At 44.8% G+C, this 143,433-nt stretch overlaps 3 protein-coding genes and 1 long non-coding RNA gene across 10 annotated transcripts in view; 1 reads left to right on the forward strand and 3 right to left on the reverse strand.

Moving 5' to 3' along the window:
- Positions 1-834: 834 nt before the first annotated feature.
- On the reverse strand, positions 835-2,037 carry LOC134414493 (uncharacterized). Its single transcript, XR_010026755.1, has 2 exons — positions 1,701-2,037; positions 835-1,156 (listed from the first exon to the last, which is right to left on the reverse strand). It is a non-coding gene; the product is annotated as an uncharacterized LOC134414493 (long non-coding RNA).
- Positions 2,038-2,720: 683 nt separating this feature from the next.
- JCAD (junctional cadherin 5 associated) lies at positions 2,721-64,846 on the reverse strand. 6 transcript variants are annotated; one of them, XM_063149094.1, is made up of 4 exons: positions 64,692-64,846; positions 19,950-20,311; positions 10,017-13,669; positions 2,721-6,049 (listed from the first exon to the last, which is right to left on the reverse strand). In XM_063149094.1, the coding sequence occupies exons 2-4, from the start codon at positions 20,249-20,251 to the stop codon at positions 6,015-6,017; spliced, it is 3,990 nt and encodes a 1,329-aa protein (XP_063005164.1). In that variant the 5' UTR covers positions 20,252-20,311; positions 64,692-64,846; the 3' UTR covers positions 2,721-6,014. The 6 variants fall into 6 exon arrangements, with proteins under 6 accessions (XP_063005164.1, XP_063005183.1, XP_063005173.1 ...); XM_063149113.1 differs by lacking the exon at positions 64,692-64,846 and adding an exon at positions 54,938-54,958; XM_063149103.1 differs by lacking the exon at positions 64,692-64,846 and adding an exon at positions 32,848-32,910.
- A 49,204-nt stretch (positions 64,847-114,050) lies between these two features.
- Positions 114,051-126,648, reverse strand: MTPAP (mitochondrial poly(A) polymerase). Its single transcript, XM_063149158.1, has 9 exons — positions 126,510-126,648; positions 124,602-124,774; positions 123,809-124,042; positions 123,261-123,485; positions 120,043-120,254; positions 117,689-117,915; positions 116,394-116,486; positions 116,223-116,296; positions 114,051-114,546 (listed from the first exon to the last, which is right to left on the reverse strand). The coding sequence occupies exons 1-9, from the start codon at positions 126,646-126,648 to the stop codon at positions 114,208-114,210; spliced, it is 1,716 nt and encodes a 571-aa protein (XP_063005228.1). The 3' UTR covers positions 114,051-114,207.
- Positions 126,649-130,150: 3,502 nt separating this feature from the next.
- MAP3K8 (mitogen-activated protein kinase kinase kinase 8) overlaps positions 130,151-143,433 on the forward strand; it is a 20,153-nt gene continuing 6,870 nt past the window's right edge. Inside the window, exons 1-6 of one of the 2 annotated variants that reach the window (XM_063149173.1) lie at positions 130,151-130,201; positions 133,305-133,431; positions 134,310-134,670; positions 137,796-137,960; positions 139,406-139,667; positions 142,282-142,388. In XM_063149173.1, coding sequence (XP_063005243.1) covers positions 133,397-133,431; positions 134,310-134,670; positions 137,796-137,960; positions 139,406-139,667; positions 142,282-142,388 — 930 coding nt within the window. In that variant the 5' untranslated portion in view covers positions 130,151-130,201; positions 133,305-133,396. Of the gene's footprint in view, positions 130,202-132,774; positions 133,432-134,309; positions 134,671-137,795; positions 137,961-139,405; positions 139,668-142,281; positions 142,389-143,433 lie in introns of those variants that run through there. The other variant, XM_063149182.1, reaches the window with a different exon arrangement.

Below are 143,433 nucleotides of genomic sequence, written 5' to 3' on the forward strand. Positions count from 1 at the left end.
AACAATATCACTGAGTAGTGTACTCATGCAAAATCTTTATTTGGAAAATGTCTTGTCTTGAATAAAAGCACTCCTCTGGTTTACTTTTAAGCCCAGAAACAGTATTTGCATTGTGCAGGCAAAAAATACAAAGAAAATTCTTAAAATACATTCATCTTCTGATATCATTTAAATAGTATTATAATTGCTTACGTCTATTTCCTCTATTTTTTTTCCCACTAAATCTGCCTGTGGACTAGCGAGAGAAGAAAACCAAGGCAATGGCATAGTATTTGTTTTGGAGAAAGGCCACAGTATCTTAAAGACAATGTGGAGAATTATCTGTGTTGTATAAGGACAAAGACACATGGATACTGATTCACTGTCTAGCACACATATCCCCTTGTTTTCCAGGTCAGGAATGGCTTTCAGAATGGTTCTGATTATTTTCTCTGCTGATCCAGAGCTCTAAAGAAAGCTGAGATTGTGGCTGTTAAGGGTAGAAAGTTCCTCCTTCATTTTATAATATGTATGTTATTGTGGTTTCTCTTGGCTGGGAAATTTCATTTCTATTTCTAATCTCAGCCATGTGTCGGTCAGTTCTGATTTAAGTTCCCTTCACCCTCTCCCTGCTGTGCAGCTCTGCATGCCATATTGCAAACATATTTTTCAGCATGGGTGGGAGGTAGCACTGTGGTTTGGGCTTTGCTATTGATATCAGGATTTCCCTTTTTCTTTGTTTGAAATTTTTTTCTTTGGAAATAGAATTGATGGTAAACAGGTTTCATTTAGTCCACAGGGGAGGGACAGTGAACATTTTCTTGCAGATTTGAATAAGAAATCACAATTTTCCAATTTTTCTAATTAATTCAGTGATATATTCATCATCTCATGAAATCTTCAGCTTGAACCTTTATTTGGATTATGTAGAAGAACAGAAGTCTAAATTTTGTAGACTCCACTTGTAATTAAAACCCACTCCAGTAAATTAGGGCTCCAGCACTGTGGCTTATTGCCAGTGGAGGGAAATTAGGGGATTGTTTGATCCTCAACCAAGAAAATACCAATGTCTTCCAAAAGGACAGCTTCACACAAAACATTCAAAAGTCTAACAAGCTGTCAGTTTTCTCCATTCCTTTTAGCACTGTTTTGTCTGTCTTCTTTGAGCTGAAGGCTCCTGCCAAGTAAAGATTCATTTCTCACATATACTTGCCTATCAGATTTTGAAGTTGGACAAAAGGACCCACTTAGCAATTGCAAGAACTGTTATAATTTAAAATGCAAGAACATCGTATTTCTGCATTTCTTCTAATCACTCCACTGTTTGTTTTTTGTCCTTTGAAAAAAGGCAGTGAAGAACATATCAACATTTTAACCCAAAGAGAGGGACGAGCACTATAAAACTAATCTTTGGCTGGCTGTCCATGTGGAAAAGGCAATAGAATGTTGACTCTACTTATTTATATTGATTTGTGATACTAAACAGAAATATTTTGCACAATTCCAATATTTATCCTTAAATAAGCTTTGATAGGAATGATTATTTTTTAAGGGTGAGAGGTTAATTCTGTGACTTTACAAATTTAAGCATTGCTGTCCTTCCTGTTTTCCTGGAATCATTGGATGTTTCAGTACAAAGACTTGCTCCCCACATCAGGAGCTGAGCCAAGGAAACTTGATGGTTTTGATACATGATGCAGGTGTTTTCAATAAAGACAAACCTGTGGTATGAAATACAACAGCCCTTCTTATGCCTGGGGAAGGCTTCTTAAGTTAATATCCGATGAGTGATGCATGGTCAGGTGCACTGTATCACCGGGCATTTCTGTCACCGGAGGTCTCAGGTCATTCAGAGGCATTTCCCTCCTCTGCCTTCCCATCCCCTCCTGTGGCTGTGGTGGTGGTGGCACTTCAAAAACTGAAGAGCTCTGCTCAGACCTCACTTTGTCTAGTTCCAGACGACTCTAGCGAGGAGGATGGCGTGGGGCCCGCCAGCAGCGATTCTTCAGGGAAACCAACTTCCCGCTGGCGCTCGGGAGCCGCAGGAGGGAGCGCGCTGCCCTGCCAGATGCGCCGCCCCCGGACAGAGCCCGGCCCCGCTCCCCACCCAGCCCCGATCCTAGTCCCGCTCCCCATCCTAGCCCAGCTTCCCATCCCAGACCCGATCCCAGTCCCGCTGCCATCCCAGTCCCGATCCCAGTCCCGCTCCCCATCCCAGACCCGATCCCAATCCCGCTCCCCATCCCAGCCCAGCTTCCCATCCCAGACCCGATCCTAGTCCCGCTCCCCATCCCAGACCCGATCCCAGTCCCGCTGCCATCCCAGTCCCGATCCCAGTCCCGCTCCCCATCCCAGCCCCGCTCCCCATCCCAGCCCCGATCCCAGCCCAGCTCCCCATCCCAGACCCGATCCCAGTCCCGCTCCCCATCCCAGCCCCGATCCCAGCCCCGCTCCCCATCCCAGCCCCGCTCCCCATCCCAGCCCCGATCCCAGCCCAGCTCCCCATCCCAGACCCGATCCCAGTCCCGCTCCCCATCCCAGCCTCGATCCTAGTCCCGATCCCAGTCCCACTCCCCACCCCAGTCCTGCTCCCCATCCCAGCCCCGATCCCAGTCCCGGTCCCCCCGCCTCTGCCCCACCGGGAGTGGCCGTCCTGCCCCGTTCGCGGGGCTCGGGCCGTTCGGCAGCCCCGGAGTTCACGGGTGGCTTCTCTTCCTCACATAGGAGATAGGAGCCTGGAATGTCGCGTTCGATTTTATTTCCCTGCCACCAGCCGCTGTTACTGGTACCAGCCCCTCAGGATGTGACTGTCCCTTCTGGATTTCAACAGGGTAAAGGGAAGGAGTTGGCAGGTCCTCTTTAGCCGTCCAGGTCCTGAGCGTCCCCATTAAACATTTTTTTAAATGTAAGGACCAGTCAGGCTTGGGGGGGGTTTTGCATGAATTTCTGAGATTGCTCATGAAAACAGTATCTTCCCCCAGCTTCAGCTTCCTCAGCTATAACAGCATAGGAGCAGCATGAGTTGGATACACAGCACGTTGTAAAAACACAATTTTTGAGGTCTAGCTCTGCTCTTCCCCCTAGAATAAAGGTAGAGTTCCTCACTTTTCACTGTGCTTGCATTGCACGAGGCACCGGAGCAGCCTGCTGCGTGCTCCACCTCGGCACCCGCTCAGCCCTGAGCTCCTGCTGCTGCCATTACCAGTGAGGGCTGTTGCCAAGACAGTTTTATGGACCTACTGAGACAGGCACTGGCAATCCCCTTTTACTGGTTTTTAACCATGTCTGGCATAAAAGGAGCTCTCTGTTGACTGCAAACTGACAAAAGGCTTCTGGAAAGGTGGTTCAATACAGTGATGGTACAATGGTACAATACAGTCCATTCCAATAGCTGACCCATGGTATTGACACTGCAGAAATAGAGACAGAATTGCAGAGAAAACTGTACCCTATGGATTTCTCAGTTGTCTGTATCATAGTATCAAATGAAACTACCAATGCTGTTAGAGGAATACACCATTTCTGCTCCTTCATCCACTGGTCAGTCACACACTACTGCAAAACAAAGCTTACCCACTTTTTAGGTTTTCTTTTTTTGGTTTTGATCAATAAAACTTTGTCTGCAATATTGTTAATACTGGTGCCTCTTGCCACTTCTTTTTTTTTTTTTTTTTTAAGGTCTTGGATGTTTGTGTGCTTTGGAAAAGTAATTACTTGACATAACTGATGAAACAGACACATTGCAGAATCAATAAACCTATTCCCATCAGAAGAAAATAAAGTGCACAGAACACTTCTGTTCCCTGTAGACATAAACAGAAGGTAATAGCAATGCTTGTATGGGACAATTTACAGTTCTTCTGCAATCAAGGTTAAACTAAAACTTTCAATTAATTGCTATGCATCTCAGCTTCACTGGTTAGTAGGAAGATGATAGTGGATGAAGTTCTTCCAGAACTGTTTTTTTATGGGCAGGATTCGGGTGGGGAGGCATTGGGGGGAGAAACATGTTTTCTATCTACAAATCCCTGGATGTCCTAGATGGTGATGAAGAGAGGTGAATATAGTAAGAGTGGTAGGAACAGTTTGTCAACAAGTATTGCTACACAGCATGTGCAAGAGTTAATAAAATAAATTATACACCACATTTTCTTTTCAAGCAAGCTTTAAATAGTCCATATGTAACAGAATCATGTGTTACAGACAAGAAACTCTTGCTGCCAAAACACGGGATGAGTGTTTTTCCCGATCGTTCTTTCCAAATTACAGACTTAGGAAAAAATATTTCAAGAAATTACAAGATTTTAAAAAATAAAATTATGCTAAAACCCAGAAAAGGCCAAGAGAATAGACTGGTGAATTACATGAACAAGTCATCAGAAAAATGATAGTACACAGGTACTTACAAAAAACTTACAGGAATTGACATAAAGGCTTTTAAGACACAGATAATTAGCAGGCTAATTCAGGATCAAAGGGCAGAATGCATAGGCTTTATTATAAATTCTGTAATTCATGCATTTGTGTGTGCAGATAAAATATATTTAAAGCCATGTATTTAAATGCCATCAAAAAGACACTTGAACTTCTCCCCACCAACACCTGGTGGCTTCAGGGAAGAAGAACCCAGTTTTACTTACTTTTGTGCACTGGCCTAATCCAAACTCATAATCTGTAAAAGGGATCAAAGTATAAGAAAGCAAGCAGGCATTTTATCTGAGCCACTCGGCAACACTGGGACAAAGATCCAAACCCACTTTTTGGTAATCAGCGTCCCTGGAATGGAATGGCAGCAGCACCAGCCTGGAGAGTTCTCAGTGTGTTTCAGAAAGTGGCTCCAAGAAGAACAATCCAATGGTTGAGTGGGAAAAATTAGAAATTAACCCTGTGGTAAATAGATAGATGGATAGAGGGATAGATTGATGGATAGATAGATAGATAGATAGATAGATAGATAGATAGATAGATAGATAGATAGATAGATAGATGGCTTTTTTTCAGAGCAAAATAAGGTAGCACTACCAAGTAAGTGGCAATATGGTGTGTGCATTAAGATATATAAGTGAAATCTGCTTGGGGCACCTTCACTCAAAGGAATAAGTCTTCTTAAAATATAATTATAATAATAATTATAATAATAATAATACTTCTTTATACTTGCCACTTGTTAGCAATTGTTTACATCGTAGAAAAATAGATAGTATTCTGTAACAAGAAATATAGTTACTTTGTTAAAATGGGCTATTTTAAACCAGCTACTATTCTTTCATATAAAGAATTTCTAAACAGCAAAACAAAAACAGGTAATACTGAGTGCAAAACAGCCAGTGGTATACTTTGCATTGGTTTGAAACATAGTTGCCAGCTACTATAATTACATGTTCTGTACACTGTACTACAAAAGTCTTCCATCTTTTAGAAGCTTTTGGGTTTTGTTTTTCTTCTTTATAGGTGGCAAGTAAGTATTTAATCCAAGTAAATTCAAACTCTGGAAGTCAGAGAGAATTTCACAATCAGTCTTTGCTACCATTCTTTCACATTCCTTCCCCCACACAGTGCAGCAGCACTTCCTACTTATGGCCAAAAATCCCTTAAGTTAAACAAAGTTTAGAATGTAGATACTTAGAAGTGTAGCTTATAGATTCACATTCTTTTAAAAATAATTTCACAAATTTCCCACGCTTACATTTACACCAATGTAACACCTCACTTGATGCGTTTCATTATCCTTGCTAAAGACTGAAATAAAGTTCAGATGAAAACTCTTTGCCAATGGTAGATATTGTCTTAAACACTACAAAGCCAGATGGTTCCAATGTAGAAGTCATTTTTCTGTGATCTCCACAACAGTCTCAGACATGAATAGCTAATTCCTAGTGGCAGTGGTAAAGGCATTATCAGTACACCATGAACATCACAAATGGAGACAATTTCCAAATGTTAAAGAACAAAAACCAAACAAAAAGCACCCAGAAAAAAATCAGTGAAACATTCTTAGTAGAGCAGAAATTTCTCTATTCTCCTCTTCATTAATCTCACACCTTTTCAACTTTGGTGGGGTCATATGTATCTGGAAAAAACCAAGAAAACACTATTAATAATGTATTGTGAAATCTATTCAATATTTCTGGCTGTGAAAATGACACATCTTTTCCCTAGCTTTTATTTAAAAAAAGAGAGCTGATAAAGCTTGCTGCATTAAAGATACATATCACATTCCTGACCCAAATTCTGTGCTTTTACCACTATAATTCAGGAACAACTCTGACCAAATGCATGAAGATAGAATTTGGGAAGGCCTTAGGTAGGTAGGAACAAGCACACTGAATACTAAGTGATTGCTTCCAGTTTTCAGGTGCTTTGACAGGAAGAAAAAGACATAACATTTGCTCCCCCTTGTACTGAACACTAAGGACTAGTAAATGCTTTAAGCATCCCAGCAGGGTGTGTAAGGCAGGCTGAAGGAGGGATTGTGCCATGCAGTCGTCAGGGTCTTTTCATTTGATTGCAAATCCTTCATTTCAGATTAATTCAACAGAAAACAGGAAAGCACAGCTGCATTGCATCGCTATGGTTAGTCTGTCTTGCTTCAGTCTGCAAAACTGCAGCTCATGTTCCAGCCTTATTCACTAAAGCACTGGAATGGCTTGCTAACACTCTTCTTCACTTCCAGCCTCCCTCCTGCCAGTTCACAGCACATACCATAGGCTGGTTTTCCTTTTCCCAAATCCCTGAGGACACTCTTCTATGAGATTTCTTAATTGGATTTATCCCACTGCTGGCCACGTAGTGAGCAGACATGAGCCTTCTCCTTCACCCTTGTCACTCTGGGACAGGATTGCAACGAAAAGGCTTTGCCCTGTGAGCTCTGCCTGCCCAGTGCCATCATGCAGACACCTGGCTTGCCCTTGATGTGCACGGTCATGGCGTGTAGGAGCCAGGGCTACCCAGGGAGGAGTCTGCAGGCACAGAGGGCCCAGACAAACCGGCACTGCAGCCGTGCTGCCGCGTGCTGCTTCTGCTCTTACACAACCTGGGAATCTGTGCTAACCTTAAACGTCCCTCCCGTAGGCTGTACTCCCACTGCACTCACATTTAAACAGCTGAGCATGAAAATAATTCCACACACAAATATCACACTTTGGAGTAAAACATTCATCCTCGGGACTTTCGTGTTGATGTGAGTGAATGTCTTCATTCGAACATAAAAAGCATAAAAATCCTCCAGGGAAATTTTTGCTCCTATGTGCAAGTGTCCATCTGCTACATCCGCACTCACGTCAAGGGGGAACTGGCTAAGAAAGGATTTCTGGATTTGGCCCCAGTGGGTGGATTTGTGTTGCAGAATCTTTTATCACTTCTCTTGCCCACCCTCCTGGAGCTGCTAGTCCAGCCAAGAAACGAGTCTGTGCCAGCAACACCTATGATTTCTGCTATGCCTTTTCTGGTATTTCCAAACAGACACCACATGATTGCAAAAAATCAACAGAAATAAAGTTTTTGAGGGCTAGTGTTCTCTAGGATAATGCTGCATCCTTTTAAGCTTAATGCACTGATGGTGTATGAAGATGCCTCTAAAGCCGTAACATTTTTTTTAATCATAAATATTTTGCCATCTAAGCTGTTAAAACATAAAATTCTGAAGTGTTCTGTGACAGGTTGACCTAAGAATAAAAATGGATTTGCATTTCAGAAACCTGATTTTCCTAAGACCAGACACATTCACATTAACAGAATTCCCCACAAAATTTCAGGTGCTCACTGTTTCAGGGAGTGGCAAGACAGGGGTGGGGAGGAAGGGAGAAAGACATGGAGCCTCTGCATGGCTCAGTATGTTCCCCGAAAGCTTACCCATGCCCTCAGCACCTAAACCAAGGACACAAAAGTGCCAGACTGACAGGCCAGGTCACCCTTTTGAGGGGGACAGACATTGGAGTTCTAGCACTGATCTTGAAATGCTTATTCAACATTTGGTTAAGCTCATTTGAAATGCTCTCTACAGAAACAAAGCCAGATTAGCAGACTCATGTCTCCAAACAGCAAAGGAGAAAAGACATCCAATGCATTTGGGAACACTTAGAGATGTTCTCCTAATGGCAGTATTTGCATAGTAAGATGAGCTTGCACTCAGTTTTGGCAGGGCTCTTGCTCTGAGATGACTGTTCGTCTGCCAAGCAACATTATACATGTGAAAGCCTGTTTCTGCTAAGGGCTGCAGCCTCTGTGACAGGCCCAGTCTGCAATTATAAGTCCAACATCACGCTACCTTGCTCCAAATAGAGTGGCCTTTTAGAATGGAATATCTGCTCTTTGAAAACAACAAATAACAATGCTTTTTCAGGATTAATTCTCATTTGGGCTTTCAATGGTACCAATAAGCTATTGTGAAAATTGGAGTGAGATTTAAAAGAGGAAGACACAACATCAGGCCTTCTTACAAATATGAATCTACAGTCACCCTGTAAGGTGAAGCTTTTGGGGCCAGCAACAAATCAGGGTCTCTTGGGATGGGAAGAGGCCAGAAGCCACCTGCCCACCCCATGTGTGTCACCCTGGACATGCACAGCAGGAAGGGACATTCATGCCATCCAAACATGGGGAGGGCTGTTATGGCTGAGAGGGAGCTGCTGCAGTGGGAACACACTGCAGAATATAAGCCTGGCATTGTCAGCAAGAGGGATAAATTTAGACATAATTTACTGCAGAATAACTCTCCAATAAAACGCACACAATCTGTTTTGATACATCCCTCAAGTCATGTCACCACAACAGTTATTTTCTTCACTCCAGCAGAAACCCCAAGGGAGGAAAGCATATGAAATGCATGTGGGGCAGACCAGACCTGATGGGTACAAGAAAGCTGAATCAGTCTGTTTGAAAAATCTGGTCTGGAGAAATACAGTTCAGAGCAGAGAGAGACAAAGATGTGGCATACAGAAAAAGACATGGAGAAAAGGCTTCAAGGCTGCAGGAGTCAATACTTAGAACTCATACAAGCATTTCTTTTCAGTTGGAATTGTGTACGTCCAGTTTAAAGTATACCTAATTTAATTTCAGTCCCTCTGTACTGGAAAACTGAATAGATTTTTATCAATAAGGTTAAATGAATAACCTGTGCAGATTTCAAGGCAAAGTGTCAACTGTAACAGAAAGGATGGAAAAAGGAAGGAGGAGATTAATACTAATTTAACAGCTTTCACACTCTATGTTTGCTCACTCCAATTTATTTAATGGACTAGGCAGGTGGCCTAGGAGATTTATCCCTCTACACAGGTCTATAGCAACAACTGATTTTCAGTTGTTAAAAAAATGCTAAATGAAAACTGTTTCAGAGAGGGAACTGCTCATGTTACTTTGGGGATGCATATGGACTACACAAGTTTACATGTTTTAGAGAGAGATCAGAAACACCAAAAAATAGTAAAAAAAAAAAAAAAAAGGTGTTCACTGAAATAGTCAACTTTCCATTTGTCCTGGGGTTAATAGTTATTCTCAACATCTGATCTGGAAAATATTCATGAGAGAGAGAGAATTTCCAGGCCCCTCTATGCAGCCATTTCCCAGAGGCTTCATAGAAGAACATCAGATTTTTATTTTTAATTTCTTCTGAACTATGATATAGTATGTGTCTACTTAAGTATTAGAGAAAGAAAAAAATTGGCATTCAAGGAACAGCTATGATTAAATGACCACACTTTCCCAAACACTGGCATTAGAGTGACTGTCTTTGAACTCCACTGTTTGAGCCTGGCCATTCCCTGAAACAATTAGACAGAGATAAGACCTTAGGGAGCATTCCAGTCTCTGTGAATGAATTTCTGTATCACAAGTGAGTTTTACAGTAACAATTCCTAAAACGGGACCAGAGAACACTCATCTTTTCCACAAGGAGAGCAAAGTGGGTGGCTCCCAGATGAGGATAGTACCACCTACAGCCTGTTACTATTTGAGCAGCATTACGTGGGCATAAGCAAACCGATCATGCCCATTACATAAGAAACAAGTACCCATCTGGATCTCCCATAACTGTTACTTACCTAACGAAAAATCTCTATCGATCTTCTTCTTGTCCATTCCACCTAAACATCCATTTTCACTGAGAGAGATGACACGCTTGGAAACAGCCCCTGAGCTTGCCAGTTTGCTTCCTCTCTCCTCTGGTACCTTCGACAGCTTCTCCTCATCCACCTCCTCTCCCGAGTCTGCGCTCTTAATGCTCAGGCGTCTCATGCGCGACACAGAGTCAACTTCCTTCATGCGCACCAAGCGATCCATGGCAGTCCGGCTGGGTGGGGACGTGAGCTTGCCTTGGAGTGTCTCTATCACTTTGGAGGTGCTCCTCACTCTCTTTTCTGAATGCTGATAAGCAGCTGACTTGCAAACCAAGTTTTGGTCCTCACCTTGGCTGGGACTCACAGGCTGTTCAAGAACTTGCTCAGTTACCAGTGGTTTAGCATTGGCTTCCTGGAGAGTGGCCTGGCTTTCAAAAGGGTATAAAGATCGCCCTCCGGCTCTGACAAAGAGAGCACTCTCTGTCCAGCCACACTTTCGTCTGCCTTCATAAGAATCTTCCTTTTTTCCTTCTTTGTTACTTACTGTGTTCCCTATTGTTGATGACTCAAAGTCCTGAGCACTGTTTGAAGGGCTAGTGCCTGGGTGGGGCTCAGCACGGTCATCTGGAAGGAGAGACTCCACTGCTATATCTATACCTAAAATTCTTGCAGCTCTTGCCTGCAATGACTCATTCACAGGGATTTCCACTGCATTTGCATCTGAAGAGTGATCAGAGTTGTTAGCACCAGGTTCTGGGGCCACATCAAGTCCTACTGACCTCAAATCTGGCTCAGAGCACCTTTGGTTCCTCTTTGTTAGTGACAAGCATACTCCTGACCCTCTCTCTAATACCCTATCATTTGTGGGAGTTGCACATTTGCTCAGTTTAACAAAGTCTAGGTAATTTTGGTCTTCACTCATCTCCTGCAAGACAGGGTTATTGAAAGGATTACTGTGACATGAACTACTTGAGCTACTGGACAAAACTCTTCTGATAGGGCTCTCATGAACTGGCTGTTTGCTTGTTCTGCTCTTGGCTTCCCCCATCCCCATTTCTATCAGTCTTCCATCTGCTGGCTTGACTCCTTCACTGCTCCCTCCTGGCTTTGAAAAGCCTTGAGAGCCACCACATCTTAGCTCGCCACCATGCTCTGTCCCCATGCTCCAACTTTCAGACTTACTTTTAACCCTTCCTGGCCTAATTACAGGCACCTCTGGCACAACCATTTCTGATTTCCCACCATGTTTTAGCTCCTGGCTTGATTTCTCATTTCTGGACTCACTCCTGTGCATAAAGGCACCTGACTGCAGAGGAGCTGCAGCAGTTTCCAAATCTTCTTCACTGCTTGTGCTCTCCTCCTGCCCTTGCAGCTCCTTGTTAAAACTTTCTAGCTCACTTATTGCATCCCAGGGACGGCGACTTACAGGTTTCAACAGGAACTGCCCAAATGGTTCTGTACTGTTGCAGGGAGCACCTGGCTCTCCCTTAACTACATCTCCCTTGGAAAGAAGGCCATTTTCCCTCTCTTGGACAGGCACAGGCTGGCTCTGGTGGGCTTTTGGGGAGGGAGACTTAAGGACTGAGGTGGCAGTCCTGGAAAATGCACTGTTGCTAGACTGGCTGAGGTGAGTCTGGCCCTTCATACTGTAACTGTTCTGTCTGCAGCTTCTCTCATCAGAAGGTGACCCTGTCTGTTTTGCCCCCACTGTGGATGTTGTACATCCTGGGAGTTTTGGAGATAGCTGCTTGCTACTATCAGGCTTCCCAGGCTTTGTACCATGGAAAAATTCTGGGCTCTCAGGTTCTTCAGAGAAACTTGTCTGCGTCTGCTGGTCTTTGTACTGATCACCTGGCCAGGAGCCAGAATATTTGAGCTCTCTGTGTTTTGTAGGCTGAATAAATCTGAGGTCATTCATTTGTTTGAACTCTTCTGGTCTCCACAGCTCTTGTTTTTGTAACTCATTTTTATTGGTCATGCTTCCTGTAAGCGCTTGTAACTCCAAGTCTGTTGAAGACATACTTAAGAGACTTTGTTCTTGCAAAGCTCCATTGTTATCAAACCTATTCTTATCAGGGCTCTGAGTTATGTTGTTGTTCCTATCTGTATCTGGCAGATTGGATTCTGATTTAACTGGGATGGATACCAAACAAAATATAGTTTCATTCATTTTTTTCTTTGAACTCTTTTTGCTCTGCATCCCAGTTCCAGGTTCAAACTTTTTCACTTTTGTAACAGTCTCACAGGTGTTGTCCATATGTGAATTTCTTACAGAAAGTTTGCCTTTCGTGTACTCTGTGCTGACTTCGTTGCGGGGGCTGTGATTAGTTGCTCTACAATTGTCTCTTTGGTCCGGCAAGGCACAGTTTTCCTGATCTCGGATGGATGGTGCCAACCATCTGTTGCTATGCGGGGAGCTGTCAGAAGTTCTTTCTCCCTTCGCAGAACTGGACAAGTTTGATGCATCCACAAAGGCACTGTTGTACTGTACTTCAAGATTTCTCTCTTGCAAAGCACCAGAACTGGGACTACGTGCATTTTCAGTGTGGTTAGAGTTGCCCTGCAGACCTTCCAGTGGTGCAATTTTAATGTGTCGTATCCGAGGATCATCAAAGGGAATGTACTGAACGGAACACAGGTGGTCAGCAGGGCGCCTTGCATGGCTTTGCTTCCCATGAGGAAAATGGTTGTCTTTGCAAGGGTCACCCCCCACTTCAAAAGTATTCATTGCTGGTCGTTGGCAGGGGACAACCTGCTCTGCAGGACCCTGTGGGTCACTGCTGGCGCACGGGTTGGTTTTAGGCACTTCACTGAGGGAACGGGGGGTTACGTGTTGGTGAGGTGGGGATTTGTAAGAAGGAGGAGGTACATACACTGGGGGCTCCAAACCAGGGTCTGGAATGCCAGCATCTTGCCTTGGCTCATTGACTTTGGCTAAGTAGGAGACAGGTTCCTCTTTCTGGTAGTGGTCCTGGAAACCCACGGTTTCTGCAGGTGCCCTAGTCTGCCGCTTCAGTTCATAGGATGGAGGCTTGAGAGGTCTCCCATACTTGGGCTTCACCAGGGGAAGGACATTGCCTCCTGTTCCATGGTGCTTGGCAGGTTCCACACCCAGTCTGTTTGGGGGATAGGAGGGGGTTTTAGTGACACTGAGTGAGTTGTTACTGTTGGTCAGGGAGGGCATTTCCACGCACCGCATGCTCTCAGGTGAAAGGACCCTTGGCAAGGACTGCGATTTCCCCCTGCTCTGGGTGCTGAGTACGTTGTCTCCCAGGGTCAGCGAATAAAGCTCTTGAAGCAGCTTCTCCCTGTCACCCTCAGACATTTGCCTCCCCACCTTTTTTGGCTGGTTCCAGCTCTCTATTTCCAGACTTTGCCATTTGCAGGCGCTGGGCATTTCACAGCTTTCCTGCAAGCCGCTTCTTCTGCCATACCCTGCACCCGAGCCCACCTTCAGCTGGTTCTCCTTGGGGTGCCGGGGTGCCCCTGGGGACACAGCCAGGCCTTTCATCTCCACACTGGCCTTCTGGGAATAGCCCAGTAGCACACTGAAGTCCTGTCCTCGTCTTCTCCAGTAGGCCAGATCTTTATCACTCTTGGGCTGGGAAGACCGTGCTAAATGAGGCCTGTCATAAGCCCTGGAAAAAAAAGCAGTGTCAGAGGCAGTGTGCACAGGTGCCTGTTCTTTCTACCATGGGTAAGGCCATTAGGAGGTCAAATGATGAGTTATGCCAATGGGGTTTTGTGTAATCTATTTGCAACCAGATGACAATTTTAATGAGAGGATTTAAAAGTCAGTCAATTAACATGGGTAAAGGAAGGGAAAGAAGCTCTTCTGACAGGTTGTTAGCTATGCAAAGATGTTAGAAAGAGAGATAAATGCACACAGTTACCTGCTGTGCAAACATGCACAACTCTCCTTGATGGACATTAGAAATTCCCTGCCCGCAGCAGGAGGCTTGGAACTAGATGATCTTGAAGGTTCCTTCCAACACAGACCAGCCTCTGATTCTAAGATATCATTCTAACACCAGAAGTGACTGTCTTAAATTACTTCTGTATCCTGCTAAATTAAAATCTATAGATGTCAAGGAGATTACTGTGGTATTCAAGTTTAATAGAATTCCAAGAAGCTGAGGTAGAGAGAACAGGTAGGTGTCTATATCGTAAGATTTCATAAGATATAGTCTGTAAGAAACATGATTTGCATCCTGGTAAAAGTGCTGAAATTAAACATGTCAGTTCCTGAATTGATTCTTGTTCATCTTTCTGAGGAACAAATTTCTTCAGGGTGCTTTGGATTAAATGACACATGTCACAACAATGGTGATGTATCAACACACTTCTGAATAAAACGGAACCAATATTTTAAATGTAAAATACTTCAAAAGAAGTATAAAATTCTTAAATAAAAGAATCCATCAGTGAAATATGAAAGACATTAGACATTGCAGATTAGAAATTCAGAACACAGATTTACATGAACAAAATAGGTTCATTGTCTGTTCTGAACAGAGTGTAAACTGTTTTATACATTTCTGCAGAACAAAATTGGTACTCTCCTATATAAATAATTAATTTTCTACTTGAATTGCATTCTGCTATTCTTGTACCTAAGGTGTCCAACAATATAACTGCCTTTACACTATGTGGCTGCCACCAGCGTAAGACTGGAAAGAAAAATCAAAATTGACAGAAATAGGACAAGTATGTAGATAGAACCCAAGAATTTCTTCCTCCTCCCTGCACCCCAAGGTATATAAACAGCGTCATCTGGCTTTTTTTTACTAAAAGCATGATCTATTTAAATGATCTATTTAAATAGGACTTTGTGAAGACATAATACAAGTCAAAATTCAGAATGAAAATTAAGCCATGCAGATCCACAGCAATTTTCTTTTATGTATATTACTTTCATCCTATGAGTCTAAAAGTTTAAAAACCAGACTGGGATAAGGAGCATCTTGTTCACATTAATTCAATTGGATTGAGATTGAGCTTCTGAACAAAATGTTCTGCCTCTGAAGCATGAAACACAGTTTGATTGCTGAACCCCAAGAAGGAACAGACATCTCCATTAATCAATGAAATATAACAGGACACCTCCTATATCAGAAGTGACTGTGGTAACAACAAAAACTTCCATGTGGAAACATACAGCTGAACAAATGTTGTTTTCTACCTTTTCATCTCATCCTCATACTGCTGTGGCACCATCTGTATCTGTGTTTACAAAATGAGGGGAGAAACAGGGTCCAATGAGAGTGAGGAGAAAATGAATAGGTTTGCTCTTTCTGATTGATTTTATCCATCATTGTAAAAGGGTCTACAGAAATTGCAGGAAGTACAGTTGTAGATTCCAAGATCAGAAGAGACCATTAGAATTATTTAGTTTGACATCTTGCTCAGCACAGGCCATCAGACTTCTTTGAGATGATTCCTGCTTAAGTGGTAGTGTCTCTTAGAAAAGCACCTAAAAATTCTGATTTTTAAATATCCTGTGATGTTGCAAAGCTTAATTCACCATTAAAAAGAACCCCATAAAATAACCCAAAATTCTTTTCAACAGAAAGCAAGCTCCTCCATTTATTAAAAGCTGTTAAAAGGATTAAATTTATTTTTAAAGGTTAATAACTAGGCTCCAGTAATGAACTTTAGAACATGATACAATCCATTGTGTAACCTGTACATCATTGCAACAAGACTGTAAGAAAGAAATTTAAAAAGAGGCATTTCGAGCATTTTAAACCTGATCCTTTCTAAGATCTACTCATAGGACAGACAGTGTCTGTCTCTCTAAATCCTGGCTGAGGCACTAGAAGTGTTTACATAGCCAGCCTCTATCAGGGACCCTGTAAACTTGTGAAGATGACACTGCACTGTACGGAGGGAAGAGGATGCTCCAAGGAGCCTCCAGTGCAGCTCCATCCTGAAGTCTCCTCTGCTCCCAGTGATGGAGAGCAGCTCCTGCACACCTGCATGCAGCCATGGCAGGCAGGCACAGCACAGCCACCCTGCCTGTGGCCACGGCTCCCTCCTGGACGGGTGCCACTTCTGGCTCTTGCAGTCCATCAAGTGCTGGAAGGGGAAACTTCCAAGAGCCACTCCAAGTTTAAAATGCTTCACTGCAGCCTCCCCAAAGGTGAGGTGGTGCATATCACTAGAGAGGAGACTTCAGAGCCCCTGTGTGCAGCAGCTCATCTCTGACTCTGCCACTCCACAATTCTGTGTCTCTCCAGGATGTACCAGTGCTGATGCACAATGAAATGCACACCCAGACACAGCAGCTTCCACGTGCCTGACAGCTGGGAGGAGGATGGAGGCAAGGATGGAGCAGTCCCGTGGCACCAACTGTGGAGATTTAAGTTCCAGGGACAGAGTGGTCCCAAGGGATCAAGGAGATGAGTTTTAACATTATGAACTCTCTTCTAACAGGCCTGCTTCTAACGAGTATCACATTTGCTCTCATAAAATGCTTTGAATTGATTCTACATAAAGATTCTACATAAACCCCCAAAACTATTTCTAGCTTTCTGTGAATTTTAGCCCTTTACAAGAAATGAGGCCAAAAGTCTAAGCTGCACTGGTTTATGACCACATTTCACTGAGCTGTCTTGCTCAGAGCCATGGACTGAAGCTGCCTTTTTCCCCTAGGGTGATGCTGGACCAGCAGGACCTCACATGATGCAATAATGGGGCCAAAAGTGAAGCAGCATGGCACAGGCATCCAAGTCCAAAGCCTGCAGAATGAGGCCACTGCAGGGCTATGTAGGCAATGTCTGTCCCTGTTGCTGGCTGCCAGCGTGCAAGTGGAAGGTGTTGGGCACTCAGTAGCTCATCCTGCATGAGCTGTAGGCACTGGCACAGCCTTTGTGCCCCACAAAGAGCACTGTTAACAAAGTCAGCAAGGTGGAAAAATTTTCAGAGGGCTGTTCTGGACGCTGGCAGCTTCTGTTCTATTTTGAGATCCTATCCTCACATACACTCTTCTGAGACCCAGCACTGGAAAACACCAATATGCTTTTCTAGTTGTTCCAGCAGGTGATCTCATTAATGATATCTATTTATCACTAAATTTGCTAGCAACTAACAGTTCCTCCCACACAAACAACTAAGCAAAGTGCCTCTTCTCTCTACTTAGAACAGAATCAGAAGGGAATTCTGTGCAGAGAACTCTCATCTATACCCATAGGATCAGCTTTCCCTTTTTTTTTGACTTGTCTCCTCTTCCAAACCTTTACTGCGTGGCCTCCAAATGCTCAGTTAAGCAAGGACAGCCAGGAGAGGCCTCCCATCATCTGCTCCCTCACACTGTGCCTGAAGAACAATAGGATGGAGCCAAACATCCCTTCCCCATTCCACTGGGGCATGACTCTCCCCTCACCAGCAGCAGGAGCAGTGGCTATGAAGCCTCTACCCTGCTCAACAAGGTTTGATTGGCAGAACAACCCCAATAAGCAGAGACAACAGCATCATCCCCTGCCATCACAAAACACCACAAGCCCTGCAAACCTGCCTGCAAAGGCAGCCACGAGCCTGGCAGCATCACCCACTTCCACGGTGTATGGGAGAGGATTAGTTCCATCAGTGGTGTAAACAGGAGTATGGTGTAGAGAATTCCCTGGACAAGGAGCCTTAGCCATGCTCAGAGTTGCTGTGGAACTGTCACCACCCCTGAAGTGTGTCACCACCACACACACAGCCTGCTCAGGCCCTCTCCTGCCCTGTGCTACCTGGGAAAGCCGCACCAAGAAAGGGTGGCAGGAAGCCTGTGATGCCCAGAGAGAAACTCCCTGGGTGGTCATCTTCTCTTTGGGTCCCAATTGTCCCCAGGTCTCTGCAGTGTGCAGCACTTCCCCAGCCTGGGAACCAGAAGCTGATTTCCCAGAGCAGTCCAGAAACCAAGAGCAATATCAAAACATCTACTGGAGCTCCCCATGGCCTGCCTGTCACCGGCCTGAGCACACCCAGCAGGCCACCACAGGTATCTTCTCTCCAGCTCTGGAGCAGCTCACATGCACATGGCAGCCTTGTGACTTGGGAGGGGACCTGGAGGGGCTCAGGAGCTGACAGGAGGCACTGCAGTGCTGAGGCTTCCCTGGATCCAGCCTGGAGAGCTCCCTCCTCTCTGCCCAGCCCAGCCATGGCTGTGTCATGCCCCACACCAGAGGCACTCCACACTCCCAGGCATGGCAAGGAAGGGATGATACAAAGGTTTTTCCAGCTGCTAGTACCTTGTTCTCAGTTCCCAGTAGGCTCACTGCGAATCAGATCTTGCTGTAGCAGTAATAGCAAGAAAATATTTCTATTTTTATGAAAGTGTGACAAAGCCATTTCCAGGGTCGTGTTCCCTATGTTATGTGGAAAAGCCACTTTTAAAAACCAGGATTAATATTTAACTATGCTGTAGACTGGCACGTCCCACCCCCTGCATTTAGGAAGAGATGTTTAAACTGTTAGAGAGCATTATTTGATCTCTAGCCAAGGCCAGCAATTACAGATATCTCTGCCATATCCAAGATGTGGGGCAGAAGTGTGAGCCCTGCAGATGCACCAGAGGAATGGGAAGCAGGGAGGCAGCAGCCCTCCCAAATCCCTGTGCACCCACACAGGCTCTGACAAACAGGCTGCAGGAGCAGCAGTGCTGTGGCTGCTTCCACCTCACACAGTGAGATCCTCTTCACAACAGTATTTCTCCACATCAAACTGAGCATCAGCTTCAGCACCACTGCACACTCTCTTCCCCTGCTTCAAAACCTTCTTCCCTTTTATTCTTTTTCAGTATCTTTCCTCACTGTTTTTTGTTGTCCCGTTTACTTCATCCAAAACATACCAGAAAGGACTCTCCCAATTACCCTTACATCTGTGTTCTGTCCTTCCTTCTCTAGAATGGATGGTTCCACCTGGAGACCTTCCTCAGGACTTGCTGTCCTATGACTGCTTTAGAGGGCTCACATCTCTTCCTGCCCATTATCCTAACTGGCAACCAGCAGCCATTCCTGCTCCAGGCAAACAGACTTGCGAGGGGAAAAGATGTGAAGGGAAAGAGCAGACAAGCCCAGGAGTAAGGGGACACATGGCTTTGCCACATGTTACTGAAGGTCTTTGTAAGAGGACAAGCTCCCAAGGTGACAGTGTTTGCCCTGCTTTCAGTTTCAAGCCCACTCGGCAGGAGGAAGGGGCTTTTCCTTGCAAACCATCGTCACACTTGGGCTGGCTTCCAGTCCTGCTCGAGCCCCTTTCCTTTGTCCATCTGCAGCCCTCAAATAGCTGCAGAACAATGGCTGAGTGTCGCTGTGTACACTCAGCTCTTCCTGCCCAGCCTGGTGTGCACGTACTCGGTGCTGAGCAAGCCATGGCTGCACAGGCACGTTCTCTGGAGTGACAACAACAGCTTCCACTGGCTTGGAGTTGTTTGTAAAAGAAGTGCACAGGCACCCTCTCATGTTTACTCCACGAGAGCAGCCTTAGGAGAACAAGCAAGTCTTCAATGAATGTAGGATCACCCACCAAGAGCTGCATGTGGCTGAATCCACAGGAAAACCTGGGTGTGTAAGTGGCAGAAAAAGCAGGGTGCAGTTTTCAAACTGAAGAAAAGGATGACTTTTTTCTTTTTCTTTCCCCCTGTGCCGAAACTAAGCTTTCCTAAGTCCATCAGAAAGGCCTTTCTCATTAGTAAAACATATTTTCCCACACTCAGCCACTTCCCATTATCCCTGTATTCCCAAAGGCCTTTCTCTAGCAGAAGGTGAATGGATGTGCCACTGGATGTTGCTATCCAGTGAACAGAAATGGTTACTGGGATGGGAGCAGGAAAGGATCACAGGAAGATGGTGTTAAGGGTTAGAGTCATGATTAGTTATCTGTCAAGACCAAAAGAAAGAGAAAGCAAAGCCATGGCATGATGCTGAAACTTACCCCCCTTCTGAAGTATGAAAAGTGGACAAACCCTGAAGGTCATGGTGGTAACCAGGACCTGCTTGCCTCCCTTGGCTCCCATGGCTGCTTTCAGTGCTGCTCGAGCTGGTTTTCACCAGAGGCCTCTTGCTGTAGGCCCCAGCTCTGGATTCTGCTTCAATCCCATTCAGTGCTGGTCTCTGGGCAGATCTGCTCCCCGTGGTTTCATGCCGGTATCCATCGTATCTGTTCTCGTATGAAGCAGGGGGATTTTTCGACAATTTGTATCCATGAGAAATCAGAAGGTCTTCGACACTGAACATGTTGTGCTGGATTCACTCACAGCTGTGCCATCAGAAAGCTCTTTCCAGCTGGACCCATCACTACAAAACACAACCAAAAAGGCCACTCAGACAAGAAAAGGTCCCTTTGATCAGCTGGTAGGCTCAGGAAGCTAGGAGTCTCATCTCCACTACTCAGTTTTTCAGTCTCTTAATAAAATAGAAGAAGCAAAGTGCATGCAGATGCTGATGAATCATGTGCTGTCCTTCCCTAGACAATACACCTCCCTGCACTCAGCCAAGCAGCAGATGCTGTGCTGCTGCTGCTGACTCAGTCCCTTTCACTCAAGAATTCACTGGTGACTGCAGCTTTCAGGTTTCACAAATGCGACCTCAAAATAAAAACTTTGCACTGGAGGTAAGCCTACAACTTGAGTAGGCACTTCCTTAGACAACTATTTTTCTCCAGTCATGGAGAGGTGTGCTCTGTATTATGTTTTAAGTTGCTGCAGGAGGAGGGGGTGGATTACAAAGCAATAAGCCTCTCCCCATAGTTCTGCATATTCCAATTAAAAAGAAATGTTCACATGAACAAGGACAAAATATGCATAAGAACAAAAACGAATTATGCAACCACATGCGAAACCCAGGTAATATCATGCAATACCCCAGCTAAACAGTCCTTTTTACAGATTACTTTCTTTTCTCCCTAGATTGGTCTGCTGCAGTCCTCAGCTAGAATAACACAAAACCTAAGATTTCAAGTATGCTGTTTTTACAGCACACTTCCATTGTGCAACATGACTATAAACAACACGTGATGCCCATGTGTATTGTGTCTCAAGGATCTGCAAGACACAGGATGGTGAAGATTTTTCTTCCCCAGTGACAGCCCTCAATTCTGTACTGACTAGAGCACAGATCCAGCAAACTGAATTAGCTGGCTGAAAACAGTCTCTATTGTCTATACCACTCTCACAGCTTGTAATGGCAATTATAGAATACCCATTCTTCCAGGGTTTTAAAAAGTGTGGAAGGAAGGTAACGTTCTGTTCTGAAGGTTGTACAAAACAATGGACCCATCCTGATACATTCCTCCCTGTTTGAACTGTGTTAACAAAAGAAAGAAATTTTTAAAAGGTGGATAAAAAGGTAAAACACACAAAACACACAGAAATAGATTTATGTAAAATATAACCACAAGATTCTTTTCCTTGCATGAAGAGTTCATTTAACACATCTAGTGAGTACTGTGTGTCCTTAGCAGCAGCAGGTCCACCTGAGGATCATGGGCCCTGCACTAGCAGCTGCTTAAGAGGAGACTGTCTCTGCAAAGATCATTACAAAAGTACATTTTATACACTGTCTCTGATGCTCTTCCTGGGCATGAAGAAAGGGAGAAGGCCTGTTCCTATTGTTCACAAGGATTTACCTGAAATGGAGCAACTACTGAGATGGCTGTTCCATGTTTATTAGTACTAAATCTCTCAGGCTACACATACACAGAAGTGGATGTGTTAGCACACCATATAAACCAGTTTCTGTGCTGCAGCACTCCATGTGTTATGGCCACTCTTTGCCTATCCAGTGCCCAACCCATTTTCTGTCCCACCTTGACTCCTGGATGCTGTGCCAGTTGTGGAGCCAGCCTGGTGTGCAGCTCCAGGCACCCAGGAACCATCTAGCTACCCCTGCACTGCCCACACTGGCCACAGCACTCACCCAAGCTGAGCTCACAGTATAGAAAAACAGGCACAGTTGTTATGCAGAGCCACAATTTAACCTGGAACACTGCAAAAGTGGCTTTCCACCCTGAGAGCCTCCTGAACACCTAAACCGGTTTGTCCCTAGAGCTTAATGAATCTCCTCCCTTTTCACACATGCAACACTACACACCCTTCCAAAACAGAGAAATAAAGCTCTGTGCTGAGGATATTAGCCCCTGCTAGAACAGAACTCCAAATTCCCAGTAAGAGCTCTGAGTAGATGCACCAGCAGTAAGTACAAGCATGCAGAAAGCAGGGAGGAGAGGGACCCTTCCCTCATGGAAGGAAGGGAAGGCTCTGTGGGTTATTTTTGAATGCTGACCTAAAAAGCTGATTTTCCATCCACCCCCTGCCTGGACTGTGCAAGGAGCCAGGTATGAGCAGAGCAGAGGGAACAGCTGGCTGCTAGAGCTGTTCAGCTTCTAACAGGAGAAAGATCCAATGTGACTTCCATAAACAGCAGAAAGCCCATCGAAGTGCTCACAGGTGCAAGGAAGAAATGTGCTTTTCCTGCTGTTAGAAGGCTGCTTTGGAGAGGAGTTTAACCCCCTCTCTGCCACGCACTGCAGCCATCAGAGAGGCAAAGCTGTGTGGGTGAGAAACCTCCAGCCCATGGGGTTTACTCTGATCCTTCTTTTGGCACCAGTGGTGAGGAGCAGCAAGTGGAAGTGTGCCATGAGGAACTGGTATGACTGTCTCTTCCTGCTCTGCAAACTCACCATGCGTGGAAGGGGAAACCCCATGGTTACATGTGCTGGGGAGGCCCATCTGGGAGAAGGATGCTATCACTATGCCCAACACAACACCACAATGGGAATAGCCAAGGGGGAGAATCCTGCTCCGTGCTCATGGCACAAGCTCCAAGGAGCCAGTAGCAGTGGTGGCAGGTGGCCACTAGTTGGGACATTGTCAGGACACAGCCTCAAAGGATAGTGCAGAAGTCATGGGGAAGTAGCATGTCCTGCACTGGACCTGATCAGGGACAGGGAAGCCAGAAGTCCTGCCTGATCAAAGCTTGCAGGACATCAACCATGTCAGCACCCATCATGTGCAAGGATGCTGGCCAGCTTTCTGAATCTGGCTAGAGTTCTAGGACACTCACCCCACCCTCCCTTAGATAAATAAACCTAAAAAATAAAATCAAAGGAATTGGATTGGCAGGAGTAATAAAACCATTGCTGCAGCATTCTATGTAAATAATCTGTCAGTCTGGACCGCAGAGTAAAGGCTGTGCAGAGCTTCTAATTTGAGGGAAGATCAACAACGCTGCAAAACAGTTTGTTTTTCCAGCCCTCATTTGTTTTGTTTGCCAATGACATCACTGCTTTCTGATAGGGTTTGCTTCCTGAGGATGCCTGCTATCTTGCCAGTGTTTCCGACTTGTCCCCGGCAGCCGGTACAACTCTGCAGAACATTGGAAACAGGGGCCAAGCTTTTCTCTGGAAACTTCTCAGCAGCACTCTCAGATGCAAAGAAACAAGTGTGAACGGCGGAAATCAGCATCAGCCCCCATGTAGGCAGACACAATGGAGACCCACGGCCTGGGCAAGAGGAACACAATGGGATCGGCAGATGGAAACGCCATCAGAGCACCTCACCTTGGGGTGCTCGTTCCAGGAGCACGGAGCTCACCTCCGGCCTGAGAAAAGCCCAACGCACTCCTGAAAAACACCCCAAAGAAATTTGGTGCTAGTTTCCTCTGAGCTGCTTCTGGGACTCATTCTCAGTGGGGGAAACACATTGTTTTCTATTTATGATCTGCCTTTGTCTGCAGTTGTTTTCAGTGGCAGGAGTTCCCAAGCCTTGTTATTTCGGGGGGTACCACCACCATCTGTATGATGACCAGTTCCAGTGATGGTGAATGCCAACACCTGCAGCAATGGCAGAAGCAGGTCTTACCTCTGTGCTCTGAAATGACTTGCATGGCATTGAATGCATGGTGCTCTGCTCCATGGTGCTCTGAGCAGCCCCTTGGCAGGCTCCTTCCTTTAGCCCAAGTTCCACAGAGTGGAACAGCAGCTACACATTGGGTGGGAGACCAGGAGTGACAGAGGAGTTGGTCCTGGCTGCCCTCTGTGTAACATCTCTCCTGCCCTCCACTACTTGAAATGTAGGGGAAAGTGGTAACCCTTTCAGTGGCTGAATACAACCCCTGAAATCCTTCTTGAGCATGTTTTGCCCTCCCACCTCTGTAGAACTACTTAGAACAATAATATAAATGATTTTGTACAACTTTAAAGAAAATAAAACATTGAAGGAACACGATTCATGCTGCAAAATGAAGCATACAACATCAAGAATTGCCCAAATCAAGGACACACAATTTGCTGCAGTCTCTAATTACGTGACTTGAGGCTACTGAATTCTGCAGGACTCTGTGCTTGATTGGTGTGCAGGCTAGGTGATGGCAGTTCTTCCTGGCCTGTCTCTACAGCAGCTATTCAAACACTGCTTTGAAGATATAGTTGCTAACAGGCATCTGAATTACAAAGAGTATTGTCTAGATGGGTCACACATTAAACTAGCTTATCTTCACTCACATCTGGGTGACATTATTCTCATTTCATATCAGACATGTGCCAGACAGAATATTTATGCAGACAGACTAAAGTGAAACAATCCTCTCGACTCTAGGCACCCAGTCTGAAGTGCTTACAACCTGATTTTTTGAAGGACTCAGCTCTAAAAGTGAATTAGGCACAAAACAACTGCTGCAAGAACCTAGTGCCTCTGCACATGAACCTAAGTATGGCAAATAGCTGTCCACACAATGAAGACACAAACTCATTTTGAGATGAGCCAAAAAAAATGGTTGCAGTAATTTGTGTACGGTGCTTTCCTCCATCCCTCTGTCCATCTAATCCAACTCCAACACTTTTGTCCAGGAAGCCCCATGTCCCCCCCACCCTGTTAACTCCTCACCACCATGTAACCCAGTGCCTTCATTTCCCCCTTCCCACACTCACCAACACTTCTTGCTGTCCTCCCCCTCTCCTCCAGGATCCCTTCTCTGCCCTCCTGTCTCCTGGTCCCACCAGTTGAGCCACTCTTCCCACACAGCCCACCACTGTGGCAGTCAGCCCATCCTTCCTCCTGCACCCCTCACAGCTTCTGCTGGCCAGCCCTCAGTTTGCATCCATCACCCCAATTTCCTCCTTCCCCATCTGATGAAAACCTACTGTCCTGTCTACACTTCCAGCAGAAGAACCTCTGTGCCTGCTTCCAGATTGGAGACCCCATCTCACCTACACTGGAAGAAGCAGGAGCTGTCATTACAGGGATGCTCCCACTCCAGCAGCACAGCCCTGCACAGGCACGTTCTGCTGGCACATCCCTTGGAGCAGTGAGGGCACGAGCACAGGGCTGGGTCACCCGTGGGCTCCTCAGCACCAGAGGCTGGGCTGGGATGGATGGGGAGAAAAGTCTTCAGAAAATGGAGTAATTCAAAGCAGAGTCTGCCAGGAACACGCACAGATGTCTCCAAGCCTTGTCACCAGAGATCCTGTTCTTGAACATGATGGCACCGCAGCTCTTAATCAAAAAGCTGAAAGATTTCTTTTCTTTCCCCTTTCTAATGTGGGCAAAACAACATTCCTTCTTTCCTCCCCTCTAGTTTTTCTTGGAAATGGTTGAATTGGTTTAGCTGACAATATTAAAATAAACCTAGCTTGAGAGAGAGACACAACCTGAAAGTCTCAGATCAAGTGATAAAAGCCTGACAGACTAGAGCAATGGAAAACAGGTTCTTATGGTTGTTTCAATACTAGATGGTGCTACTTGCTCTGTCTAAATATAACCCTGAGCTATATCCCTGGAGAATATCTAAGGCTTTGGACATTTTAATTGCTCCTGTTTTCTCACTCTGGCTTTGCATGTATGCATATAAAACAGCCTATCAAAAGCACATTAAACATGGTTTTTACCTTGCTAATTTCATCTTTTGCAGGACGATAAGGTCAGATGGGACTGTAACCAGCAGGCTGCAGTGGTGATGTGCATGCAGCCACCTCAGAATGCCATGCCCCTGCCCACAGAAACAGCCAGCACCACATCCACTGACTTGCAGACACACGCCCCATCGGGAAAGATAAAATTAATGTTTTTGAAGAGCCTCCAACAATAATGTTCACTATGATCAAATGTTAGCTATTTAATGCAAAGATACTCTAGAACACAGGAGAAAGAGACTGGAGAACATTAATGTAAGTTGGATGTATCCAACTTGGTGAGGCTTAATTAAGCATAGGCTAGGAGTAAGGAAGGAGGAGGGAAATAGTCAGGGCTACCTCCTAGCCATGAGTAAATACCTTCTAGAAATTCTCAAAGGATAAGTGAAGGGCAAACATATTATCCAACTTCAAACAAAAGGGGGAAGGAGACAGATCTGGGGTATCATAGACCAAACAGCCTTGCTTTGATATCAAATCAGACAAATTATTATTCAATTCCCTTGTAAATACTTATAACAAATGTTGATTATCATGGAGCAGGAGGGAGCAAGTGTGCGATCCAAGGAGAATTTCCATCTCCCTGCTTGCTGCCTTGCACTGCAGCTGCATCCACTCCCACATGATAAAGCCACGAGAAAACAGAAAATACAGACTTGTCAAGAACAAATTAAGCCTAATCTATTTAATTTTCTTCTTTGACTGAGCTGGGAGCATAGTGACTAGGGAGGAAAAAACAGCACAAGTCACACGTTGGAATGAGGAAAGCTTTGATGAATGCATGTGATAGTCTTATATGCAAACCAGGTGAATACAACTGAGGTATAATTCACTGTGGGCAGGCATACAAATACTTCAAATATCTACTCAAGGAACAGTAGCAAGTCCAATGGCAACCTGAAAAGACACATAAGGGGAGTGCCTGGGGTCTTGTTCTACTCAGTATTTCCATTAATGACTTGTAAATTAGGAGGAAGATTACAATTACAAATCTCTAGGGAATGCTTTGAGCATTTTCAGGGATTAAAATTAGAATAAAATCTTAATAAATCAAAGACCCAGTCTGAAATGAATGATTGAGATTCAATACAGGCAGGTGTAAAAAAACATGTTGAAGAAGAAGGATGTCATGCAAAACAAAAAGAGGCAGTACAGCAAAAGAGTCTCTGGGGCTATAGTCATAAAGAGGGATGACATGATTTGACTCAATGATCTTAGAGACCTTTTCCAAGTTTAACAATTCTATGGTTTCATCATAAGAGCAGTGAATAAGCTTGGAGATATATCAAGACGAGCATCACACATCAGGCTCTTTACTCCTCTCAGCCCCATTTCCAGTTTGTGCCCTACCTCAAGCAAGATGCTCACAGGAATGATAAAAGATTTAGCTAAGTGTGACCCGTAGAGAAGAGGGTACAAGAAGTGGGCTTGTTTAGTTGGAAGAAAAGTGTGGAGGAATGAGGGTGAGAGAATGAGAGATGATAACAAGTTTTAAATATGTCAGGCTGCTAAAAGGCTGCAATAATCTTGTCCTACTCCCTGCAGAAGTGGATTACCAAAGGGACTGGCTTAGGAAGCAGCAAGGGTGATTTAGATTAGGTATTAAAAGGAACTGTCTAGCCATAATGATAGTTATTGACTGTTTATGCTGGCAGGCTGTGAATCAATACAGGTTTTCAAGAACAGACTGAATGAACATCTATCAGAAGTGGTGCAGATGAAGCAATCCTGCCTGAGAGACAAGGGATTTGGGATGGAAACTAAACTTTGTAATATTCTTTCTCTACCTTTCCCCCCAAAAATGTCTTGTTCTGTTGGCATGCCCCACACATTTTCAAGAAAATCAAAACTCTTTCCCACAAATCTCTCAGTGTTCAAATAACCACCTCCCCTCAAATACAATGTGACTTTCTCCTCTATCCCCATCCCCCTGCTACAACTCCCCCTTTCCTGACATCTCTGCACTGCAGGGAGGAGTGAGGGGGGTGCTAAGGGACTGCAGGTCTGGCACAGGGGTAGAAAAAGAAACTTTGCTTCCCCTCCAGGGATGGGAGGGACAGGGAGGCTGGGACACAAATCACACACCACGGGTTGAAGGCTCCTGAGCAGAGAAGAGGCAGCAGATGAGAGGAGGCACCAGAAGGGGGTCCTGACCAAAGGACTCTGATCACATCATGGATACACACCAGGCAAAGCTTCAAAAAAGTTTCCATTGCAGCCAGTGCTGTACTGAAGGCTTCAAAGCTGCTAGTGCTACATGCATAATCATCTCTGCAGACTACATGGGAGGAAGACAGGCCAAAGTCTTTGCTGGAAGATAAGCCAACTTTATGTTGGTTCTGCATGTCTTCCCAGGCCAGTCCCTCCCATCCACCTCAAAGAAATTAAAAAGAAATATGTGCATTTTTGTGTTCAACTCTCATTACCTGCGGGCAGGAGAGTTCACATTTTTTCTCTAACACAAAGATTCACAGACAGTGAAAATTACAGCTCACATCCTCTTTGCATTCTTTGAGCAAAAAGACCTCACTGAAATCCTGGAGGAACTGTGCCAGAGAACAAATTAATGATACAATGTGTCTCAAATAAAATTAGGAAGTGGGAAGGATGAGAGGAACAAGTCTTAAAGAGTTTATTTAACTCTCAGAAGGTAGTTATTCCTGTCTTGTATCTCACCGGTGCAGATGCATCTGCAAACCCACCATGGCATGATCTGCCCCAGCATCTCCTGGGGCAGATCTCCACAAGTGACAGCTGCTCTTCAGGTGCTGCTGTTTGTTGGGAGCTTTCACACTCTGCTTTCTCGCATTCACCAAGGAAAAAGGGTAGAGAGAAAGAGATTATTTTTTTAAGTAATGTGGGTGTTTGAGTATTGGGGTCACACAATGCTGAAAAACATGTCTGACTGCACATGGATGGGAGTTGGTATCCAAAATAAGTTTGATTTTCAAATTTGCCATGGACCAATCCAGGCCTGACTGAGCACTGATAGGCTGAGGCTCTTGAGCATCCAAATAGATGTAAATGCCTAACAGGGAGAGAGGACATCCAAGCAGGCATGGATACCACTGTTTGTATTAGCTGGTTTTCAAAATGTCAACAGCTGGCTTTCACTGATGACAGACCAACACATCAGTCCACTGAAATTGGCCCAAATTTTTTTTCAGAAAAGGAGCAATTGTTAAAGAGTGCTCACTGATACTCTGTGCTCCAGATATAACCAGTCCTTACACCAATTGGCAGCATATGGTGTATTTCCTCAAATGACAGCTTTGTCTGTCACAACAGGAGAGCAAAATAGTACATTTATTACACAGAGAGTAATTAGTCAACTCTTTGCCTCCCAAAAAGGAGGCTGCAGAAGAGGATGCTTTATAGGACTCAGATGAATGTTTCCATGCTGTTCACAGTTTTGTATGGAGCAGTTCACTCTGGTAGAACAAAGCACAGGGAATCACATTTGTTGCTCACATTGTAAAATCAAGATATTTTGGGCTGATCATCCTACCTAAAATACCTATGGGCAAAGTCCTAATAAGCTACTCCCACATTAAAACTTCATGAATAAGCATTATTTTTTGTATTTTTAATAGAAAAGCTCTCCATCTGTACAAGAAAAAAAAAAAAAGGATCTCAATAATAACTGTATTAAATCTGTCAAAGCAAAAATTTTTAATAAGGGATCTATCACATGGCTGAACTTCTTTGAGGTGACAGTGGCATGACTTCTAGAGCCCAGGCTCTGTGATCAAAAGGATTACACACATTAGCATCCTACTAATCACAGCAGGACAGGCCAGCCCATCAGGCCAGGACTCACGGAGGAGGGATCCATAAACAAACACTTTCTCCTGCTCACAAATGTGGCTGGGAGCAGAAGTGTTCCAAGGTTGGTGTGGTCTTCTCTTCTTTCAAAGAGATAAGGATTGTGTCTTGTAGAGTAAATAAATTCTCAGCAGAGTCTTACACATCTGTTTGTTCACTCATTTTCGGACACTACTATCCTCTCTTGTGTGTTATCCCCTTTATATTACCCCTGTACTATAATCAAATGCCCTCTCTTCCGGACTGACCCTCTGCTTCTTCCTGTATTACAGATGCCTTTGATCTTTCCTTCTTGGATCTGTGTGTCCTGACTGGTAGTCTCAGCAGGATTTCCCCCTGACCCCTTGCTCTACCAGAAAACAAATGCCAAAGTAGCATTTTCATGCACTAGCACAGAAGAAAACTAGACAGATGCTTGAGAAGGCTGCACACGATCGATGTTGTGCTGCTGAAGAGCTGTGTGTGCTGGGCAGGGCTGCCCAGCAGTGAGGGAAACCCAGGCTGGTGAAGGGTGACCCACTTCCTGAGCACAGATAAGCCCTCTGGACCAACAAGGTGAGCAGTCACCATCACAAGTGGGAAGATGGACCATCCTGGAATTCCAGAAGCAGCTGTTCATTTTTCCCCCTTCATCACACTCTTAGTGACTTGCAGGGTGCTATGAGCATTTTCAAAAAGCAGAACCCAACCTTTAACTTTTTTTTTTTCCTTTTTTCAACTATCTCAGATTTTTTCTCTTGCCTCACCATTTGAGGCAGTCCAAGTTATGGCTGACAAATTCCATTAATATCCTAACTGTAATACTCTTGGGCAAAGAGGCTCCTGCGGCTTTTCCCTCCCTGCAGGCACTGCCAGTACCAGAGGAACTGAGGGTTATTTCTAGGTAGATGTGAAAAGATGCCATCAGTTCACACAGAGACCTTAACAATCGCATCAGGACTGCTGAAAGGCTGACCAACCCCTTCCTTCACAGCTGGAACTGGTGAGTAAGTTTCCCCAGCAAGCCCAAGCCCACTTGCCCTTGCGACAAAGCACAATAACAAGATTGCAGAAAGCAAGATAACCCTTCCACTCAAGGATCAGAAAACAACATCTGTTTAAAAACAAATAAACTGGTGTAATGGCTTCAGCAAGAGACCCAGAGGACTTTAGAGATGTAGCTCGTAGCTTGGTCAACACATTGTAAACGGCAAATTACAAGAGAACAATTGTTTCATACCAAGCTCTCCCACCCCTGAACTCCCTCAAGGTTAATTAGGATGGCCTCTGGCCAAATTAATTAGAGGAGAAGATTTGGGCAGGACTTTGCTATGCACTCATAACTAGTTCCAAGGTGACCAAGAAGTTCAGAAATGCCTCACCTTCTAAGTAGAGCTTGCTTGGCAAAAAACAAGCTCACATGTGCCATGTCATTCTTCTGACAATCAGGAGAAACACTTAAAAGTCGTGTTTCCCTAACTAACAGCTAACGTGGAAGAACTTTCTGCATCCTTCCCACTGAACAATATGCCCTTGTTTATTTTCTGTGTGCTTTTTAGGTCATAAGAGGCCAGTGAAGTTATGCATCTAAAGAACAATATAGTACTGTAACATGCCAGTTGATACACACAGCCTGGCAGACCCTGAAAGATCCGTCTTTTCCAAGAGCTGGCAAAGGCATGTTGCAGTGTGGAGAAACACTTAACATCACCATAGGAAGGGAGGATGCAGAAGGGCCCAGCCTTTGAAATGACAGACTAAATTGGTGTTTTAGTTGGTATTCTAATGTGCCCTGATGGTGCAGCTTAGGGATGATCCTGCCTTGAGGGGCACAGCCATGCCCAGCTTCTCTACCCCACGGCAGCAGTCTGCCTCAACTTCCTCCTGCTGCCCAAAGCATCCTTGGAAAAGGGAATAGCTGGCAGGACCACACTTTCTCCTCCAAGTGGTACCATGGTGAGTGGTAGAACTGCGCAGCATAGCAGGGTAGAGCAGATCTAGCCTCAGTGATTACAAACCAAGTGCTGGCACAAATTAAGGCTCTGCAAGTGACTGCATCTCTGATCTGTAGAGCTCTTCTCTGCCATTAATCTGATATTGTTTAGTTTGAAGCTGGAAGGTTGCTATTTTCCATGCGTCTGTTACCCACAAAAAGCAACAGCCATTCTGGGCAGAATCGGAACTTCTGAAGTAACAATGAGAAACTGCCTCAGCTCACGCAAAGAAGTGCAGCTGAATACTTTTCAGCAGGACACAATTCTCATTGTCACTAGCCAAGATTTAATGTCTTGACTCTGTGAATCAGACAGACTACTTAGAACAGTTACATCGTGTGTTCACTTAAAGACAGGGGCTGGAGTAACTTAACGTGTAGAGACCATGCCAATAAAAAGCCATTATTCTCAACTCTTGATCAAAAAAAAAAAAAAAAAGGAAAAAAAAAGGAGGAAAAAAAAGGGAAAAGAACCCAAACAACCACCCATCCTTAACAGATGCAAGAGTCTTTTGGCACAGATCCAGTGGCAGACTAAGGCCATGATTTGCAATTCTGAGGCAATTATGAAATGACATAACAGCACAGATCTCCTTCTGACAGAACAGCCGAGGTTTTGTCTCCTTTGCAATAGGACATGGCTTAAAACAACCACCAGAAAGTAAAATAACCCAAAGAGCCATTTAACTACTGTGTAAACACCGGAGTACAGATAAACACCAAGAGGGACGGCACTCGGTGTTTCAGACCCTGGTGCCACATCCTCTGGGCTCGGTGGGAGCCGGCACCGAGCCGCAGCCGGAGCCCCGGTCCCGGGCGCTGGGACCACAGCGACCGGCGGCGAATGAAGGGAGCGGCTCCAGCGAGCGGCACCGACCAACTTCCCTGGGACCCCGGCTGGGGGCGAGCTCCGGGGGATGCCGGCAGGGAGCCCCGCCACAGAAAGCGGCCACGGGGGGAGAGAAGAACGAGCAGGTGCAAGCGATGGGAACCCGAGGGATGGGAACCCGAGGGATGTGCCCCCGCTGCCGCGCACCGCCGTCCGCTCCGGGACACCTCCGAGCGCCGCCGTCCCGTCCTGTCCTGTCCTTCCCTTCCCTTCCCGCCCGCTCCCGGGCCGGCACTCACCGCTCCGGGCGCCGCGCAGGACCCGCGGGGCCGCCGCGCTCAGCGGCTGCGGGAGGCAACGAGCCCGCGGCGGCCGGGGCGGGGCGGAGCGGGAGGGAGGAACCGAGGGACGGAGGGACGGACAGAGGGCGGGGCGATCGCGGATCTCCGCCCGTCCCCCGCGGCCCGGCCCGGCCCGGCCCGCCCCGGGCGGCTCCGCGGGCAGCGGGCGCTGCGGGAGGCGGCGTGTTGGTGTGAGTGCTCTGGAAAGGTGAACGGGCCGCTCCTGCCCTCCCTCCCTCTCTCTCCACAAATGAGCACAACTCACGGCTCAGCTTTCATCAACTTTCTTAGCACAGGGAAAATCTGCGGAAGGGAAGACGGGTGTGTCAAGGATGGAGAGGGACATGAGCAGATCTTTCCAAAACTTGCTGTTCCTGCTGGCACCTGGCTATACACCCAAAGGGCTTCTCTTCAACATGGTTTTCAAAAGTTTTTGAAGCACTACTTCCCCACCTTTCCCCTCCCCATGATCTATTCAGCCTCTAGAAACAGGTGAATAATTTGCAAATCTCTTTTGGTTTAATGACACTCTCAAAAAAAGAGTATGTTTGTGAATCATTTACTTTAGTAATTGGCTGGGCCCATCAACTGCTTGCCCTGTCTTAATTGACTTTCACCCCAGGCTATCGAAGCGCTCTTACACATGTTCATAAATTGAGTCCTATTCAGTATGTGCTCTAGTTAATAGTGAGAAAACAAGGGCAGTAAAGTTACATGATGAGTCCAAGGTCACGGCACAAGTCTGCAGGAGAGCCCAGAACTGAATACAGGTTTCCCGTGCCCCGGTTTCCCAGGGCTCTGGGAGTTATTGTCATTGACCTGCTTTTCTATGGACATCTCCTTTTGTCTTCCAGCAGTGGCGGTGTGAGCCTGCAGCTGCTGACACATGATGCAGCCACCAAAGACAATGCCACCAGCAGCAGGGGGACCTTGAGCAGACCCCTGGCACCCCGTCCCTGCAGGGTACCTGTGAAGTTCTTTGTGGCTTTGCTGGTTGGGAAACTCCTGTATTTTCCTGTGGTGAATTCTTGTAGCTGACACAGTAGTCAGTCAGTAGAAGGTTTAAGTTTTGTCACATAGCAGCTTCATGTGGATGTGACAATAGCAAGGTTTTCCATCAAGGAAGCCGTGCTGCCACAACTTCCAGTTCATTATTTAAATATCTTGACTCTGACAGGCAAATTGGGAGTACTGGACTTATAAAATACTTGTCTCCTCTGTGTTGTTAGAAAAAATTTCCAGAATTATTTTCTCGTCTGCATGGCTGCAGCTCTGAGCTGTTTGTTCTCCTTGGTTGTAGAAGACAGTCCTGTTTAAATCTCTGCTTCCCAAGTCAAAAGCTTTTGCTCTGGCTGGGTAGTCATGGTGTGCCACACGGAGCAGGTCACAGCTCTCTGTTGGGAAAGCTGCTTTGGCCCTGCATTTAGGGGATGGGAAGTGGGGAGGGGGAACAGGCTGGACCATTCCATCGGACCATTTGAAATGGGACCATTTACTGAACACTGTCAGAGAGACATTTTTGTCGTCATGATGTCACAGCCTGTAGAGATCATGATAAAAGCACAGAGGACAGCACATCTCAGACCTGCCTCTCTGCACCTGGGATTAATTTTTGCTACATCTCCTCTGAGAACACTTTGTGGGCTGCAAAGGGAGGTGCAGCTCTTGGAAAGAGGCACTCCTGCAGATTTGTCTGGAGTCCTGCAGTCACTGAAGATTCCCCCCAAGTGAAGTCAAAGGACCTTGAAGTTAGAAAAACAGAGGAAAAGATCCTAAAAAAAGAAATCCGTGCCCATGCTCCTAGGTCCCTGTTACAGAGACAAAACTGAAAACGTGAGCTGAACATAGCTCCACAGTCAGACACCAGAAAGCAAACATGATTTTTGGGACAATGGGAGGGATGCCTTGGGCTGGATTCACAATTAACAACAAATGATTGCTGGCAGCCCCAAGTAATGTCCAAGGGGGATTGCCCAGAGGGTTGGTGTAACATGTTAATCTGTGATTTGGGAAGTCTGAGGGCTGAGCTTCTCAGCACCAGTGCAGCTGCCAGGGACTCCCTTTGCTCCTGCATCCCCTTGTCCTCTGCCTGTTAGAGAGCGAGTTCTTTGGGCAGATGTTGCTTCTTGCGGTGCCTTTGCCCGGTGCTCGGATCAGTGGGGTTGTGGTCTCAGGTTGCTACTGCAGTGCAGACTGTGACTGCCAGAAGGGCAAAGATGAGGAAAGCAGAGGAGGAAGGAGAGAATTCTGCCTTTTGATGGTCAATGTGCAAACTGATGGAGCATTGCTCCCCTGCAAAGGCCACAGCCCTGCAGCTGCCTGAGGAGATCTCCCTCTCTTGGCTCTTTCCAGAGAAGCAGACCATAGTCAGACATTCTTGAGCTTAGAGCTTCATCCTTAAAAGGCTAAAAGAACTAAATGTGGCTGAGAGAGAAGCATACAAATGGAGTTTGCAGAAGAGAAAAGAGCAGTAAAGCCACTCACTGTCCTGCCATGTAGGACTCCTGAGGTGGGTAAAACTCAGTGTGATGGGGCAGGGTGACTCATGGGGCAATAGAAGAGAGAACCATTATTGTCCCCCTGCAAGAAGGGCAAAGAAACCACGGATCAGAAGCTGCTGAGGGCTATGTGTGCAAAGTTGGGTACCTGGACAGGAGTACAGCGGGGCTGCATGGACCCAGCAGGCAGCAGAGCATCCCTGTGTCACAGCAGGCAGGCTCAGATCAGGATCCTGTGGGACATGGCAGAGCAGGTCTGCGTGCCTGGGCAAGCAGGGAGCACCAGGACTTGGCTCCCCAGGAGATGAAGAGCAGCGCCTGCAAGTCTGGCCTGCAAGTGGCCATTATGGACAGAAATTGTGGAAAACAGAAACACACAAACATGAGCAAGACAGGCCAGATGGGGGAAATACAGATGAATTAATTTAGAGGGAAGGGAAAAGGAAAAACACAGACACATGCTGCACACCAGCCAACTCTTCAGCAACAGCACTGCAGCGTGTCATCACTGTGCCAAGTGAATGGGAAGTTGTGCTCTGCTCGATGCAAGTTATTGCTGTTTTATGGCTTTATAATTCTCCCTGGCCTCAAAACCTCCCTGACTGGGAGCCCCCTGTTTATATTTTATGTCCCATCAGCAGTGTCGCTGCTCGGGATCGGAACTTTCCTGCCATTCCTACAGAACTTGTCGTGGGCTTGGAGCCTCATTTCTGGAGGTGATCATTCATCAGTGCTTTTTACAGTGAAACCAAACATACTTTTTCATAATTTGGTGGGGTTTGAAGTGATTAGGTGCATTAATTACTCCCCAAAAGACTGTAACAGGTTTTGTCTTAGATCCAGTTGCTGGGAAAATATTTAGGAACATATGCTGAAATCACCACATACCTGAAGTTTACCATAACTAACTAGCCACAGATGTGCTATTAAACCCCTGGTTATTTTTTCCTCTTGTCCATCCTATATGGCATGTTACAGCCATAAGATATTAAACTTACTTAGAACAGCTGCTAGTCAAAACCAAAATAGCTATTACCTTTGTGCAAGAAAAAAATCACATTTCCCATCCTGACAGTAATCACTTGTTTATACAATTGGCACCTCCTTTCAGCTTGGAACAGAGAAACTTCAGATATTTTATTGCTACATCAAGGGAAACACTAAGCATTGCTGTGGAAAAGGGAGATTTTCATTTGCCAGTCCTCTGGTGCTTTTTTAGCTGTATTTTGACTTGGTATTCAGGGATCCTTTTCTTGAACTGCTTTATTGCTTCCTAGGCATCCCAAAAGAGAAGGAGGAGTGGGTATGTATTGAACAGAGGGAAATAGTTCATGATGTCAGGCGGTGACCATTCTGCAAAGATGATTTAATTCACAGCATTTGCTCTCTGTGCAAGGTGTTGGGCCACTGGCTGCTGGGGAGCAGAAATAGTGCAGTCATGGAGAGTATTTTCCTTTAAGTGTAAGGACTAAGCTATCAGGTCTGTCAGATGTACCTGGAAGTCCTAAAGTATGACACATGAAAGTGTGCTGGAGGGAGGAAAAATGGGGGAAAAAAGCTAAAAATAAAATACTAGTTAACACAGAGGAAACGTACACCCATATGAGTGTGAGTTCCTGAACATTGTGAAGACTGACAAAAAGGCTGAGGGGTGTGGCACACAAATTACCCTGCAGAATTTAGCTGGTTTACATTTGGGAAAATTAGGTAGTGCTTCCAAAACTTTTGAAGTGCTAAATATTGTTAAAACAATCCTTACAGCTCTTTCATTCAAGGACTTGGCTCAGGGTACTCAGAAAATAACTAATGAGTTTCTCATCATAACACTCAAGAGAAATGGGAAGTTATCACAGTAATTACCCCTGTCACCCAGCTGGGGAGCAGAACAGCTAAGCCTTGTTTTTCAGGGGTGTTTCTTGACTGAAATATTTGTACAGTCATTCAGCTGAAAAGCTCTTGAGAAGGATTAGAAGCTCCAGCTGGCCTCTCAGCAAGGTGATGAGGGGAGGAAGAGTCATCCCCCAAAGGTAGGGGAAGATAAAAGGAGGAAAGTTATGCAGTAGCAAGGCATGTTGGTGTTGGATCTATCCTACTTTTCTTAGCTTAAAATTTGAATGCTTTCTACTTCAGAGAAGACTAATTCCTGCATTTCCTTAATAATGTACTGTAGATTTGATAGTATATGCCTTATGTACCAGGGTACAGAGTGGTACAATGCAGATGTTATGGCAGCTCCATCCATCTCCATGAAGCTACACATGGAGGCTCAGCTGTGAATGCCACATTGGCATTCCTGCAAGAGATGTGACCTTCACTTGATGAGGAGGGAAGACTCACAGACAGTGGGAAGTGAGACATGCATATGGGAAAAGGTCTTTTTGCAGGTACAGGTTTTAGCTTGATTTCTGTAATAACAATAAATTAGTAGGAGCTGTGTATCTCATTAACATCATTGTGCAGACTAGAGCATAAGGAAAACAGACTTCAAATAAGCTGAAAGAAGAGCAGCCTTTGGTCAGAACTCATGAGTTAGCACAACATGTTGATGATGTCTGTGGAAATGCCGCCCTCACATTTAGTTGTGAGTGCTCAGCAGCCACCAGGTCATGCCTGATGTCCAGTATAAGTCTAGTCAAGCAGTGGGTTCCACCCTGTCCTTCCATCAAACATCTGGCTACAGCTCAGCACCATCCTGCTGTGACTCCAGATTTACTGTGTCAAGCTCAGATACTGACATGTTGGGGTTACAGTGAAGACTGAAAATAAACTGAGGTTACGCACAGGCTTTAGCTAAAAATTCTTTGCCTTTTTCATTAAATAAATTTCAAATTTACTTGGGAAAAAAAGAAAAGAGTCAACTTCATCTTCAAAACAGCTGCAATCATATTCTTACTAGTACAGATAATTTAACTTGCAAATACATAATGGGTGCTGACCAGGTCTTTCTTTGGGAGAGTAAACTCTGAAATAGTGGAGAACTTGGGGAAAGAGAAGCACAAGGGCCAGAGTAATAAAGGTGTGTGAAGTAATGTAGAAACCAGAGAGGCCTTTTGGGAATGTCTCCTCCCTTTCCTGAACATATATGTATAAACAATAAGCTGGAAGATGGCAGATATAGTACAGATAAAATCATTCTTATTTATTTACACTGATACATCTAGGCTGTGAAATCACTGCTATTAAGAGGCAACTGAAGCCCTGGGGTTTATTAGAAACAAAGGAAAATATATACTGATGGCAGAATAACCTAGAGCTACAGCAGCAAATATCAAGAAATAGAGTCTGGAAAGGGTTTAGTCTTCAAAACTTTGGTCAGACTGTGATAACTGGGAAGATAAAGGAAAGCTGCCCTGGAGGAGGTTACTCCCTTCTCCCAGGCCCACTCACTGCCATACAGAGGAGCTCAGGGTGCTGAGGGTCCTGTGTGCAGCTGGCAAGGGCACGCAGCAGGAGGGGCAGCTGGATCAGTGGCCATGGGCTGTGGGCCTGCCACTGCCATGACAATCCTCCTGCTTGCCCCCAGGAGGCTGGAGATAAACACTGTGAGTGACTTCCTTTCCCCAGCACTGCCATACGTTGGGCACCAGTCATGGTGGAGCCTCTGCAGACAGCTCTTCCCTGGGGAGTGCAGATTCACCCAGGAAAAGGAGAGCATCCTTGAAACTGTGTTTTAATACACAATAAAACCTCTCTTTTTATCAATGCTTTGTGTCATAGTTTCTATTAGTCCATAAGGATTGAATTAATAGCTATTTGACAGATTTCAGCTTTTAGCTGTGCTAATGTAAGTTTTCAAATCTTAAGTTTCAAAAGGCAGCACTGCCCTTTCTGAAATAGTCCCCCCCCTCCAGTGGATCTACATGAGCTGGCTTTATGAGATCAAGGACAGAAAGCTATCTCCAGTAGGTAGTTTTTAAATAAGAGAATCTGAGCACAGTAGCAAGGGTAGAGAGTGAAGAAAGGCTTGTTTGTAACGGGAGCACTCAAAAAGTTCAACAAGAGTTTGCAAGACCCCTTCATGTCAGCACATTCCCACAGAGAGCCTCACCCAAAAAGCTGAAATTACAGTCTTCCTCAGTTAAAGAAAAAAATGAGAGAATGGCTTGTAATTTTGGAAGCAGGAAAGCTATGTTTTTCTTCCAAGACACAGCCCCTTGAAGCTGTGACTGTCCTGCAGGGTTAAAGAGCAGGCAGCGAGCCCCAGAGGGACGGGCTGCGGCCGCTCAGCACCCAGCTCCAGGCGTCTGTCTCCTGGAGCGAGGGGCTGCTCCTGTTATCTATCTGATACAGAGCACTGTCACGGCTTCCCGTATCCAAACACATCTTGACACTGGAGATTGCACAGATCCCAGGCTCTGGAGGGAGGCCAGGGACGTGCCCCCGCCCCAGCACAGCTCACGCCGCGGAAATCGTTATCGGGGAGCAGCGACATGTCCCGGCCGTCTCGGATGGGCCACGGGGTCAAAGGATTATGACTCAAATCCATTCTTCATAGAGAAATCTTTCCCAAATGCCTGGCTACGCTATGAAATCACACAGGGAGTGTCCTGTTATCTGTGGGGGTGGTACAGACCCACCTCTGCTTCATGCGGAAAACCAGAAAAAGAAAAATACAGCTGTGCAGAGCATCCCTGCTGTACAGAGTCGGCTTTCCAAGCTGCTTCCCTTCCTTTCTACCTGCTTGTAGACAGGTTTAGCTCAGTGAGTGGGGATATGTTTCAGCCCCACAGTAATAAACTTGTTCTGTGCATGTGTATTTTAGTCTTGAATTTAACTCTTATTCGCTCTCTTATTCTTTTACACACATTTCTGCAGATACTGATGTCATCCCCATTTCTTATCTGCTCTCCACTGGAATTGCTTTTTGAAGAGATAGGAAAGGAGATACTTTTTTGGAAAAGTACTGGTACCCAGAACTTATCTGAGCAGCATTATAGAAACACAGTTTTGCTCGACAACCTTTTAAGTTTACAGCAACTGTGCAAATGATTGCAGCACAGAATGTCAACGTGTACCGGGCTTCATTTGGATTTGAAAGTCATTGAAATCTGTTAGTTATGTTGTTGAAGTTCATACTGATATTACAAGGAAATCTTTCTTGGAAGACATAGAGAAATGCAGGCTCTTACCAGAAGACTCCTGATCAAGCTGTGAATTGTTCTATTTCCCTTCCTTCCTTCCTTCCTTCCTTCCTTCCTTCCTTCCTTCCTTCCTTCCTTCCTTCCTTCCTTCCTTCCTTCCTTCCTTCCTTCCTTCCTTCCTTCCTTCCTTCCTTCCTTCCTTCCTTCCTTCCTTCCTTCCTTCCTTCCTTCCTTCCTTCCTTCCTTCCTTCCTTCCTTCCTTCCTTCCTTCCTTCCTTCCTTCCTTCCTTCCTTCCTTCCTTCCTTCCTTCCTTCCTTCCTTCCTTCCTTCCTTCCTTCCTTCCTTCCTTCCTTCCTTCCTTCCGACACTTCCTTCCTTCCTTCCTTCCTTCCTTCCTTCCTTCCTTCCTTCCTTCCTTCCTTCCTTCCTTCCTTCCTTCCTTCCTTCCTTCCTTCCTTCCTTCCTTCCTTCCTTCCTTCCTTCCTTCCTTCCTTCCTTCCTTCCTTCCTTCCTTCCTTCCTTCCTTCCTTCCTTCCTTCCTTCCTTCCTTCCTTCCTTCCTTCCTTCCTTCCTTCCTTCCGACACTTCCTTCCTTCCTTCCTTCCTTCCTTCCTTCCTTCCTTCCTTCCTTCCTTCCTTCCTTCCTTCCTTCCTTCCTTCCTTCCTTCCTTCCTTCCTTCCTTCCTTCCTTCCTTCCTTCCTTCCTTCCTTCCTTCCTTCCTTCCTTCCTTCCTTCCTTCCCCAGAGAGAAAATGGACCTAAGCACCAAAATAATAGAAGATTATTTTTAGCAGAGCCTCATTCAGATTAATCAAAAGGCATCCATGTGCATTTTACAAGGAGGGTTTTGTTCTGAGGTCACCTTATGCACAATTTATGCAGCCCCAAATTCACTAAAGGACTTCCAGACTCATCTGTGGAAATTACACCTCTACCTCACCATATTTTCTCTACTTCAGATGAGAAACAGACACCACTGAAGCCTTTTTTATCACATCCTTTCCTTCCCTGGATCAAGCTTCACCCCTGCCATTTGGGCATATTGCAGCACTGTGATACAGAAGCATCATGCAGGCTTCCCTCAGAGGAGACAGGCTGTTTAAAGACCAGGGTGCTGTGGGACATTTACACCACACACACACACTTTAATTGCATTGTCACTGTGCCCAAACCCAGTCATCCCCTCAGGCAAGTCCCTGCTCTGAGGGTCCCACATTCCCCTGTCTAGATGTGAGACCTCATAAGTTCTGCCTTCACCTGACAGAGATCTGAACCTGGAAGGAGATCCTTTGTTCAAGCTCTGGAGTGCTCTGGGAGAAAAGCAGCCAGCCAGCCTCTGAATGAAGGGCTGTTTGAAAGGAGATTAAACCCTCCCCTGCATGTGCAACTTCCAGCCAGGCAGCCTACATCAGAGAAGTCAAGCTGCATCCACTCCAAGGGGAAAGTTAAAATAGAACTGAATCTTCTTACTTCAGCTCCATCTTTTGTTGTGCCCTGCAGGCAGTGTTCACCTGAACATCTACCCTCCAAAGTCAGAGTATGCTTGCCTAAAGTGAAAAATGGCACACACAGCCCTATCTTTTTTATTCCCATCAGCCTCTGTTGTCCTTCCACTGAGCATGAACTTAGTGGTCATGAGCAGCACCACTAATCATGTAGTAGCCATGTTACTTACATATTTCAGAAGGGAAGCTGAAGAGTGAGCTGCAAAACTTGTGGGCTCCTTACCCCACATATTTGAAAATACAGGCAAACAAATCCCTACAGAACTAACAATTCTGCTTTAAGAAGCTGTTCTCTACCTGCCACCTCCCCCTCTAACAGAGTCAGATGTAGGGACAGTGGGACCTGCACACCCATTTCAACACCAAGTCAGTGGTTCCAGCCTGGATGGGTTTCTGGACTGCACTGGGCTGAAGGTTTTGCAGTGAAGGGAGTTCTGCTGAGGGGAGTTTCCTTGTACAAGTGAAGGAAGCAGCCTGGGGCAATGACACCATAACCCAGTGCAGCTGTTGCTGCAGCATCATTTGTTTGCATTCTAGGATGCATTGAAATGGCAGCTTGGAGCATTTCTGTTGCTGCTTATCCTCTGACTGGGCTGTTGTTAATGCAACACTCACTCAATGAAGTGTTTGGGATGAGGTCCAAAAAAGCACTTAGGTGCCTAAATCCAAGACAGTGATTCACAGCTTCCTAAGGACTTAGGTTCCCCCCTTTGTATGCCCCTTCCCTGAACCTCTTCAAAAACCTGGACTTCTGCAGAAGGTTGACTCTAGGTGCTGTCATCTTTGGGCTTGGCCACCAGAGCCTGCCTGCTGTGTCTGTGCTGTCCAGCCCTGCAGATGAGGTGCTGTGTTTGGGATACCCAGACACTCTGTGGATGTGCCAGAGCTCTGAATTCAGCAGCCACAGCTGCTCTTGCTCAAACTGTGGCTAATGTTGGTTTTTCCAGCTGATATAGCCACTGTGGGGCTCTTTGCAGACAGAAGATCATGAAGAGAACAGCACAAAGGTGATTTTATGCTGATGAGGGAGGAGGCAGCCACTAGCCTGGCTTGAGTACATTTCCCCCATGTAACATTCTCCTCCTCCCACTCTCTAACTCCACAGTAGAGGTGATGAAGATGCCTTTCACAGAAAATGGGGGTTTTCTCCTCCACTGTTCTTGCTACTGGTGCCTGATGGAGAATGGTGGAGTCAGGTCTGGCATCTGCTCCTTGTGTGGAAACTGGGTGGGTCATGGGATGCCCGGCTCAAATCCAATAATACTGCCTATCAATAGAAATCTATACAAGAATAGCTTAAAGGCATTCCTAACAAGGTACAAAAACCTCCAATAACCAACTCCTCTATTACATTGCAGAGTATGTATGTCCATGTGCCTCTTTTCTCAAGATAGAGCTCGAAATAGTTGCAGAAAACTGGTTTTAAATTGTAGTGACTTACAGGGAGTGAGAAAGAGCATAGCTGCTCTCCCACTGCAGCTTATTCCCCTTGCTCTTAAAAAAGTCACTTACTTCCAAGAAAGCTCTGAGTAGATGACAAACTGAGGCACAGAGTTCCCAGTGCTGGGAACTGGTTATTTGGGATGGCAGCACCCCTTGCTGCACTATGTTTGGGTGCTCTGACATCTTGACTACATTCACATGTCTTGCCTTGAGGCCATTGCACTTTGCCAGGCTTCTCCTCTTGTCTGATAAAGCAGTTAGGGCTCTGTGTGACAGAAACTTGCACTTTCCAAATATAAATCTCAGGTAGAGCTCTACATGCACAGGCTGTTTTCCTCATTAAGCCCTTCAGTTACTGCTCTTTACCTAAATCCAAGCTGGGCTGTAAAAGGCTTAATCGATGCAACACATTCACTCCTGGTGATGTCAGGGAGCCACTATACCCATCCAACAGATGAGCTGATCTGCTAGCCAGTAAATTTGGGACAACAAGAAAAGTTTATCATGTTAAACCAGATGCCATCAGCACCCTTCAGTTCTGCAAAAGTGCTCTAGTTCTTCAAAAAGCTATTACTGAGATGTGTAAGGAAAACATGAGATCTGAGCCACTTCCTGCTCCAGCCTTCTGCAGTTGGCACCTCTTCCCACAACCAGGGGAAGAGCCCAATGTGGAAGCATGTTTCTGAAAAGATTTCAAGGACAAGATTTGGAATTTGGTGTCTTCTCTGCCTACATGTGTCCTCAGCAGGAAAACTGCAGAGCAGCAGAAGAGGGAAGATGAGAGCTACTGTGGGACAGAAAATGAGTCTCCTGTAGGTCTGTCCTTCCATGTGTGTCTGTCTGGGCCCCATCCTCTGGCCCTGCTGTGATCCATATTTCAAAGGGGCCATGATTCCTTCTCAAGTTACTGCTGCTGGCAGGACAGCAGAGCTGGCAAGCGAGCTTTCAGGAATGTCTTCATCCTTCATGATCCATATGAAATAGGTCCAAGCAGTAATATTTTTGGAGAGCCAGATACACAGATTTTGCAAAGGTTGGGAGCAGCAAAGCACACTATTAATAAAACAGTCACACTGCTCTTGGTTTTGGACTTATTGTGATAATTATAAGCAGAAGTTTTCTTTTGTCTGGTCAAAGATTCTGCTGCTTCAAATGTAGAGCTGTCAGAGAGAGCTGAGCAAGAGGGCTTCATTCAATGGATGGCATTATCTGCTTCAGCAAGTGCCATCATTCTGCTTTGGTGATCAGTGAAAGAATAAAGAGGAGCTTGTCTGAGGACCCACTCTCCCATCCACTATTAACACTACTGTAGCTCAGAGTAGCCTACCAGTGGTGTCTTGGCTTAGAGAAAAAATAATTTTTTTTCTAAATATATATAAGCATATCTATCACTGTTTACAATGATGAAAGCTAGAACTACTTTAATTGTCTTTTTTTGTTTTAAATTAATGCTGACTTATTTTAATGTGGTACCTTCAACAGGGAGAAAAAAAGGACATACTCTCAAAATACTGGGAATAAGATACAAAGAAGAAACTGCTTATAATTGTCTTTTTTTATGCTCAGTCAAACAGGAAAAAAGTGCCTTCTGGCAGCATGAACCTGCCTAAGGAGTGGAGATTCTGTTCTGATGGTCAATAATTTTCTCTTCACATTTTCAACTGGTAAGTCTCAACACTTACCCTTAAGAATCAAAGTCTTGATGCTCCAGAGGCCAAAACACCCACCATTTCACCTCATTTGTAATTTAACAGGTTTATCATTTACACTATGATGTCTCTTTTAAAGGAGATCCCAGTGGAATTAACCAGTACTCAATTTCAGGTGCAGGAGGAAAATGTGCAGTGGAGCATATTCATGCTAGAGACAGACTTTTGTGCCTGGGTACGCTGCAGTGGATATTGCTGAAAAGGGCAGCTTTTCTGCAAAGTTCTGTTATATCCCTTCAGCAGGAAACAATTATCTGTAATACCAATTTCCCGCAGAATTTTGCAAATCCATCCCTACAGGGATTTCACCTTTCTTTGTTTCCCCTGCACAGCACAGAAAGTCTGACTGCAGTGATACAAAATCAGATCTGACTCATTTTTATTTTCAGCCTCTGGCAGCTGAAGGGAATAATCTCATTTTTGACTAGAAGGAGATGAGCAAACAGGGTAAGGGCTGGTAATCTGAATCCCCAGAGGACCTCCAGCAGTGCCTTCCCACCGTGTCCATTTTGTGATGAGAGGCCCAAAAGGAGGGGTGGAGGATGCAGTAGGGTGGTCTCTGCTCTAGGGGTGCCCATGCCTTGGAAGGAGAAGGGATCCAAATCCAGGCATGGCAGGGTCCCAAAACATCTGTGGGAAGGTGCACTGTCATAACCAGCGTATGCCTGGAGGTGCCCCTTGCAACACCAAATTTTGTCTGAAGACCATGAAACCCCCATGACAGAGCCCGTGGCTGCCTTGAACCACTTTTCTTTCAGCTGCAGCATAGAGGTGTTGTGAGGAGGATTACAGCCATGGTAACCAGGAGTCACATTTTCAGCAGTTTTCTGCATTTTTTATCCTGGTCCCCTCTTCCAAAGCAAGATATCTCCCTGCACAGCTTCCTGACAGTGTGGGCACGGCCCTGCCTGTGCCAGCAAGCCGAGAACCAACCCACGGCACAGGGGAGGAGTCTGCCTGTTTTCTTCCACCCTGGAAAGGAGCTCTGAGCTCAGTATGGGGGTGCTCAGGTTCCATACTGGGCAGGACATGCCCAGGGAAAGGGGATGTGTGGGGTTCACAGGGGAGGTGGGCACACAGAGCAGGAATGCTCTCCTCAAGCAGCTCAGCATGTTCAGAGCTACTGTATAGAAATAATCCTCCCATAATCCACTTTGTTCCACCTCTATGGACATTTTTAGAGGGCCTTGGCTATGTGGTTGGGGATGCAGGCATGGTGAGCCTGGGACAGTCCATTTTCCTGTCCCCAGAGTCTGGGATCCCAGCAGCAGTGGGGCCTGGCCTGCTGACTGACAGGGACAAGTACCAAGTTGGATTATTTAGCTGCATTTCCCACCAAGAGGAGGCTTGTGGCGTTGTGCTGTCAGTCCATCTGCACCAGGCAGTGTGTGGCTCTGCTGTAGCAGAGGTGTTCCAAGTCCCCATGGGTTTGGGACACGCGAGGAGTTGGCTCTGAGCAGCACCAGCTGCCCCTGGCCAGGCCAGCGCTGGCTGCTGCCAGGGCAGGGCAGGGGGCCCAAAGGGCCAGACCCTGCAGGAAACCACTCTGACAGGCTCCCAGGAGCCTCTCCATCACTGTTTGTCCCTCTTCATCCCCAGCTGTTTATTAACTCGGGCTCAGCTGACCTGACATTCAGGTAAGCCAAATCTGATTTTCCGGCTGAGGGACCCCTCAGATCTTCACTGTTCCCAAACAGATTTCATCAAGGAAACAGCATGCCCAGCTGCCAGCTGGAGGAAACTCAGACCTTTGCAAAGCTCTGGCTGAGAGACAGGGAGGAGAAGGAGCACAGGAGCAGCCCTGGATAGAGCACATGGCTGAGGGTCTGACCTGGGATGTCCCATCAGGTCCCATGCGTGGCCCAGGGTGCAGCTCCTCCCTGCACAGGGGGCATTGGGGATGTTCATCCCTCTCCAAAATGCAGAGTGCACCACTGATGGTGGTGTTGACGTCCTGGGGCCACTCTGGTGATCTGGTTCAGTACGGAAGGAAAGGCAGGAGGGGCCGAGCCTTTGGGGCTACAAGAGAGATGGACAAACAAGGTGAAGAGACCCCTAAATATAAAGAATACCCTTTGATATTTTTTGAATTGTTATGCACCTGGTACTAAAGATGGACAAATGACATTCAAATTTCTTAAGGTATTTTGTTTTTCAAAAACTGTAGATCTAAATCACAGCTGTCTTTTTAAAATATACTGCAAAATACTTGTTCAAAAGCAAACTTTTTGTGCAACAAGGGACTTAAAGAAAAACAGTGACAAAATTCTAGTTCTGGGAAGAAAATTTTTCAGTCACAAAAGTCTGAGTAACTCTGCTCTCCAACTGCAAATGCTTTCAGACCTGCTCAAAGAATGTGCATGTGCATATGGAGCTGTGATTTGCCATTGTTTGGGATATCTTTGTTGTTGGTCTTGAAGCTGCAGGAGAGCTGCCTTGTTTCCACAGTAGAAGTGAGTACAGAGTAGGCTGCCATTGTCCAAGAAGTGTGAGTGTGACACACAAATCCACAGCATAGAAATTTAAAGCTATGGAGCAATTCTGCAGGGCTGTTAATATAATCTGACATTCAGCCCTCATCAGCCATTTTTAGTCATGGTCTTTTGACTTGTTAGACCTCTCTAGCAATCTTTAATTTAAAAAATTCCTTTCTCTCCTGAGATCTCAGATGAATGGGGTAAAAATGTCATTTGCATGATAATCAAGGTCTCCTTCAAGGAAAGGGTAGGATCTGGATAAATTAGCTGCAACTTGTCAAGAGTGGGAATATCCATCAGAAGTTTGTCTTCTTAATTCCAGAGTTCAGGTGATCACAGCTTTTTGTAGAAGCCGGGAGAGCAACAGCCAAGTGAAAATGCCCCAGCTTGCTCTTTGTGGCCTCACTCTGCAAAAGGGGCTGGTGGCACCAGATCTTGGCATCTTTGTAAAGGATTTCTATTTTTCAGTCTCAGGGTTGAGCTGTTATTTGAATTGGAACATTTTTCATTCAGTTGTAGCACAGTTGCGATGTCCCGTGATGTGCCATGACATTTACAAACATCAACAACAGTCCAAGTCCTTTGTTGGCTTGGGACACTCCTGGCTATTTCCAAGTGCCATGGGAGAATCAGGGATCACAGCCTCCCTCCACAGCACATCCTTGAGGAGGATGACATTTCTGAATTGGGTTTTCTGCTGGGTGTGCTCTGACTGACAGCCAGAGCCCACCCAGCCTATGACAGCTCCGTAATAGGGGAAGCTTATCTGCCAGCAGTGCCAATAAAAATAAATCACCTACTTGCCTTATGCTCTGAGGAGATGAAAACAGAGTCATCAATGGTCTTGTGTACTTCTACACTAACTCAACACCCACAGCATTCCTTTTTTAAAATCAAATTGCAGGATTTGAGAAGACTACTATGTATTGGAGTACAGAGCTGAGGTTCAGTGGGTATGAATTATGAGGTTACAATATATTCATTGTTTGTTTAAATACTGTCTTTTCAAATTAGGTTTTCATGTATGAGTGCAATGTTCCCATTGACTAGAGCAATGTACAATAGACCACCCACAATTTGGGAGGGTGCCATGAGTTTGTCCCTCTGTGGGCAGACATCACTTAGTTTTTCATCCCCATTCTGTCTATATATCTTCAGCCTGGCCTTACTAATTCCTTCTAGATGAGCTGGAAGCATATGTGGATCACATAATTTTCTGTGGTGACCTCATATCTTTTTGCTAAAAGATATTTTTAAATTGAAAGTCCTCAAAGCCTGTAGAGTTGAGACCTGTACCACTGATCCAAAATTCAGCTTTAGCATTTCCCACTCATTCAGTGTGGGAGTAAACCAAAATTTATTCTTCTGAAGTCAGAGATTTACATAACTTTAAAGCAGGGATGAGTGAGCATACCTCATCTGTCAAGGAGGAGCCACGTAGCAGGTTAATTTTTATGATATACTGGGGTCTCAGCTGCTTTGCTGTAGTTTTGTCATCATCCCTATAACCAGTCCTCCTACATTCATAAAAAGTAAGTGAGCAGGCAGCCAAATACGATGCACTGTGTGGAGGAATTGCTTCCTCTCATGTTGCATTGAGATAAAGTTACATAACTCAAAGCCACCAAGGGCACAACCCCTGGCTGTATTTTCATCTGGAACACATGTCCTTGCCCCTTCCCCCAGCACTTGCAGGGGAGATGCTTGGACAGGTTGTTATTTATGTCAGCACAAACTGGTGGTACCAGGCACGTCTCTGTGGCGGTGCAGGAGAGCATTAGCTCCAGCACCATTGTGGAGCATATGTATATGATGAGATAACAGACATCTGGCAGTGAGCAGCTACTGGAGCTCTGTAAATCCCTTGGCTTGTAGTTTTGTGCAGAAAAACTACCTCCAGCACAGTATATGACTGTACAAGCTTGAGTACCAAATTAAAGATTGTGTTGGTCCTCACAAAGCACAGAGCTGTGTGGTGCTGCTTTTGGATTCCCAGCTTGGTTGGCACTTGTGCCCAATTCCCTGAGAGACACGGAACCCTCAGGTGTCTCAGGATCTGCTTGTAATTCTCCAGGGTTTGCTTTGCTGCTTCACATGCCAGGATTTTAGCTGGGCCAAGCATCTCAGCATCTGCCCTTGGGCTGTGTCCCAGCTGAGACCCTGCACATGGTGTGTGCTGCCTGCACGAGCCTTGCCCAGGAGAGCCCACAAACACAGCCCAGCACCCCACACCACAGCCCCATCACACATCACTGTCCTGGATGTGCCCACCATGTTTTGGGAATGTGATAAACAGATGGGAATGCCACATTTCCCACTTCTGAGACATGTGAAATGAGTGTTCAGGTCCCTGCTCCAGGTCCAGGCTGAGCATTGCATCCAACTGCTGTGTAGGACATGCTGCCTAAACCCCTGTGTTATTAACTCAAGGTTAACATATAGTTATTTTTATTCCAAATTATGAGATTACAAACACCATTAATATTCACCACCAGTGAGAAGCCTGGGAGAGGCAAACCTGCTGTGGAACATACAGCACATTCAATTCTGTGATGGGTCACTGCCAGCACAAGATCCCTTGGGATGGGTGCCGGACGAAATTCAACTCTCTCTTGCACTGCCTACAGCTAAACTGACTTCAGTTTGCATCCCCATGGCTTTATGTGGTAAATTGGTGGGATACTTGATCTCCAGTACCAAGAATAGGAATGAAGTGTCTGATTCCAGTGCATGATATTCTGCAAATATCTATTTGAGTAGCCAGGTCTGAGTAAAAGAAAAGAAATCAAACAGAGGGATATGGAAAAATCTTTTTATGCCTATAAAAGGATCACTTCAAAACCACAGGATTTTGTATAGGAACCTTTTTCCTTAAATAGTAGAAACAGCCACTGGGTGCATTCCATCAGTGTAAAAAATGGGGGTTAGAAAAGAGCTGCTGTGTACAATAGCAGTTTCCTCTCTTTCCATCTCTTCCTTTGCTCCCCCCACCACACATGTACCTTGTCTTATCCCCTGAAACTGTGCTTGTAACAAACTATGAAAACAGTACAATTACTATATGTATGTATTTATACACATAGATATAATCAAACCCACGTCCATATACATATATGTATATGCTGTGTAGTTAAAGATGAACTGTGTGGTAGGATTTTTTTCCATTCTTCATGAAACGCCTTTCGCACAAAGAGGAACACAGCTTGGCAGTAAATCTTGCTGGGTATCTAAAACACCAGCTCAGGCTCCTCCTGCAGGCTCACACCTGCAGCCTCCTCCTGCCACCAGGAGATAGATAACCTGCCAGAGCCAGGCCTATGAAACCCAGAGCTCTTTGGCCATGGGCCAAATCCTGCCAGGCAAAACCCCACTGACATCATGGGGATTAGAGAGGTGGCTAATCAGCACAGTGGGATTTGTGTCAGTCTTTCACTCAGGATGCCATGCTGGGTCCCCCTGTGGTCAGAGGGGGTGGTTGGGGGCTGGGAAGGCCCTTGGTGTCCCCGGGGGTGAGCAGCTGTGGGGTGGCACTGGGATTTGGGGTATCCTGTGCGTACTGACATGGGAAGGAACAGCAATGTGGGAATGGCTCTCCCAGGGCACAAAACTCCAGCACCACTTGGAACAAGGGTCCTCCCCTGCCCTTTCCATCTCAGGGGTCCCAGGCTGGCAGAGGACAGGAGGGGAGAGAAGGTTTCTGTGACTCTGGGGTTCATTGGCCCCTTTGTCTCAGAGTGGATTGGGGAAAGGAGTCAAAAGATTCCCATCTCCAAACTGGAGACAGGCTCAGTAGAGACTGAAACCTTTTTGGAGGGATTTGTGAAAAAACAGGGTGGTGTCTTTGGTACTCTATAAGAAGGGTCTTATGTTCACATTAATGTGATGAAAATTTCATGCAAAGGGTCCCCAGGGACTCAGGCTGGCTCCAGTCCATCATTCCACCCCATGCCTAGGTGAATCCTTACAGATGTCTGTATAACAACCTGTTCTGAAAAATCTTTAATAACAGAACCTCCACAGTCTCCTGAGACAAAGTATTTCAGTGTTTTACTACACTTACTATTAAAAACATTCCTTAAATCTGTATTGTCTTTCTTAACTCCCTCCCAGCCAGACCCAGTACATACCCTGACTGAAATTTTAGCATGTGGCTGACATCTGCAGCAGGGACAGAGACCAGTTTATTAAATTTCTTGTTGATCAGCCCTTTATGTGATTGAAAACATTTTTTTCTCTCTTTAGATTTCTGTTCTTCAATCAAGCCCAGTTTCTTTTGCCTACCTTCCTGCACATCCCCATATACACCCTTTTTGAGGAGAACCATCTCCTTCCAGAAGAAAAATCTTTGGGTGAAGTCTCACACTAGCAAGGGGAGCTGAACTGAGGGAAGAGAGATGTCTTACAGGCTGTGTTTCTATCTGTGTAGTTTACAGTGGTGTTTGGGGGTTTTTTGCAGCAGTATGACACTATAGGTACACATTAGGGGCAGCCCATGACCCATCACAACCCATGGGCTCACACAGTCAGTGCCAGCCTGTCTCAAGGACGCTGGGGAAAGCTGTGCACTCATCCCCCCAAACTGCATTCTGGGGTTTTCAATCCCTATCTCCAATTGTCATTCCACAACCTACAATCAGCACAGCTCCTGCCATAGCTGCAACAAGCACGGCACTGATTTTCACATTGCCTAAGCTGTCCCTGAAATGATGGTTAGTTCTGTTGTTAGTTCTGGGATGAAGGGAGACCCCCATAGTCCCATTCTAGGCAATCCCTTAGTCAGCAGGGAAGTCTTGACACCTTTCACATACAACTTTTTAGTGGCTTCACCCTTCCCCCAACAGTTTCACTCGGAATTCTCATTTCTGCTCATTTCTGCTGCTTGCTTGTGAAAGGGCTGACACCATCATGGTTGCTAGAAACCAGGAGGGAAGCATGCTGCGGTGAGGGTGCACACCCTTACTCCTACTCCGTGTACTGATCTAGAAAACACCTCCTGAACATTTTTTAATGTGACCTGGCAGCAGACCAGGGTAAATGGCATGTTCTTTTCCCAGTGCTTTGGCCCAAAGTGTGTTTCAGAGGCTTAAAAGAATAGTCAGGCAATTAAATGTGATAAACGAGGCCATTTGTCACCAGCATTTTCGCTTTTCTTTAAAGTATAAAACGAGATAATGAGCAGGGCTCGAAGAAATCCTTTGTGGAGTTGCAAGCCAAGGTCACATGATATACAGAACGGATTTTCTGCCTCTCCCATCATGAGAATGTGATCTGACAATACTCCCCCTTCTGACACAGAAATCACAGACACTGTTAAGAGAGAGGGGGTAAAAATCACTAATGGTTGAAAAAACAGTGACATGTTGCAATGAAGATAGGAAAAGAAATGCACTTATTTAAGGGCAAATTTACTCCCGCTGCAAGCTTCCTGTAGGTGCTGGTCAATAGGAACACTACCACAGAGCCAGCTGCACAGTACCTTATCTTACAGCAAAGCTTTGAGCAGAGATTGCCAACACATCACCTCCTCAGCAGAGAGCAGGGCACGTACCCAGGGCTGGCAGGGTTTGGTGGAACAGATGGGTCACCCATAGCCCCAGCAGAGGGGAAGGGACAGGGCTGAGATGGGCTCTGGGAGCTGTGGGGTCCTGCAGAGTGTGAGTGAGTCCCTCCCTGGGGCTCCAGGTGTGGGAGGGTATTCCTCCAGTAGTGCCCACAGGCACCTCCAGCTCACTGGGACACCCCACTCAGTGACAGACATGTCACAATGCCACACAGCTGTGTGTGACACAGCCCACAAGAGTGGTGGCTCTTTGGCAGTGTCTAAATTAGTGTAGGTTCGTATTTGTGGCTGGAGGCTCGAGCTGGATATGAATCCAGAGCTGGAGTGTCTCCAGCTCTCTTTTGAAAAATAACACCTTTCCTTCTGGCAAGTTACCAGAATGTGTTTCCTTCTGCATGCTGGTTTTTCCTATCATGTGAGGTTAGGAATTGGGAAACATTTACTCCAAGGTGTGAAACCTCTCTGCACCTGTGGGACATGAACATATTGACTGCATTGACACCTTTTCATGCTGCCCTGTATCCCACCAGGTCAGTGTTACCTCTGCACCCTTTTCCATCTCCCCTCCACATGCACCCACTTGTGTAAGAAATTACTTTTGCATTTTTTCTTTTTCTTAACCTGTTTTCTCAATCAATCACCAGTTTATACTGAATATATTGAGGCAGGAGGGCCAGTAAGTATGGTTGTGCACAAACAGAAATGGATATTTGAGGAGCTGAGAACCACTGACAGTTGGTCTCTACAAGCTATGTTTTATTTATGTCTGTATTGTGCTGTGTTGGCAGCATTTGATTCAGCCCTGGGATGAAACCCCTGAGTTTTTGCAAACATGGACAGCCTCACACATGCCTCTGACATTAAATAAGTGATACACACAGTGCAAGGAAACACTTTTTTAAGAAACACTATTTTAAGAAAACTACCCAGATGCACCAGCAATGGGAGGTGTTGAAGTATCTCAAAAGACTAAGAATTAAAATCTTGCTAAAGAAAAAGCAGGCCAGGAGGTGCCAGTCAGGCACCAAACAAGTAAATGCCAAAGTCACAGCTGAGTCACTGATTCAGCACCAGGTTAGACTCAAGTCCATGGGTTTTCATCTAGAAATGGACTGTGTGCCTGCCCTTTGGCAGGGGCTGAGCAGACCAGTGCCCTCCTCAGCACCCAGTGACCCAACAGCAGCAGCCCAGAGCCAGCTGAACCCAGCTGAGCCTCTCCTACCTCACAGTGGCTGCCACAGTTGGGCTCAGTGATCTTTGGGGTCCCTTCCAACTCAGGATATTCTATGATTCCCTGATTCACATCACTGAGGTCTGTGCCTGAGGGGAATTTTCAGATGAGCTTTCAAGAGACATGACTGGATACTGTGCTGTATTAAACTGCTGGTGAGAGCAGTCTGTCTGTCCCTACCCCCACCAGAAGCAGGCTCAGCCCCAGCTCATGAGTTGCCCTGGCTGTAGCTTGCTGAAAGGGTGGGATAATCCTGCCGAAGCCCTTGGTGGGCTGCCCGTATCCTCTCCTTCCAACTCGATTGCTTCCAAAACAAATTCCTGTTGCAAAAATTCTGGTCCTTTCAACTCCACATTCCTGCATATAACACAATCCCTTTGAAAAGGAGGTGAACTGGTACAACTCAGTGAACTTGAAAGGAAAAATATCCCAAATAATTGTTGGAAATGATTGGAAACAAGTATGTCACAGAACAACATGTTTCTGAGTGTTTCCGATAGCAGCAGACAGCCACGGTCTGTTTGCAAAAGCACGGAGACTTACCATGGGCAGGCAGCGGAACTGTGGGAGTCAGAGCCAGCACCATTCCCCTTCTGGCAGCCAGAGCTCCTGGGAGGGCTGCCTGCAAGGAGAGGTGCTTGTGTGAAGGTGCTGCCACCATCCATTCCACCAACAGCGAGAGAAATCCCCCGCAATCTCCAGCTATGGCCCAAGGAACGAACCCTCAACCCCTTCTGCAGCAGAGACTTTTTGGCATCCATTTGATTTGTTTGTGTTTAAAGAGGAGGACATGGAGAAGGAGGGGGAGGGTCTGACTCCCACAAGTTCAAATTTACTGCTTCAGGAAGATAGTTTCTTTGCAAACTCTTTCCATATTCTTCTTGTTATCTCTACAGAAGGTTGAGCATCTTTAAAACTGCATAAGCTTCCCTTAGGGAGGCTTGTTTTCAGATCCCTTCTCAGCCCAATTTGGAGCAGGGACATCAAAGGCAAGGCAAATATGGTCCCCTGTTAGCTTGGATCCATTTGGAGCTGGTCTGGGCAGTTCCAGCCTGCCACGATGTTCACAGTCTTTCGAAATATTTACTTATCTGACCAACAAGAGAGTTATTTAATAAGTTATGATGTCTGCAGTTTTGTGTAAACAATTTACAGTGCTGTGATTGATGCTGGATGATGTTTGGAGAGAGGCAAGATAGACTGTATATATTGGGCTTTGGTTTGGAGAGTTCAGGCTCAGGGCTGGGCAGTATTCTACCTAATAAATAACAGTAGTCAAACATTGGGACTTTTGCTGCTTCATTGCTCACAAAGCCACACAAACAGGGCTGAATTAAACCAGGGCACACGTTGGCCATGCAAACATCTGAGACCTTTGTAGAGGTGCCTGGTACAGTGGTCACAGTTCCTGGTTCTGCTTTTGCCCCTTGCCCAGGTTGTCCCCAACCCTGCAGGAAACAGCTGGGTTTATGGGCAGGACAGCCAGAACAGATGTGGAGCATCACACTTCAAGCTGCTTCTCCACATCTAGTAGAGTGAAAGTTGGGAAGTGAGTATTACCATGTCCAGGAGGCAGCTCCAGTCCTTGCAAGAACACAGTGAAATAAGTGGCTTGCTTCTTTTGGCACAGCTTCAGGTCATGCTACATGGTTGGTTTCCTCAGTCCTGCATTTTACAGGGTCTTACATCAGGTTCCCAGGAGCAAGATGAGATTCCTGCTGCAGTCCTTGTTTCCAAAATCCCTTGTCTGGGTGAATACCTTCCATTACAGGTGTGTGTGATCTTGAGAAAATTGGTGGAAGGGGTATTCCTATCTTCAGTAGAGAGACACAGGAGTGTGATTGCTGTGAGTTAGGTGTGTGTGCAGCTCAGCTGGTCAGACACAGCTATGGGTGAGCAAGAGCCCTCATGAGACACCACAGAACAAGAGAGAGGGCATGGACCAACATCAAACTGAGAGGAACTCAGAGGCTTTCACTCAGTTCAAACTAGAAACAAGTTGTTTCCTTTCTGAACCATCAAAATGTTTCATTTTTTTGGAGTTAAGCAACCTGGACATGTCTGAAACAAGTTTCAGGATCATGCAGTTCCCTAAAATGTTCTATAATTTCACTTTCTGATCTGATTGTGGACAAAGGCATGATTCTCAGATCCCCTGAAGTGGAACTGCCAGGCCCAGTGGCTATGCAAGAGCTGAAGGGCAAAAGTTTGAAAGGAGAGGACAAAAACCCTTCTCTAGCCACCAAGTGGCTGTTCATATTGACTGGTCCAGGCAAAAAACCTTAAAAACCCCTTTATTCTGGAAATTCTATTTCAGACACATTTACTGTCGAAGGCTGACTCCAGGTGCTGTGAGGAAATAATGGCAGGAATCTAAAAGGAGGAAATTAACCCTAAAACTGACACAAGATGTCTGGGTGGCTAAGAGCTGGATAAAGGCTCTATGTACCCATGGAGAGAAAAATATGCTTCTGTTGTGGTGTGCTGTATTGTCCCATTTTGGCCTTCCAGGTCACTTTCCCAGGTGTGCCAATACCTCTCTCCCTTCCCCCTTGCCCCCATGCTGAGTGAGTCCTGTCACTCAGACTTAACATTCCAGCAAGGCGTCGTGTGGTTGGTCAAGTTCAAAGGATGCCACTCAGGCCCAGGGGTCATTGGCCTGTCTGGGTGTCATCTTCCCCTGAGACCCTGCCCCTCTCACCTGGTTGGTGGCTCACCTGTGCCTCCCCTCCCCCTGTCCCTGAGCTTAAAAAGGTCATCAGACCATGCGGTCACGTTCTGTTGGAGCAGGTCCTCACGTTCAGACCTCTGTAACCATGGAATAAACCTCTGGACATTAAACCCTCCAGCAGAATCCATCTCCTTTTTCTCTTCACCATCGCCTGAAGCTATCCTCCTGAGGTAACGGGGTCCCTTACAAGCCTGGACTTGTTCAGTGCCCAGCTGCAACCACCAGCAAGCCAAGGTATCTCTGGGGTGATACACCGCAGTTGCTGCCTTTGGCCCAGCAGCGAGGGTCAGACTGGCCCAGGCACAATCTAACTGATAATATTGGGAGCCACTTTTCTCCAATATGCTTCCTCTGAACAGAGACAAGTAAGGAAGTATTGATCTGAAATTATTGAACTGTGGTACTTCATCCATGCTGCTGAACATGGCCTTGCCTAATGGAGAGAAAAGTACAAGGAGGTCTTTCTCATTCAAATAGAAAAAGGAAAGGATGTCTGAGGCACACGTTCCACATATTGCATTCACCATGGGAGGAAAGTAATGCTCAATACCCTCCTGATGTTCAAAACTGTTTCTGCAATCCTCTTCAGCTGAGAAAAGGCTGATTGATCTCCCAGCTTCACCTCTAGTGTTAGTGCTAAAAAGGCTGTACCTTTTTATTTGGTCTGTGGAAATCTGCACTCAGAACAAGAAGGATCTCAAGCAAAATGCTGCCTGCCTCCTCCTCCCCTGAGGGACCATGCAAAGACACATTGCACTTAGCAAAAGAAGTGAAGGTTTTGGGGGGACCTAAGTGCCAGCAGGCTGATGGCACCACTCTTTGTCTCCTTGGAGATCTGTCTTGATGTAATTAATGATAAAGAACTGGAGCAAGAATAAAAATGATTCAGAGAATCTTTGGTATTTTTCCCCCAGTTCAGCTCTGTGATTAAACCCACACAGAGCCTCAAATGAGGAGATGAGCTTCAATTATAGCTAAGGAGCAGCATAATGAATTATCTTCTTTGCACTTACTTTAGCTGGTGAGTAACTCAATTTCCATCCAAATCCATGTTGACTATAACTGATTTAGCCAATAACTGATTCATCAAGATGCTGGAAGAATGTGGAATTAGAAATGCAGAAGAAGGGCTGTAGCTCTTCTTCACTTTAATATTGCTAATCTAGTGCAACATTTTTAAGAGATAACTTTAGTGCTACCTACACTTCTGTGTAAGTCCACCTTTAACAAAAGTTAAATACAAGAAAATGGCCTGCTAATGAAGAGTTTGAATCATCTCTTTTATATATAATGAAACATATTTTTATTTGGGATAGTGAGTCCTTAGATTTGCAGACTCCAGCCAAATAACAGAGAGTATGTTGTGTGGCTTATGTAATTTTAGGGTCTTTTGCTCAGAAATTCCCAGACCTGCAGGTTATGAAGTTATAATTTAAATACTATTGAAAAACATCAGCGGCCTCAGCCTCCTCACGCTGCCCAGCAGTTGTGAGCTGCATAGGGTTGGCATTGCTGTTTCCAGCCTCAGCCATGGTCTGTAGGTACCAGTAGGAAGAGACAACTCTCAGAGCAGTTTTCCTGCATTCAGGAAAGGATCCTGTTCCTGGAAGTTACAGGATTTTTGGGTTCCTGGGGCAAAACCAATATGACTTCTGAAACTCTGCTCTGCAACTCTGGGAGCAGCTGGAAAAATTTGAGCCCTGGGTGCATGAGTCCTGTGGAGCAGGAGGATCTTTCAGAGCTGCAGGATCTTCAGCCCTGGTAGAAGGAGGCACTGGCCCACAGCCCTGCTCAGGCAGAAAACCAGTTTAATTAACTTTTTAAAATAGTGTTTGGGGTTAATTTTGTACAGCAATTTACAAAGAACTCAAGGGATGTTATTGTTCAAATAAATATTTAAGCAAGATCCCTCTCAGTTTAAACACAGTGAACTGTGTGTGAAAAGCAGCAACATTTGATTACAAATATACAAGAGGCCAAAACAATAGATTATGAGCAAAGGTGTCGGAGGTGGATCAAACATCATTTTGTTTGATTCTGTTTCTCTGAGGGAAGTTACTGATAAGGGGATTTCTGCCTTGTGCCAATATGTAGCAGGGGTGCAAACCCTGGCAGTGCTATCCAGTCAATGTGAATTTGTGTCTGAGTAGGGGTTTCCCAAATTCACCAGTGCAAAAGGCTGAAATGCTCATCTTCCTCAACCTGTGCTTTTGAAAAAGGTAAAGCCTTTTTGCCTTACCAGAAATGAGTATTTCTTTCCTGATGACTGTGTATTCAATCCCCTTCTGTATCTGAGCTGCAAGGCACTAGACCACATAATTAGTCACTTTTCCAAAGTGTCCCTGAAACTGGAGGATTCTGTAAAGGTCACACAGCCCAAGTGACACATTTCATGGATACATTTGAAGACTTGGCAGATTCCCAAGGACTTGATTTACACAGGAGAACACTGTTTGGATTACCAAGATGGTCACTACAAGAGTACTCGGAAAGGGCTGTGCCTTGATAGGAGACAAAATCTGTACATCCATTTGTAAGCAGATTTTTGGATGTTTCACCCTAACACACATCACTACACAGCAGAAGAAAATGAAGATATATTTATATTTGAAATGCAATTGCAGGAAAGTAGCAACCTTGTCTCAGGTCTTGGGTCATTTTGATTCTCTCAAGCCACAGGCTCTGAAGACCTCAATCTTACTCTACAATTACATTCAGAAACTCAAGATTCTGGCATGGATCAGGACAGTGGGCTTGGCTCACAGAATCTGTGGAAACATCAGGGTATGTAAGGTAGGTAAAAACCTGATAATTTGGGAAAAAAAATAACTTTAATTTCTGAGACAAAACAATTCATGATTCATAACTAATTGTAAACAAATGAGTAATAATATTACACAAAAGACCCATTTTGTTCATTGAGGAACCACAGAATCAATTGCATGTACTTTAGTTTCCAGCAAAGTCCCAAGGCACAGTGTTGTGATTGTTGAACCAGTCATGTTACACGTACTGGTTTAATTCAGGCCAAAACTGCAGGAAGAGCTTGGGATTCTCTGAGTGGAGTCTGAGCCTCAAGTAGGTCAAACAATTCATCAAGCAATGAAGGTTTTGGGTTAGCACTCACGAGGTGACCTGACTCTTGCTTTGGGCTGTGAGCAGTGTGAGGACCTGGCTGGACCAGCTGGGGTGCCAGATGAGGAGGCAGCAGCTCTTTCAGATCTGTGCAAGAAACCTTATGCACAGACTTGACTGCCTTATTCATGGTGCTGCTCCCTACTTGTAATCATCTCATCAAAGCTGTAAGAGCAACATCCTCCTGGATTTATTTACTTTGTGACAGCTCCCACAAGGACATTCTCAATAAGTATCTCTGCTCCTTCAACTGACAACTCCACTCCAGTCTTATTCAGCATAAAACTTCAGCGATGTCCATTTTTTACCTTGACCCCTAGAGCAGAATCCCATAAGTATTCACCTCTCCTTTTCCTTTTCTGTTTCAGCTCTCCTGCAAATCCCTCCTTACAACTCCTGGTTGTGACATCCTTGACTAAGGCAAGGCTGTCAGTGCACAGCAAGCCCTGTCTGCAGCCCTGGCCAACAATGTCTCACAGCTTCCTAGGGCTCCTTCCCCCCTCCACAGCTGGCTGTAGGCAGCTCTGATCTCCTCACACTGTTCTCACAGCTCCTGTCCTTCTGTTCTTTGTTTCTGCAGTCTCACAGAGCATGGGGCTCACAGGAGCTGATGAAGATGACAAAACTTCACAGCCCGTCTCTGTGGAGGGAGGGGCTGTCCAGGTTGCTCCATAGTCTATAGTCATAAAAGAAGTGAGGAAAACCACCTTTCCCTGCCACTGCAGCAGGAGGGGAAACAAGCAGGCTGCAGCTCCTACCTTTGGATGTGGAAATCACGTCACAATGAGCACTGAGATTTTGCCATCTGTCTCCAATGTTGCATATGCATTGCCTACAAAAATAGGCTGTAAGAATACTGCTATGACTGAAAAATCCATGAGGCAAGAGATGCCAGAATTAGGCCTCCTTTGTGCTATGTGTTGTGGTACAATTGTTAATTAGATGAACACACAATATTTTGCCAGAGGTCTCAGCTTTATCCCATGGTACTGGATGAACTTTTTTCACTGGAGATATTCTATAGAATTTTGGTTTTTCTCCCTTAGAGTTCAGTGCAGTCTTAGGCTTTATTTTCTTCCCAACTTCTCAATAAAAATGACTGAATTTCCCAAAACTTGGAACGACAATGACACATTTCCCTGTAGTACCTGGGTTTTTCTAATACTTCTGTCAAGGGTGGTGGTTTTTTAGCCATTTGAATAAAATGGAAACAGAGACAGGCATGTCAGCAACAGCTTGACTGCACCAGGCACTATTTTATCAGAATCTTGGTCACCCATCCCAGCTGTCCCCAGAGGGTGACCAACAGCCATGGGGCTGTGCAGGAGTGTTCATCACCAGGCACACTGGACATTCTGGAGGCAGAGCTCCCCCCAACTCCCATGGCAGCAGTGGACATCAGGAGCAGGGCCTTTTGGCACGTGCAGACAGTGGGGCACCCACAGCCACTGGCTGCAGACTGGGAGAGCCTCAACAAGACCTGGCACAGAGACCCTGCAGGGAGAGTGGGACTGGAGCCAAGGCTGAGGCAGCACTCATATTCTCAAAAAGGGACCAAGGGTGGGGCAGCTGAGGTTTCATATCAAGCTCTGCTGTGCCTGGACTCTCCTAATGGCTCACACCTTGACATACACCTTCCTTACCTGCTCCCAGGCCCCCTGACTCCTCATTTGTGCCATGTACTGCTCATTTGTGCCATGTACTCCTCAAACCATTCCCATGCAACCCTCCAGCTTTAGCATCCAAGTACCAGGTCTTTGCTTAGCCCAGCATTGCCTGGGTCCCTGTCTGTCACCAAGCTGTGACAGGAAAGAATCAGTGTTGTTCCCTTCCTGCCTTCCCACTGACCATCAACTGTGCCCTGAGCAGCACTACACCAAGAGCCCATCTTCATTCTGCTCCTCGAGCTGGGATGACCCTTGGATTGCAGAGAGAGGGCCTGGGTCCCTGTCATGCTGTGGGGAAGCACCAGGATCTGCAGGAGCTTGGTGGCACTGACTGTTTGCACAGGAGCACTGGGGTCAGCACTGGGAGCTGCTGGGATGCTGGGCTGAGCTCACTCATGTGGGAAGGAATCTCAGCAGATTTTGACTGCTCAGCCTTAGCACATCCCTATGAAGTTGCTATTTTCTCCCTTCAAAGGCTATCACTAAGGCAAATTGGAGGAGATTTACAAAGTTTAAAAAAAAAAATCACATTCCTAACAGAAAGCTGCCAAATTTCAGATCTCAACTCCAGAGCACAGAGGGATAAGAACTATCCAAAAAAAGGATCACCAGATTCCCCCCTCCTGTTTCTTCCTTTCTTTTTTTTCCAGTTGGACAACAATTCCTTTTTCCCTATGCTCATTCTTGGAATGCACAAAGCTGGCTGGACAGTTTTGGCTGAAATTTTCCAGAAAAGAACTTATCCCAAGGCAGACAATCAAGTTGGAAGAGCTCAGTCTAAACTTTTCAAGTCTGACAAAGTTACAAGCAGCAGCACAGGCGGTCCTGCAGCAGGACAGAGATGAGTGACCTTTATCACAGGAGCTGCAGCAATCCCACCTCTGACGCACTCAGCATTATAATAGCTGATGATGCTGCTCCATTCAGGTGCATCTGATCACGATTCAGATATGTCACCAGGAAAAAAGCTTTAAGTCAGTCATCCCACTGAGCCTTCCCACACCCTTCCTACTCGAGCAGCTCTTTCCATCTAACAACTGATCACAGAGGAAAACACAGCTCCCTCGCCTCCAGTATTTGTGAGCTGTGTGTGTGAGCTTCTGCTTCTTGGATAGAGGCAGCTGATGCTAAAATTGGATTGCTCTCTGAACTAATGTATTCAAAATTAATAAAAGAAATAAAACAACACACTCTTCTGGCATGTTCCCATGCATATTTTCCATAAAAGTTAATTTTTCCACAAGAACAACTGGTGAGTTTGTGGGGGTTTTGCACTGAATCTTGATACAGAGCTGAGAATTCTTGGCACTGCTTAGGACGTTAAAATGACATCAGCTCCACTTTCTATATTGGAATTTTATAGTTCCTGCCTGACCGCATTTCTTTGTTTTGCACATGTTCTCTCTCTCAGCTGCCTCTCTGCCGCGGTGTGCTCAGAGAATCAGGAAAAGAGGTGTGTTTGTGTTCCTCGCAGCCCTGCTTGTCCCTCCCTGAGCCGGGCACCCAAGTGATAACGCTGCATTTCTCCCCCAGGACAAAGCAGCACTGTTGGCTCAAGGGACCAGGGCACCTTTTCCAGTCAAGAAGCTTCCCCACAGCACGACAGCTCCGTGCTGAGAGGAGCTGGTGTGTCCCCTTTCCTCTGGCAGAGCAGGAGTGGGGAGCACGCTGCCATGGGGAGTGACATGGCTGTGGGACACTGGGGACCGGGGTGGCCAGTGACTGCACACGGGACAATGGGAAATCAGCCAAGGAAAAAAGGAGTGGAAAGCAGAGGAAGGGGAAAGTGAGCATCTCTGTGTGCAAAACAAGGATTTCTCCAGTACTGGAAGGTAGCACCTGGAGCAGCATTTGTTTGTGCTACCCCGATGGAAGGAGAGAGTGCCTGCCCCCAAAACACAATCATACTGTCCCGTGCCTTGGGGCAGGGAGGGGCAGCATTATTTTAAATTAAGCAAAAATGTGAGTTAGGGTGTTACCATATTCCCCCCAGCAGTGCCACCCTCTGTGTTTGAACATCGCGGTGCAGGAGGGCTGAGGAGGCGCTCGGCATCCCCCGTGAGCAGCGGCGCAGGGCTGGCAGAGTTAACAGACCCTGGCGCTGCGAGTGCAGCTCCACGGGCGTTAGCACAGACAGCACGCTTGTTTCCTGGATTTCAAATAGAATAACTGTTCAAGGAAAGATGATGCTTTTCTACATCCCCTGCGCCTTGGAAAGCAGTAAGAGGAAAGAAAAGCAGTTAGTTATCTGGCACGCCGCATCCAAACATTCCTGAAAGCACGCTTGGATCCGCCGTTCCTTTCAGAGTCACGCTGGAGCAGCATTAGCATATCCTCAGTAAACAGACCCAGTGCCATCCTCCAGCACAGCCTCAGCTCCCAAACGGGATTACAGCAGCTGGACAAACCCAGGAGGGACTACACCTGGCACTTAGCAAAATGCCAGCTCTGCTGTAGCCTGGCTGGATGACAGCAGCTCCCAGGTTTGCTGTTTCCCACAGGCTCAGCTTCTCTGGTGTGTGATGGAGAATCACTGCTCCTTGCTTCTCTGTGCAAGATTTATCATTTCATCCTTTCACTGTCGTGTGGAAATAGCCAGGAGACCAGACTAACATTTCAAGATTGTAAAGCCATTTGCCAAACACTCCTTGCTCTATAACAGCAACATTTTCACAATTGCTTTTGCCACAGCCCTTTTGCAATCATGTTTATAAGCTGCTTTACAAGCGCATGCAACCGTATAGAGAATGCAGAAAATCTTTACCTTGCTTGCCCAGAGGAGAGAGCCTGGCTTCCTCTCATGGATCAAAAGTAGGATGAAAAACAAACCCGAGAGAGAGCCGTGAACAGACTCATCTGCTGAGAGTTGTTTAAATCCCGAGCCTGCTCCTGCTCGCGGCTCTAAGTTTGTGCTCTGAATAGAGGCTGTGTTATTTTAACCACAGGATTTCTAGTCATGGGGGAGGAGAGATGGATTAGGTACGTTTGCAATCTAATGCTTCACATTTACCTCAACTGAAATGAACTACTTTTAGCCTGATGTAAATAAGCACAGCTAAGATATAGATTTCAAGTGCCCACTAACCAATTATGCTTAAACTAACATGCTAAATAACTGTGGAAAATTCCAGAGGAATAAGATAACACACTTCTGTGTTCTTTCCTAAATAAAAGGCATGTGTGGAATTTCATGCTAGATACTATGACAAGTGAGGGGCAGCAGATGAACTCCACAAACTAACCTATGCAAGGTGTTGTACCTCATAAAACAATATTCCTAACACCTGTTAGCATGGATTTCAGCAGGCATCCCAGAAATTTGCATTCATGGCTTGTAAAAAGTACAGATATGAGGGATTTGATTCTAGTATTTCAAAAGAGCAAGTAAAGCTCTCTAAGTTAATAATGAATGATTTTAAAAGGTCACAGTGTCTGTAGTTTTGCAGGAGCACAAACATTAACCCACTGAACTAGTGCCACCTCCAACAGGGATATAAGCTGGATATAACCCTCCTGCAGCTCACAGATTGCCACAGAGAGTGTTAAATGAAGGCAAAATATTGTGCCTAGGACAATTGTTTGTGGTTTTGTTGTTTAACCCAGCTCAATCTCTGCCTTCCTTTCCTGGTTATGGTACTTTAGTGTCACAGCTGATGTGATTACAAAGCTTGACTATGGCCCAGGATTCCATGGCCACTGCCCAGGCTCACATGGCCACCTCAGAGCTGATGGAAAAGAGATTTCCTCACTTTCTGAGATGTATAATTTGTAAATAAAACACATTCTTAAACTTTGGGATGAACTTTGAGAAAAACATTTTCAATGCAAAGCTAGTGGACAAATTCCAATTTGTCTTTGACAGCAGAGGCTTCAGGAACACAAGTTTAATTCCATTTTGGATAAAACCTGGCTCTATAAATAACCTTATCTTACACTTACATAACGCTCTTCATCCCGGGTGCTTTGCAGATGTAATCATCCTTTCTGAAAATCGCGGGCAGACCTCCCAGCCTGCCTGCAGGATGGGGAGGATGGGGGCCCTGCTGTGCAGGAGGAAGGCAGCAGAGCATCCAGCAGCAGCCTGGCTGGCTCCTGTCCCTCAGCAGCCCAGCCTGTGGGTGCTGGTTGGGGACTCAGCTCATTGGGTCACCCAGAGACAGCTGAGAGAGTTTCTGCACAGCTCTGGTGTCTGTAACAGGCAGAGGAGGCTCAGAGCACCCAGCTCAGCCTGCAGGCTCCCCAGGGGCTGAGGCATCTCTAGGGATGCCAGCCTGATTCTCAGAGCTTAGACTGAGCTCTCTGAGCTTCCCCTGAGGCATGGCTCACCCTGGCTCCCCTGAGCCTCGGGTTTTGTGGGCAAATTGATAACCTGCTGTGGTTTAGCCCCAGCCAATAACTGAGTGTTGAGCTCTCACTCCTTCCCCCCAGCCTACCCAGTGGGATGGGGAGAAGAATCAGAAAAGGGCAAAATCTGTGAGTTAAGGCCAGTCTAATAACCGAAATAAATTTTTCTTTTAAAGAATTGTAATAATAGGAAAAATGCCCAATACAATTGTTCACCACCGGCTGGTGATTGACCCCTGCCAGCCAGCTCTCTGCAGTTTATACTCTGAGCATGACATCCTATGATCTGGAACATCCTTTGGCCAGTTCAGGTCAGCTGTCCCAGCCACGGCTCCCTCAGCTTCTCGTGCATGAGAAACTGAAAATTCCTTGGCTGAGTGCAAGCACTGCTCAGCAACCACTAACATCAGTGTGTTATCAACATTATTCTCATACTAAATCCACAACATGGCACTGTACCCTCCATTAGGAAGCAAACTAATTCTATCCCAGCTGAAACCAGAGCAGGTCCCAAGCATCTGTGCCACAGGCAGAGAAATGCACCTGAGCTGGACACAAAATGTCCCCAAACCTCCCATCAGCTTACCTCTGGGTCATGAACCCACTTCTCCTTCCACCACCTGAGCAGCTCACTCCACCCAGGGTGGCTTTCCCCGGCTGTAATTGTCCATAACATCAATCCCAGTGATGTTTTCCAGCCACAGGCTCTACCTCGCCCTTGCATGGAACCTCACAAGGAAAGCAGGGATGAGAAATGCTCCCAGGGCAGGGGCAGGGGCAGGGAGGAGGCTCCAGCATGAAGAGCTCAGGTCCCAGCAGATACTGTGGCACCAGACCACTGCACCACAGTGCTGCAGTCTGCCACAGAGGACTCCTCTTGTGGTCCCTGCTGTACCTGGATGGGGGATTCTGTGTGTACAAAGAAAGTTTCTGTGCTGTTCATGGGTATATTTTTCATTTTCATTTAGCTGTTTCAATAGGAAACAGCAGGAGGAAGAGAGGCCAGCAGACTTTGCTCTGCAGGTTGACCTGCAAAGAGTCCATTTTTCCAGAGAAACTAAAAACACAAAACTGGGAGGAGGGAAAGCAAAAATAATTTTGAATTAAGTGAAAGCTTTTGATCCCAATGCATGGTTTGGTATTTCTAGCTTATCTCTTAGGTCAGCCTGTGCTCATTTTACAAAGAAACAGCACTTTAAAAACAAACATAGAGCAAATTTAGAATTTCATTTCTGAGATGTCAAGGCAAGACATTTCAGCATTCCACATAACTCCTGTTTCTTTGGGGTGTGGACAAAAGTACACAGAGGGATGGGTTTAGGGCTTCCTTTGTTCCCCTGGACAAGTCAACAAGCAGAACACAAATTCACCTCCAGTTCCTTCAAGTTCACATTATTTTGAAAAAAAACCCCAATATTTCAGTCTGAAACCTTTGCCAGAGTTAGACTCTGACACAGCATCCAGCATTTGGAAGTCAAACACCTGCTTATTGGTGCTGTTTTGTATTTTGCCCCTGTGCCTTGAGGCAGCTCAGACCTGCTCCCTGCCTGATGTACCCTGCTGCAGCACAGACCACGAACACTCTGCCCCCAAACAAAGGCAGCCCTGCAGTTCCCTCTCTCTTCATTGTGGTTCCAAGCTGGAATGGCTGTTTCCCAAGCATAAGCAGCAACAAGTCACTCCTGGCCTGTGAGGGGAGCGTTCCCTTTCAGCAGCCTCATGCAATGCTGGATTTTTCTGTAGTCACTGGCTGAGGTCTGGAAGCTGCAGTCCTCACCTGCCTCCCATTAAAGTCTGCAGAATAAAACACAGAATAAAACACATCCCTATTTAGGGATTGCACTCCAGTCAGCATTTGTATGAATTGGGCAACAAACAAAAGGAAATGTGAAGCACAATAAACTGCACAGTAAACTGTACAATGAAGTACAATTCTGCAGCATCAAGAACTCCTACACTGGCCACTCCTTTTGAGATAATGGGATGAAGACTTTGTAATGGACATTGCTGATGGGAAATTACATGTTAAAGGAACTTGAGTAGTTGCTCATTTATTTTGCATGTTTTCTCCCTTTTTTATACAGTGAAAACTGGAAATAAAAAGTTTCTATTTCTTTTGAATTGGGAACGTCTTCTAGAAATGATATTGCCAATCCACCCTGTTAAAAGATCTTCCATCGGGATTCACACAAAACTTTGTGTTTTATCTAGAAAACATAAGCTTTTGGGGAAAGGAGCCCATTGGGAATGGTAACAGACCACAATTTGCACACTTCTGCTCTACCGTTTTGACATCTGGTACTTCTGTTGTAAAAGAAAGAAAATGTTTTCTTTAGTCAAAGTGCTCCATGGACTGAGGCCCTGAACCAGCACCTCACCATACCAAGCACAAAACTGTGATAGTTGTCAAACCTTAAAAAAAAAAAAGAAAAAGAAAAAACAGGGGGGAAAAGTGAATTTAAGTTCATGCATCTGAATTGTTTTCTTTCTAGATTGCAGTGCTTCCTTCTGTCTGTTCTATTTCTAAAATTACACCAATCATGACCACCAGTGAACATAAAACACCAAATGACAGGACAAGCTAAAATCACACGAATTTACAGTTAATTGCATGTTCATCCAGGCAATTCCACCAAAGAGCTTCCCCTTTAACGAGGTGTGGGCACCTTTGTTACAAGCCCAAGGGTAAAAGGGTGGGTTCCAGGCCCTGTTGACTGGCACTGGAGGGCTCTGGCAGCCATTGACTCTATGTGGGCATTGCTTCCCCTTTCCAAACCCAGCAGGTTTTTTCCTGCCGTGAGGAAGTTGCTCCCAACCCATCAAGAAGGATCTCCCAGTTAATGGCATTCAGACTCTGACCCTCATGCAGGGTTCTGTGGGATGCAGCCCATTGCACAGAGCCCCACGGGGAGGTGGCAGGTCCAGGGGAGGGGGACACCCCCAGCCTGGCCCCAGGAGGTTCAGGTGTGCTGAGGAAGGGCAGGGCCATGCTGGTGTGGGCTGAGCCCCACAGCCAGGCCCTGCAGGCTTTGCCATGGCTCTGGCATGATGAACAGCTTCAAATCCATCTCCTTCTGGAATGAATACTTGTGGGGGAAGGTTTGAGGTTCACATCTTAGCCCTGCTTCAACAATCAGCTTCATTTCACAGGGCAGAAAGCTCTGAAGCTGTGTAGAGTGTTAGTATGGGAGTACTGGACAAACCCTAAAGTCTATCATAAACTAAAGTTTATCATAACCTAAGGTATATCATAAACTAAAGTATCTCATAAACCCCTGTAATGGTGCAGGCTCTGCTCCCCTGCAGTGCTGGGTCACAGGGAGCTGCAGGACTCTGCAAAGGAGCAGAGGATTAAATGACTCCAGGACAGACCTGCCACTGGACATGGACCCATCAGTGACAGTGGGTGGTGCTTCTGGGATAACATTATTTAAGAAGGGGAAAAACTGCCCTGAATAACAGAGGAGAGGGGAGTGAGAGAGTGTGTGAGAGGAACAACCCTGCAGACACCAGGGGCAGCGAAGCAGGAGGGGGAGAAGGATGTGCTGCAGGCACTGGAGCAGATTCTCCTGCAGCCTATGGTGCAGACCAAGGTGAGGCAGCTGTGTCCCCATTGCTCCACACTGGGGCCCAGCTGAGAGCCCCACACTGTGCTCCAGCTGCAGCATGTCAGCATGAAACCCCTGGTTTAGCTGGTGCATTCAGTGAGACAGAATTATAATGAGCTTTCAATGAGACAAATAACAAAACCTTGTTCAGATGGAGGTGTCTGGGCACATTGTGGAGAAAACAGAGAAAATGTAGGCTGAAAGGGAAGGAACCTTTTCAGAGGTCCTGAAAATAAAGGCTAATGAGGAAAACAGCAGAGCTCTCTCCTAAACTGAAGAAAATACTGGTATTCAGAGAAAGGTGTGATGGTTCTTGTTAGGTAATGACAGTGGTTTTCTTGTTTCTCTCACACCCCTGATTTCAGGAGCCCAGGGACCTCTGCCAGGCCCAAGGACCAAGGACTGCAAAATGAGCCATGTTAATTGGAAGATGCCATCTCACAGCCAATTTCTGGTGATCATTTTGGTTTTTCACTCTTTGCCATGAAAGCAAATTGCAAAACCAGCCACCTGGAAGGGAGTGGGTCTGGCCCCATGGCTGCTCCTCCAGGAAAAGGAGTGATTGCTGTTCATGGAAACAAGAGTGGGTCTGACAGAAATTGCAGTGCCATGGCCTCAGTGGCTCCTTGGCTGTTTTCATGTGACAGCTTTTGAGAATTTCAGCAAGGCAGGGTGTGTTCATGTGGCAAGGAGGGGAAAAGTCTCATTTTAATGCGTTCAGAACTGCAGCCTTGCCTTCAGCTACTTACCTGCAATTACCTCTGTCACAACTAGCCAAGTGGCTGTCCAGGATGCAGTGTGAAAGCTGTCTGAAGGAAATGCTGAGCCACAGATATTTCTGAATAAAAAGGCAGAAAGTGTGGCACCACCCCAGTGCTCAGGCTTTGTGTTTGTTTTCCACAAGAGAAGTCAGGTGATATTACAAGACTTGAGGTAAGATGCTTCACTGACCTGCTCACAGGCATTCTCCAAGCCTTCATCTCACCTAGCAGCCCCAAGGAATTTGCTCAAAAATTATGAAATGTGCATGGAAGTTCTAAAACTGAATCGAGCCCTGAAGCCCTTTGCACTGTCCAGGGTGGGTAGGGTGATGTGGGGCTGTCTCCACCTCATTACAGTCGTATCAGCCCGGACAACATTTCGTCTTAGAGAGAATGATGGAACCAGAGATTGGTTTGGGTTGGAAGGAGCCTTAAAAATCATCTAGTCCCAAAGCCCTTAGAGTGGACAGAGCCACCATCACTAGCCCAGGTTGCTCAGAGCCCCATCCAACCTGGTCACAGAGCTCACCCAGGAAAACATCAAAAGGCCACAAAGGATCTGCACAATCTACTTTGAGCTGCCTTTTCTTTTTCTTTTTTCTGTTCTTCTAAAGCAAGACAGCTAATCCAGAGCTAAATCTTGTCCTTCCCAAATAAGTAAGAGGCCTGAATAATGTACTTTGTTTCAGACACGAGGATTTGATCCCCAGATGTATCACAGACTCCCTGCATCACTTTTGGCAAATCACCTTTGATGGATTTTCATACACTCGGCACTAAAGCCAAGTCGTTATAGTAACTACATGAGGCCAGATCCCCAAAAGATCTCATTTCCCCTTGTCCAGAGTTCTTTGGATAAATTAGCCCATTATTTTACTTACTAATGGAAGCTCAGCTCTTCTGAAAACCTGCCTGCACTTGGCAGCCCCAAGTTCTTAGGAAATTTTATCCCCACACCTCTGTGTCTCCATTCCCATCTGTGTACTGAAATAAACCATCTTTCCTTGCAGCCCTTGGTCTGGCTTTTCTGCTCCAACAACGAAGGCAGGTGGTGAGACCTCTAACCTGTCTTTCATGGCAGGGCACAAACCTCTGGTACACATCTGCCTGCCCTGTTACACAAATACACACTGCTGGCAACAGGAATTGAACTTCAAAAAGTAAACTGCTCAGAGGAAGGACGTTGGAAAGGGAAATAAAACATCATATTAAATTACTCTTACTTATTCACTTTAATCAGTTTTCTCTTGTAAGATCCTCAGTGTTTGGGGCCTATTTCTGCTGTGTACACTTGGAGGATTAGAAGGCACATTTTTTGCAAAAGGCAGAGTAAATTTTCTTTGAGTTTTTAATAATGAAAATGAATAAGGATGAGCATGCTTTCTCTAGGGTGTGCATCAGAAGGAGCAAAACACCAGGAGTTCCCAGGAAGTAGAGAGAAACTGCACTTAAGGTCAGAGCAAATGGAACTTTCCAATTTTATGGCCATAGCAAGCCTTTTTTTTTTTTTTTTTTTTTTTTTTTCCCTAAAACTCACATTAACACAGGATTCCTCAAGTGCTGGAACTGCTCCTTTGAGCTGTGGAAACTTACTCACAACCTAAGGTGCAAGGGTCATTGTACTCAAGTGATGCAGATCAAAACTCATTCCCTCTTGTTTGCACTCTGGAAGCCAAGCCTCACACTGTGGGTGTGCACTGACTGGCCATGCACAACTGTTTAGAGGCAAAGGAGAAAAATAAGGAAAGAACTTTTTGGCAAAGTTCTGATAATCAGACTCAGATGTGCACTAAGACCAAAAAGCTCATAGTAACCATTCCCAACAAAAGTTACAAAAAAACAAGGTAACATTAAGGAGAATAATGCAGGGGTGGGCGGATGAGTTCCCAGCCCCATCCTTCAGAGACACAATTTGCAGGCCTCACAGAGTGGTATTTTTGAAATCTTGGGGGCACTGTAGAAAGTTCTAAGTGCCAGTAGCTTCTTCCAAAGCCAGGGCATTTGGCACTTGGTGGGCCAAACCCTGCTCTGAGGCTGTGCTGGGGATGTGCTCGCACTGCCTGACACAGAGCTCATCACAAGGCAGCTGCTGGTGGAATCAGGGTCAGCCCTGTGTCATGGCCTGCTCTGCTTTCACCTCCCTGCAGCAAGTCAGAAGGCCACCAGTCTTAGTCTGGGCACTCATACTTCACAGTGGTCTGCTCAGAATGGAGTAAGCATCCCAAAAGGATTGACAGCTGCATCCATGTTCCATGGATGACAGAGCCACCCTCCTGTGCTTGTCCCCTCACTGTCACTGCAATCCCAGTTTGCAGTGCCAAGCTACCATAGTCAGGGAGGACCCCTGCACAAGGACAGTGATGCAGGGACATTTCCCATCACATAGAAGTGTCTATGCAGACAGAAGTGAGAACATTTACCTGAGCAACACCGAGGTGCAAATTTCTTAGTTTCGTGTTAGCCCTTTTTATGGATGCTCCTGAGTTTGAAGCTGGATTTTTTTAAATGTAAAGTAACAATCCAAGTGGATTTCAAGCCTTACCATCCCCTTTGGAGTGCATTTCAGTTCTCTACAAAAACAGCCCTGTCAGGCTGTTCTGGGCTGTATGCAGGGAGTAGCCTGGATACAAAATCTTTTGCTTTTAGCAAATCTCTTCAAACCAATTTAAAGCAGGAGCAGTTTGAAGCTTTTACCCTCTGAGAACTACTTGGCAGCTCAAATGAGATGAATTAGGCTGGGCTCCAGAAGATGTGACGTTGTCACAGCAGGGTCAGCAGCAGCCTTAGCCAGCATCCTGATCCCTGTTTGCAGATGGGGTGAAAAACCACTACAGCCTGTCCTCAGCCACCAGGGGAGATGAGTGAGACACCACAGGCACTTTCTGCTCAGAGCACCCCTGGCTCTGTGGGCACAAGGCCAGGCTGCTGCTCCCCACTGCTGCCTGGTGTCTCCCTGCCCAGATGTGAGAGAGCCCTAGTCCAAGCATGTCCAAGGAGAGGAAGGCAAGGTAGTGTCCTGCCAAAATTCAGGCCCACACAACATTTTCCATTATTGCTCAGATTTGTCTCCTTGGTCTCATTATTTCTTTTTTCTTTTCCATTTTGTTTCTCTTCCTTTGAAGGAGTATGGTTGAATTTGTTATGAATTCTCAGAAGCAAAGCAGTTAACCACTGATGATTCCCATGCATCTGTATGTGCTGGTATTCCAGAATGACCCATAAATGGGGTTTTCTTTAAAGATTTGTATTTGAGGCAGACCAGAAAAACAAACTTCCACTATGGAAAAACTTGTAAGATTTGAAGAAGCTTGGAAAGCTCTGTTGTCAAAACCAGGTGCTGTTGTCAGCCCTGCAGGTCTGTGGGCTGCCATTCTAGAGCCTTTTGGTGCAGAGGGGCTAGCTAGCAAGAACCCCCATGACAGCAATTTAACTCCCCTGGCTGCTGCAATCTGTCAATATTGACATATTCCCAAAGAACATTCCCATTTTGGCCAACTGGTATCTTCAAATGGAAGCAAACATTCATTTGGAAAACATCCAACTGGATCTAGGCCCCACCCTGTGCTGCACCGTCCCACTGTTAATGCACTGCAGGCTGGCATGGCTTTCACAAGAAAATTAATCCAACAGGAGCCTCCACTGAACCAGAACTAGCTTTGGAGTATTAAGACAGCAAAACTCTGTGCATTTTTAGCAAACCCAGGCAGTGCCATAAATGTGACCACAGCCAGTCCACACCAGCTCCTGTGGTGATGATGGGAACTCATTGATCACTCCAAGTTCCATGGAAACCAAGCTGCCTGGAAGCAAACCTGCCATTTTCCTCCCATGTGGACTCAACTGATGAGCAAAATAACAGAGAAGAAATTGCATGAATTAGACAGTAACAGTCCCAATTCACATTTTACTGCCTCTTCATGCCTCTTAAGGAGAAGCAATGTTGCCTACATCAATCTGAAGATAAAGTCATTTCTGAACTTAGGAAACCAAAGATCACAGCTCCTTTTTAGTTTCATTTCCTAAGCATTCACAGATATGAGATTAATCATAGCATTGCCTTACAATATGTCACCCAAAGTTGAGTTTCAGGCTTTTTAACAGAAATACTTTCTTTGCTCCATTTTACAGTTAAAGGAACAGAAACCTGGGAGGTTTTAAATTGCTGTCTTTAAGACACAGTGTATGTCATTGTCAGACTGACGACTCAAAGAGCAACTCTTGACCTGTGCCTGTTCATCTGACTCTGCTCCCTCAGAAGCTCACACCACAATGATGAGGGTGATATGGCTCGTGCTGGTGGCCCTACCAATAGCTGCTCAAAACCACTGGAAAATCCATGTTATATATTTAGCATCAAACTACAGAGAATCCCTGCCACAGCCAGCATCCAAGCACTGTCCTTTCAGTGACCCTGCTCTTTTCACAGCTTCTCTTCTCCATCTGCTGCAGTCTTGTGCTGTCATGGTGTGTTGTCCTCCTCCTTCACTGCTCTCCCACCACGGGTCCCTTGAGGCTCTGATAAAATCTGGGAGAGGCTGCTAAATGTTCAGGAGGCTAACTAGATCAAAATGTGAATCTTAAAAATGAAGGTTAATCCTCCCCCTGCAAAAATGTGCCTCCCATCTATCCAAATGACAGCGCCCTGATGCTCAGGGGATTCCGTGTTTGCACCTCATGGAACAGGCTCTGGCTTTCCTCTAATACTCCAGCTCCTGAAATAATCTGATTATGGGAAAATGCCTTATGTGAAACTTTATTTAAAGAAAATATTAGTAGCTTTCTTGTTTGAGGAGAAAAGCTCAAACATATGAAACTAAGGGGATCAAAATCCCAGAGGCAAATTAAAGAGCTGTTGGATGATTTTTCTCAGCTCCCCCCTCAGCTTTACATTGTTTGTGAGACCTTTATCTGCCTGTTAGGAGGCTCTCTAAAGCACAGGCCGTGTGCATTTGAGTGACCCACAGTATCCATCCTAAGGCAGCCTCAGGCCAGGGTGGCACAGGGCACACGCTGCTGCAGGGCTGGCTGTGCTGGGAGGGACAGGCACAGGCTGAGCCCAGGGCAGGGCTGCACAGGAGTGAGGGTGTGCAGTGAGAGCAGGGCTGTGCACTTGGCAGGAGCCCCCTTGGTGAGGGAGGTGGACACAGTGCAGGTGGAGGAAGCACAAGTTACCCAGGAGGGACAGAGAGGCTGCACTCACCCAAGTACCTGTGGAGCTGTCTCCTGAAAGTCAGCCCTGCCGTAAACAAAGCCAAAGTCCCATCCTCTCACCAGGAGCACGTAGGCTGGATCCTCTTTTATCCCATTTTAGTCAGACAAAATGGGATAAACCAAATTTTTTTTTTTTTAATCTTTAATTTCTCTGTAGGGGGATACAGTATGGGTAAATGAAGGTAGTATAGGGAGTAATCTTATCCCCTAAAGAGTTACAGCTGGCAGGCCTGATTGTAACAGGCTGCAGCTGTAGCCAATGAGAAGAGTGTTATAAAAGAGTGGATTGGTGGCAACTGGAGTCAGTGCTTAGAGGAGGTGTCTATGAGAAACATCAAGGAGGTATGAAACTCTTGCAATGTAGAACCCTTGCAATATAACTACAACAAATGGTGACCCCCGATGTGATGCTGAAGAAAAGGACTCGACTATATAACCCCATGGATTCAGGAAAAAGGACTTGAATACTAAACTATTGGTAAAATATATCAATAGCAGCTATTCGTGTTTGTTGAATATGAGTATAAAAGATTTTGAAGATAAGTACTTTGTAAACTGAGAAAAGCTTCAAAACTGAACCAACACTCAGAAATATATATATTTGTACTGTAATATGTTATCTGAATGCTTGTATAACTCTTACTTCTAAATGAAATATATGAATGTGTCATAATGTTAATTTATTTGAACATGCCCTTCTAGACTGCTGCAACTCTGTAATTAAAAGAAAAAGGGGGAAATTGTGGGGGGATAGAGTATATGTAAATAAAGGTAGTTTAGGGAGTAATCTTATCCCTGAAGAGTTGCAGCTGAGCCAATTATTAGAGATTGGGAGTAAGCCTGATTTTAACAGGCCACAGCTGTAGCCGATAAAAAGAGTGTTATAAAAGAGTGGTTTGGTTGGTCAAGGGGAACTGGAGTCAGTTGGCTGCTGTGAGGACAAGGAAGTATCAGTGCTAGAGGAGCTACCTACAAGAAACATGAAGGAGGTATGAAACTCTAGCAATATAGAGCCTTTGCAATATAACGACAGTAGAACTCTTGCAGTATAACTACACTTCTCCTGAACACTTTCTTCTGTATGCTCAGCTGCTGAGCAGAGCTGGCAGTGGATGTGGTGTGAGCAGATGTTGCCATTGATGTTCTGCCCATCTTTGGAGCTGTGTGGTGCTCATGATGCATGGAGTGTTTCCCATCAGGCTCTCTGCTGGGTGTCTGTGTTGAGTGGTGCCTGCTGGAGTGAAGGCAAGGCCACCCCATGAGTTGCTGGCCATGCTGGGAGCCTGTGCTCAGGCAGGGAGGGCCTCAGGGAGCTGCATGAAGGGCTCACACCACCAGCTCCCACTGAGGCTGCACTGGCGAGGGGACTTTGCTGCATCACTCTCAGCTTCTACAGCTTCAGCATCCCCAGCAAGGCTGGTCTCACCAGACAGCAAGAAGTACCTCACTGCAGAGAAGGTGAAAAACCTTAATAATTTCCTTGCATAGCTGATTTTTTTGCATGAGGTTTCCTAGTCTGAAGCTCAGCCATCTGCTCTGGTCCTTCAGAGGCAGGATTGGCTGGCCCTCAGGGCATGCTGCAAGGCAATTTGCTTCCAGGGCTTTTCCTGGGCCCTAGGGAGGGCCAAAGCAGCTGCAGTCTGCACCATGCCCAGCTAGGGGAATGCAGTACTAATAAACAACTCTAATTAGTTGCTGTGGTAGTGCTTGAAGCTGTGGATGGAGACAGCTGCTTTCCTGCCTTGGGATGCAGCACCTTCACTGTTTGGCTCTTCTGGCCAAACAGCAGAAATCCAGCCAGGCCTCATGGCCCCAAGTACCTCCTGCTGCTCCCAGAGCTCCCTGCAGGGAGGAGGGGCTGGGGAAGGGCCCTGAGAGCCAGAACTGAGAAGTGAGATGTTCTGTTTCAACCTCCACTCATTAGTGGTGTTCATTACCCCAACTCTGAACACTTCCCAGATGTGCTGAGCTTCCAGCAGGTGAGGAGCTGATGAGAGCAGAGCCTGGTTCAAGGTCATGGTGAGGGCTGTGCCTGTAGCCCTGCCTGGACTGGGCTACCCCAACAAGAGCAGAAGAGCTGTTCTTGCTCTCTCCTGTATTCCTGGAACATTATCCATGTAAATTCTTCCACTCTCCCATCTCCTGGAGAAGTCTATTAACAGCGACTTCTCTATTAAATAACAAAAAGCCGCAGAAACTAGAGCCAAGGAGTTTGGCCAGTTTAGAAGCAGGTGTGGTGAGGCTGATGAGCCAGAGGAAGAGAGCCAAAAACCAAGTGGTCCCACTGGTCACATTTGATGGCCCAAAAGGTGTTAGCAATTGCAGGAGCATCCCTTTCTGTGGATTCCTGGCTGGTGTCTGCTGCTGCAGCTGTACTGCAGGGTGCCTGTTTGTTTTGATGCTTATCATCCTGCATTGATGAACAGAACTGCTTCCAATATTTTATTTATTGGTCTTCTAGAATAACATTCATAATTCTGAAAAATATAATTCTTCTTGTAAAGGTCAGCTTTTTAAACTACCCATGTATTTCAACATAGTATTGGAAAATATCAATATAATGAAAATATTGTGTTTGAAAGCATAAAACCACCACAACTTTGGTGAAAGAAGAGCAGCTGGCTATTTTTGGCCTGGCAGTTGCTTTCATGGGAGTGCCTTGCAATTCTGTATCTCAGATTTGCAGAGTGGCAGTACCTTTACAAGCAAGGTGCTCCTGCCAGAATGGTGAAGGAACTTATCTCCAACAAACACAGTTTCTACTTGTTCATATTGGAGGACTGACAGCAAAACAAAGCAAGAAATATTTTCTTTCCCCTTTCTTTCTCCTTCTAATTTAAACAGGAGGAAGCTGTCTTAAAATGACTTCACTTCAGTGTGAGATGGGAAATTGCTAAAATGACTACTCTGAGGAAAAAGAACAAAATAGCAGAGAGAGGACACCAGGGGAAAATGGTGCAGAAAGCAAGCAGCATTTTCTTTTTGCTGTTGGTGTAATGGGCAAATTACACACGTGTGCTGTTTGTAGGGCTTCTGGAGATAGCTCCATGCAGCCAGGCTGGTAATCTCACCCTGTGGAGAGGTGGTTTTGGAAGGAGGCCTGGTGCCACACAGTCAGGCTCACCCACTCCTCAATGACACTTGAAAGGGGCTGCAGCAACCCCAGAAATGCAGGGCATACTAAAATGATCTTTCTAGAGTGATTTATAGGACTCCTTCCCACTCTGAGCAGATTGTGTTTGTGGAGTGACAGACACTCCCCTAAAATAATGTGGGCTCATGCTTGGTTACTCAAGAGCTGAAGGACAGCAGTGGACTGCAGCTGTCCTTAGGGCTCCTCTCTGCAGAGATGCCACAACTCTGCTTGTGTCTGAGTCCTTCTGGTAGCAGGGGGAGTGAGCAGCAGCAGATGGTGGTACTCTGGCTGCTCGTTGGCAGCCCTTGCTGGGCCGTGAGGAGCTCGGTTCAGCTGGGTGTCACCATGGCTAACCTGTGCCAGGGACAGCTGGGAGGCACCTGGTCAGTCCAGCTGGGTGTCACCATGGTTAACCTGTGCCAGGGACAGCTGGGTGTCACCATGGCTAACCTGTGCCAGGGACAGCTGGGAGGCACCTGGTGTCCATGTCAGGAGGCCAATCCTGCAGGACCAGGAGCCATTTCCCCCAGTGCATGGCCTGGTTTGGGTGGACAGCAGATGGTGCCAGAGGCTGGAGGGGCTGAAGGTGGGTCAGTGCTCAGCCATGTGGGATGTGCTGCCAGCCCCACACCCGTCTGCCTCCTTGCTCTCCTCACCCAGTGTGTCACCCTGCAGAGGAACAGGATCCACAGGGAGCCATGTAGTGGCTCCCTTGCAGCATGGGATTCATGATTCAGCTGGGAACTGGGAGGTTACCAGGGTAAGGACTGAAGTGACAAGGGCCTGTTTTGGCAGGAGTGGTATTTAACAGCTGTCGAGTGTTCTGTCTTGGAGCAGGAAAAGCTGTTTATGTTAGGCCATTACAAAAATTGAAAAGGATTCAGCACTAGTGCCTACATTTCACTTCACTCTCAGTGGAAGATGCAGGAAAAGCTCTGAGTTTTCAGCTTTCTGTTTAAGTGGGCAAGTTTGCCTAGAAAAATCTCTTGCTGGTTAATAGCTAATACAGAAATTACTCCACTTTCTCCCAGCTGTTCTCCAGCTCTCCTTCCTGGTTAGATATACAAGGGGAATCAAGGAATATCCAGCTACAAAATGATTGTTTAAACTTGTTGTATTTCAGGATTACAGCCTTGTCTGAAAGAGATATTGCAAAAATTTTGGTTCTGGCAAAAAGACAAGCACCAACTCACTTACTGATACAGAGGATGGAAATATTTTTTCACTGAAATGGAAATTGGGGGGTTTCTTCCCTCTATAAAGCAATTCAGCTAATCAAATCTGAGAAATGAAGGAAACCTCAGTTTGAAAAAATACACAAATCTACCTTTACAGTTATTCATCTTTGATTACCTCCAGGGCAACAGGCTTCCCTCATTAGACAAACTCTTGCCATCATTAGACAAACTCAACAAAACCCACAATGCCCATGTCAGGGACAGTGATGTGGAGTGCTGCAGAGATGCTGTACAAGGGGTGAGACCACCTTGGACAAGTATCTCAAGTTGGTTGTACCAGTGGACAGAGAAGAGCAGTTCCATAAAAGCCCCCTCTGCTGATGGCCTAGGAATGAACATAAATGCAAACTGGAGAGGTGTGCAGAACACCTGAGGATGCACAGCAAATTCAAACAAAAGGGCCAGGGAAAGAGTGAAGCGGCTGCAAAAACAAAATGGATCTGAAATGAAATGAGTGGTTGGGGTAGAGGGTATCAAGGTTTCCACAGTATAAGGGGTCGTGAAAGAAAAAAAAGGATATGGTGGTTTTTGTTTAGGTAGTGGCATAGGGCATATATTAGTAAAGCAAAAGACCTGACATTCATTTCAGAATAGAAAACATGTCCTTGGAGGGTCTGCAGATCCTCCAGAGAGCAGGGCGAGCCCTGTCTGTTCACTGCCGTGAGACACTCTACCATCTGCCCTGGAGAAAATCCTTATCAAGCAGGTGATTTTCAGTGTGATCTTCAACTGATATCTATTAACCCTGACCCAGAAGTTATTTCCTTCAGTTTCTGGAAGTGCTGCAATGGGAAAGTCATTGAAGCAGTCATAAGCACTCAGAAAAGCCCATCAGGGGACCTGGCACCTCCAGGCTGGACCAGGACTTGGAAAACACATTTTATTTCCAGATCTGAGAGTAAACTGAAGTGTGACATTGAAGAAGGCATTCCACCCATCTCTGCTTCACTTTCACCATGTATAAAATGAGCATAATTAACATTTCTGTATTGTACTTTCTGTTCTATTAATAAAATAATAAATACAGGTCCACTATTATTATTATCATTATTACTATTAAATAGAAAATTAATTAGACAGCAGACCAGATCATTCAGTGCTTTATACCAAAGGTACTGACTGTTTTTCCCATGTGCTGCATGCTTGTGCTGTTGCAGAAATCCTGCTCTCCCTGCCAGTGTGGCCACAGGGCTCATGGACCTGCTGCCTGTGAGCTGGAAGCCACCACCCCAAGCTGGTCCCATCAGACAGGGGATCTCTCAAGGAATGTGCCACTGTTGGTCACTTTGGACAGAGGAAGAGAAAAGCTGGGGTGTAGGGAACAGCCTCAAGCCCAAATGGAGGGCAAACATCTAAGGAGCTCTACCCAACCCACTGACTGCAGGGACAGAGCAATAATGTGTTCTTGTGCCCTCCCTGCTGAGAGGATGTCTGTATCATCCCTTTAGCATGAAAATCTCCCTCACAAATCAGCATGCATTGTCACCTACAAGCTACCTTAGATACAATTGTATTATTTTATGAAGGACTTATGAGGACAATCACAAACTGAAGTAACATAACTGACCTGGCTCTCCCCTCAGCTGGGATTCAGCCTGAGGCTGCTGCGCTATATGAGCTTGGGTCATCTGAAAAGAAAATGCCTTTGACAGCTGGGATGGATTTGCAAGGCCCTTCAATAGATGCAGTTCAATGGAAATGTGAGATAGTCCTTCACCTCTGGACTCTGCCCCAGAGACAGGCAGCCATGCTCCTGGCACAGGGACATTGTGCATGTCAATATTCAAGGTTGGCTCTTAACTCACTTGACCCCCCCCTTTCCTGTCTGTGCTGCTCTCTGCAGCCCTCACCCAAACCATCTGCCCTGCTCCATGTCTCAGTGCCTGCAATGACCACGTTCATGCTCTGCACCAGATGTTGGAGCAAAGGAGGATCTTCTAAAATTGATTGTCCTGTAGTTACAATTTCACTTTCAATAATCCCAGTTATTCCAGGGGTATGATGTTTTTATACAAACATACATTAAGCCTTAAGTTTTGTCTTTGAGAAAGACACACATAACAGACTTGTGCATAACAATGCCATTTTCTTAGCAGTTATTATCCTTAAGGACTGCTTTGCATTTCAGGATCAGTGCTAATTACACATGCAAGGAAATGGCTGGGAGAGCAAAGGCTCAGACCTACCAGATCCATACTATGAGGTAACTGTGGGTCTGCCTTTCCCCAGACTTGTGCTCAGCAGCTGCTTCATTGGTGGAGATTTTCTTAGCAAAGAAAGAAGCACCACTGGTTGGGAACCTTCATTGCCTTCAAGACTCTTCTCCAGTAGGTTGTTAGATTTCCTTTTAACTTTACCTCAGTAGATATGTTTTTAAAACAAAACAACCCGCTATCCCATGGATCAGTGATGAATAACATGGGAAAAAATAGCAGCAAATAATTGCAGAAAATGATGATTTTGTTTACTTCTTAAAGAAATTCTCTGCTATTGGAGAACTGTGTAAAAGCAAAAGCTAAGACACAGCTGATGAAAAGTCATTATGGGATGAACTGGTAGTAAAACTAATGGAGAAAAAATTCAATAGAAACACAGGAATCTTTATCAAAGCCAGGCCAGGAAGAAAAAAATCAGCAGTTCTCTGACAGTGATGTTGTAATCCATTATTACTTTGGATTGATGTAATGTAATCCATTATTACTTTGGAATAATGAATCCTTTATTACTGTGGAAGCAAAATGAATATACAATCAGGTTGAAGTTTCTCCTTGCCCACATGAGCCCAAGTGGTAGGGCACAGGACAATAGGGCTGTGTCCATGGCTGTGTTCATGGCAGTGCTGTGTCCATGGCAGGGCTGTGTCCATGGCAGGGCTGTGTCCATGGCTGTGCTGTGTCCATGGCTGTGTCCATGGCAGGGCTGTGTCCATGGCAGTGCTGTGCTGTGTCCATGGCAGGGCTGTGTCCATGGCTGTGTCCATGGCAGTGCTGTGCTGTGTCCATGGCAGTGCTGTGCTGTGTCCATGGCAGGGCTGTGTCCATGGCTGTGTCCCATGGCAATGCTGTGTCCATGGCAGTGCTGTGTCCATGGCTGTGTCCATGGCAGGGCTGTGTCCACGGCAGTGCTGTGCTGTGTCCATGGCTGTGTCCATGGCAGGGCTGTGTCCATGGCAGTGCTCTGTCCATGGCAGTGCTGGGAGGGCCATCCCCCCATGAGGTCCCTGCTGCAGCAGGGTCTCTCAGCTCTGTCCTCTGCTGCTGGCTGTGGGTCAGGCTCAGCCAAGCCCCTTTTCCCCAGGGGTGGATGTTAAACCCCAGTAGCCAACAGACCACAAGCTGCTAATGCCAAATCACCCTCACCCCATCCTGCAGGAAAAGGGGACACTCTGGTTCCCCCTGGCCATCCTCCATCTCTCACCAGGCTCCCCTCACCTCCAGCCCAGGTAGCTGAGCCCATCTGACAATGTGTGTCTGTACATCACATTTTATCCCTTTAAATGGGAAAACCTAATAGACATCAGAGATAGGTTTTCAAGGGTGCAGTTAAGGACTGAGGGAACAGGTCAACAAGGGACAGGGCTGGAGGAGGCAGGATGTAGGGAAATAAGGCTGGAGGGGACAGGACAGGGCTAGGCTGGGAAAGCACATATCTCTCAGCTGGATCTGTGCTGTTTGCTCTGAAGTGCCTGAAGCTGCCTGGATAGATGGGGTGTCAGCAATCTCTCCAGGTGTTCATTCCAAATATGTGAACAATCCACTTACAGAGAATTTATTGTCTTTTTTTGTTCTCCCTCCTGCTCTGCACATTTCTCAGCTGCTTTGCAGAAGTGGCAATTCCAATCCTGCATGTAGGGTGTTTGCCTGGAGGCTGGGCTAAGGTGTGGGCAGGTACTCCTGCTTGGGAAAGAAGAGAACTTCTCTTGCTTCCCTTGGCTGCCATGGGAATGGGAAGCACTCTGGGGACCCAGCAGCGAACTGGACACAGCCCCACAGCAAGCAAGGATTGCTCTGAATCTTCAGAAGTAATTAATAGTCCCAAGAGCTGATGAGGGGAAGGGAAACAAGACCCTCTTGTTTTGGTCTCAGTTGTTCCGCTTGCTTGCTTCTTGTTCACAGTGTCCTGGAGAAAGGCCTAGGAGAGAGCAGGCATTATTGGATGAGGTTGAAGGATGCACAAATGGTGCAGGCAAAGGATGTCCAGGAAGAAAGCTCTCCAGGAGGACCACCAGGAACAGTGATGAGGGGAAATAGCAGTCCAGGGAGAGCAGGGCAGGAGTGATACAGCACTAGTGCCCAGCAACTCCAGTGCCTGTCCCAGGGGCAGAGTCAGAGCCACCAGTGGTGTCACTGCAGCTGCAGAGCCACCTGCCTCTGCCATGGCACATGGAGGGAGCCAGGCACCTGCTGTGCCAGCAGGAAGATGGTGTTTCCCTGCAGAAACCACCTTTCCCAGGCACTAATCTCTGCACAGGGCTCACCCAGCCATCCAAGAAGCTTTCCCTTTAGTGAGACTGTTCTCTCTGAGAGAGGAAGGAACTCCCTTCTGGCCTTGACTCAACAGCATCTTCCTTTTTACTCCCTGCCTTCATTCCCACCTCTGCTGTTGTACCCCCTGCCTCATCCAAACACATCCCAGTGTTTGGGTGAGGCAGGGGGGTGGATTAGCAGAGCTGTCTTGCAAGGGATGAGGAGATGTGCCATCCCCTGGGAGCAGGTCATGCTTATTTAGCTGTCAGCATCATTGCAAACATGGAGCTGCTAAACAGACCCTGGAGCTCTGCACACAATGAAAACAACCCCTGAAAAACAGCAATGCCACACCTTGTCATGGGCAGGGAGCTCGCTCCCCAGCTGAGCCTGCTGGGCTGGTGGGATGTGCTGGGATCCTGTGAATCACAGTAGCAGCACTGCAGGAAGGGTTGGGAAGCTGTGAGGCACTGAGGAAGTATGATGGGCATAACACAAGGAGTGATAGCTGTTCTTTGTAAAACAGCATTTGAGGTTCTCAGAGTGGTTTGGGAGTTTGTCAGAGATGAATTCAGAAGGCTGGGATCCCTGCCTGCTTGGGTGGTTCCATCTGACTAAGCACAGATATTATTTAAACTTATCCTTTAGGCTCCCTTTGAAGCCAACGCAGAGAAAATGAGCACTTTAAGGGTGCAGTTCTCCTTCTAAAGGAGAGGTCTAAAACAGGTGACAAAAATGTATCCTCAAAGTACCTCTTTCCCTCAACTGAGTACAAAGAGCCTGTGCTGACTTGCCCTGCTGGAGACATCCTCACTGCAGCTACCCAAAGGAAGGCAAGGTGAACTCCACTGTAAATGAATCCAAAGAGAATAAAAATATAATGGGAGAGCTCATCAATCTGGAACACAAAGGGCAGCAAAATGGGAGGATGGGAGTTGTAGATCAAAGGGAATGTGTTTTAGGAATGACGTTAACCAAACTTGGGAGAGGTTTAGCCTAGACAGGGATGGATTTTCAAACCTCAGAAATTTTCCTACAATGCATTTTTAAACAAAAATATTCTAGTTCAAAGGCAAATTAATTCAGGGAACCTCTGGCCTGAGCTGCCTGGGAAGTCAGAGCAAATGTGTATAAGAGTGTCTTCTGATTCTGTATTTGGCAAATCTAAATGGTAAACTGAAGACAGGTTTCACCAGCTTTAGAACATTTTAAAATTTGCAAGTTGCTGCAATACTGTGAAGAGAACTGGATCTGATGGGCATTAGTAATGCTGAGCTCACCAGGGCTCCATTTGCTGTATCTGCCACTCCTTCACCAGGGCTGCTGGAAAGAAAAAACACTGCTTTGCTGGACTGTCCAAAGCTGCATCAGGAAAGCAATTATTTTGAAAGGGAAATGACTGGAATCATTCAGGGTTTTGCTCCACAGAACAAAAAAGGGACACAATTGAAACTGGAATGTTGTGGAAAGACTGGGGAAGGATTATTTTCTTGACTGAGCCACCCCCACCTTTTTCCCATGTAGGTACTTACTACTCACCCAGACACAAAAATGGCACAGAGCTGTGCTTGGGAAAAAGGGCTGAAATCAACTTCAAAGAAAGTCAGACAAGCTTATTTTCCCAGGCCAAACACTGTAAATGCATTGTTTAGGAAAGGCTGAAGTGAGAAAGGGGCTGGAGCCAGGGCAGCAGGGAAGTGCAGGTCCCCCCAGCTCGGGCCACGTTTGGCTGTCCCTGCCATGGCTCTGGGCAGGGCCCTGTGCTCTGCCACATCACACAGATAAACTCTCCTGGAGGCACCTAGGGCAATAAACTGCTGGCTCTGACATGACCTGTCTTCATCTCACAGTTTTCTTGCTTTAAAGAAGAAAAAGAGAAGGTTTGTGGCAGCATGAACATCCCTCTATTTAACCCTCCATTTTACCAAACTGTGTATGTTGTGATTTTCCCTTTCTTCTTCCATGTGGAAAGGCTTTGAGAACTGGGGTTGTTCAGCTGGAGAAGGCTCCAAGAAGATCTTGTTGTGGTGCTTCAGCACTTGAAGGGGGTCTATAAGAAAGATGGGGACACACATTTAAGCAGGGCCTGTTGCAATAGAACAAGGGGCAGTCATTGGAAATGACATTGGAAATGAGGAAAATTTTTATCAGGAGGTTGGTGAAACACTGGAACAAGCTGTCCAGAGGGGTGGCAGATGGACTAATCCTGTAAACATTCAAGACCAGGCTGGACTGGGTGCTGACCAACCTGATAAACTTGAAGATGTCCTTGCTCAGAGGGGTTGGACTAGATGACCTTAAAGGTCCCTTCCTACCCACACGTACTATGATTCTGCCTTTTGAAATATTTTTTGTCTGCCCGAGAAACACATTTCACAAATTCTTTTTCTTAATATGCACACATTTGTGTATATAAATATACACACCTGTGGCATGGTATTTCCTGCTTGAATACTGAGCGTGAGGGACTCCTCAGATCCTTTGGGAACACTCCTGAGCTTCCTTGTATGCAGGGAGATACCACAGCAGTGTAATAGGATGTGTTGCTCACTTGATGGCCAACTGGGAAACCATTAGGCCACCACACCTGAATGTCACACAACCCTTCCTCATGCACAGGGTCACTTCTTGCTGCCCCACCCCTTTAGGCTGTCAGCGTTTCTCCTCTCTGTGTGTCCCTCAGTGACACCCTGAAAATGGCCCAGCTTCCCCTGCAGTCCTGAATGCTGTCCTTAATGTCTAATCACTGCCTAATCCCCCACATGCAAATTCTTCAGTCACTGCAGATTGCATTGTTATTTTGAGTAACTGAAGCTGGATATTAAAAAGATCTGTTTAATCTTTAAGTCTCATCCCTTTTTCATATGTAAAGATCAAATCCCTTTTGAGAGGCCACACTAAATATTTAATGTAATATTACACTTGATCTTCACCAGAAGCCTCTCAGAAGGTATTTGTGAAATCCTAGGCTTAATTAATAGTTGCTCTTCTTAAATTTTTCTTTTATTCTTTTTTCTTTTCTTCTTTTCTTTTCTTTTCTTTTCTTTTCTTTTCTTTTCTTTTCTTTTCTTTTCTTTTCTTTTCTTTTCTTTTCTTTTCTTTTCTTTTCTTTTCTTTTCTTTTCTTTTCTTTCCTTTCCTTTTCCTTTTCCTTTTCCTTTTCCTTTTCCTTTTCCTTTTCCTTTTCCTTTCCTGTAAGAAAGAGCAAGTCACTTCTTAGGAGGAATCAAATAAGGGGAAGCATCCAGGTGTATGAAGGATGGAAACACCCCCAGGGCATCCTGGCCATAGGAGAGGGGCTGTTGCTCATCACCCTCTTGTGAGCTCTGTGATGTGGTGCCTGGAGCAGCACTGGCACTGGTGGGTGAGGGTCCCCAGCAGGGCCCCTGCCTGTGTGTGGCCATGGGCCATCAGAAAGGTCAGCAAGGAGACTGAAAAATGGACCAAGAGGACACAGCAGGGTTCAGCCCCAGGCTGGGCAGCAGAGCGCACGTGAGCAGTGGGAATAGCGCTGTAGGTCTGGTCCCAGTTTTCTTTGTTTCATCTTTCTTAGGGAAAAGAGGTGATTTTGCAGCAGGATGCTGCTTCTCCATGGAGTGCAGCCCCAGCCAACACAGAAGGATAACATGGAAGATTTTGGTCTATGTTCTGTGCTGAGTGAACAAAAGCATAAAAATACTTTCTAACCCCTAATGAGAAACACAGCAATCCTCATAGTCAATGAACCATAAAATTAGGTCAGGTTGAGCATCCCTGTGCCAGTGCCAGAAAACCTTACAGCTTAAAGGGGTAAATTTAAAGCAGAGCAGGCATACACATTTTAAAATGCATAGAGGCTATGCCAGGGGTCTAAGTCACACCTGAGCATCCTGGTCCTGGCCTTCCTGCTGAGGTCTTTGGTGACAATCAGCTCAGGACACACCAGTTTGCTGCAAACATTCATCTGACCTTGGCCAGTCACTTGCATTTATGATTTTTTTCACTCAGGTCTGTGGAAGGGAGAATCAGCACTGTGAGACCCTCCAGTCTTAATGTGACTGCCTGAGGAGTTCAGATTTGTACCTACTACCTGCTCTGCTGGCCAAGGTAGTGGGTGCAGATCAGCAAAACTAGAGCTTTGTGTGAGGCAGGCGTGGGACATAACTTCTCAGATTCTTGGATATTTAATATTTAACTCATGGTAGCAGTTGGCTGAACTAGAGAAGCTCATCTTTGGGGAAAAAAAATGATTCCAGGGATTCTGTTCTCCATGGCCCTGGCTGTGGGCATAGGGAATGAAAAGGGAATTAATCCCTCACTGTTTCTCTCTGCTGTTTCAAGTGTTGCTGGAAGCAGGACTGGGAGTTAAACAAACATTTTCCAGCTCGCCAACCTCTTCACCTCAAACTCCAGGCTTTCAGAGTTTCCAAGCCTGTTAAATTCAGAAGGAAGTGGATTCCTAAATGCTCTTGCTCCTTGACAGCCTAGTAGCCCAGCTGAAAGAAAGCAGAGAGAAGTTCAGCAGGGATCTGCTGTGCCGGTGTGGTACCAAATTCAGGAGAGTGTTTCTGGGCCCTCCCTGCATCCTGCCTACAATCACCATCCCAAGAGAATTCAGAGGAACAAATTCATAAAGCAGGATAGCTCACAGGTGTAGCACAACCCCACACAGGTGTGAGGAGGCCCTTTCAGCCCTCCCAATCTCCTGATTCTGACAAGTTTTAGGTAATTTTCAGATTTTGGTTTGCTTTTTCAGGAAACAAGTTCCCAGATGCACTGAGAAATGACAAAGGAAGGAAAGGTCTGGGTGTATTACCCCGGTGCTGCTGCACTGTTGCACCAGGCTCAGAGCCAAGAGCTTCCTTGCAGCTGTGAGGCACAGAGGGAACTGAAGCCTGCAGAGATGAATAATTTGGGTGTGCTGCCTGCCTTTCCATGTACAGGGTATCTCTCTGTCCCTTGTGGGGCAAGGACACTGTGTTCAGGAGAGGAAATTTCTCTCCTTGCACTGAAAAGAACCTGTGCACCATCCCTGAGGCATAAACCAGTTGTTCTTCATGGCCCTGTGCTGAGATGCTGAAGGATGGGCCAAGCCCACCCCATGGCTCACAAATTCCCTCCTGACCTTCCCCCTGCATCACTACCTGATCAGTGTATCTAGAGTGAAGCCAAGAAGAGAAGTCACAGGATTTTGTTCACAGGACACTTTTTTAGAGCTTTTCTTCTACAGTCCTTTCCTTTTCTTCCACTCTCTGATGTATCTCCATGTGTGAGAAAAGCTTCAGACTGTCCCAGGATTATGCTGTCCATGCACAGAGCTGGCAGATGGTTCTGGTGGTGGCAGTCCAGCCTCCCTCCTCTCCCAGTGCTCCTGAGGGACATGTTTGCCACCTGCTCCCCCCAAAGTGCAGTTTCCACACATAGCACTGGTGCTAATGAGAAACATCAGGATCCCTCCTGCAGAAATTATAATTATCCCCTGCAACTGGGTGATGATTTTAGTGCCCTCCCAGTGGGAAATGTGTCACTGGAGAGCAGACCTAACAAGCAGTACAGAAAACATCAGCTGAGCCAGTGTCCTCAGGTACTAATGGGGGAGAAATGCCAGATTTCCTCTTGTATAGAGGAAGAGCTGTGTAAAACCATGGTCCAGCTTCAGAAAAGCTGGAAGCTGTCTGTGCCTTCTCCTGCCTGGCTGCTGTGGGGCTCAGCACCCACCCATGGGCACACATGGGCTCACTCCAGAGGGTTCTCTTTGCTACACCTCACCCACACTCAGTGCAAGGCACAGCAGAGAAGTGAGTGTGCCCTTGTGAGGGCATCCCTGAGGATCAGCCTGTCCAACACTGCACAAGCAGGAAAAACTTTATATATCCAGAAAATAAACAGAAAGAGTTGTTGGGCTCAAACTTGCCAATGATTGCCACTCTTACAGGAACAGAGATGTTAATGCCATACCAGTCTGGTACTCAAGGGTGAAAAAATGCAATTTTATTTCGTATGATAACATACAGAAAGCCAAAAGCAAAACAAACAGGCAAAAAGAAACATGATGGAATGCAAGAAAACCTTGTTGGGCTGTTTCCCTCAGATTTTAAACATGTGCCTATCACATGTATTTAGATACCTGCCCTGCGTATATCTCAGATATTTCCAGTGCTCACACGCTGGCAGCTCATTAGCTGGGAAGCCAGGATGTGTGGCCAGGTGTGAGCTCTGGTTTCCCAGGGCCACGTGGAGCCCAGATGCACACACACAGGGCTGGGATGGCTCCTGCCAGCCCTGCTCTCCATCTCAGAGTGGTGACAGTCAGCACCAGCCCTGCTGTCACCAAAAGGGCTCTGCTTACAGAGCCTTGGGGCTTTGGGCAGCAGAGCTGGTTGTGCCTCCTGTCTGCTTTAGCAGACAGTGTGGTACAGGGTTTTTTGCTGGTGCTAGGGCTGGCAGATGCTGGATGCAAGGTCCAAGTGTCCTCCAGGCAGGAAGGGCCACAGGAAGGTCACTGTGCAGGAGCAAAGCCCAGGTCTGGGTCTCTCTCTGGTTGAAATCTGGCTTCACTCCCAGCCAAAAGCTCCAGACACAGAGTGAGCACGTGGACCTGCAGGAAGAAAAGGAAGGGGCAGATCAGCCCAGCTGGGTTCCCCCATCTGCACCACTCGCCAGGCAGCTCAGTGGTGTCCCCTGCTCTGATGGTGTCTCTGCTCTGGTCCTGCAGAGCACCTGGCTGCCACAGTCAAGCACAGCCTTTGTGCTGTTAAAGGTGGAATTACTTCAGGATGCCTTGGTTAACAAAGGAAAACTAGCAGGAGGAGGCTTTTCCCATCTGGGAGGGAGCATGGGAGGAAGTGTGGTGGGTGACTCACACAATGCCAGCCCAACAATTGCAGGAACTTGCTGGAGGAAATGACTAAAATAGCCACGTGAGGCAGCCCTGGAGAGCAGCTTCAGATAAATAACCAGAACATGAAAGATGAACTGCACTAGGTGAGGGAAAGCAAGCAGGGAGGGGGAGAGCAGGAGGTCTCAAAGAGGATGGTGGAGGAAATGGCTGCCATCATCAGTGGCAAAGGACCCTCCGTGGTGATGGCTTGAAGGTCAGCATCAGTGCCAAGGACTGCAGAAGGACCTTGAGCTTTCACAGATTCTCTAGAACATGAATTGCAGTTCATCTTTGGTTCTTCTTGATCTGGAATGGGTGAAAATTAGATCTGCCAAAAAAAAAAAAAAAAAGCCAAGCAAAGACTTTTTTCTCCCTCTTTCACCTTTGGAAAAACATGGCCAGAGGCAAGTTTTACCAGCCTGACTGCACCAGGAGGGGAGTTTTTCCCATGTAACTGAGATGGAAGGTGCAGCCCCATCCCTGCTCTGGGCAGGAGCCCAGAGAGCCCAGCTCTGTCACTGCACGTGCCTTGGCCCCAGCCTCAGGAGCACGAGGGGCTTCCTGCAAAGTACAGAAACCTTTGCAGAGCTCGGTTAAAATGGGAACTCTAATAATCAATCTCCCTGCAAAACAAGTCAACAGAGGGATGACACCCCACCAGCCTTTGTTTTCAAAGAGTTCTCCCTGTTGGCTATTACTGAGATGAATTTATTTCTTCATCATAGATTATTATTTCCTACACAAAATATATAGTTCAATAGCTTTGATCTCTCCACAGGCAGTGCTTGAAGCTGATTCCAAGTTTTATACAGTTAAATACTACCACATGCTTCAAGAACTCAGTTCAGCCTTCTCTATAAACTAGTGTAAATCAGAGTAAGAATGTGAACTGCTTCTTGCCAAAACAGAGGGTGTGCCTCTGGCCCACACTAAATTCCTTTCTTCATCTCTGCTCTGCTCACAGTTAACCTGCAGTGCAGCAGCCTGGATTTATGTGACACCCATTACATCCCACACAGGAGCACTGCAGCCTTCGAGTGACTCTGAGAAAGGCAGACCAAAGATTAACAGTCCAAACCACCAAGTCAAGAAAGCCTTTTTGATCCTGGTTAATCCCTTCAGCATCCTGGTTACATTTGTTTGTCAAAACACATGAAATCTTGGGAAAAAAAAATAGGAAAGAGGAAGGAAATCATCTGCATGACATACAGGACAGTGATCCTCTGGAAACTCATCCAGTCCTTCTCCATTTCACTATCCACAAGGCCATTTTAAGCACAGAGGTATCATTCATCAGCATGACAGCCCAGTTCAGTTCCAGAGCATCAAACAGCCTTGTCTTTGTGGGGAAATGCATCCTTCAGCATCCTCATGGGGGGACAAAGCTGAGGGTAGCAGGATCTTGTTGCTCCTGAATGCAGCCAGCCTGATGAAAATCAGATTAAAGCAGAGCCCAGTTTGGCCTTTGAGTGCTTGAAGATTTGTTTCTGAAGGATGCATGCTAGGGCTAAAATAAATAGTGCACTTCCAGGAGGGCAAGGAGGGAGAATTAAAAATCCTGCTGAAAGGGAAACTCCTGGGTAGCCTGGGGTGACAGAAAGACATGCAAACATGGGGGCAGCCAGGGGCTTAGGCTGTGGCTTTACTGGGGATAAGAGCTTGTTCCAAAAGTTGATGCTTTCCATGGCACTTGGCTACTGCAGACAGGACAGTACCATGTTATGATATGTAGTTCAAAGCTCTGTGATTTTCCTCCATCCAAACATCCTCATAAAGCCTGGTTAGCATCAGGACCAGCACACACAGAGTGTGGCTGATGCTGAAAATCAAGTGATTTTTTGAAATCCCTCTTTTTCTTTGTTTTGGGTGAAACACTGTTGTTCTGAAATTTACAGCAGAGGAGACCACACTTTCCCAGGGCAAAGACACAAACCCTTTGGAAACAATGTCAGGAGCTTGTGTGCCCACCAAAATGTTGGTTTTCACATGAGTTTATTTTCCTCCTGCAGTGTCCAAGGGCTGTGGGGGATCAGAGCCCTGTGCTGTGGTCCCTTGGTGTTGGTGGCAGCTGTGGGGACAGGGCTCAGCGTTCAGGGCTGATCATTCACCCTGCTGCACTCACAGGGTGACCCAGTAAGATTTGCAGACATTTCTCTAGACCTGTCCCAGTTTGGGTCTGGATACCCCCATTCTGGGATTTTTGCTGTCCAGTCCTGTGCAGAGGCCTGAGCACTGGAGGAGCTTGGCCTTGCCCTGGACCAGTGACAAGGAAAGCAGCACCTCAAGAGGAGAGGAGGACATGGATTGATTAATTTGATTTCAATCTGTGCTGCTTGCACACACTGAGGGCTCTTTGCAGCTGTCTGAAAAATCCACTTGATGAGAAAATACAGAAACAATTAAGCACTTACTGCTGTTTACTTTTGCAATAGGAACAATTGATCCTTCTTCCTTCGGACTTCCACCTCTAACCCTAATTCCTTGCTCTGCACACAGCCAAGCACAGTTCAGACAGGGGGAACAGTAAGAGAGATTAAGATTCTGGACTTCAGTTAGAAACATAAATCAGCTTTGAAACAGTCACATTTTTTGGCCTAACCAAAGGAAGTCATCTGTACAAAACAGGCTATGGCCACTTTCTTTGTTGCAGCTAGAAATATGCCAACTTCCTGGCTGCTGAAAAATACTTCTTTTTGTTGTTTTTTTTTTCATGACAGTGGGATCATGTAGCTGGCAATGCTTGAAGAGAGTCTTAGATCAGGGGAAGAAAGAGGCACTACAAAGGCACTGCTGTGGCAGTGGCTGACAGCATGGCCAGGCACAGAACCCCTTGGTGATGCACAAGAAAGGAGCTGAGTGGAGGAGGATATAGCACAGGGTCCTGCTCTGTAAATGGAGCACACTGGAAGGAGCAAAAATGCCTCATGATGCCCCTGTTCCTTTGGGGCATTTATTTTCATGGCTTTATTCTGCATTTGCCTCACTGGGGATGACACCTTTCCCAACACTGTGCTACTGCTGGATTTTCTGGAGTTGGTGACTTCCAACTCATCCCTTGTTAGCTGGCAGCTGGGTCCTGGCATGTCCTGGCACAGGGACAGAGGCTCATTTCTGTAGGGGGACACAGTATGGGTAAATGAAGGTGGTATAGAATGTAATCTAATCCCCTAAAGGGCTGCAGCTGAACCAATTACTGAAGATTAGGAGCAGGCCTGATGTTAACAGGCCACACCTGTAGCCAATAAGAATGGCATTATAAAAGAGTGGATTGGTGGGGTCTGGTGTTAGATGGCTACTGCAAGGGACAGGAGGAGTCAGTGCTTAGCGGAGCTGTCTATGAGAAGAATTGAGGAGGTATGGAACTCTGGTGATATAGGACCCTTGCACTACAATGATGAAAGAGCTCTTGATATATAAGACAGCACATCTTCCCCTCAGCAGAACCTGTTCCAAGACCTGCCTGGGAGTGTCAGTGGAAGTTCCAGCATGGAGCCCTGTGCCCTGGGGCTGCACAGCTGCTGGCACAGCTAGCCCAGCATCTCACCTCACTTGCCAGCAGAAAGTTACTGTACTTCTGAGAATGGGTAAAAAAGGTAAACTATTTGCTCTGCTTGAATATGTATTAAACAGATGCATCTTTCCCCCTTTGCCTTGCTTCTTCTTAACCCAAATTATGCCACTGATTTAGTTTATGCTACAGCTCTCTAAAAGAGTTGCATTGACTCAACTGAAGTGGACAATGGGAATGACCATGATTTCTGCTGGAACAAAAAAAATTCAGCACTAAGGATCCACCTCATGCATGACAAAGACCAAGAGAGACACCAGATAAACCTTTGGGATAATTACTTTGTGGGTGAGAAGCAGTAATGTATTTTCTTTTTCCAGTGAAGTGAAGTTACAAAGCTATGATTTAAATACTTCAGGACTACAGAAATGGGAGGGGAAGTGCATCGAGATATAAAACATATGAAATGTCTCATGGCAAAGAATAGCTGAGAAATGTGCAGGAATAACAGAACTTCAGCTTCACATCTGTTCTTAAATATGTAAATCAGCTAAAACTCCACTGGACATTTTCTACTGACAAATCTGGGCAGGCTGGACTTTCTATTAAAACTATTTTCTCTCCATAACTAGCTACAGAAACTTCAAAGCAAAACGTTCTGTTCTTCACTTTGGTGTCCCACACAACACTGATGCTAGATGAGAGGTTATTGCTCTGAAATCTCTCTTCTCTGAAGAGGGAGCATCTGCAAACACAGTGGCAACACAGCTCGGTGGCTCTGAAGACAGGGAAATGCAATCTTTTTTTTCTGAAGCCTGGAATACAACCACCTTCCCACTGGCCGTGTCACTGTGGCTGCTGCCAGCTGAGGCTAAGGCTCTGTAAACAGAGCTCAGAGAGGTGGGGAGGCTGCTTTGTGCTGCCAGCACTGATGTCCCCTGCAGTGGGTACCTCAGCCAGGACAGCACTGCTCACCTTGCAGAGCACGTGCTCTCTCCAGGCAAATCTGTGCTAGCAGAAGCCTGCACAGGCACATGGGCTGTCCACAGCATCCTTCACAAACTGCTCAAACACACACAGACTCTCTGATTTCGAAGCTCTTTGTGGGCTGCTGTGTTTTTGTGGCATTTCTGAATGTTGATGATTTCCCACTGAGCCCCAGAAAAATGCTGTAGGGTTATGGGTGTGATCATGGTTTGTGCTGTATCATTAGGGAAGGCAGAACCAGGGTGATGTGGGTTCCCAGGGGGCAGTTTGGCTCTGGTGGCATTTAGAGTGTGACACAGATCTGAAGAAAGATTGTTTCATGGAGTAAACACAGCATGACCTGGTTCCTGGTGCAGTTAGGTGAGGTGTCCACTCTGACCTTCCCTCCCCTCCCCAAAGCCAATGACCAATCTTTACATCTACTTGGAGAAGTACAGATAAATATACTGATATATATCATGTCTATGGATCTACATAAATATTCTGCTGGTCTAGTGAGGTTCTTCAGGGGCAAAAGCCTCCCAGAACAGGGTTGCAAGAAGCAGCACGTACCACCATGTCCCTACCCTTCCATCTCCAATATCCACCATGGAAAAGGACAGCAGTCGTGCAAGTGTCACTGCTCATCAACATCCCAGCACTGGGGAGACACAAAGAGCACCAGAATTCACTCTAATCATCTCTGTCCATTGAGTGTGGTTGCAGAAAGTCAGATGTGATCAACCTCAGAGCATGAGCGATTGCTGCGGTGCTTCTCCTTTGTCACGTCAGAGGCAAAGCAGAGGCAGTGTGGATGCAGCCTGTTCCTCTGGAAGCAGTGCCACAGAGCAGCCTGCCTCAGCATGGTGAGCCTCCTCCAGCAGCAGGCAGCTAAGCATTTCATTGGGTTTCTACCTATCAGTGTCCTCCACAGCAGTTTCTGGTGACTCATTCAACAGGTGCTGAGCAGGGTGTGCCTTGGCAATGGATTCTGTAGAAATCACTCACTGGTCATATGCAGATTAACACAGAAGGACACCAGCTAATTAAGTTTCTGTTACATGCACAAAATGAATGCTTTATGGGATGGATCTCATTTTCTAACCAAGCCTGTGGGTAGGATTTCCCTCCCTCCAAGTTCCTGCACTAGAATGTGGAATTGAAATCTTTTCAGAAGAATCCCAAACTGGCATGGGCTTGAAGTCAGAGACCATAATTTCTGACTGTTTAGGAGTTCAGTGGGCCCATACTTGGCTTTAGACATCTGATTTATGCCAAATACAGCCTGCTCTGGGCTTGCAAACACGATCTGTTTGTGCAGGAATAAGCTGGAGATGAAGCCTGGCTCTCCTCTCTCACTGTAAACAGATCTCCCAGGGTGAGAGTGTAAGCTGCTACATTTTTTTCTCCTTTTTTTTTTTTTTTTTGTCCTGTAGCATGGGTAATGTTTTCTTTGATAGAAGATCTCAGCTAGCAGCGTCCAAAATCCAACGGTCACACCATGGTGGAAGCTCAGACGGATTGTGTCTCACTGAAAGAACTGAGAAGGGAAAAGATCTGTGTGGAGCAAAAGGCGGGTTTTGGCATCCAGAGCAGACAGGAAGATGGGGAGCAGGCTGGGCCAAGGCAGGTTGCTGGGGTGATGTGGGCACATACTCAAAGAAATGGAGCAGGGCTCATCCTTTCCACAAGTCAGCTCAGGGGCTCTGCAGATGGACAGGCAAAGGCCAGGCCAATATTTCTGAAAAGGCTGCAGTGGTGTATTAATGCAGAGAGTGCTCTTCTGCTTGAGGAGGCGAACATAAAAGACAGACAAGCACTTTGGACGAAAACCTATCATTTCAGAGTACGCCTGCTCTCTGGAAGCGTGAGGACCAGCACGCCTGACAGCAACCACCAGGAGCTCTTCCCCAAGCCTGTCCAAGGCTTGTCAGAGCACAATCAGCTCAGGCCAGGCTCACAGTGGTGGGGCAGGTGGGCTGCCATGCCCTGCTGTGCCATGCCATGCATGGGAGGGGGTCCCCAGGGAGCAGCTCCCCAGCCTGCACCCCCTCTGATGGATGCACACTGCTGCTCTCCTGCCATTAGCACAGTTTAACATCATTAATCTTTCAGGAAAATTCTGCAGTATTCTAAAGCACACCCTGGGTAGCAAGTTAAATTTGTGTGTTTAAACAGTCTTTTCACTGTGAAGATGCAGCAACAGTACCCCTTGCTGGGGGTTTGATGATGTCAGCGTTGGGGACAGGATGAGGAAAATGGAAAATCTTCACCAGAGCTCACCTCCTCTGCAAAATGAAGTTGCAATTTTCAAGCATACACCACAAGGATTTGAGCATGCAACTCTTGTGCCCCTCAGAGCAGTCAGTGTGAGTCCATGGACATGCTACACTGCTGCTGTTCTCCCATAGGTACTGAGGGAGGAGGAGGATTTAGAAATTAGGTGCTGGAGGTGAGTGGGAGGAAAAGGGAGAGAAAGAAGGTAGATACAGAGGTTATAATTACATGAAAACTGCTGTTGAGGTAATTTTTTTTTTCTGGAGAATACTGCAGAACTCAACAGGGAAAAAAACCACAACATGCTGTGAGCACTGAAGAGAATTAAGAAGAAATTGCATCCTTACTGTACAATGCTGTAATCATCCTGAGATCAGAGCAAGAAAGATTTGCTTTCAGTGGTCATGTTAGGGAACATTTAAACAAACTGGACACAGGCAGGCCCATGGGATGTACCCATGAGTGCTGAGGGGCTAGCCAATGTCACTGCAAGGTCACTCTGTCACCTTGGCAGTCAGGAGAGATACCTGAAGACTGGAAAAAAGAAAACAGTCCTCCTCTTCCAGGAGAGCTAAAAATAAGGTCTGGGAAACTGGTAAAGAAGACCAATGGTGTCATGGGCTGCATGAGACAAATCTTTGTCAGCAGGTCCCCTCCCATGACTGGGGGGCTTTGTCCAGTTCAGGGCTCACCAGTGCCAGAGGGACATGGACACACTGGAGAGAGTCCAATGAAGGATCATGAAGTTGATTACAGGACTGGAGCCATCTCTTATAGAGGGGGAAGCTGAGAGAGCTGGGACTGGTCAGGCTGAGAAGGCTCAGGGAGGATCTCACCCTTATGTATAAACATCTGAAGAAAGGATTTACAGGAGAGGGAGGCAAGTTCTTTTCAGTGATGCCCAGTGCTAGGACCAGAGGCAATGAGCAGAAGCTGAAATGCAATAAATGTATTTAAACACCAGAAAAAAATGCTCTGCTGTGAGGGTGGTCAAACACTGCAGCAGGCTGCCCAGAGAGGGGAATGGAAAACACTGCCTCCATCCTTGGGGACATTCAGCATTGACTGGACATGACCCTGGGCAATCTGTCCTAGCTGACCTGCTTTGGGCAGAATGATCTCCACTGAGCAGGAGTTGGGCAAGAGGATCTCCAGAGGTCCCCACCAGTCTTATCCAGCCTTATCAGTCTGTGATTCCCATGTTACCTGGCTTCAATTTGTCATGATTTTTATATCTTCATTCAGTGATTGATAGAATGACTGTTTTAGTGAATTACAGTTTTTTTGTTGGTAAGAAGCATGTGATAAACCAGACTTTGTCAGCTCTCAGCTCAAACAGAAAAATCTACAGCTCTTCCCAGAGATTGAACACTGCAGCTACTACATGTAAACAGCAAGTCTGGAAAGAATTACCCTGGAATAATTAGACATTTGTAGGAAAATGTCACAGAACAAATAGGAACATTATTCTTACATGTTCATTCTGACAGGTTCATGCTTACAGGACTGTGAACAAACAAACATTCTGACTGGTTCATGCTTACAGGACTGTGAAGAACCTTCTGGGGAGACTATTTTTCAAATTCAGTTTCCTTACCAAAAAGATTCAATTAAAGCAAATCCAGGACATGGAGAAATCCATGGAGGGATGGGAAAGATTTCCCAGTTCACCTGGGGTGTCAGCAAAGCCCTTTCCAGTCAATGGCCTCATGCTACACCCTCAGGAGAGCAGTCCAAGCAGGTTGGGTCAGAGCTTGCAAGGAGTGCTTTGGTGTCTCTGAGGTGTGATCCTGCAGAAGCAGCTATTTCATGCTAAAAATATGTATTTTTAGCACAGCAGCTTGCAGCCTCATGCTGAGAGGAAGAAGCTGAGCCAAGGGAGGGAGGGCTGATGCTGCAAGGTCTGTGGCAGGCAGAACAGATGCATAATTTCATGCTGAAAGAAATCACCTCCTTATACAAGCTGCCTCCTTTATCCCTCCCACCACTCTTGGTGGCATTTTTCTTTCTAGAAAGTGAGCCTACCACATAGGAAAAGCAGTTTATCTTCTCCTTTTAGGAGATGTTTTTGCTGGCAGAGCCAGAGCTCTTCTTTGCTTTCCATAGTTTCCCAAGCACTTGTGGTGGAACATTTCTAAACAGCCTCGAGTGGAGCCCATCAGCCCAGTGATTGTGGGCTGGGAGCAGATCCCTGCTGGGGAGAAGAGCTCAGCCTTGCCAGCCCTGGCAGCTCTGCTGGTGCAGGGCCATGTGCCCCAGGAGCAGGACAAGCCTGTGGTGCCACGTGGAGCTCCAGGAGAGCCATGGGGAGGCTTGGCTGTGCTGCAGCTGAGCAGTAAATGTTTTCTGACAAGGAACAGCAGTTGTGAAGTTTGGTCTTCTGTGCTGCACTGGAGTCATCCAAAGTTATGATCTGCAGCTCCACCCCACCCACTGAGCTGCTGCTCCTGGGAGCAGACCACCCAAACTCTCAGTGCTTTACAGGCTCCTGCAAGGCCATGTCCAGGCTGTCCCTACACACTGGGGGATGGAGAGATTTCCAACAGACCCTTTGCCATCACCCAGGACTGGTTATGTTTAAACTCCATGCAGATAAAAAGTTTTTTCTTTTAATGCTGGGGATAAACTCAAAATCTAAACAGGAGAGGGTGTTTTGCTGCCTTCTGACTGTCAGGACCTGCCCTTTTCCCAGTTGTTGAATGTACAGAAGAGAGACAACATTTTTCCAGAATGTGGAGTTAGCACCAGACTGTATAAATGGTGCAGCTGTCCAGCACTGACCAAGCTGGCAGGTGACAAAGTACAGAGAGCAGGAATTGTTTATCTCAATAAAGAGCCTACCCAGGGCTTTTCCCAGCACAAGGGAGAGAGGAAAGTAAATTTCAGAGAGAGGTGAGAGCAGGCCAGAAGAGGAGGGATGGCACATGGCCCAGGCCCTGCCTGGTGTGATTTTAACATGATGAAAAGTGTGAATCAAAAGGCAGAGAAGCACAAGAGGTCACAAGGCAGCACTGCAGGGGAACTGCAGAGGGCTCACAGTGGGATGCTCTGTCCCCAGCTGCAGGGGAAGCCATGGATGCACATCACCCTTTGGTGTGTCCCTACCTCCCTGCCAGGCTCCCAGAAAGTGAGAGGCGAGTTTGCAGGGTGCTGGGGCTTGCAGTGGCGCTGCCAGCTGAGGCTGGGTGACAGAGGGTGATGGGGACAGCCAGCTGCTGCTGTGGGCACTCACTGGGGCACACATCACACAGGGCACCTGCGCAGCAGCTGCTCGTGAGGGCACAGCACCTGTGCCTGCCATGGGGCAGAGCAGCTGCAGCACAGGGAGAGAGCAAACCCTGAGGATCCCAGAGATCTCCACCCAGGGGAGAATGGGGCTCCAGCTTGTAATGCACTGGTGTTTCAGATGGGTGATGGGCAAAAGGCTGTGGTTATCCAGCGTGAAGATAATTGCTTACAAATATTAAGCTTCATATTTATACACAAACTGTCCCAAGATTCACATATCAAAAAGCATCTCTCTGAAAGGTAGGGCGGGTTTTCTTGTGGACTTTACCACTCAAGAAGCAACCATTTTCCATGACAGAAAAACTTCTCCTGTTTTGAATTGGATGATGGGACAGTTAACTCACTGGCACCTGTTTTGTAATCCAGGTGCTTGTAGCAAGCTGGGTCTCACCCAAATTTGGTCCATCAGCAGTGCCTGCTCTCAGGCTTGGTGCAGCTCAGAGCCACCCAGTGCTGACAGCAGCCATCTGCCTGCCTTTGCCCTCTGGTTGTAAAATACAAGTGGAAGTTCTTCAAGCTGTGTAAATACCTTAAAAGGGAGAAAACAGAATTAACACAGTTTTCATGCCATATAGAAAAAGTCTTCTCCCTCCAGTCTTATATCAAGAGAAAACATGGTGTGCATTGTATCTCTGACAGAGGTGAGCAGCATGCAAACACTCCCATGGACTCTGCAGATGAGATAGGCAAAGGAGGGAATTGGGCCCGTTCCATATTAACAGATTTATTAACTTCCCTCAGCTGGAATTTCCATTTCCAGGAAGAAATAGAGCACTTTGCCCAAGGTTTCAGGATTGGAGCAAAACCCAGGTGTGAAGGGTTGGAGGTGATTTTCACTGCCAACAGAAGGCAGAGGAGTCATCACCCCCATCCCTAGGGACATCAGATGATCTGGGGAATGCAGCTTCCCAGGGAATCCCCGAGAAGGGGCAGTGGGGGAGGATGCTGGGAAGGTCTCTGTGAACCGCACATGCACCTTAAAACCTCCCTGATTAGAGCTGCAGCTCGTTCAAGCATCGAAGCATCATTATTCCCAGCTCCTAAACCATGTTGGACGAGGATAGAGCGTCTCATCTCCCCTCTCCTGCAGCTGGAGAAGCAGAAGCTGCTCGGTCCGTGCCGCTGCCCAAGGGCTCTGGGCTTTCCCGATGCTCGCAGCCTGGAGCGCAGCCTGGAGCCGCTCTGTGCGTCGCGGAGCTGTGCGGGCACGGGCACAGCGCTGCTGCTGGGGCGGCTGCCGCAGGAACACAGCCCACGCCAGCCCGTTCTGATCAAACACCGAGAGAGCGTGAGTTATCAGAAACTGGCCTGGCGTTTACTCCCGGCAGGCTGCCGGAGCTCACTAAAGCAGAAGAAAACCAAGTTTGTCGCTTGTTGTGTTTATCAGGGATGCGGAGGAGCAGGGATGTGGCTGTGTCCCGACGCTCTCGGGGCCGCTCTTGCAGGGGCAGAGGGAGGGCGCTCATGGGAGGCAGCCGCGGCTGAAAGGTGTGCGAAACTCATCTAAAAGGTGTGCTAAATTCAGCTGAAAGTGTGCCAAACTCATCTAAAAGGTGTGCTAAATTCAGCTGAAAGTGTGCGAAGCTCAGGTGGAAGGTACCGAGCTCAGCCAAAAGGTATGTGAAACTCAGCTGGAAGGTGTGCGAAATTCAGCTGAAAGATGTGCAAAACTCAGGTAAAAGTGTGCAAAACTCAGCTGAAAGGTGTGCAAAACTCAGCTAAAAGTGTGCGAAACTCAGCTGAAGGGCTGTGCAAAGCTGCTGCCTGGGATCAGCCACAGCCAGAAGTGGCTCATGAAGGTGCAGCACAAGTTTCTCTCCAGAGGCACGGGGAAAAGTCTCCTGTGTTTTTTTGTGTTAGCCTGAGCCACCAGAGAACGTGTGCATTTTGCTGCTGACAGGTTTCACTCGAGGATGAAGTGATATACCCCCAATCACACTCTGATAGAGCTAGAATTGCATGGTGTTAAACCACAGCAGATTTTTTTTTACTGATTATGGGATTACTCTACCTCCACTGATTAACTATGCCAAAAAAAAAATCTTGTATGTAGATGTGTATAAAATGCCTCATAAATGAGAGGGAGGAACAAGAAAACTTTCACGAGCAACTGAGAAATCCAGATTTGAACAATGTTGGGATTTTGAGCATCTTCTCAGCAGCACCTTTCCTGCCAAAGGAGAAAATCAAGGGAGACTCCATTTCTCTTATTTTTATAGGAATCAGACCAAACCTAGCACTTCTTAAAAACAGCTTTATTTAGATTAGTGTATTAAATAAATGCATATAAAAAGAACCTAATAAAACAGCAATTATTACACCATTCAAAACTAAGTACAATCTTTATGCCTGACAGTCAAAACGTGTGTAATAAAGATTTAGCAAAAGATTTTTTTTTATCCTATTGTGCTACTTCTTACTCTGGTTTTAGAGATGTTTATATGGAAAGATTAGAGTGTAGCACATGATCTATACTCCTATTTTTTTTACTTATTTCAGCCACAAACAGAAATGGCAGTGCTAAAGATGGCTATAATAACTTATTTAATTAAAAATTATCACCATTATTTAAACATTTGAAATAGCCATCCTCTGCTTTTATCACAGCAACAACGGAGCTATTTGTTGGATCAGTTGGATCAAGTTTCCAGACAACTTCCTGTTCTTCCAGATATACACTGGCTCATTTACAGGAACAGAGACCAAACTGGAACAGACAACTGGCTCACCAGACCTGCTGGCCACTCATCACAGCGTGATGCTTCAGCAGAGGACATGCTCCCTTTCCTCTTCACTGCATAAACTAGTCTGTAATTGAATTTTTTTGGTGAATTTTCAAAGTTGCTGAAAAGATTTGGGACTCAGCACTGGAGCCCTTTGACAACTGAAGTTCATTTACATACAGATGCTTCTCTGTGTCAGAATGTGGTGCTCTGGTCTGTGTTGGCATGCATTTCACATTAGAGTGCAGCAACAGAAATCAAGATCCCCTCCCATAATTACTCTTTATGTCTTTCTTTATGATCAAGAACAGTCAAGATTCTCGGCCAGGGACTGCTGTGGAAAGACATGAAGCTACAGAAACTTCCACAAACACTGTCTAGGGCTTTAGCCCTCCTAGAAGGGAAATCTCACCTCTGGGCAGGTATGCAGAACTTCCCTGTTATGTTGTTTTTTGGGTTGTTTTTTATTTTGAAATAAGCCTCACCTTTTGATGAGGCTGAAATAAAAATATCAGTTACCACCCACTTCCCTTCTGAACTGTGTTGCAAACTCAAATTGTTGCTCATATTGTTATTTCAAACTTATTATCACCTGACTGGGTGTCCTTCCTGTATGAGACAGATTTTCATAAGATAACCAACAGAACCCCAGGGAAAGTAATTGTTATAAATGCTTAGGACTGATAGAGGGAGGAGGACAGTTTCATAAAAGTCTGCATTGTGCTAATAAACATGCCAAGACAAAGTATGATCACAGACATTATGTCCAAGCATTAGGATTTATTTCCTTCTTTCAAAAAGAAAAAAATAGTACATGGTCTGATCTCTGGTCTTGCAACACTACCTCCAACTGCTTAAAATATCTATTCAGCTCTTAAGACATGTGACAAAGAAAGAATATTTTTCCTTGAATGTGTGTGGTGAAGAACCTAAAGAAAGGTATGGTTTTGGCTGTAATGTTTGTCAAACATATATTTGAGCAATGATGTAAGGTATTTCACATTTCTCCCACTGGTATGAGAAGAAACTGACAGTTAATTTAAAGGAGATTAATCATTTGGGGAAGAGTTGTTCTCCCCAAAATAGGAAGGTGCCTCAGCTTCTCCTAGCTGAGAGCGGAATTAGCAGCAATGCTGCTGGTTATGGAGGTGATGAACACCGAGCATCAGAGGGACAAACCTGAAAGTGAGAACATGAGGTGTTTGCCAGGGCACAGACCTGGTCCAAAGAGTTCATGGCACCATCCAAACATTCCAAACAAAGCAGTCCCAGGCCCTCCATTGGAGCACTCACCTAGGGAAAGAGGGAAAAGCTTTGTTCTTCAATAACCAGAGGCTTTTCTGGAAGGAACAGACATCAGGGGAGAGCTGGTAGGCTCCCATAAAAAGGCATGTCATTGTCCTGCATGATGTGCAGTGGGGTGTGCAGCAAAATGTTTTAATGTGTTACAAAAAATTACGTTCCCAAAGCCATTTTTGACTGAACAAGCAAAACTCAAACTGACTGCTGAACAAGTTTCTGAAGCACAGACATTAAAAGGCACAAGGCTGAAAGAAAAGTCCTGAGCTAACCAAGTTAACTCTCAATTTCCTCTGATTTTTAGGTACATCATGTACATGTGCATTAGCTACTGCAAGGAACTCATACTGGAACAGCAAGACTGAGTATTTCTAAAGGCTTTCTCCTTGGCACAGAGACAGAATTTAATTGCAGAGCTTGGGTAAAGAGTAAATGAGCTGTTTAATGGGAAAAATTAAACCTCCTCATACATAGACAATGTCCAGCTCTGCTAGCTAGACAGCAAGTATTTGACAGCAAACTGTTCATAGATTACTTCCATCAGCAGAACAATTTAAGTTATATCAGAATAGGATTTTGCTGTCATGCTTCCCATTCCCAGACATCTTTGTAAAGTCTGCAAACAGAGATGCCAACATATCCCATTCTGACCTACATAACAAACAATTGGACTTGTGTTCCTGCTGTGTTATCACCAAAATGAATCATTGTCATGTCTCCTCAAAGGCCTGGCAAGATGGAGACTTTTCTGCTGGGAAGTGTCAGCTGAACCCTGCACCTACTGCTCTCATGACACCAACTGCATACTTTGTGTTTATCACAGAAAAGAAAAACATCCAGCAGAAAAAGGCTCAGCTTTAAATTTTACTCTTTGCCAGGAAAAACATGGGAACAAGTGAAGCACAGCTCTGAAAGCTCTAGCTTAATAAACTCCAAGGACAACAAAAACAACAAAAAAAATTTCATCAGTCTTTTTTGAAAAACAGAATAAAGATGCTAGATAAAAACACACACAAGCCCATACATTGCACAAGTCTGAGGAACAGAAATGACCATGCTTTAGCATCATTGTTCACTATTTCTGCATCTGAGAAAATATTTAGGGGCATGTCCTGCTGTTACTAGACTCAGGAGGGAAACAGTCTTGCTAGGAATGGGCTATGAAGATGGGAAACCATTCTTTGCATTCTCAGGCTTCAGAAGTCCCTAGGTCAGCTTGGCAATTAAAGGTTGCTATTGGCTTGGGAAGATTAACCCCAGGGGAAGTTGTCCCTACCAGGAGTGAGTAGCTGGCAGTTTTTAATATTTATGGTCTTCTGCTGCAATGGTGGTGGGATCTAAAAAAGTGTAGGAGATTTGGGCTAGGTGTCTTTGAATCAAGCCTGCATTAATCTATGTGATCTGAAGCTTCTCTCTTACCAGCATTTGGAGCATAAAATTCTATCACTTATGCCTAACTGCCACATACTTGTAACCCTATACATGTGGGATAAAATTAAATCAAGACAAACAGAGATGCCTGTATTCTCTCTTCATAAATTATAAGGATAAAAAGCAAGTTTTTTGCCAGGACAGGGTTCAGGAACTTTGGATATCTAGCTAGAAAAAAAATTCTCTTCCCATTAAGAGATATCTCACAGAGTTTGTCAGATATCCAAAGTGTTATTTCTGCTCTCTTCATTAGAAACTGTGTTTTGTAAGTGATAGAGATATACACTTCACACACCACCATTTAATTAAACAAATTATTAATCATAAAGTGATTCTGGAAGGCAAGAAGTGCTCCATCTCCAACCATGACTTGACAGCATTTGGTTTGACAATTTTTCTGTTTGGAAAATCCCCAAAGTTAAAAATGTTTGTTGGGTGAATTCAAGCTGGCTGACACTGAGATTGGCTTTTTCAGGGGTTTGTTTTCTTACTTCTTTGGTGAGCTCTGTAGACTGGGGCATTTGGAGACCAACCTTTCAAAACCATTGCTCTTTGAAATGCATCCTCATTTCAGTAATCTCTGCCTGCATCTGAGAAAGGAAAGCACCACATATGTTATTCTTTATCTTATCAAAGATTTCAACAGCACAATGGAACAGTAACTTACTGAAAAAATACAGAGGACATGTTTTTCTTTATTAGTTATCTCACAGAAGAAATATAAAATTAATTGCTGCAACACAGTTCAAAGATTGAAAATACTGTCTTCATTAAAAAGAAGGACTAAAATCATAACAGCCTAATTGTAATGGGCAGAAGTGCTAAAGTGTGTTGCTAACTGTAAGCATTTGCATTCTTAGGACAACTGAAAATGATATTATTCCAGATTCATAAGCCAACTGCAATGCAAACCCTCTTAAACATGGGGGTTTGAGCAGAACTGTAATCACCAAGGTCTTTAATGTCTCAACAAAACAGATCATGGTCATTTCAAATGAGGCCTTACTTTGCAAGCTCAGACATCAAGCAATTACAGCAAACCCTCTTTTCATTGGTGTCCAGAGATAATTTTCAAAAGGAAGAGTTATGAATCCCCTAAAGATTCACAGAAGAATTCTATGTTTTAATTTTGGAATAAAAAAATCTCTGAATCTTATTTCAGTTTGTAGTTGATAATGCTTCATTTTATCTACTGCAGTGGCTAAGTACTTAGCCTCCCATGTATTAGATACTATAGTTTCCATTCAGTATGCTCTCTGAAATCCCATCCCTCTGTACAAGTAGTGCACCACTGGGCTACAGAAAATTAAGGCAGGAAAACTGGCTAAAGAGACAAGGCAGTGATATTTGTTATTGTCAGACTGTTACATGTGTTATTGTCCCCTGTGCCATTACTTTTGATAATGAATCAAATCTAAGTACCATTTATCTGATTGTCTGAACAAAGCCTCTATGTATTCACCCAGTTCTCTCCTCCTGAAAATCTCTAGAAATCACTCCTAGAGAAGGACTTTAGAAAACCAAATTTCAGATAGAAATATTCAGAAAGAATGTAAGTACTACAGCTCTTTATCCCAACAATGCAACTTCTAACATGTTTACTTTTTTTTCTGCAGGAAAGCAATGTCTTTCCTCTGTCCAATGTGAGAAAAGGAAATACAGAATTATTGAAATTATTCCATCTCATGGAGTCAGCACCACAATTAAGAGGCTATGCCTTAGTAATTTCTGGGGCTTTTACCTCCCCTGTTGGGCTGTGAGCATAATACCTACAAGACATATTCTGGGAGTTGTTCCATACAAAATTCCTGTACAGGGCTGCACTGTTTACATTGAATACAAATCTGTGTGCGCAAGAAAGCTCAGCCTGGGAACAAAAACCTATCTCTGAAGTCATTCTGTGAAACAAATTGAATATGGTTTTCCCTGTAACAAGGGAAAACAGAACGAATCCTGAAGGGTAGAGCGCCTCCCTGCAAAAATTTGCTGAGATCTTCTGCTTTCTAATATAACAGACTGTGTTAAACAAGTCTCTTTACTGAGGAGATTTCCCAGAAACACATATTCTATAAAGGTGAGACCCATCGAGTCCAGCTAATTGATCCCTCTACGTGCCATGGGAAATGCAGAATGGAGATTCAGTCTACACAGGAAATAAAGCAGTAAAAAAATTACATTGCAATGTGAGAGCCACCTTTTGAAAACTACTTGTTTCTTGAATACAGCTGTATTCACCATTGCTTCACAAAATACTAGGGGAAGTGGAATACTATTTTTTACAGGTCAGATACAATGAAAAGACAATGGAAAGTGTGAAAAGAAGCAGGGAGGTCCTGCAAAAGAAAGCAAACCAATCCTCTGCTTAAATAAAGTATGAGAAACAGGTCTGCAAAAGCAGTGGATCAAGACTTTCAACTAAGAGGATTTATGGAGAAGGAGATTTTATCTCCAGGCACAGGTTAGCCTCAAATAAATCCTAACCCTTGTTTTAAACAAACTGACCCCAAGTTACCCATGATGTCTAGAAGAATTTAGTACAATTTAAAAGAGAACCTTGGTGGTAATTTTATGATAAGCAAGGGAAAGCATTTGGAAGAGAACTTTCCAGTGAACAACATGACTTTATTTTGAAAAGCTTCCTCACTGTTGATTCATCATATCTCCAAAGCAGCCCAGGCTGGAAATCTTAAACCTTCTTCAGCTGAATGTGGCACGGGCCTTTCACTAGTCTGTTTGCAAAATTATTTAAATGGAGGTTCTTTGTCTACCTTTTCTTTCTCCAAAGGTACAAAATTTTGTTAAGCAAAAATATAGCTTGTACCTCTGGAGAGTGTAAAAAATTGAACTTGCAGATTTGTTTCTATGAGAGAAGACTTTCTGTTCTAAGAACACAATTCCTCAATGACCAGCACAAGCATGGAGCAGAGTGAGGTTGTGGCTGAGAGCCTGACTGCTCTAGACCTGGAAGTGACACAGCACCACAGATGTGTCAGATCCACATGGGACAAGCTCTGCTGGCCAGCAGCATCCTGTACCACACTACTGCACTTGTGGAAGCAACAAACTCCCAGAGACACAGCACTGTGCCCTAAGGTGATTCTGCACCTGCATCATCATTTCTGCATGGCATTGTATTTTCTGGGTTTTTCTGCCAGTGCAGTACACCAGTCTGCTACTCAAGGCCTCTTACTTTCCTGCAAAGCCTTTTAAGAAATAAGTTTTCATCAGGATTTAGTGTCATGAGGACTCTGTAAGCTGGATATGCACAATGGCCATATCAAAGCAATCAGAACAATGAAGAGGACAACCATAACCCCCAGTTATGGCATGTTTGTAGACATGGACTGAGAGAAAAGGATACAGGGTGACAAGAACAAAAGGGACCTCGAGAATAATAAAATATCATGAACAGGTATCCACCTAAAATGCTCAGAAAGAAATGTGTGGCAGCCTGGGGAACAAGCAGGAGGAGCTAGAGCTCCTTGTGGTGTTACTACTACTTGTGCTGTGGGAATAACTGCTATGGTAGGAGGGCTTGCATGTGATGGATGGATACAAGTTCCTCTGGGAAGACAAAGAAGGGAAGACTTGGGGCTTTCTATGTCAAGGAGAAGCTTGAACACTTGTAGTAGAAAGCATCTGAATTGAGAGCATGTTCCAGGATCAGAAAAAAAGCCACTAAGAGTGACAATGATGGGCAGCATATTTCAGCCCAGCCCACCACAGTGATGCAGACAGTCAAGCACTAGAACAGGCTGCACAGTCTCCAGCCTTGGAGATTTTAAAGGTCTGACTAGATGAAAAGTCCCGGTCTGATCTCAGCTGATACCACTTAAGAAGGCAACTGGACTAGGTTCAGGGTTCTCTCCCAACCTGAAATATACCATGATTCCAAGTCTAAAGAACAGAACCTGAGACAGGAAATGTAGCAGTAAGTCTGTTTTGTGTCTGTGTCTTCACAAGCATGGCACTAGGATGCTCAACCAGGAATGAACTGCAGGCCAAGGCTGCAGATTCTCTGGAAGTTATAGAGGAATAAGGAAGAGAGGCAATTGCAGCCGAACCTATTCCTGCACCACTTGTGAGCATCAACATCTAGGGAAATAAAAATAAAAATCCCTGGCAACAAACGTTAACTTTGAAGTTAATATCCCAAAGCATATTTTGTCAGGACAAGGAACTTCCGAATGTTTTCAGTTTCCCTTACCATTTGGACTTGCACTAAAAAGTATTTCCAGTGAAGGAAAGGGGCAGAGGGGGCAAAACTGTCTTTAATTCACTGGTGTTCCTTACCTGTGACCTCCCAAACAGCCCCACCATACAATACAGCAGATCAGCACCAGTTTGAGAAGTAACTAAAACTTACTGCCTTGCTCTTGCAGAGACATTGTTTAGATGTTTCTGGAGCACAGGAATGAGCTCTCAAATCTAGATAATAATCACAGTCCTTCTTGACATAAATCCAGCTCTTGTTTTCAGTAACAGATCCATATTGATGGTTTCTAAATATCTTACTGCTGCCCTCAGGAAATGATAATGATACCATCTCTCTTGATCTCATAAATACACCCCCTCAAGTCTTGGTTCTCTTCCCACAGTGGCTTCCGTTTCACTCAGCTCTTCCCCAGATATAACTCCTACTTTAGGGAAGCTCATGGTCAGCCCTCCACCTCCAGCTACAGCCTCTTCTAGGAAAGCTGCCTGCTGGGCTTATTTACCTCAGCAATGAGGCTGATCCTCACAGCCTCCAGGCTTCAGCTCCCGGCTCACCAGCTCCCTCACCTAGCAGATATCTGAAAAAATAACCTGTGCATTCCACTGATACAACTCTGCTTTTGGCTTCTTTCTCATCTTTTCAGAAATTGGCCTGCAGCCATGACAAGGGTTCAGAACTATTCCCAAAAGGGACAGGCAGTCTAAACAGAAAAGTGATGCTGAAAGGCGCTGCATGCACAGTAACCATGGTCTGCCCTGCCTTTTAAGGAACACTGAGCAGCTTGAACATCTATAACCATTTACAAATGAAGCCTGTGTTTCAGCATGGCTCAACCACATAACCAAAATACAAAATTCACTGTTATTTGTCTACAAGTGTCCTGTATCTATGTGTCAAAATTCCTATAAAATCTTTCCTACCTGTGTCAATGGATCCCTGTGATTATAATGCAATTAGGTACACACTGCCACAGTTCTGCTGCATGCTTCTGTCCTTGGTAACCAATATTCTTATTATTACACCACTACCCATTTGGTTAATCTAAAAAAAAGAGAATTCCAAAGTACTCAAGTACTGCCCTAATCTTCAAAAAGCTACATAGTCTGTTCCTGGGTAAACTGCAGACAATGAACCTCTAGGGTCTGTAAAGATTAAGGGAGCAGCAGGCTCCTTACAGAATCTGTGTCAAGCTTGCTATCAAAGCTTTTTTGCATCAATAGCAAGTTACAATAAACTTCATACTAGCCTCCAAAATGAAGTTCTAATACCAGGATTTAGGTAGAAAACCAAGTTTCAAAATCAAGGCTCAATCTTGAAGAAGTTAATATGAGAATTAATTTCAGCAACCAAGGTAATGACTATGTGAATCATTATTTAAGAAAACATTTATGAATCAGAAATGGACCCATATAAGTATTATTTTAAACTCTGAATAAACTATTATGGAAGTAAACTATTGACTTGAAGGTCTAACCTTTCAGTTTGTCAACTGGTAGAAGACACTTTTCATTGCTCAGTTTTTACAAGTACTTGGAAGTATGCATTATTATTGCCTATAGTATTTCCAATGAATAATGTATCAGAGAAAAGAGAAAACACACTTATAAATTGTTCAGATCACACCATTAGAAAAAAGTCTACACAAAACCATATCCCAGTGCAACATTAAAGAGTCTAAAAGTGCTGAAAATGAAAAAGTAATTATAAAATTGATGTTGCATTTATATGATTATCTCTGAATACAGTCATTTCCCTCATGGAATTTCTGTTCAGAATAAAGAAAACGCTCTGTGGAATTGCTAACACTGCTACCATTTAGTCTAATGCATGAGTGGCTCTCAAACTGGACAGGTGAAATATTCACAAATGTACTTTTAAAGTTTGATATTTGCCTGCTCTCCATTTACCATTTCCTTCCTTCTCTCTCTCTCCCCCTTCCTCTGAAAAGACTTCTTTTTAAGTGGATGCAGAGAGCACTCAATGTTTCAAGTCAATAAAAAGCACTGACTCTGCTGGCCCAACTGATCTGGAAGGGGGACCATCAGTGCTCTCCTGAATATGTGAAAACCAAGGCAAGACTGGGGTGATTCTCTGGATCTCTGCACAGGACAGATCCCTCTGCAGGAATGCTCTCATGTCACCAGGTAGGCAGCAGCTTTGGGGAGAGTGATGAAGCAAGAAGGGCATGAACCTGAAATACAGGTTTAAAGTGAAGCTGAAGGCAAAATAAGAAACAAGTGTGGGTGGAGACCAGTCCTGTGTAGAGAAAACAAATGAGAGTTAACTAAAGACATTTTAAATCAGGTGATAAACACAAGAGCAAACCCACTTTTCCAACACAAAACAGTGGCACTACCCTTGGAGAGCTGTGGTGGTGCAATGCTTTATGAAACTGCACACCCAACTATCCAATTCCATTCTCTTTATTTTGTCTTGGCACTATCTACACAAATGGAAAACAACTGCAAAAACAGATACATGCACTTGGGTTTCACTGCCTTCCAAAACACGACTGGATTGGAAACAATGGTTCCAACACATTCATCTTCTTTCAGACTGTGGTTTCATGGAAAGGTGGTTGTTTCTTGAGCTTTTAATTAGCATATTATTTGTATGCTAGCCAAGAGAACTCCCAAAGGCTTTTTCCCATACTGCTCCTGTCAGCCTTTTTTACAGAAGAGTGCCCATCTGAAGGCTACTTCCAAAATGCATCTGTAAAACTTACATTTGAATACTCTTCATTCATAAAACAGATGGAAAAGTGAGGAGTAAGGAGGAGAAAAATGTACAGAAAGAATGCAGACCTGTACAAAAATCATTAGGATGAAAACCAGAGATTGCTTGATTCTCCATTCCCCATATAGAAATATTAAAATTAATATTCTTTGGACTGCGTGTCACATTCAATTCCTAAAACAGAATATTAGCTATTGTGTTTCTGTGCTAAAAGTCATTTTCCCACTGCTTTTTGTTGACTGCTTGCACTATTTAACTTTAAAGAGTCCAAGAGGCTTCTGATTGTTTCACTTCCTATTCCTTTCATCCTATTCTTCATCTTGCTGGAATTATTTTTTCCAAATGGTATCAGTAGAGCTGCCAGTCCCCAAGGTTCTTTATTGATCATTTGCTGAGTGTTATCTTCCTTCTGTAAAATCCAGGCACTTTCTCTGGCCATAGCTATAAATTTCTCCAGCTGTGGCTGATTAACATTCTTGCTGATATTAAGGTCTTGTTCAAAGGGATTCCAGATATAAAGAGGAGACGACTCAGGCTTATTTACTTCCTTTCCCTGCAGACAGCATAAAGAAAAAGCCAAAGTTGCATATGTACTGAGCAAATAACAAACCACTTGAGCTATTACATTAGAATTAAAAGTGTTTTGACCTATTGGAGAACATTTTACAAAACACCCAGTCATTATTAATCAAGTTAATTTTCTTGTCAACTTGACTGCATTATTCCTGTTCTCTGAACCCTCTCAGTGGTGGTTTTCTTTGCCACATTCAACTTAGATATTCTTCAAGGTAAAGAGCACACAACAGAAGATAGGCTAACCTATCTTTCTGGCCATTCTCCCATTTGCTGTCCAACAAACCTCAGACCTCACTACTGCAACCTCCTACTCTTAATTCCACTTGTGTATAGGCAGCATCAGGGTGTCATATTAACCTGCACAGCTCACTTTGATAAAACACTGCATGCACTTGAACTGTTCAAACCATTCCTCCCACATTGTTCAGAGACATCACAGTGCTGGTGTAAGTGGACAAGATTGCTTTGTTAGCTGAAATTCCTCCCAGTTTGGTCTGCTTTTAAGCACAGAGCTATTCTGTCATGGTCCCCTGTTAGGCACCTGGTATAGTACAACACAAATAGCTGACAACTATGTAGTTTGTTATTTAAATGCACTTTCAGCTTATCAGTGTTTCTTAGCTGACTGGTTCTGTATAGCAGAACCTCTGCCCAAGCTCTAGCAGGAATCCACCAGCACCTGCTGGTCAGTAAGTGTCTGTGTACACCTTATATACACTTGCCCCAGGGCCAAGAGCACTGTCAGAGGAAGAGCAGCAGCCCAGATACCTCCCCTGACTAGCTCAGGCTCCAAATGTGTTTTTGCTTGGCTTTTTCAGGTTTAACAGCAAACTGAAGTTCTCCACCTAAATAAATCAGTTTCTAGGATAGATCTGCAAAAAGGGCTCTTTAGACAGTGATCCACAATGCCCAACTAGGAAAGAGAACAAATGAGCATCCACACAGCAACTGGCACTGGAACTCCACTCTGGAAGCAGCCCAGCAGGAACAGGAGTGAGTTATGGAGGTTACATTTCTATATATTCCTATTATACCTGCATGCACACACAGACCAATAGGATGACTAAAACATACAAAGCAAACTGAAGTGCTAGAACAGAGTTACCATGCTATGGCATGCCTACTGAGCTGCAGCACAGTTACTGCAGGCTGATACAAACTGCAGTAGAAAACTGCAGTGTCAAAAGCATACCCAAAACTCAGCTGTAAGTTTTAATGTAGGCTCTGCTTGAGTCTGGACTCCCAACTTCAAATGTGAATTTTGTCAGCTCACAGGGTTTGTCACAGACTTTTGCTATGACAGACATCCTGACATTTTAAAAGTTTTCCTCCCACAGAAGCAAAAGAGCTTTGACTTTTTTAAAACTGCCACTTTTATTACAGGGCTTTTCACTAAAATCACACAAGCTTTGCATCAGTTTCTGCTTTCCAGCATATCCAAGCAATGACACTGTAAATGTTCTTAATGGTATTGTAAGTTACTGGGCTCCAAGAGGAAAACACTCCTCCTTCACAGAAAGAACTCTGTTTCCATATAAATGTTTTTTTATATATAATTAAAGATGATAGAAATTGTTGCATAGCATATGCAGTTTGTCAAATGGCAGACAGAGAGATTCAGTTGCTAATGATGAGCAATTAAAATTCATTTACCTTTCGAAGATTTATGGAATTCTTTCTGAAGTCAAAGTTTCCAAAATATTCAAAAAACTCACTCAACAATACATCTAAGGAGAAAGAAAAACAAGAGCCATCAGTAACATTAAAGAAAAGTTTATTTTCAATATGGTCATAAAATAAACAAAGTTATGAAGATCTACCTACCAAGTGTTTCTGTGTTTTTTGTAGGTTTAATCTTCCTTAAATCACTAACAAATGAGCAATCATACCCTCCAATTATATGCTTGTCTTTTTCACCTGAAAGAAAAATTGTGGGCATATTTTAAAGTAATAAACATTTAAATGCCATTGTATTTATAAAATTCAGATAACAAGCTGAAAGCAATGCTACCATACTACACAAATCAAATTAGGAATTCACAAGTGAACTTTAAGGTTAAGATTCAAATTAAGTGGTAAAAGATTTAAAAGAAAAAAGTCCATACATGGGCAAAGGAAAAGCATCATGAGCAAATGGCACACTTTTAAAATCCTACAGGACTAAGATAAATGACATCTTTGTATCTCTGAAACTTCTTGTAAGTAACAAGCAGAGTATCTCTGCACAGAGGGCTGTGTTACACACTCAACAGCACAACTCTCTGAGGTTACTACCTACATGAGGGTTTAAAAACAGATCAGCCCCAGAGCGTTCACTGTCTTCCTCTGAAAAACTTCACAGAATTAGGAACACTTTAAATACCAGAACACGTTTTATGTACAAACATTTCCACAGAATTCTGATGGAAATGTTTAAAATTATTTTAAAGTAACGGAACACAGACCTTTTCATCCAAGCACTCAAAGCTTCCAATAAATCATGTCAATAAGCAGAACACATGAGTAAGGAATCAAGAACTTGGGGTGTCATTCTCAATGCTTTTATACAATTCACTGAAGATAACATGCCCTGAGTGCTGTGTAAGAAACCTTGAGAACAGCTTGTTTGTGGAGATACAAGAATTATTTGCAAGGGGCCTGAACAGTCTCAAGGATATTACAAATTAGGAGAAAACACAGCCTTCTTTTAAGCATTTGGTAGCTATAAAACAATACACATCATATCATCATATTTTGTGCAGCTAAGTCTGCATAAAATCCTTAACTCCAGAAACGTTCAAGTTCATACAAGTCTTCTAAATAACAAAATAAAAAAAAATTTCAGCATAGGAGCACTGAGCAAAGAAATTACATTTAATTATCTAAGGGACAGAATAAGCCTAACCCCTCTAAATAGAATTAGTATTGTATTGAAAAGGGATTTATTTTGCCTTTAAAGATGCACTATTTTCACTAAAAAAACCCATGTAAAACTTGTGTATTCCTTCAAACTTAAAACACAAATAATATTCATTAGTATTCAAGAGCATAAAGAAATTGCTTGGGTTTGTTTATCACTTTAGATAAAACAAATGTGCAATAAACAATAAACTGCAATAAACACAAACAGCTGTGCTTACCTGCCAGTTCTTTGAGCTGGTCTAGTGTTGGAATGATAGGTGGCGATCTCCTCTGCAGAAAAAACATGACCATCATGGTCAGGGAGAAGTTTGTGATCCAGGTGCCAGGAGCACTGTTGGTGAGCCCATGGACACGGGCCCAGCACCGGATGGTGAACACCAAGGCTCGCACACGGGAATCGAGGCAGCCGTAGATGTACAGCAGCTCTGAACTCCTTATTGCAATGCTGCAGGGCAAATGGGAGGACATGTAAATGATGAGAAAATTATAAAGTATCAGGTGCAGTATTCATTGTTCATTATAAGAGAAGGACGCTTTCATTTAAAAAAAAAAGTAACATTTATACATTTTAAAAAATAGAAGAGAATCGTAGAATAGTAGAATGGTTTGGGTAGGAATGCCTGGAATTATCAGGATTAAATTCCTGGTCATTTTTCATAGCAAGAATTATAAGTTCTGGGTAAGTAATAGGTATTTGTACTGTTTCCTGTTTCCTCAATCCACATCACAGTGGGAGGAAAAACCCAAAATAAAGAAAACACCATCGAGTAATGTGGAGTCAAACTATGCAGAACTGAGGCAAAAAAACATTATTCAGCCACAATTACCTCTGCTAAGTTAGATAATATCTCTATCCTAACATATAATAAAATACAACTAGAACTTCTTTTACTGCTTTTATCTAAAAGATAGTAAAATGTTGCACTGAAAAATAATCTAAGTGCAGAGACACAATGAAATCCACAAAACAAGTCAGTTTGGTAATTTTCAAATGATTAGTGCTTAGTCGAGCTGAAAAAAACAACTAATCTGGAAGGATAAAGGTTTTCAGATGGATCAGTTTTTGATCTCCTTTATCACACTATTACACAACCATTCATGTATTGTACAAATGGGAGGGCAAGAAAAAGTAGAAATAAAAGGAAGTACAGTATGAGAGTAAAACTGACTTTGCTTCAGTTTTAGCCTGAGGCGCTAAAAGATGTTCTAAAAATTCAGCATATCCTTTTGAGGACATTTACTAGGTCAAACTTTTGTAACCTGGACTTCTTAAACTTCAGCTGTGAGATGCTTTAGGGTGTCCAGAGAGATGTTTCTAGTAAAAATTATAACAAGACAAAACGTGCAGGCCCAAGCAGCCAAACTATCAGCAGTGATTTACAAGGAAGCTTGTACAGAACTACATGCTGACTTTCACTGTGGCTGCATATAGAGAAGTAATTTCATTGTAAGAAACTTGTTCAGTATTGTCTTAATAACTCCTGCATATTCTGAAACAGAGCTTTGGGTAATTCAGTAGTGTACCTGATCTGATTGTATCTGATGCAGAGAAGTCACAAAACTGCACTAAAACTTGTATCACAGAAACATAAAATAGAATCTGAGTTGGAAGGGACCCACAAGGATCATCAAAGTCCAACTCCTGGTCCTGTACAGGACAGCCCCAGGAGTCACACCCTGTGCTGAGAGCATTGTCAAAAAGCTTCTTCAACTCTGTCAGGCTTGGTGCTGTGACCACTTCCCTGGAGAGCCTGTTCCAGGGCTCAAACCTTTTCCTGATATCCAACCTGCATCTCCCAGACACAACTTCAGGCCATTCCCTTGGGTCGTGTCACTTTTATGCTGAAGAATAATCACTCATATTTTTACATTCCCCAAAACAATGCAAAGGGTCAGTAACTCATTTTGGGCAATGTACACGTATGCCAGAGCTGTTTATTGAGCGAGGGGGTGTTTCTGACTGTAACCCGGGACAGCAGAAGCCCAAAGGGGCGGCGCGGCCATTCCCGCGGCCCCGGGGGCTCTGGGGGGATTCCTGGGCAGCCGGCGCCCCCTAGCGGGCAGAGCTGCGAGCGGCCCCGGGAACGCCGCAGGCTCCCCTTCCCCCCGGGAATTCCCTTGGCGTCCGGGCATCTTCCCAGCAAACAGGGGTACGCAGGCCTTAAGAAGAAGGAAAGGATACCAAAATAACTAGAAGCAAAATCCCTAAAAATTAACATTCTGGAGCTGCTTAATCTGAAAAGCAATCAAGAAAGGCTGTGCAGATGCCATGGGGAAGTAATGACTAATGAACACTGATGGCCTTCTTTCCTGTTTTATAAGCCAAACTTCTTTCACAGACTGGTTTTTGAGGCTTCAGCTTCAACTAGCAAGTATTTCCTATGCTGGAGAAATACAACTTAAGGACATTAAACTCTAACCTCTAGAAGTCAAAAAATATCCTTTTTACTTTCAGAACCAACATTCACATTTGTTAGGAACATAGAAAAGAGAAAACAGTTGACATAACAGGTTTTCAGAACACTTTAAGCACATCAGAATTCTCTGCAAACTTTTTAAAACCAGGTCTCACCTGTTGCTCACTGACAGATCACACTGGAATCCTGTTGGCTGATGGGAAAACTTCACCAGAGGGCAGCGGGCATTGAGGATCTTCTGCACATTCGCACACCCGGGACCAAAATTGTCAAGGCAGTCGCCAATCACAGAGAGAATCCTCTGAGTTGCTAATCTTTCTGATGGTAATCTTTTCATCTGATACTCCATTTCAAAGGGACCTTTTTTCTAACACAGAATTTTAAAAGCAAGCTGTTAGCTCTCAAACAAGAGACACTTAAAAATACTTCTGAAAGACCACCGCAATTTGCAAAGGAGTTTGTACAACTGGAACTGAAAGACAAGAATTATTCAAAGCAGTCCACAGAACTTAAAATAGGTAAAAACATTACTGCTCTCTCTTTTACATTCTTTTCTGGTGATTCAATTTTTCCAGCTAATAGTGATCAACTTACTATAAATCTACATGTTCAAACAGAAGTGTGTAATAGTACCACATCTCACTACTGGCTAAAAAAGGTAATTCTGGAATTACCAGGAGAGCATAAATGCTTTGACTGCCAAGAGGAGCATACAATTACAGAAGGGCAATACAACCAAACTACCAATAATTTCAAACTATCAGTAATTCCATGTCAAATCCTCAAAGAACAATGCATTATTAGTAAATCAATATAAGAAAAAATGTCTTTTTCATTTTAAAGAGTTAAAAAATTTAGCATGCAAATTACTTAAATCATTCAAAATTAAGATACGATTATGGAAGACTTAAAAAAATTTACTTCATGTCATTATATAGTTTCCCTGAAAGACAAAAATATTGTGAAGATATATTCTAACATCAGAAATTAACTTCTCTGTAGGTCTTTGTATTTTGATTTGCCCTGTTTGTAGTTTTTACCTCAATAAAATACCTGTGAAATCTCTGTTTTCTTTATAGTCTTGTGTTTTTAAGATATCTCAGCTAGTTTTATTTGCTAATCCTAGACTTGACACTGACTTATCCTCCCCCTTGGAACATGTCATGGGTGAATGCATACTGTACAAATAAAATTACAGTGATGTAACAGTAACTGAGATACCGAGTGCATTACTTTTGTTGCCCACAAACCAGTGACCTCAGACAGGTGAAACAATTCAGAAGTTATGGACCTTGCAACCTTTCCCATAAGGTCCGGTCAGGGGCTGAATTTCTGAGTCTCTCTGGCCATCACTGAGGTGACTGTTCCCGAGGGGAGTGGCTCTCCAGTCAGCTCCATGTGAGGTGGAACATGCCAGGGCAGCAGTCCCTAACCCCATCTGCCTGTGAGGCTGATGCTTCACGGGGCTGGCTCTAAGAGAAAGGAGCCTGTAACCATCAACATCGAGGCAGTTAACAGGAAAGATAAAGATGGGTACTCAGCTGACCTGTACGTGGGCAGTGTTTACATATTTGTGACAAAAACCACAATGGGCCTTTCCAGACAGCACCTCACTATTTCTCAAAAACTAAATGAATACTCGTTTATAAAGTAGATATTCTTAGCAATTAAATGAACCTTCATATACTTATATACCTTCATGTAACTTTGGTGCTAGCTAGGGGCTATGAAGTACTGATAGACTTACTCCAACCCTGTGGTTCTTCCCCAATTCTTATCATGTAGATGGAAACAGCAAATATGAAACTATTATTAAGAGTAAACAGTTACTTTTTGGTAAACTGCTACAGTAACCTAAGCAAGAAGCACAACAGTTTAATAAAAACTGCTACTCTAAAGTATCACAGAGCCCTGTTTACAGTCATTCCCTAATCTCCCAAACTGCCCAGGGGTTAAAAATGCCTAATCTGCGGTCTAGCATCCACTCTTGGTAAAGAAAGTTCCCACTTCTACCCCTTTTCTTAAATTGCAATTAGTAATAAGTTTGCCATAAGACTCAAAACCAGTTATTTAATGTAAATAGGTGCTGAAATGCCTGATACTCCCGGTTCCTGGCACCTCCTGAGAGGCTACAGAAGTGCAGAAATCAGAACACACCTTTTCCACTGCTGCTAAATCACCTTGTAACTAAAGCTACGTCTCCTTTGTCTTCCCAGAGTAATAAATCTCTCAGCTATTCACAGGTAATCACAGCTGCTCACTCAGCATCAAATACTCTACATTTCACAACAGAACTTCTATCTCCACAGAGAATACATAGTAAAGAAAACAGCTAGTTACCAAACATGCTTTGAAAATAGACATTTTATACTTGAAAGTTATTCCTTCAAAATTTAACAGGCAACTTCACTGATTAAGCATAAAGATTTTAACATTTCACACACACGACAACCCTTCAGCTGATATATTTGCTTTCATTGTGATTTATCACTGCAGTAATACTAAAAACTATACATTTGAAGGATTATTTCTTTAGAAGTAACTGACACAGCAATATACAAATTGTACAGAAAAGCTGAGAGAATTTTCAATCTTCAAAAGTTTAAGCCCATTGTCTTCTAAGGAAAAACTTAAAAGACAATGGGCTTAAACTTTTTTCCAAAACTTCAACAGTTTTTCCCAACAGCTTTTCCCAAACTATCTGTCAGCACACAAGTAAAAAGAAAAGTTTTCACAAGAATTACTTGATTATTTATTCAGGATCTGTGACCTGTAAGCATTCACCATGACTACCCCACATCCTGAGCTCTCACACCTGCACACATTCAATATGTGCCTGCAGATATATACACAGCCCAGTACCTAATCCAGTAACTTTCCTGGAGCATAAAGCCATTTCTTTAAGGTAAGGAAAAGAACGTGACAATCCTGCCAAAATACAGATGTGCACATGCACAAACTAACTTTGCTTTAGGACATGGGTGACCCTAAAAAACAAAGGCAAGCTTTAACAGAGCATGGCTGAAGCACAGAAGCTACAGAGAAGAAAATATGACAATAGAATGGGAAAGTCTGATTCTGCTGAAACAATTTTGGAGGATGAGGATTTTCTTCATAGTGAAATTCACCCTAACAGTGCAAAGTTTTGTAAACACCAAATAATTTTCTTTCTATTGCAAAGAACATCTCGTCCACGTCACAATCAGTTTTTGAAAGCCTTCAGATCGAAACATTCAAATAAACTTGTCACACTCTATAGTATGAACCCATTTAAAATTTAAATAAAAATAAACTGATTCCTGTGTGTGAAACAGCAAATGAGCTGCTCTGTTGAAGAAATCCAACAAACAGAAGAGGCACAGCACAATCTCACCATTTTTGTGGCATGCTTTCCTGTGTCACGGAAGTCCAGGAACATGTCCACATCAGATCCCAGTTTGCCAAAGGTGTTGACTGAAGAGCCAAATGGCTTCACTGTGCTGTCAGGGAAATAGGCACGTGCAAAATCCCGAACCAAGGAGCAGGCCAGAAATCGCAGCCTGATGTTTTCCTCTGTCAGCTGATACTCATCCAGTAGAATGTACATCTGACTGCTTATCTAGTTCAGAAAATAAACACCATAAAAATACAATGACCCATCTTCTATTAACATATATTTTCATCTATTTAATATCAATGCAATTAGAAGCTTATTTTTCAAAACTTCAAAAAGGTTCCTTTCATACAGAAAAATTATTTTCATAATTAAAATGAACAATTTCATTTATTTACTTCAGTGTAGGAGAACCCTTCACATAAAATGCTAATATGTTACCATTTTAATAAAAATAAATAGCTTTATAAGTTTCACATGACCACTTGCAAATCTGAAATGAACATGCCTTATTTTTAATTAAGAGAGATCTAGAAACCTCTACTTACACTGTCTGCAAGGCAAAGCTTTTCAATGAGGTTTTTCACTGGAATGTGACTCTGAGGAGAGAGGTGAAGTGGTGTCTCTTCAAGGTGTTGACTCACTGGGTTTTTCAGTGTGAAAGTAAAAAGTCTTGATTTAAATGGGACAACATGATGCTCTGAAGCACTTGGGATCCCAACAGCATCCTGCAATGAGGCTATACTGCTCTTTTCTGAAAACTCTATTAAAGCACTGATGCCCTAAAACATTAAGAACGGAAATACAGGGTGAGATAAATGCATACAATGCTTGAACTCATTGTACTGATATTGCTCAGATGCTCCTGGGGCTCCTGAGACAGATTAATATGACAGCCCTGAAGGCAAATCCTAGGTTCCATATCTCAAAACATTTTAGATGCTTTTCCACAACAGATTAAAAGTATTTAAGATGTGCTATTCTTGGAAGCAAGCACTCAACATAAAAGGTCAGAACTATATTCATCTTCACAACTGAAATACTCAAGAAACACATAAAAAAAGAGCTGCCTCTATTGTCAGAACAATGAATGGTGCTATGTGAAAGTTTCAAAGATTTAGTGCAAAACAGGTTGCTGGCTATTCCTTAGAGGTGTTGCTTAGCTGACTTATGAATAAAAATCAACTGCTCAGCAACTGGTGAACATTAGCACAGATAAATACAGATTTAATACACTAAGTGTATATAATTTGGTAACTTAATGAGGCCTTAACCAAATTTTCTTTCTGGTATTTCTTTTCATCTAAGTCTAGATTTTAGTTGACATCATTAATTACTTACACGATTTTCAAAAAAGAAATGACTCTTAACATTCCCATGACTGGATAAGTACTGCAATAATTTTTTTTCATTAAGTCTTGATGGGCACTTAATTAAAACAGTCCGTTCAGCTTGATTCAGTCGTTCTGCTTGGACTTCAGCAAATGTTTTCCTTCTGGTACTGACTTCAGCATCTGTGAGAAGAAACAAGCATCAAGGCTTTTCCAAGTCAACAGAAAGATGTGTGGCTAGTTTTAGTTCACCTAATCCTTTCCTATGGATTGAACAACTGAACAAAGGTTTGTCCTGACTCTACAAGACCATGACAGCAAAAATTAAAAGAATGAAGAATGAATGAAAGAAATATAATGCATACATTTGTAATAACAAGGAGTAGGAAAAGTAGGAAGAAAACAAAACTGACTTCCTTTGGTGCACAGGAAGCTTCATAATACAAGGAATTCTTTTTTCTTTAATTTGCTACTCACCATAAAAAACTTAGCACACCCATACGAGACAGGAAATGCCAGCTAGGCAGTGAGGCAGGGCTAGACCTTTGGCAAGCTTCACTGAAATGAGAGTCTCTCTTAACTACCACAAAACCAGCACTTTGGAACAATTCAACACTTGCTATTTTTACAACTCAGCACCTTTCTTTACGGTAAACGCCCACTCAAAATTTTCACTTAATAATACACTTTCATCTACTACAATAAACCCACAGAGCAGTCATATCTCATCAGGCTACTGGCAATCTGTACTGCTGCTGACAGCCTCCAGAATTCACATGGAATCGAGACATGCTGAACATCCAGAAACATGGAACTTTTTTCCTCTTTGCATACAAAGGCTCCATCTCCCAAATCTGACATCACGATCACTTCCCTGCATAGCTTTCAAACTAATCCTCTGACCACATCACATCAGCAGAGTCCATGAAGCTGTTGCCTGTTAATATTTCCCTTTTGTCTTTTGGATTGGGAAGCTGGGGAGCATTTCCCAGCAGCTACCATGTGCCACAGGGATATTCAGGAGAGAGCACTTTATTCAGCTTTTGGTTTTGAAGAACCCAGGGGATATCGTGGCCTCAAGAAAACCTTTAAGTATCATTATATGATAGTTGTTAGTATTACTTGATAGTACTTATTTTTTTTAAATCTTTAATTTTATAGTGTTACTGAGCTCTCACAGTATTATTTACTCTTGTAAATAATAACCACAACAGCTCTTTCCACAGCCAAGTTTTATGCTAGCATTTTTTATCAGAAAACTAAGGAAACACTTTATGAAGATGATAAATATCACAGTTTCCATGGAAACTGACAAGGATGAAGTGACCAAGATTGCAAAAAAGACAAGTCCCATGGATGGATGACATGGACCTGCATTAGGCCAGAATGGCTGTGATTTTTGCCTGATTTACTACCTGTAAATGCATGTACGTGGCTGTGCATGCTTAGCCACTACAGAGATGTGATCTCACAACTTTTGGCTCTGCTGTCCTTTGCACAGTCTGAGCATGGCACTGATGCACAGCAGCAACAGACACCCCTCACTAGTTCTTGGCTTGTACTAAAGACACTAGAGTGCCAGTCACACGTTTCCCATGCCCTTTGAGGGGTCTCTCGGGATGAACCCTGTCACTCGATTCACCTCTAGCCGCTATCTACATTTAACAACCCGCGTCCCGCGCACTGGCAGCGGACTCTGGCCCCCAGGGCTGCAGCCCCGGACGGCACAGGCCGACCTCACCGCCCGGCCGGGCTGCCCGGGCCCTGCGGGGCTCCTCACGCCCAGGACGCGGCGCTGCCCCGGCGATGCCGGCGGGGCCGAGCGGGTCAGGCGGCCGCTCCCCTCCCCACGCCCCCGGGCACAGCCGGCTGTGCGGCACCGCGGCGAACGCAGCGAGGCCCGGCGAGCCGTCCCTACCTTCCCCCGGCTCCTCGGCAGCCGGCTGCGCGGCGGCACCGGAGCGGCCGAGCCGGGCGTGCCCGCGGGAGCCGGGCCCGGGGAGGCGCAGGCGGCCCCGCAGCAGCGCCATGGCCGGGCCTCCCGCGCGGAGCGCCATGGCCGGCTCGGCCGCGCCGCTCTGCGCAGGCGCCGGGTTCCACGGCGGCCGGCGGGGCTCAGCCCGCTCCGTGCGCGCGGGAAGGGCTGCGGGTGCCCGGGGCGTTTGGGCGCTCCGGTGGGAGGGAGCGGAGCTGAGCGGGCAGCCCGGGGTGCGGGCGGTGCCTGCGGCGGGCAGGCGGGACAAACAGCTGCCAGCAGTGCCCTGGGGCCAGGAGCGCCAACCCTCTCCTGGGGGGCATCAGGCACAGCATGGCCAGCAGGGCAAGGGAGGGATTGTCCCGTTCTGCTCTGCTCTGGGGCGGCCTCACCTTGAGGCCTGTGTGCGGTTTTGGGCACCACAGTGTAAGAAGGATATAAAGCTTTTAGTGAGCATCCAAAGGAGGGCAACGAAGAGGATGAAGGGCTTCGAGGGGAAGACTTAAAAAGAGCAGTTGAGGTCACTTTGCCTGGTTGTCTCAGCCTAGAGGAGATGGAGGTGAGACCTCATAGAAGTTAACAGCTTCCTCATGAGAAGAGGAAGGGTGGACACTGATGTCTGTGGTGTCTAGTGATAGAATCCGAGAGAATGGCCTGAAGTTGTGTCATGGGAGCTTTGGGTTGAATAATAGGAAAAGATTCTTCACCCAGAGGGTGGTTGGGCACTGGAACAGGCTCTCCAGGGCAGTGGTCACAGCAGGAAGCCTGAGAGTTCAAAAACCTTTTGGCCAATGCTTTCAGGCTCATGGTGTGATTCTTGGGGTTGTCCTGTGCAGAAGGCCAGGAGTTGGACTTCAGTGATCCTTGTGGGTCCCTTTAATCTCAGCATATTCTGTGATTTTGTGAGGTTCCCAGGTCAGGCTTGAGGCGTGGGTGTTAGCAACTGCCTGCCCTGTGTGAGGAAGCACCAGCAGCCCAGGCCAGGGCTGGCTGTCAACCCCTGTGTGAGCCCTGCCAGCCAAGGGCAGAAGGGTGACAGTGGGCATGGGATGAACCTGAAGGGTGAGATGGCCAAGGTGGTGGGGGTCTAATGTAGGTTTTGGCAGACTGACTTAAAAAAGGGAAGTAAAACCTTTGGCATGTATCAGCAATGTTGTCCAGTGGGGCTAGGGAAGTGTACTTGGCACTGGTGAGGCCACACCTTGAGTGTGCCTCAGTGTGTCCAGTTCTGGGCCCCTCAATTCAGGAAGAACATTGAGGTGCTGGAGTGAGTCCAGAGAAGGGCAACAGAGCTGAGAAAGAGTCTGGAGAATGAGTCATTTGAGGAATGGGTGAGGGAGCTGGGTTGTTTAGCTTGAACAAAAGGAGGTTGTAACCAGGTTGGGGCCAGCCTCTTCTCTCAGGTAACCAGTGACAGGACAAGAGGACATAGTCTTAAGATGGGCCAGGGTAGTTTTAGATTGGACATTAGGAAGAATTTCTTCACAGAAGGAGGGATTAGGCATTGTGATAGGCTGCCCAGGGAGATGGTGGAGTCACCATCTCTGGAGGTATTTAAGGAAAATCTGGACATGGCACTCAGTGCCGTGGTCTAGTCAATGTGGTAGTGCTTGGTTGGACTTGATGATCTCAGAGGTCTTTTCCAACCTAACTGATTTTGTGATTCTGTATGTCTGGTCCTGGCCAGGGCTGTGAATGCAGAGATACTGCAGTGAAGGCAGCCTGTGGGATCAGAGATGAGGTGGTTGGGGCAGAGAGCTGCAGGGCACCCAGCAAGCAGTCATTGGTCTGCAGCATGGTTCATCACGCATTTACTTAAGAAAATGTCATTTTCTTTGGTTTTCAAAAATATCTATGTAAAACTTGTGGGCACATCTGTAGTGTATGTTAGGGCACTTTGTGTGTTAGTAGGTCTTCAGTGCAGTGCTGTATATATTTGTGGCAGCCTCCCAGTATGTCAGGGTCTGTAAGTAATTGCTATGACCTAATTATTTTGGTTTTGTATTCTAGGATGATCATTAAGACAGAGAGTAGATTGCTTTTAAAATAGAGCATTTCAATTTAGATCCCACTTATGCATGCCATGGAGTACAAACTTGTGTTTCCTCCATGTCTCCATGGCAAGCTTCCTCTGGAATCCTAAGACTTGTCCTGCCTAAATTCATTGATGTGGAGAGAGGACCTCCTCCTCTTTCCCTCTTTGAAGTTGGTCTAAAAATAGAAAAGGGTTTCATTAAAATTAATTGTGGGTTTGGAAAAACCAATAGCACAAGCAAGTTCCTGAAAGAGGATACCCAAAGTGCCCTAGCGTGAGAGCTGCTGCACGTTAAGGATGTGTTACTCAGCCTCCTTAACCTCCCACTTTCAGGGTGCTGCCAAATCCGCCCTCTCCTTGGTCTGGCCTCTCCTATAGCCTCATTTATCTTCAGTCCTTCCTCTTTTTTTTTTTCTTTCTATAATCATCTTCAGCTTTCTTGCCTTTTTTTTTTCCAGTTTTCTTGTTGTTGTTGTTGTTGGTTTGGGCTTTTTTTATAGCAAATGCACTGGGTGGTGCAATTGAACAAAGTCAAACTCAATAAAGAAGACACCTCCTTCCTTATAGAGGCTTGCCGATGTATTTAACATCTGTGTAGTCTGGAAAAGAAACCGTGTAGGAGCAAAGGTTAACTCTGCTAGCAGGGTTCCATATACATAGTTAAGATGCTAAGGAAAAGAAAATCCTATAGCGAGTCTAAACCCTTGCACATTCCAGAATGTCATTTGTGACATACTTTGGAGAATTGTGAATGTCCCAGGAGAGGCAGCAAACATAAACCATTTAAACAAGGGAGTCAGGGCATCTTGGTAATATAAAGAGAAAAGGAGTTGTATGAACTACTAATAAACACTGAAGCCTAAGGTGCATGTTTGTCCTGAAACTTTATAATGATGGTTTTGCCATTGACTTCAGTAAGCAAATAGTCATTACCCTGCAAATAATGAACTAAAAATCCATCTTGGGTCTCTTGACACCTTGAGACAGATTCAGCTCATCAGCTCCTAGTGCTGTGGCAGCTGGTTGTGTTAAAGGTGCTACTTGTCTCCTGAAAAACGAACTGACTGAAGAGGAGCTATTGGGCAGCACAGTTTTGCAAGAATTTCTTCCTTATGGATAAGAAATAAGTAATAAGTAGTCGTACCAAATTTTAGCAGTTACCCAACTTACACTGTTCGGAGTACTTTAATACTACTGACACTAACAAATTCTTGACGTTGTTGTCCTAAATTCCACCCGCGTGTCAGCTGAAGTTTAATTCAGATAATGTTTAAACTCGTGGGACGCTGGTGACGCCCTCTAGGTGCGCATGGAAACATGAGGCGTAGGGAAGGGATTTCCCGGTGCCACCGCCGGGGACGGGCCATTGCCGATGGAGCAGGAGGCGGTCGCTGGCCGGGCTTGAGGCCGGGCTGGGACAGCGCAGCGCTTGCTCCCGCCGGGAAACCGAAATAGAAAGCGGCGCCGGGGCCGGCCCGGTCCCCCGCCCTCGGAGGGGCGGGCGGTGCTACCTGCGCCCTTGCCCGCCCCGGAGCTCCGCGGCACCGGCGGAGCGGCGCGGCTGCGGGCGGACGGCGGCGCGGCTCTCCGGAGCGCCGGGGTGAGCGGGGCCGGCAGGGCAGGGCAGGGCAGGGGGGCCCCGGCGGGATGGAGCGGGACGGGACGGGACGGGACGGGACGGGACGGGACGGGAGCGGACGGGGCTGCGCTGCCGCGTTCGGGCTCCCTCCCGGCTGGCCTCCCGAGCCGTGTGCCGGGGGAGCCGGCGGGGCTGCGGCACCTGCGCTGTCCCCGGGGCTGCAGGGCAGGAGGGGGCTGGGGCTGGGCTCTGCTGCTGCTGCCAGCGCCGGGAGAGTCGCGGGTTTTCTTATTCCAAGTGAATATGTGAAATGGTGCTGAAGTTGAAATTGTTGATATTTCTTGTTTCTTAACGGTAGAAGTTTCTTTTCAGAGGGATTATGTTTTTCAAGTTCTGTTGATAAGTTTTCTTTAAAGTAAATAAGGACTTTTTTTCGTTTCAAGTGGGCAGTCACTTGTCACTTAGACCAGAAAATTATTCTCTAAAAGCAGCACAAGAGATCTTTATTAAGGGTGTATGATTGTGTTGAGCCAGTCTGTGCAGGTAGTGGCTAGCTTTTTTTTTTGGGGGGGGGGGAAGGGGTGTTGAGGTTTTTTTGTCTGTGTGGTCTTGGTTTTTAAATTTTATTTTTATTGTAGATTTTGTTCAATTTTTTTCCATCATTGACCTTTGATGCACAAAAAGTCTCGCAGGGGCTCAGAAGTCTGGGATCCAGCTACTCTTATTTAATATGGATATAAGAGTAGTCTCTGGCAGCACACTTCCTAGGCAAAAGGGGTTGGAAAGCTACGCAGAGACTAGAGAAATAAACCTTTGACTTACAAATTACTCATGTGGTGATGTTGAAATATTGGCAAAACTGGAGAAAGAGTCTTGTGCTTTAGCAACTGACTTAAGTGCTTGCATGCAGTTTTATTTTTCCACTGCAGGTAAACCCAGTTTTTTTAGCTGCAAATCTAAGTAAAGCATACTTACTGATGTAATTTCTTCATTAATCTAGATTATATAGGATGATTTAGAATACTACATGAGTGCCCACTACTGATACTAGTACAGAATTTTAGAGATAAATAGGAGGAATTCCCCATTGGAAAATGGACCTTTTTTATTTTTTTAGTCTGTAGAGGAAGTATAATACTTTTATAGTCTAGACACTGCTTTTATTGTGTAAACATTTAGTGATTAGAATTTGCTAGATATAGGGAAAAATAAAATCATTTAGGTTGGAAAAGATCTGTAAAATTATCAAGTCCAACCCAGCACTGTCAAGCCCACCACTAAACAGAGTCATGTCTACATGTATGTTTTTTTAATCTCCCCTGGGATGCTGATTCCACCACTTCCCTGGGCAGCCTGTTCCAGTGTTTGACAGCTCTTTTGGTGAAGAAATTTTTCCTAATATTCAGCCTCTCCTGGCACAACTTGAAGACATTTCCCCTTTTTCCATCATTTGTTATTTGGCATAAGAGACCAGCTCCCACTTCACTACCTCTTCCTTTCAGGTAGTTGCAAAGGTAAAGGGTTTGCAGCTTTTGTCAAGTAGTAAAAGAACTGAGAATATGCAGATTATAGGCACGTCTTCATGTTATTCAGAACTTTTTGAGTAATCGTGAAACTGCCAAGAGTATTATTAGTATTGTGCTCCAGTTTGGGAACATTTTGAGGAATGAAGCAGAGCTGGCACTTCCAGAAAGCTACATTTGGTCTAATCTGTACAGATGCTTTGTGCATGAAAATGCTGTCAGGGAGTAAATTAGTTTAACTGTGGCACGTATTTGTCTTTATCCACAAAAGACCAGAGCATCTAGAGGCTCATGTTTTTCTTCAGAAAGTCCCTCAGGACTAGTTTGTAACTTTACCTGACTTTACACATGAGGTCTCTTGGTTCCTTTTATGACAGCACTGTTTCTTTTCATTTGAACCCCACTAATTCAGCATTAAAGGAAAAAAAAAAAAAAAAAAAACCAGACAAAAAAAAAGAACCCTAAAAACCAACAAACCAATGAATATAAGTCCTGATCTGGGGAAAAATAAAAATCTCATTTCTATTGAAAAATAAGCACGTTCAGGCTTTGTTAACAGCCTATAGCTTGGTCATGGAGCAAGTTGAGGTGATAGGGGCTAGAAAACACCCACAGCATCTTTTCCTTTCTGTGATCTCTCTGAGCAGCCAGGATACAAAGCCTGGGGCCTCCCCCATCAAGTAGTGCTAGTGACCACAAAGTTTCCAACCTGGCTGCCCTTGTGCTGGGCTGTGGGTTGATTAGGGCTGGGTGAACTGGTGTAGAGTGCTGGTGAAAGTCACTGTGCCCATCTTGGGGAATGGGGGCTGGCAGAGCACTGCTCTGCCACCAGCACTCTCAGGGTTTGGGTCTGAGTTTGAAAAGGAACAGGCACTCCGTTTCCCTTTTCTGATGCTGCATCTGCTGTCCTCTCCTGCCTTTTCAATTTTCAGCACGTGGTCTGACTTCTTTGCCAACTCAGACACGTCATTTTACTTGGTTTTCTTCACACTAGAGCTGACGTAAATACTCTAACCCATGAGAAATATGTGCCACAAAGCTTCTACGTCCTTGTGGTGGGGGTAAGAAAGATAGTGATCATAACCAGAAACTGTACCTGGGTAAACACATTGCTCCATGGCCTCAGGGGACCGAGTCTGCTGCTTGTCCTTGAGATAAGGTTTTGTTTGCTGTTTTTCGTTTTCCCTTTTTTTTTTAAAGTGTCTTTTTGCCTAGTTGTTATCTTTTGCCCAAAATAGATGGTGCAGTGGATTACGAAAAAGGGAAGTGAGAGCTCTCTAAAGAGGGCATGCTGTAGTCAGTTCTGCTAAAGGAAAAGGAGGTCCTACTCTTTGCTTAAGCAAGCATGAGACAGAGAGAATAAAACTCAGGACCTAACCATGGAAAAACTATTTTTCACTACTGCTTGGAAATCTGGATGATACAGTAGCTTGATTCTTTCTTGAGTTGTCATTGTTTTCTGCAGAAAAATCCCCTGTTATCTCAGCCTTGTGATTACTAGCTCTTCTTTCCGTGAAGCAAATGAGTACATATGAGTACAAACCAGTCCTTCTGCTTGAGCTGGTATGCAATGGCTTTATTTGTTTTGCTTTTTTTAATAGACTGCCACAGAACTCTGTGAAATTATCATCAGTGGTAAATACGGGTTCAGAAAAACGTGATGACTTCAGGGATTCTATTGAGACCTTTTTAAATGGTTTTGAGTGATGTAATCAGGTTAAATACAAGGTAAGTGCTCTTGACATTTATGTGTTGGAAACTATTTGTGTCAGTATTTTAATGACTGACCATGCATACGTTTTTAACTTGAATATGTAACTCTCTGGAATAGAAAGGAACTTTTGGGGAAGTTGAACCCAGCTTGCTGTAAATCCATCCCAGCAAAATAGTTGCAACAGTAACCTAAAAAGTTATTGTTAGGATTAGTGGGAACAGAACAAAGTGTTGGAAACCACTTCAAAAGCTCATTGCTTTTATGATAGCTCAGTTTCTGACTTTCTTCTGAAAGTCAGGGTGAAAATTTCAGTTCAAGTCTAGTTCTGATCAGTTAATTGCAAGAAAAATATGGATCTTGTATCTCAGGTGGTGACAATTGTGCACTGTACAATGATACTAACAGGTGCCTATTACTAGTGGAATGACCTTCTTTGTGACCTTTCCTTCTTTCTGGATACATCACATAAATTGTCAATATAAACTTAAACATAACTAAATGAGAATGTTAATATCTCTCTTTGTCATTCTTTTCTAAACAATGAATTCCTTTGTTTGTATTGAGGGTGCTCCTTCATTTTTGCATATCTTTCACAGTGATGTATTCTTACTGTACCTGTTCCTCTTAGGGAAAGCTTTATCATAAAAAATTCTGAGAGTGAGTGACAGGGGAGGTTAACTAGTAACTTCTAAATAAATTTGACTAGCAAATTCGTCTCTGTTTTGTCTTTGCCCAGGATCCTAATTATGATTTTCTTCATAATTCAAGTTATTAATGTTAAATCTGGATAATGATGAGATGCTGGTCACTTCTGATAACTCCTTTTCATTCTTACTTTGCTAAAATAAGTGTAGGTGAAAAGTGTTTTCAAGTTTGTTTCTTTTTTTTCCAGGAGTGATTTTGCAAATTGGACAGTAATGGAGTATATGAGCACGGGTAGTGATAGCAAAGAGGAGATTGACTTGTTTCTAGCTGATCTAAATATGTCTGAGGTGATAGCCATCATGGAAAACCATTATCCAGGTGAAGACATTGCAGTCTATGAAGACAGTTTAATTACCATGTGTGAAGAGGCAAATCAAAATGATGAACGTGCAGAATCATTGCTGTTTTGTGAAGGGGAGGTCTCTTTGATGTCCTCTGTCAAATACGGGACTGTGGAAGACCTGCTTGCTTTTGCCAATCAGGTGTCTAACACTGCAAAGCAGTTTAAAGGATGCAGACAACAGGAATCTGGAATCCTCTTAAATATGGTATGTACATCTGTTTTCCTTCTACTTGGCATTTCATAGACTATAGGAATTATAAGTTTTTAATGATTCTAAATAAAGCTCAGCTCCAGAAGTAACAGGCTGGGGTTTCCTGTGCAACCCTGGGGCTGGAAGGGATCTCTGAGCCTATCAAGTCTAGCCCCTGCAGTCTCAGGCAGCTATGGAGAAAGGTTTGTTGTTCAGAAGGATCCACTCTGTTATCTCCTAGTGTCACTGGAGGTCAGAAAACATTTCCCAGTGTTGAATACAAACTTGAGACAAGCAGTCAAAAAGCAAAATCTACAACTCATTTTGTCCTTTTGGTACTTAAATGGGGCTTATAAAATCCACAACTTGCACAAAAAGGAGAGAGAGTGACTTTTTAGAAGGGTGAGTAGTGATAGGACAAGGAGGAATGATTTTAAACTAAAAGTGTAGAGATTTCTTTACTCTGAGGGTGGTAAGGCTCTGGAACAGACTGTTCAGAGAAATTGTGGATACCCCATCCCTGGAAGTGTTCAAGGCAAGGCTGGATGGGGCCCTGAGCAACCTGACCTAGTGGGTGACTTCTCTTCCCATAATAGGGGAGTTACAGCTAGATGATCTTTAAGAGCCCTTCCAACCCAAGCCTATCTATGATTCTATGGACTATGATGGTTTACACATCTGGGAGACAGTAAGAGTCTTCTAGTGCCTTTTATTTGTTAGTAAAATATTCATTATGCAAACTGCCAAGAATAAAGATCTAGGATCTGACAATATAGTTCCTAAATTTGCTGTATCTGCACAAAATGTCAATAGTAGTAATCTAAGGAGAAAAAGCACATACTATGAAGTGTGACTTTAAGAGTTACAATATTATGTAATATCTCACACTCCTAAATTCAAGTAAATAGATGTGTTGTTTTGGAATTTTAATTTTTTCCCTAAAATTGTTTGTGTTCTACAAGCATCTCTAGATATTAGTGTCATTAAACTTTTGTTTAAGATCAGTTGCTCTGGAAACAATCAGTGTTGCAATGGAATTCTGTTCATGCGTGTTGATGTTGCTGCTGTATTTTCCTAAGATACTCTACATCTATCTTCTTAAATATCCTGTATATCATACATTTTATATGTAAACACTGGTTGCTTGGGGCTTACTGGTTACTTAGGTGCAAAATACCACAGGGTATTGCTTTATTCTGATTTGGAGGGAGCATTGCAGTATTGCAAAACAATCACTTTTCAACTCTGTAACATTGAAATGGCACTCAGTAATATTAAATGTTCCCTATGCTTAGGGTAGACACTGTTCTACATACTCATGGTTGTTTTGCTTGCATATTGTTTCTACAGATGCATACAATTGGTATGAACCCAGTACTATTAGGTGCACGTGATCCCATTATGCAACTGAGGGTTGCAGGCAGGGTATTACCTGTGCATGCATTTCAGCAGGGGCACTGCTCTGGAAATTCCCACAGCATTTGGTTGGGGTCAGGAGTGTTTCTGACTGTCTGGTGACCCTCACTGTCTGCACCATGGCTTGCATCACAAAGGGTCTTGAAGTGCACAAGCTGGATTTCTTTTAGTTGGAACTGAACTGAAAGATGCATTGCAGCCACAGACAAATGTTCGCAGGGTCAGGCTAGGAACTAGTCCTAAAAGCCTCCTGAAAACATGAGTAGTGTGGTGGTTGTCATTGTCTTGCTCTCCAGATCAGCTCTGCTCGGTGTCTCTTCCTTTCCAGGATAAGGTGTAACCCATATGGATTAATTTCAACCCTTTGAAGTGCAGAAGTCAGCAAGCAAGATGTACAGATTGTTAGACATGTACAAATTGCTTTACCCTGGCTCTAATAAGTAGAGGGAAGGCTTGCTCTCTCTATCCTAAGCAGAATACTTTTTATTGAAGGACAGCCCCCTATGCCCCTTTGGCCAAAGTTTAAGAACTTATCCTCCCCAGATTTAGGAACTTAGAAGAATTAATTTATTTCGTGTAGCACAAATCACAAATGACAATTTTAGCAGTCAAGAAGGTACTTTCCTAATTGAAAAGCATGCAGGTAGATTAAGAGTGAAAGATAATATGTTGCACCTTAAATAGAAATCTAAAACAAATAATCTTCCTGATATGCTGTTATCTTAAAAAGAGTTGCTGAAGAGCTGAGTATTTGAGACAGACATGCAATGTGTGACAGACATGACAGACATGTATGTGTGACAGACATGCAATGATAAATATCCTTGATGTGATTTTACATCTCTTCAAGAATTTGATAAAGTAGCAGTAAGGAGATTAATGATATTCCAGATACTGGCTGAAATAATTAGAAGCATATTTATAGGAAATATTATTAATTTTGTAGCTGAGAGACTGAAGAAGCAACATGAGGGATCAAGCAGTAGTTGATGGCTGTAGTTGGGTGTTTGGCCTCTCTCTGTCACGTGCAGAGGGAGGGAACTGTTAGGGAAAAAGATTTAGAGTAAGATACTGACCTAGGTGCCCTGAATCCCCTCCTTGCCTAGCTGGTGATACACAAGAAGCAAAGCTCCCAACATTACCCACCTAGAGGAGGCAATGTTACTCCCACTCTTCTTTTCTAAACTATGGTATAAAACTAGAGGAAAGTGGCTGGTAAAATCAAGGCAGACTTCTTTGACCTTTAACTAAGCAGCAGAAACTCCAGTACAAGATGGGAAATTAAACTCCTAGCAGTACATGTGATATTAGGAAATGCTGAAACTCTTGCTCACATTGTATAAGATAACCTATGAGTAACAAGTATGTGGCATAACAAGTTAACAGATTACAGGAAGGACAAACATGTGCAGGTAAATCTAATAACAAGAGGTGGGTAATTTCATTAACCCAGCTGCTGTTGTTGTTGTTTCAAGACAATTAATTGCAACTTACACTTCATAAGTTAGTCACTGGAGAGAAACGTGGATGCCTGGGCTGTGAATGAATGCCACACCTCACATGCTGTTCCCATTTAGTTACTAAATAAAGACTGCTAAGCAGATCATGTGCATCATACACATAAGTGATATGGGGTTTTCCCACCATATATATATATAAAATAAATTAGATTTGTAATGGTTTTAACTTCACTGTGGTTTTTTGTTATTTATTTAACTCCCCAGATCACACCCAAGAACGGGCGCTATCAAATTGACTCGGATGTGCTCCTGTTTCCATGGAAGTTGACTTACAGGAATATTGGTTCTGATTTTATTCCTCGGGGAGCTTTTGGGAAAGTGTACTTAGCCCAAGACAGAGAGACCAAGAAACGAATGGCATGCAAATTGGTATGTTAGCTCAGTGCTTTTATCTCTGAGCAAATATTGTATAACATACTACTTACGGTCTATTTTCAAATATGTCTGCATCAAATTCCACTGTTGGCTGATGATCATCTGGGTTTTGTTGGCTTGAACAAGGTGGAGAAAATATACACTTCTGTTAGCTTGTTTAAATTTTTTTGCTCTAAAGCTGCAAATGTTTCAGCATTTTGAAAGTTATCTAGAAGTGTGTGGAACTGGCACATGGCCTGTTGTGCAGAGTGGATTTTCTACTTGTCCTGCTGGGGTGAAATATCAGAGTGAGATCTTGTCCCTGCTGAAGGAGCTAGTAAAACCCTGCTGCTGCAGAAGTTTTAGGCTCTTGTCCTTTAACTGAGGCGCTCAGACTTCAATTTACTCCAGTGCCATTAAAGTCCCTGAGAACTCAGTATGTGCAACTCCTACTGTGTTTTGGGCACTGATGGGGTTAAGGTTGTGAGATGCCTCAAAAGAACTGCTGAGTGCTGTCCTACTTTTATGCAAGCCAACATTTTCTTTCAGCTGTGCCTTTTAACATACCATTTGGAATTGAGCAGTAAATACTCAGGGCCAGTAAAAGCTCAGTTGAGACATTGCTCTATATCCACCAGCTCATTAATAAGTACCTGTATTAATTCTGTGTGTCAAAGAGCTGGGCACGCAGCTCTGTGTCCTTCCCCTGCAGCCTGTGCATCCACGTGGGGACAGATTGTTTGCTGCTCCTTCATAACCCACTGCAGAATTAAAGTATCCTAATATTTCTGAAAACACAAACAGTATTTCTCCTTGAAATAAATGAGCCTCTTATTTGGTTCACAGACACAAGTCCAAGGGAAGAAAACTAAACAGAGCTGTAGTAGCTTTTCTGTGTGTAAGCAAACACTGCTTTTATTGTCTCAGCAATCAGTACTTTTTAAAGAAATATCGTGCTGCTGGCACTCCCTTCAAAGCAGCTTTCATTTCTTGTAAGCCATAAACCAGTGCTGATAAGGACTGAATTGAGGTCAGTAATGGGCCTGAGCACTGCAAGCACTGATCCACCTGTCAGGTGGGTGTGTAGTTCTGGTAGTGCAGATGAGTGCACAAAGCTAATGGAAAAAGCAGTGGGAATTTTATCTCCTTCACCAGGAAGTTTGCATAAAGCTTTTGCGTAATCACTGGATTTTGACGGGAATAACTCTTGCTACACTGCTTTTTCTGGAAGATTGCACTTTTTATTTGGGCATGATTCCAAAATGTCTCTCAGCTTCTAACAGGATGTCTCTCAGCTGCAAAGGAAGAAAAGTCACAGGAGCAAAGTACAGCTGAGTATTTTAACAAGTGGATACAAGTGCTATACTTCCTTCTTTTCTGTTATTCTATAGGCTAATTAGTGTCCACATGGATAACTTGTTTTTGATGTGAATAACTGTGGTTTTGTTCCAATGTCCTAGGTCCCAGTGGAGCAGTTCAAACCATCAGATGTTGAAATACAGGCATGTTTCCGTCATGAAAACATTGCTGAATTATACGGCGCTATTTTGTGGGATGAGACAATCCATCTCTTCATGGAAGCTGGAGAGGGAGGATCTGTCATGGAAAAGCTGGAGAGCTGTGGGCCTATGAGAGAGTTTGAAATAATTTGGGTGACAAAGCATATTCTGAAAGGACTTGACTTTCTCCACTCAAAGAGGATTATCCACCATGATATCAAACGTACGTCTGTGGAGTTCCTTGGGGTGCTTTCTGCTCCTGGCTGGGCTGGGGCCTGGGGGAAGAGTCCCTGGGACTGAGCTGGGGCACACAGCCCTACATCCCTGAGTGGGAGGGATGGATAATGCCTAACAAATGGCCAGGCTAGGTTCTGGAGGTAATAGTTACTTACACTATTTATTAATTCACTCCAGCAGAGAGGGTAATTAGAAAGTCGTAGATCCTATGCCATCATGAGCAACTCAATTTAAATAAAAACCTAAAGAGTGAAGTTATCAGTCTGTGTTCAGCTGAAAGTTTCCTGCTCTTAATATAAATTCATTCTGAATGTTTCCATGCTCACCTTCATCTTGCACCTTCTGTTAGGTTTCACATTTCTACGTGGCTGTTCCTCAGTCTGAGACACTTGAGAAGTAAATACATAATTTGTGCTGGTTTTTTTCTTTCAACAAGTACAGAAAATTTTAATATATGTTTGATTTTTAAAATCTCTGGATATTACATCTATAAATAATCAAACATATTGATATTAAGTCAAAATTAAATACACTGGTATTGAAATGCTTTAAAATTCAATTTTAATGTGTTACATAAGTAATGCAACACATTTAAATTAGTATTAAATGCTGTTTCTCCCAGTACCATCTTGGCCCACAGATAGATGCCTCTCTGTGAGTTTATTTAGCTAAACTTGGGGGTTTAAAGTAGAAATGTTCAGACTGAAGCATTCCAATAGTTCACAGAAGATGATTATTAGAATTTGCTAAATTTTTATCTCAGTTTTGCATTTTTGGGTTTTTTAATTTAGTATGGGCCAGTACTTTAGATGTAAGCCTTTGAGGTTCTGACAGCTACAAAATTACTTATTTTTCCCCTTAATTTTTCCATCTCATTTGTTGTAAGAGTCTTTCTTATGGGTTTATCTTAATTGGCAGTAACAAAGACATTAATTAAACAATCTAAAAACCAAAGCAGCCCAAAGCCTACTACATCTAGGTAGTGAATAGGAGAACCAGGAGAACCCATTGTGAATGTGGTGGATATGAGTGTATTTCACTTTTTCCAGCCTGTCCCCACGTTGGTGGATGCAGGGCAGATGATGAGGCATAGGTTGCCTGGGGCAGATGTGGTTGCCCAGAGGTGCCTGGGGTGAGCCCTGGCCATGCTCCTGCCTGTTTGGTGCCAGGGTGAGCTGGGTACACCAGGTCTGAGGTGGAGCCATGCCCACTGCCTGGCAAGGCAACCCCCAAGCAGGGAGCAGTGTGTGTTTTCCCTCCCCAGGTGGAATTAATAGAAAAGACTTTCCCAAAACCTCTGATTTTTTTCCTCACTCCATCTGCTGCTTTTGAGTTGCAGTTGAGTCTGTTCTGCTGATACAGAAGATGGGGATTTTATTGAGAGTAAAAAATGCCCTGAACAAGGAAGGGGAGGAAGACATTCTGTTTCTTGGGAGGTGTTCAGTGCTGCCTCTCCTTTTAACCCTTGGTTGGAGAGCAGTGAAACCATCAGGCTGTTTGGTTGAGGGAGCCTCAGTCCAAAATCAGCTGCAGCTGGGGCTGGGTATGGTCCCAGGGTATGGTCCCACTGCACTGTGGCAGTGTGGCCCTTTGGATGATCTATTATGGGACGTTTCAAATCCATATCTTCAAAATTATCCCTAAAATGACAGATTTACGCAGTCTGTAGCACTGGTAAGGAGGCAGCTGTGTGAAGCATTGCTGCTGGAATCAGAACTGCTGAAATCAAGTCTGCCCTCCCACTCGGTGGTCATGGTAGGCACTATCAAGACAGAAAATGGCCCACAGTTTCCTGTAAGGGAAATGTATTTCTGTTGTGTAACTTGGAGACTTCATTTTACCACATCTTCTGAAACAGCAAACAAGAATTTCTCAAGGCTCACACTGAGCACTACCTTCTTAAATATTTGATCAGAATTGCAGCTGCAAACAAAGCCTCTGAGTACAAAGTTGTGCCTTAGGCAGAATTTTATGAAGGAAAGTAAATTAAGCTCCTAGATACTGCTGCAGTTCTGAGGGAGTTTGAAATGCTCAGTCTTCTATTAATTTTACAGCCATTGTCTGTCCTCTGTTGTCATGCTGAGCTGCTCTCACGGACCAGTGCAGGTGACTGGTGTGGCTGCTGTGGAGGGACCCTGGTTACTCTCTGTTTACAGTCTTCACTTAAATTGTTACTCTAGAAAAACCTCTTGGTGAGCAACAGTTGTGCTGTTTCTAGCCAGAGCTGCACAGCATGATCTCCACCTTGGAGACCCTTAAACATCTTCAGAGCACTGTGCTGTGGTGCCTACCAGTCTTCTGCCTTCCTCCTCTACCCTCACCTGTTTTCTCTCTTTGTCTTTTTTTAAATTTTAAGCTAAGAAAATGACAAAACATTGGCTCTTTTACATAAACCAGGCCAGTTTGTTTTTAAGATACAATTTAAAATCCAACCAAATCATTACCAGACCTATTTTGGCCAGAGGGATATTGGCTGTAGAGAGTGGTTGTGCTAATTTCTCTCCCCTTTCAAGCAGGCATCTGAATGAAACAGGAGTGTTGTAAAATAAATACCAAACATGCCAGACACTTAAATGATGTAATTTTTGGTTTTCTTTTAGCGAGCAACATTGTCTTTATGTCAACTAAGGCTGTTTTGGTGGATTTTGGCCTAAGTGTTCAAATGACTGAAGACATTTACTATCCCAAAGATCTTAGAGGAACAGAGGTAAGAAGCTGAAGGGACAAAAGCCCTTTTATTGCATTAGTCCTATGGTTGTGGTGTTTAGGCTCAAATTTGAAGCTGGAAGGTTAGAAGCATGGGTAAAATAGTTACTATAGAACCTATAAAAAACTTACAAATATTAATAGAGTCTCAATTATATTTTTATTTTCAACTTGCTGAAGGGAATGCTTTGAAAGCCATGTCATTTTCTCCGCAGTCTAAATTGTTAGCAGTTGTTCACTGAAGTCAAGCAGTACTCTAAGGAGGGTTGTTTGCAATGTTTCAGCAAGTGATCAGAGACACTTCAAACAGGAATCTGTTCTTTGCTCTAGCAAAGATTTCTTCTGAGATACTCACTATGGACTGGGGTGACCTGTTCCACACCGTACTTGGATTCCTCCTCCTTCAAAACCACAGAACGTTCAGATGTCTGGGTTTCATCTCTTAGCCCTTCTAAGCTCTGTTCCCCATCTACATGTAACCCTTTGGTTCTTCAGAGGTTGTGCATGGCAAGGCTTATGATTATCTGGTAAAATTGCTTAGACATTACAGTAATGGAGGTGGGGTCCTTTTAAATGGTCTCAGTGACTTTTTGATTCTGCACACCCCTTGGGCTGCATTCCTGCAGAGGTGTTTCCAGGGCTGGAGTTTTAGCAAACAACCAAGCAACAACAATTAGCTTGGACAGCTGCTGCAGATGTGGCATTTGTGCTCTCTGTTGCTGGAGGAGATTGTTTACAGGAAATGCTTTAGCTGAGATGTTTGCACTTACCCTTTTAATAGCCTTCCACATGTGTAAAGAGGAAATCCCTGTGTAACTGACAAAAAACATTTCACTTTTTAGAAGGGGAGGATAAATCAAGCTTTCACAGAAGGTCAGGTTTGTTTGTTTATTTTTTTCAAGATGATTGAGAAAGCACTTGAATATTTGTTTTCACTGTCTTTCTAGTCAGGGCAGTTAAGAGCTTAAAATGCTTGCTGAACTGGAAGCAGCCTGCTTTCTGGCACTTCATGCATGAGCTTTGTGGGATTTTTACTTTGGTTTGGG

The sequence above is a fragment of the Melospiza melodia genome, chromosome 1, assembly GCF_035770615.1.
Source record: "Melospiza melodia melodia isolate bMelMel2 chromosome 1, bMelMel2.pri, whole genome shotgun sequence".
In the NCBI taxonomy this organism is placed as follows: domain Eukaryota; kingdom Metazoa; phylum Chordata; class Aves; order Passeriformes; family Passerellidae; genus Melospiza; species Melospiza melodia.

Bases quoted from the DNA above. Each gene is read 5' to 3' on its own strand.
- MTPAP (XM_063149158.1), bottom strand. From the start codon at position 126,648: ATGGCGCTCCGCGCGGGAGGCCCGGCCATGGCGCTGCTGCGGGGCCGC. The intron at 124,775-126,509 runs GTAGGGACGGCT...TTCTTCTCACAG, and splicing joins TGCCGAGGAGCCGGGGGAAG to ATGCTGAAGTCAGTACCAGA. The intron at 123,486-123,808 runs GTAAGTAGAGGT...TTTCTGAACTAG, and splicing joins AGCTTTGCCTTGCAGACAGT to ATAAGCAGTCAGATGTACAT.
- JCAD (XM_063149094.1), bottom strand. From the start codon at position 20,251: ATGTTCAGTGTCGAAGACCTTCTGATTTCTCATGGATACAAATTGTCG. The intron at 13,670-19,949 runs GTAAGTTTCAGC...TTTTTTTTCCAG, and splicing joins TTTCATACTTCAGAAGGGGG to GGCTTATGACAGGCCTCATT. The intron at 6,050-10,016 runs GTAAGTAACAGT...GGTTTTTTCCAG, and splicing joins CGATAGAGATTTTTCGTTAG to ATACATATGACCCCACCAAA.